The sequence below is a fragment of the Zalophus californianus genome, chromosome X (assembly GCF_009762305.2).
Source record: "Zalophus californianus isolate mZalCal1 chromosome X, mZalCal1.pri.v2, whole genome shotgun sequence".
Lineage (NCBI taxonomy): Eukaryota > Metazoa > Chordata > Mammalia > Carnivora > Otariidae > Zalophus > Zalophus californianus.
The window spans coordinates 30433349-30575085 of NC_045612.1; the positions used below are offsets into that span (position 1 = coordinate 30433349).

A 141737-nucleotide genomic window follows, 5' to 3' on the forward strand; every position below is an offset into this window, starting at 1 on the left:
GGAATCAGCATCAGGCCTCTCTGGCCATGTCCAGGCCCTGAAAGTGACATTTTCCTGCTCAGTTCACTGTCACAAAGGAAGGTTCATGTGCTGTTTTCCCCCAGAGCCTGGACTGCCCTCCTACCCACCGCCACCCCTGAGCTCAGCTTGTCACTTCCCTCCTTCACCCGGCACCTCAAACTGCCATCCCGATCCAGCCTCAGCTCAACAGCCACGGCCCCTGGGCACTCTTCCCTCTTCCCCCCGCCGTGCCCACCCCCTCTCGACAGCCACATGGAGGATTCTAGTGCTTCTCAAGGCAGCCCTTGCCTGTGCCTTCCGTCTCCCCCAGCAGCCCTGTCTCCCATGGGGCAGAAGCACACAGCCTGGGCCCGTTGGACTCCACGTCCCTGCGCTGCCCTTCCCAGGGCTCTTCACTCCACTCGGGGCCTCTCTGTGAGCCCGGCTGGCTGCCAGCCGGCCGACTCTGAAGCCAACTCCGAAGCCAACTCCAGGGAGTGAGTCCTGCCAAGGGCTGGCCCGGATCACCGTTGTGAGAGCAGGAGCCACCACTCCCCATAGAGACATGGTTTCCAAACGGGCGAGTGGACTTGCCCCAGGAGTTTGCTCCCCACACTCCTCCTACTCTGAAAACTGGCTAAAAATGGGCAGTCAAGGAGAGAGGGTAAGACCTTATTAGGATCGGAGCCCTAGGTCTGTCTGCCTGTCACCAGCTGTGTGACCTTGGGTGATGACTTAACCTCCCTGAGCCTCTATTTTCTCATCTGAAAAATGGACATGAAAGGAACTACTTTTTTTTTTACCCCACAGGTTTTTTGTGAGGATCAAATGAGATCCTGGACAGGAACACTCTTGGTAAGCATACTGTGTGGTATGGGCACAGCGTTTCAAATAAGACACAAAAACACTGATTGGAAAGTGTGTGTGTGTGTGTGTGTGTGTGTGTGTGTACACAGATAAAATCTGCCATTGATTCTCCTCCAAAGTATGTCGACCTTAAAAGTAAAACAGCCAGATATTATACCAGGGAAATGAATTTATTCGAAATAGGGAAACGGCAATTCAGGGCATGCAAGGGAGGGCAAAACTAGAGGCAAGCGGGGAGATCAACGGAGAGGAGGGGCGCCTGGCCGGCTCAGTGGCTCGTGTGCCTCCTGATCTGGTGGTTGTGAGCTCAAGCCCGACCTTGGGTGTAGAAATTACTTACAAATAAAATCTTTAAAAAGACAAAGGGGAGAGGAACGTTACTTTATAGAGAAAAAGAGGAAGTTGGAAGGGGCGGCTATGAACTAAAGTTTATTGGAGGAAACCGAGAGTTCAGGGAGGTGGCGGTGTCTCATTGGCCAGGTTGTGCTACTTTCTTATTGGCTGAGCTTGTTGCTGGGCGAGGCCGGCCAGGTACCTCTCACCCTGCTGGGTCGGCCACTGATGAGGGGTGGTAGGGCATTAGAGCTCCCCCTTCTGGCCTCCCGACTCCATTTTTATTTTATTTTATTTTTAAAAAAGATTTTATTTATTTATTTGACAGAGAAAGAGACAGCGAGAGAGGGAACACAAGCAGGGGGAGTGGGAGAGGGAGAAGCAGGCTTCCCGCTGAGTAGGGAGCCCGATGGGGGCTCGATCCCAGGACCCTGGGATCATGACCTGAGCCGAAGGCAGACGCTTAACGACTGAGCCACCCAGACACCCCATCCCGACTCCATTTTATTTTTTGAAAAAGATTTTATTTATTTACTTATTTGTCAGAGAGAGACACAGCGAGAGGGGGAACACAGGCAGGGGGAGTGGGAGAGGGAGAAGCAGGCTTCCCGCTGAGTAGGGAGCCCGATGCGGGACTCGATCCCGGGACTCCGGGATCATGACCTGAGCAGAAGGCAGACGCTCAACGACTGAGCCACTCAGGCGTCCCCCCACTCCATTTTAAATAAGGTTTCTTTTAGTCAGTTTCACAAGTACTCAAGGACTTGGCTTGAGCAAGTGCAGGAGGGGTCCTGTTCCTGCATCATTAACACCTTGCCCCCCCAATGGAACATTGCCACCCACATTCAAGTATACTGTAATGTTTCCTCTCTTTAAAAAAAACCCACAACCTTCTTGACCCAATATCCCCATCTACCCACCACCTCATTCCCTGGCCCTCCTTTGCAGCAAGAGTCTCCGGAATTCGAGTTGTCTTTTCTGGCAGTTTCTACTTCCTCACCTGTCATTGTCTCTCGAACACATTCCAATAAAGTTCACCAAACCTCGGAATCCACACTTGCCAAGCAGGACCGCCTACATAATTTGCAGGGTCCAGTGCAAAGTAAAAATGTGAGGCCAGGCCCCTTGTTCAAAGGTGCCTTTGTTTCTTAAGAGTTATTATCACAAACGACCACAAACTGGGTGGCTTGAAACAGTAGGAATTTATCCTTTCACGGTTCTGGAGGCCGAAGTTGGAAACCAAGGTGTCAGCAGGGTGGATTCCTTCTGGAGACTCTGAAAGAGAACCTGTTCCATGCCTCTCTCCTGATTTCTGACGGTGTCCATTCCTTGGCTTGTGTAGATACATCACCCCAATCTCAGCCTCTGTCCTCCCATCACCTTCTGTGTGTCTTTCCCCCACTTTTCTCTTGTGAGGACACCTGCCGTTAAATTAGGGCCCACCCTAATTTGATCTGATCTCAAGATCTTTACCTTAATTACATCTGCAAAGACCCTTTTTCCAAATAAGGTCACACTTGGGGTGAACATATCTTTTAGGAGAGGAGCCATCATTCAACCCACTATAAAAAGTTATTTAAGGGCGCCTGGGTGGCTCAGTTGGTTGGGCGGCTGCCTTCGGCTCGGGTCATGATCCTGGAGTCCCGGGATCGAGTCCCGCATCGGGCTCCCCGCTCGGCGGGGAGTCTGCTTCTCCCTCTGACCCTCTGACCCTCTTCCTTCTCGTGCTCTCTATCTCTTATTCTCTCTCTCAAATAAATAAATAGAATCTTTAAAAAAAAAGTTATTTAAGAATGTCAAGATGGTTGAAGAAGAGCATTAAATTAAGCACAGGACCCTGCTGAGAACGGGACCCTGTCCCAGTGCATAGGTTGCATGCCTATGAAGCAGGAGTGTGCCAAGGTCATCCATGGCCTCTCTTCCTGCTGTCAAAGCCAATGGCGAGTTCAAAGTCCCCGTCTTACTGGACTTCTCAGTGGCATCTGACACAACTGATCACCCTGTTTTTGCCACCCTTGGCTCTCTTGGTTTCTGGGACACCAAGCTCTCCTGATTTATCTCTGATCTCACCAGTCAGTCAGTTCTCTGTGCCTTCTGCCGGCTCCTCTTCCCCCAACCTCTAGAGTCTGGAGGTTGGAGAGCCCTGGGGCTCCGGCCTTTGACTACCTCTCTGTACATTCACCCCCTCAAGGACCTCATCTAGTTTCAGGTCTTTAAACGCTCTATCTGCAAGGACACCTGCTGCCCAGAACTTTCCTCTGGGTACCAGACAGACAGATCCAGCTGCCTCCTGGACAGTTCCCTCTGGAGGTCTAATAGGCCTTTCAAACTTAGCATGTCCAAATTGAAGTCCTCCTGAGCTGCCCCCCAGTCTCCTCCGCATCCCTTAATGGCATCTCTATCCTTCCAATTGCTTGGGTGAAAACCTTCATGTCATCCTAATGCTTCACTTTCCTCTCGTGCCCCAACATGCAGTCTCAGCACAACTCCCATCCCACCTAGAGTGAGATCTCCACTCCTCGCCGTGTGTGGCCCACAAGGCCCTACATGATCGAGTCCTCCTCTACCTCCCCCGTTCCATCTCCTGCCGGCTCCACCCCATCCCCTCACGCTGCTCCAGTCTTCCCCCACCCAGCTTGCTTGTTCCTTAATCATGCCAAGCACACTCCCACCTCAGGGCCTTTGCACCTGCAGTCCTTGCTGCCTAGTGTATCTGTCCCCATTTATTCAGGAGGCTTGCTCCCTCACTTCATTCAGTGCTGCTCAAATGTCACTTGGTCAGGGAGGCCTTCCCTGACCACCTGTCTAAAATAGCATCTTCTGGGGAGCCTGGGTGGCTCAGTGGGTTAAGTGTCTGCCTTCGGCTTGGGTCATGATGTTGGGGTCCTGAGATCGAGCCCCGCATTGGGCTCCCTGCTCAGCAGGGACTCTGCTTGTTTCTCTCTGTCTGCCCCTCCCCCTGCTCGTGCTCTCTCTCTCTCTCTCTCTCAAATGAATAAATAAGATCTTTAAAAAAATAAAAGAGCATCTTCTGGTGCCCCCGTATCCTCATTTTTATCCCTTTGCTCCTTGTCAATCTCTCCAACTAGAACGTAAGCTCCCTGAGTTTAGGGGCTGGGTTTTTCACCACCATCACCCTCAGCACCTAGTGGGACGTGGCACATATATGGAGTCCATGAATGAATCAATCTGATCCTGCTGCTCTCCTAGCTTAAAATCCTACAGTGCTCCATTAACTCTCCTTGCCTTTGCCGATACCGCTCCCTCTGCTCGGAAGGCCCTTCCTCCTCCTCATCTGCCTGGAAAACTCTTACTCATCCTTCAAGACCCAACCCAACCGTCACCACCTTTGTGAAGCTCCCATGTCCCGAGGCAGAGTTAGCCAGATGGTCCTCAGGGACCCCACGGCCCACACCTCAGTTAATGCCTGCCTCTCGTGCAATTTGTCTTTCTTCTCCAGGAAACTGTGAGCTTCCCGAGGGCAGGCTCTGTGTCTTTTCAGCCCCGTATCCCCAGGGCCTCATCCAGTGCCTGCACAGCCTTATGTATTTTGGTAAAGGTTTGCTGCCTGAGTGAATAAATGAAGGAAAAGAGGGAAGAGGAAAGAAGTAGAAAGGGGGGAAAGAGGGAACCATTTCTTTCCCTGTAGGTGTCCTCAGGGTGCCTGGAATCCCCTCACTAGGGAAGTTCCCCTGTTTTCCAGACTGACCTCAATACCTTGCCCCTTACCCAAACTTTCTAGAAACAGATGCTAACCTCTCAGCCACAATGACTTTAATTTCCAAACTCCAGAATGAGGACCCACTATCTGACAAGTTTGAGCATGTGTTGTAGAGACAACAAGCTTGAATTTTAAAAATCCTCTCTGTTAAAAAAAAAGAAACAACAGGCCCAAAATGGAGTCATTTGTGCTCAGCCCCACATCAGCAAACTAAGACTTAATACCTAACCTACCTGCAGTCTCAGCCTCTCCCAGCAATGTCAGCCTGAACCAGTCAGTCTGGAATCGCCTGGTCAGTGCTAGTGAGGTAAGCCCCTCCTGTCCCCTATAGGAAGGTGACCTTGCCTAAAACAATCCACTCTTCAGGGCACCTGGGTGGCTCAGTTGGTTGAGCATCGTCCAACTCTTTTTTTTTTTTTAAGATTTTTATTTATTTATCTGACAGAGAGAGAGAGGTGGGGGGAGCACAAGCAGGGGGAGTGGCAGGCAGAGGGAGAGGGAGAAGCAGGCTCCCTGGGAGTCTGCTCCCCGAGCAGGGAGCCCGATGCGGGGCTCGATCCCAGGCCCCGGGGGTCATGACCTGAGCTGAAGGCAGACGCTTAACGACTGAGCCACCCAGGCGCCCCAAAAGCGTCGTCCAACTCTTGATTTCAGCTCAGGTCATGATCTCAGGGCTGTGAGATCGAGCCCCACATCAAGCTCTGTGCTTACTGGGGAGTCGGCTTCTCTCCCTCTCCCCACGCATGCCCATGCTCTCTCTTTCTCTCTCTCTCAAATAATAAATCTTTAAAAAAATCCACTCCTTACTAGAAATGTCTTTTACCTGCCCCCTTCTGTCTATAAAAGCCCTTCATTCTATGTAGCTCTTCAGAGCTCCTTTCTACTTGCTGGGTGGGATGCTGCTCAATCCATGAATTGTTGAATAAAGCCAATTAGATCTTCAAATTTACTCAACTGAATTTTTTGGCTTTTATTTATTTTTATTTAAATTCAATTAATTAACGTATAGTGTATTATTAGTTTCAGAGGTACATCAGTCTTATGTCACACCCAGTGCTCATTACATCACGTGCCCTCCCGAATATCCATTCCCCAGTGACCCCATCCCCGCACCCCCCCAGCAACCCTCAGTTTGTTTCCTCTGATTAAGAGTCTCTTATGGGGGGCGCCTTGGTGGCTCAGTCGGTTAAGCGTCTGCCTCCGGCTCAGGTCATGGTCTCAGGGTCCTGGGACTGAGCCCCACGTCGGGCTCCCTGCTCAGCGGGGAGTCTGCTTCTCCCTCTCCCTCTGCCTGCCACTCCCCCTGCTTGTGCTCTCTCTCCCTCTCTGTCAAATAAATAAATAAAACCTTTTTTTTTTTTTTAATGAAGCCGAACCTGGAAGTAAGACCTTGATGAGTCACGAGGGGGCAGCAAAGCGTTCCTGCTCAGAGGGAGGCTAGGAAGCCTTCCCTCACCAGCCTGTAAGGAAAATCAGTCTGAAGCCATATAGCAATAAAGGACCAGCCACTGAATTCACAAACCACCGGCCATCTCCCGCTCCAGCATCAATATTCAAAAGGTAAATCGTTTAAATCGCAGCGCCACCACTTTGTGTATAAGCCCTTGGGCCAGTCGCAATGTATACGCCCCTCCGCTTCCTCATCTGGAAACAAGGGATACCGGCTTCCCAATCTCACACCTTCCTCATATGGTCGGATGATTAAGGCAGTAGGTAAAATGCTCAGCACATAGTAAGGATTCATATGTGAAATATTATTACTACTGTATAAAGAACGAAGGGAACTGTTATTGAATACCTATTATGTCCCAGGTGCTTTGAGGCCTTAGAGCAAAAGTGAGGAATGATGAGAAGTTAAATGAGAGGTTGAAAGACAGATGGGGAGTTAAATGACACGGCCAAGGTCAATTAGCCCGCAACGATAATAGCAGTTAATGCGCAGCAAGCTTTAACTCCGCACCGGGCACTCGCTGTTGTAAGCACTTTGCAGGAATTACCTCACTTCTTACAGCAATCCTATGCAGTGGGTATACTGTTACTATACCCATTTGACAGAAAGGGCAACCGAGGCACAGCACGTAACTGGCCTACAGTCACACCAGGGAGTCTGAGTGCGGAGCTGGGGTTACAGGTGAGGCAGCCTAGCTGCCGTCTGGCACGGATGAGATGCAACCCGAGGTCAAGGCCAAGCTCCTTCGACCATCCTCTGCTGTTTCTAGGCTAGTTTGCCTCAAAGTCAACTCAAGATCCTGATGTAAAACACAACACACCATCCCTGCCCCGAGCGCACGACACCCCCTCCCAGCCGCTGCCATTTCTCCCGCCCCTTCGGAACCGCACTACCTGGGGTGTCTGTCTATACGGGCTACCTCCACTTCTTCCCCACTCGCCTCTGCCTCCACCCCCGCCAGCCTGGCTCCTGACACGGCCACTCGGCTGAAACAGCCATCGGCGAGGTCACGAAGGGTCTCCGTTGTCACCCAGTCCAAAGGTCACTTTTCAGCCCCTTTCTGGAGATTGCGAATTTTCCGACTTTGACATGGCTGATATCCTGGGCTTCTGCGGCCCACCCTCCCTTGGCTTTCCTCCCCCTTCTCTGGCTGTTCCTTCGTCTCCTTCGCAGGCTCAACCTGCTTTCCCTGGCCATTAAGGAGGTGCGCCTCAAGCCTCATTCCTGAGCGCCTTTTCTTCTGGTCCTTCTGGTCTCTGTACTCTTCCCTCTTGGCTCCTCTCCCCGCGGTGCCCAGCGTCCACACCATCTGCACACCACTGCCTCCCAAATGTCTATGTCTGACCCAGACATGCCTCTGAACTCCAGACCACGTATCTAGCTGCTTCTCGAACATCTCGGCCTGAATGTTTCAAAGGCCTCGCCAACTCAACATGATCCGCTCACCTCCAGACCTCTGGCCCTCTTGTCTTCCAGTGGGTTCCATAGTTGTTCTCTCTTCTTCCACCCCCTCTATTTAACCCACCACCAAGTCCTGTGGCTATGGATCTTCTTCGGCTCTCCATCTCCACTCTCACCAGCGCACCCATCTTTCTGACTGTTATCCTGGATGGTCGTCTAACTGGTTTCCCTGCTTCTACTCACCCCTGTCGAAAATGCTTCGATGGCTTCCCTTCCTTTAAAATAAAGGTCACAATCCTTGGCCAGGCCTCTGAGGTCCTGTGGGGTCTGGCTCTGCTTCCTCTCCAGCCTCCTCATCCCCAAGGTCCCCCTTGAGCTCATGACTCTAGTGTCACTGGCATGCTTTCAGTTCCTTGTGGATGCCCAGCTACCTTCTTCTACCACAGGGCCTTTGCACATACTGCCCCCCCCATTTTTGAAACAAGTCTTCCCTCCACTCTGCCTAGTTAACACCTATTCATCCTTTTGATCTTATGATCATTGCCTCAGAAAAGGCCTGAGAATTCCTCTGATTATGGGTTCTCACCTAATTCTCCTTCCCGGACCTGATTATGGTTGCAATTTTACATGTCTGTATGTGATTTTTAATTTTTAAAAAATTTTTTTAAAAGGTTTATTTATTTATTTGAGAAAGAGAGTGAGCAGGGGGAGGGGTAGAGGGAGAGAGAGAATCCTTGAGCAGTCTCAATTGAGCAGGGGGCCCAACACGGGGCTTGATCCCAGGACCCCGAGACTGAGTCAGACTCTTAACCAACTGAACCACCCAGGCACTTCTGTATGTGATTTTTTTTTTTTAAATTTTAAGTAGGCTCCTTGCCCAACATGGGGCTTGAACTCACAATCCTGAGATTAATTGTCACATGTTCTACCGACTGAGCCAGCCAGGTGCCCCTGTAATGTGATTCTTTTTTTTTTTTTTAAAGATTTGATTTATTCATTTGGGAGAGAGACAGAGCAAGAGCATGAGCAGGGGAGAGGGGCAGAGGGAGAGGGAGAAGCAGGCTCCCCGCTGAGCAGGGAGCCCCATGTGGGGCTCCATCCCAGGACCCTGGGATCATGACCTGAGCCGAAGGCAGACGCTTAACCGACTGAGCCACCCAGGTGCCCCTGTATGTGATTCTTAATTATTGACCTCTACTAGACTGTGAACTCCATGAGGGCTTGATGCTGGCGGTCCTTCCCTCAGCTGTGTCCCCAGTGCTGAGTACAGAGCTGCTTCTTGATGAATATTTAGGGAACGAAGGAATGAAAATGCATGTTTTCATTTTTTCTGAACCTCTACCATTGCACCTACCACCTAGGACCCAGCGAGAACCATTCTGGCTTCTTTGAGCTGTTTCTAACAGGAAGGAGTCTGCAGAAGGCAATTAAAATGGTTTCGAATCAAAATGTTTTATTTTGGAAATGAGTTCTAGCTTCCAGAAAAGCTGCAAGATTGACGCACAGAACCCCCGTATAGCTCCCGTTTCAAAAGGCTCTGTTTCTTGGGCGCCGCCAGTCCTTTCTGAGCGCGTCAGGTTGCCCTTCCTCTCAGCCACTGTGGCCCTCGAGCCACCAAGATAACACACTAGGTGGGTGGGACAGCAGACTGTCCCGCGTGATCTGAAAGGCAGCATGAGGCAGACTCAAGGGCAGCCCAAGGTCAGGGCCACAGATCCAAGGGCACAACTTAGCTCGCCACCAGCCTGGTTGCTGTCTCTCTTGATGCACAGACGCACCCCCTTGGGGTTGGACCGATACACACGGCCCGGCACGGAGTGAGAGAGAGTCACCCCACAGAGAGACCCAGGGCTCAGGGAGGTGTTCTGTGTCTGTGTGTCTTCTGAGGCCCTGGTAGCTAGCCAGCTGGAATGGGTCCCCCCCCCCCCCAGGCCTGGGACAGAGAAGGGGCCGCCCTTCTCCCCAGCCCCCTGTGGGAATTAATGCGTGTTTTGGAAACATTTTTTTTTTTAGTATGATTCCTACAGAGAAATGCATTTTCCATCACGACTCAGTATACACACACTCATACACACAGGCACACGCCATTATCATACAAGTTTCAAAATAATGCCCTTACTACGTCTGATGTACTCTGATGTTTTCCCTTAAAAAGAAAATGCTTGATTTCAAAAGCCACTAATGGGTCGAAACTTAGTATGAAACACACTGAATTAGAGGACTCTCAGGTTGTAGGTAAGAGAAGAGCACAAGAGCTGGTTAAAAAAAAACAAAACAAAAAAACCCCACGTCTTTGTCTGTGGTGCTAGAGAGATCAGAGAAGTGGTCACCTTTGGGGGGAATTGACTGGGAAGTGTCAGGAGGGAGGCTTCTGGGGTGCCGGAAATGTACTCCATCATGAATTAGGTACATGTACACGGGTGTATATAAAAGTATGTAAAAATTTATTTATTTCAAGATTGTATTTATTTGAGAGAGAATCAGCGAGAGCATGAGTGGGGGGAGGGGCAGAGGGAGAGGGAGAAGCAGGCTCCCCCACTGAGCAGGTAGCCCCATGTGGGGCTCCATCCCAGGACCCTGGGATCATGACCTGAGCCGAAGGCAGACGCTTAACGACTGAGCCACCCAGGTGCCCCCCAAATATGTCAAAATTTATTGATCTATGCTCTTAAGATGTATGTACTTTATTATAATGTGTCTTAGAATTCAAGAGCAGAAGTGTATGTGGGCCTCAGGATGGGGTTAGAGCCAGGACAGAGATCTAGTGTGAGCACTGAGAGTATAGAACTGTGGGTCCAGGCAGATTTGAAGCTTTGCTTTGTTATTTAATAGCTGGGTGGCTTTGGGCAAGCAACTTAACCTTTCTGAACCTCACTCTTCTCGTCTTCACAATGGAGATAATACATGTTAAGATGAGGCAATCAGCTAACGGATAGAAAGGAGTTGCCCGGACCTTACGCATTAGCCGTATTCAGTACATGGGTATTGCGTAGACTCTAAGTATTTTCATCTTCTATTTCTCTGTGTGTATCTGCTTCCATATTCCCTCTACAGACTGGCTTTTTCTGCTTTTCTGGTCCACAGAGTGCAAAATAGCACTTTTCAGCTCCCAGTTCACACCTGAAGATTATGTTTCTCGATTCTAGATCCAAAATCTTGAGAGAAAAAGCCCGACTAATTCACCTTGAGTCACCCTCGTTCAATCAGCCATGGGCAGGAGGGCAAGCACTGCAATCTTAACATGGTTTCCTGGGGGCTGTTATGGGCTGAACCGTGTCCCTCCAAAAAAAGATATGTTGAAATCCTAACCCCCGGTACATCAGAATGTGACCTCATTTGGAGAGAGGGTCTTTGGAGAGAGGGTCTTTACAGAGGTAATCAAGTTGAGATGAAGTCAAGAAGGTGGGCCCCAATCCAATATGGCTGGCGTCCTCATGGAAAGGGAGAATTTGAACACGGAGACATGGCCAGAGCAAAGACGGTGTGAGACACACAGGGAGGATGGCAAGGATGGCGTGGGAACCTGGAGGGGCGGGGCGATGCCTCTATAAGCCAAGGAACAGCAAAGATCCCCGGCAAACCACCAGAAGCTAGGAAGAGACAAGGAAGGATTCCTGTGCCGGTGGCAGAGTTGAGTGTGGCCCTGATGACTCCTGATTTTGAACTCGGAGTCCCCAGAACTGTAAGACAATACATTTCTGGAGTTTTCGTCACCTAGTTTGTGGTACTTTGCTATACAGCAGCCCTAGGGAACCGATGCAGGGCCCATCCTGCTGATGGGTCAGAGTGGTTCCCGGAGCAGGAAAGGGATAGCTCCAGTAAAGGCAGACACCACCGAGGGACTGTTGTGTATTGGCTTGATGTGATTTCAAACCCACTTGTTTATGACTTAAGTGAAGTTGTTTTAATCTACTTTTTATGGCAAAGCGCCCCCCCCCCCAAAAAAAGTTGTTTTTGGAGGTAAAGTTGTTCTAAGAATGAAGTAAGTTGTGTTAGGATGTTGTCCTCTCCTGTCTTCTCACCGATGAGAACTCAGTAGCTCAGGGGGCGCCTGGGCAGCTCAGTCGGTTGAGCGTCGGACTGTTGATGTCGGCTCAGGTCATGATCTCAGGGTTGTGAGATCAAGCCCTGCATCCGGCTCCACGCTGAGCACGAAGTCTGCTTAAGATACCCCCTCTCCCTCTGCTCCTCCCCACCTCACACATGTGTGCACACTCACTCTCTCTCTCTCTCAAATAAATAAATAAATCTTTAAAAAAAAAAAAAAGAACTCAGTAGCTCAGCTGCTGAGGGACCCCACTGGGGGCTCATCAATAAAAACATAGGAAGAAGCAACTACGGCAAAGGGACATTTAGACTATAAATTCTGAGAGCTTGTGAGGACTCTCCAGGAGTGTTCTGTCTGCACAAGGCCACACCTTGCTGATCCAAATAGCTCTCTGAAGACTTTGGGAGCAATTAGCTCCTGCCCCGGGAAAGGTGACTCTTTTTACTGGCAATGCCAGAAGCTGAGCAGCGGGCCGGCAAAGCAAATCCTCTTGCCCTGGTCACCACGGGTGCCCTGGGGCCCTAGCAATGTGCTTATGAAAGCCCCCCCAGCTCCCCTGGGCCAATGGTTTTATGTAGCTTTCTTGTCCCAAATTGCTATTCCGGAATAAACCCATTGTTGCTGGTAAAATAATGGACAGTTTTATTTTGAAAGTTAACAAGCTAAAATGAAAGTAAGAGAAAGTGCCTGATCTGTCCTTGATGCTAAACTAAGCTCAGATTTGGGTTGGTCCAAGCTTCAGTGACTAGCCTCAAAGCCACCTACAAAGAGAACAATTATGTAGGGGCCACAAGAACGTACCTCTAGGACCTCTGGTCCCCAAGGAGGTAATCAACATGGGGGAAGGGCAAAAACCAAGAAATCATTGAAACCAGGGGGGATAGTGTGAAGGAGTTGTTTCGTTTCGTGGTGAAGAGGAGTAGAGCCTGCTTCTCCCTCTCCCTCTGCCCCTGCTCCTACTGTCTCTCTCTCTCTCTCTCTCAAATAAATAAATAAAATCTTTTTAAAAATCTTTAAAAAACAAACAAAAACCCCAGTAGGTTAATTAACAAGGGAATGGGGAGAGGCTGAGGGGAGAGTCGTGGAACTCTTATCATCAAGGTGGAAATTTTTAATTACTTTTTTTTTTAACTGTGTGTGTGTGTTTAAGTAAGCTCTACACCCAGTGTGGGGCTTGAACTCATGACCTCGAGATCAAGACTTGGCATGCTCTAGGAACTGAGCCCGTCAGGTGGCCCTAAGGTGAACATTTTTTTTTTTTTGAGTTTAAATGCATTTTATTTTTAGACAACCTACATGACATGTTTTTTTCTTAAAAACAATGCCTCTGCTCCATATAAATCAGGGTCAAAACAAATGAAGAGCTCAAGATGCCATTAGTCCCATCTGTCTAAGTCCTGGTGTCGTGTGGATGAAGAGGAGCAGCCCGTTACGGCGACAGGTGACACATCCAAAGTCACGGCCGAATTCGTTAACATTTCTCCATTTCTAAACCATCCTTAAAGAAAATCATATATGGGGTCACACCATCCTCACGGTAGTCCAGCAGAGCAACCATGCCATCTGGATTCATGTTTTCACCAATAAAGAACTGGTTTAGCAAGGATGTGCTTAATTTGTTCTGCAGCCCCTGTCATAAAAGGCTTTACTCTTTCTGGCCTCTGTTCTTCAAGTTTGCCTTTGATTGATTTCATGTAATCTTTGATGTACTTCTTGTAGGCTTCTTTTGTGAAGCTGGTTTCCTGCAAGTGATGGTTCATGACAATATCAACACCAGTGATTACTGCGCTTTCCGTACCTTCGCCCTCTGGGCCTTCAGCGGAGGCATTTCCACCAGTGAGCGAGTCATCAATGTTACCCTCTGTCCTACTGACCATCTTCCCCTCCACCTCCGGGCACAGCCCGTCCGCGATCTCCCGGATCTTGTAGATGTCGGAGAACATCTCATCATGGCTGATGAGGTCCCGGTAGATGATCATGACGACGGCTGGAGAGAGACGACCGCGGCACTACCTTAGCAGAAGCCGGGAGCTCTGAGCGAGCGCGGTGCAGCCGGAGCGGCACTCGGGGGGAGGGGGGAGCGGGTGGAAAAGCTAAGGTGAACATTTTTAAATGGCTAATAAGAAATACGGTGAGTAAGGCAAATATTGATGGGGAGAAACCAAGAGGAAGCAGAAAGGAGAGAGTCACTGGCCTCTCCCCCGCAGGGTGGAAGTCTTTAGATGGTTATTAAGAAGTGGGATGAATAAAATGGACATGGATAGGGTTTGATCTGTTGAAAAGCAAAATTCAAGGGCGCCTGGGTGGCTCAGTCGTTAAGCGTCTGCCTTCGGCTCAGGTCATGATCCCAGGGTCCTGGGATCGAGCCCCGCATCAGGCTCCCTGCTCCGCGGGAAGCCTGCTTCTCCCTCTCCCACTCCCCCTTCTTGTGTTCCCTCTCTCGCTGTGTCTCTCTCTCTGTCAAATAAATTTAAAAAAAAAATCTTAAAAAAAAAAGAAAAGCAAAATTCAACTGAGTAAATTTGAAGATCTAGCTGGTTTTATTCAGCGATTCATGAATCGGGCAGCACCTCATCTAGCAAGTAGAGGGACACTCCCAGAAGAACAAAATGGAAGAAGGGTTTTTGTAGGTAAGGGCAAGAAAGTTATAAGCGAAAGAAAAGCCAGGATTATTTCAGGTGGGATCACCTTCCCTTGGAAGAGGCGCAAGGGTCTTATGCAGATCACCTCATCTTCCTTTGCCCAATGGAGAAGGCCCCCGTGATAGATTACCTCACTGATGTTTATCAGAAAATTCCTGATTGACAGGTTGACTTACATTTTAGGAGGAGGTTGAGACTGCAATTAGGTTAGGTATGAAGCCCTGGTTTGGTGACTTGGCTTGACCCAAGCAATGCCATTTTGGGCCTGTGGTTTTCTTCTTAACAAAACGAAGGTTTTAATTGGTATTACCAAAGGCTGTGTCGAACAAAGGGACTCCTTATTGGTTCCCCCAACATTAAAGTGACCCAAGTCAGTGTACTCTATTTACCCCTGTTTGGTGTTAAAATTAATTAATTAATTAATTAATTAATTAATTTATGGTGTAAAAAAAATTGGAGGGGGCAGGGGAAGGAGGAGAGAGAGAATCTTTCTTTTTAAAAGATTTTATTTATTTGAGAGAGAGAGTGAGCATGAGCGGGGTGGGGGGTGGTGGTGAGGGCAGAGAGAAAGGGAGAAGCAGACTCCCTGCAGAGCAGGGAGCCTGAGGCTGGGCTCGTGAGATCATGACCTGAGCTGAAGGCAGACACTTAACCGACTGAGCCCCCCAGGTGCCACTGGTGTTAAATTTTTAAAAAGCTGGAAGGTAGAGATTACTATGAGAAAGTTGACCAGCAATCACTGGGGGTGATGGTTAGGCAGGTTAATCAAGGTAAAGACTGACAAAAGGTCCAGGGTCCCTTGGCTTGGCCCCTCGATGGTGATGCAAACCCGTTGAACAAAAGTGAGTAAAATGGTCAGGGGATGGAGAAGAGAAGTTTCCAGGACTCATCAATACAGGAGCCTCACACACTGTGGTACCAAAACACTGGTGAAGCCCTGATTCGGGCTACAATTAGATCAAAAGAATTTTAAAATGGTTGATAGGATTGTGAAGGTTGGAACGTGTAAACAGGCATTGTGTAAAGAAGTTGGGCCCCCTGAATGTTTTATGGGTAAAGGGGAGCAGAAGCGGCCACCCCAAACAAGTCTCTTTGGCTTAAGGATTATCTTGAGCTGGTTATTTTTAAGAAACAGCAGACACAGGAGAAGCTCTGAAAAACAAGTAGAAGTTACCCTTTTGAGGCGCGCCTGGGTGGCTCAGTTGTTAAGCATCTGCCTTCGGCTCAGGTCATGACCCCAGGGTCCTGGGATCGAGCCCCGCATCGAGCCCCGCATCGAGCCCCGCATCGAGCCCCGCATCGAGCCCCGCATCGAGCCCCGCATCGGGCTCCCTGCTTGGTGGGGAGCCTGCTTCTCCCTCCACCTGCAGCTCCCCTTGCTTGTGCTCTCTCTCTCTCTCTCTCTCTCTCTGACAAATAAATAAATAAAACCTTAAAAACCCTTTTGTAAGGGACATTTATGTTTATAAGGGAAATCTCCATTTGTAAGGGTGTCTCCTTTGGTGTACCAGAAAGAGAAGGATGGCTGAGAAATCTCTAGAAATTTTTATCCATGGAGAAGGCAGACACTGAAATCTGAGACTTACCCTCCTTCACTGTGCTTTGCCTGGGAACCTCCCATAACTGCTTCCCCCACCCCCATCTTTTGTCTTTAGCTGGAGATATTTAAGGTGGTAGCTTGGGCCATTTTTAGAAGTTAGTTTTCCTGGTATATGTCCCATGTTTACAGGAGGTGTACGTGTTATTAAACTTCTATGTTTTTTTTCCCCCCAATAATCTGTCTTTTTATTACGGGGAGGTCTCAGCCGTCCCCTACATGGGAGTGGATATTATGTCTGGCCCCCAAACCCTTTCCCTATCCAGTTCTGTAAAACCCAAACCTGCTGATGAAGTCCTAATGGAGGCTACAGTTAGGAATGTAAGGGTTGATGGAATTCAGTAAAAGTTTGTAGGAGAATTGGTACGTGTGAATGGTCTTTCTGTGAAGTGTTTGGGTCATTACTTGATTGTATTTTGGAAATAAACATTGTATCTGACTGGGGAATGTTTCCCCCACCTAGTGTTCTGTTTTATAAACAGAAGGCGGGCAAGTTGGCCTTTCATGAGATATTACTTGGGCATGCTGAATGGGAATCAGGAAGACCACGTGAGCCCACACAGTGAGGAATAGAAGAAGCTAGAGTATTGGTAGGGACCATTTCTTGGGGCAATAGGCCTGTGTAGACAATGGACTGGGACTTCTGGGAAAGTCTTTGAGTGCCTCCCAGCAATGACTAGTAGGACTTTGGACTAGAGAATTCAATTTGAGGGGCACTCACTACCTTGGTTTCGGACAGTAATTAAAGCTACTCCGATGGGGGTGCCTGGGTGGCTCAGTCCTTAGGCGTCTGCCTTCGGCTCAGGTCATGATCCCAGGGTCCTGGGATCGAGCCCCGCATCGGGCTCCCTGCTCGGCGGGAAGCCTGCTTCTCCCTCTCCCACTCCCCCTGCTTGTGTTTCCTCTCTCGCTGTGTCTCTCTCTCTAATACAAAAATAAATAAATAAAATAAAATCTTTAAAAATCTACTCTGATGACTGAAGGACATAAAATGTTCTTGAAACCTGAAATACTCGCAATGTCTTGGGTGATGTTGGAGCAAAGCTCTAATGGAAATGGCCGCGCCCAGAGGTGTTCCATAAGAAAATGGAAGTGGTTTATATGGGATCATGAGGAGGAGATGCTCGTGAGCAAGGAGACTTTTTTTCCCCCTAGGACTGACTCTGGAACTGCATGAGGACTTGTTGGCATCAACTGTAACTTGGACAGTGCCCTACACACAGCTCTTGATGGCCCAACAAAGAGTCCCTTGATTTGTGAGTGGCAGCTCCACGGTAAATGGACAACATCTTGTTTGGATGGCCAACCACTCTGATCAAAGAAGGTCAAAACAAATCGGCTCAGTGGGCTGAAACGCACACTGTTTTCCTGCGGTGATGGAAGAATTGAATAGTGGAAAGAGCCCTTATGTTGGGGTTTTTACCGACTCATAGGAAGTGGCCAATGGCCTGGTCGTATGGTCAGATAGGAGGACAATGAAAATCTGGCCTGTTAAAAGGATGCCTGTATGGGGCTTGGTTCTATGGAAATTAGACGGGTGCATTGAAGAAGGACATGTCAATGCCCATCAGAAGAGCTCCCTTCCAGGTCTGGAAGAAGACAGGAATTTACAAACAGATATCCTCGGGTGCTCCCTGGAGATGGCCACCTGGATCCATGAAATAAGTGGACATTGGAGGTCTCCAGCAAGGCAGAGATGGGCTGAGTGTAGACATGTTCCTCCTGCACCTTCTGAGGCACAAAATGCCAATAAAAACGGTTCTGTCTGCCATCAAGAGAGACAGAGACTGCAGATGGCTGTGTGGCCGAGGGTGGGAAGGCCCTGAACATAGCTGGCAAGCGAGACTGACTGTGGCAGCACTGGGGGCCACTAATGGGTCCCGACACGAACAGACAGATGTTGACTCTAGCCTGGGTGTTGCTTACGGGGTGGTAGGTGCCAGTGCTCTGAGTGCTCTAAAAGACCCGGAACAGGACACCTGGGTGGCTCAGATGGTTAAGCGTCTGCCTTCGGCTCAGGTCATGATCCTAGGGTCCTGGGATCGAGCCCCACATCGGGCTCCCTGCTCAGTGGGGGGGCTGCTTCTCCCTCTATTCTTCCCCCCTGCTCATGATCTCTCTCTCTCTCAAATAAATAAATAAAGTCTTTAAAAAATCCAATTCTTTTTAAAAATTAGCTTCAGGCACCCACCATAGTGATTAGAGAATTATATACATTACAAAATGCTCACTGTGGTAAGTGTAGTCACCCTACGAAGTCATTATGATATTCCTGACCACAGTCCCTGTGCTGTACTTTACATCCCTGTGACTTATTGATTGTATAACTGGAAGGTGGTACCTTCGGATGCACTTCACCTACCTCATGCATCCCCCCACTCTCCCCTCTGGCATCCACCAGTTTGTTCTCTGTACTTAGGAGCCTGTTTCTGTTTTGTTTTGTTTGTTCCATTGTTTTGTATTTTAGATTTCACATAGAAGTGAAATCATACAGTATTTGTCTTTCTCTGTCTTATTTCACTTAGCATAATACACTGTTGACTATGCAGTTCTTGCCAAGGGAAGACACAGGTATCACAGCTATACTTTTCTTTTTTTTAAAGATTTTATTTATTTGACAGAGAGAGAGAGCACAAACAGGCGGAGGCAGAGGGAGAAGCAGGCTCCCCGCTGAGCAGGGAGCCCGACGCGGGGCTCGATCCCAGGACCCCGGGATCATGACCTGAGCCGAAGGCAGATGCTGAACTGACCGACTGAGCCACCCAGGCGCCCCTATACTTTTTTTTTTTTCTTCTTCCTCACATCACCTCAACTTTTTTTCCCCCTACTTGGAGCAGTGGTGATAGGACCGGGGCTGCAATTACAGGGGCTGGAAGTAGGGCTGATTTCAGAATGAGACACCGTTAACTATGATTGTGACCAGTATGTCAGACAGAATTTCTAAGGGCCTAATGGGGCAGGATGTGCGTTCGCCTCCTCTGACAAAATTGGAACGAACAGCAAATGCAGCTATATACTGCCTGGTGGGGAAGAGAGCCCACTAGCTCTGCACCCGTGACCTGTACCGTGTGTGAACAGCACTGGACCGAGCGTGGGTATTTGCTGGGCTGATAGAGCTGCCTGCAGTCTAGACCAACACAGTAGACAGCACCTGATGTCCCTCCCCGAGGTGAAAACGTTTGCATATAAATGGAGAGAAGGAAAAAGAGTCATGGAGGGTAAGGAAATAAACACATGGGTTACGTAATAAAGGGAACTCCAATATTACAGTAACACTTCGAAAGGAGCTCCGAGCAAAAGATGATATTCGCTCTTAGTTGATTATACCAGATGCCTGAAGTGGTGAAGCCATATGTTTGCTGAAACCACTCTTGCTTTTGGGACAAGACCGAGTGGAAGCCTGCACGCCTGAGTGGCCTCGCACTGGGAGACGTTTTCCTACAATAAGATGATGGACTGGGTGGGTATGAATGACTGCAAGAGGTTCTAGTAATGAGCCTTTATCTTTTGACTTGTGTATCATTTTGCTGTAAGGGCTCTGTGGCCAGGGACCAGGGGGTGGGCTGTGAGATAATAGAAATAAAAATATGTGTCTGTCTCTGCGCCCGGTTCCTGGCATAGGGCTCTTGAGCCATTGAGATTTCCCAAGCGATCAGAGCACCAGGAGCCTCTTTTGCTCTAATGTTGGGGTTTTTTGACAAGTTTTGGCACAGGACTCCCAAACCCTTATCATTTCAGGGTGACAGCAGTGTCCTTTTCTGACAAATGAGGCGACTCTGGGTGGGTTCTTGGGTAATGCTTGGATGAGGACTGCTCGCCAGAAAGATCAAGGCTTGGGGCGCCTGGGCGGCTCAGTCGTTAAGTGGCTGCCTTCGGCTCAGGTCATGATCCCAGGGTCCTGGGATCGAGCCCCGCATCGGGCTCTCTGCTCCACGGGAAGCCTGCTTCTCCCTCTCCCACTCCCCCTGCTTGTGTTCCCTCTCTGGCTGTGTCTCTCTGTCAAATAAATAAATAAAATCTTAAAAAAAAAAAAAAAAGAAAGAAAGAAAGACCAAGCCTTGATTAGAAGCTTGGAATTTTCCGCCCTGCCCCTTATTTCCTTGAGAAGGGAGAAGGGCTGAAAAATGGACTTAATGATCAGTCGTGATCACGTGAGTGAGCCTCCATAAAGTCCCCCCAGTACGGGGTTCAGAGAGCTTCCAGGTTGGCGAACATGTGGAGATTGGGCACAGTGGCTTTCCTGGAGAGGACGTTCAAGGCTCTGTGGCACCTTCCACATGCCTTGCCCTATGCACCTCTTCCATCTGACTGTTCATTTGCGTTCCCCCTCCCCTCCCTTTTTTAAGGTTTTATTTATTTATCTGTGTGTGTGAGAGAGAGAGAGCACAAGCAGGGGGAGCGGCAGGCAGATGGAGAAGCAGGCTTCCCGCGGAGCAAGGATCCCGATGCAGGGCTCGATCCCAGGACCCCGGGATCATGACCTGAGCTGAAGGCAGATGCTTACCGACTGAGCCACCCAGGCGCCCCGTCCATCTGCATCCTTATCATACCGTTCAACAAACTGGTAAACGTGTTCCCTGGGTTCTATGAGCCACTCTAGCAAATTAATTGAACCTGAGGAGGGGGCTGTGGGAATCTCTGATTTATAACCCTAACAACCTGTACTTGCCATTGGTCTCTGAAGTGGCGGTCGGCGGGGGTGGGAAGAGTCTTGTAAGATTGAACCCTTGACCTGTGAGACCTGACGCTATCACATAGTGTCAGTATTGTGTTGACTCCTCGGTCCCCCTGCTGGTATCCAATAATTGCTTGTTGGTGTGAGGGGAACCCCTGCCCCCCGCCCTGCCACTACACATTGGAATTGTTTCCAGAACCAACGTCACAGTTAATGAGAGTTTTAAAAAATATACGTGGCACCAGATTGTAACTATTGTATTCCAATGTTTTTTCATTTTACAATGTATCTTTGAGTTCACTCCATGTCAGTGGACATAGAGATATACATATAAAGTGCTTCAGAAGGGGCGCCTGGGTGGCTCAGTTGTTAAGTGTCTGCCTTCAGCTCAGGTCATGATCCCGGGGTCCTGGGACCGAGCCCCGCATCGGGCTCCCTGCTCGGCGGGGAGCCTGCTTCTCCCTCTCCCACTCCCCCTGCTTGTGTTCCTTCTCTCGCTGCGTCTCTCTCTCTGTCAAATAAATAAATAAATAAAATCTTAAAAAAAAAAATAAGTGCTTCAGAAGATGCATGTCAAACAGTGGTTACCTGTAGGGAAGAGATTAGGTTTGGGGATAGTTGATGAAAGGGAACTTGACTTTTTTTTAAAAAAGTATTTATTTATTTAAGTCATCTCTACACCCAGTGTGGGGCTCGAACTCACAACCCTGAGATCAAGAGTCACATGCTCCTCCGACCCAGCCAGCCAGCCACCCTGGGGAACTTTGACTTTATTCTTTTGTCTTTTGTTTTCTTTTTTATAACATTGGATTCATGCATTATCTGTGCAATTAATAATGCACTTATGTTTTAAGACTCAAACTCTAAAAAGCTGATTTGTCCCACATCCCCACTCTGTTGTCCGTATATTTCGCATTCCCTTTCATTGAATTCATTCTTTCACTCATTTATTACTGAGCACCTGCTGTATGCCTGGCATTGTGTTAGATGCTAGGGGTATATAAGAAATTTAAAATATGCTTTGGTTTCTGTTGATTAGCAGGGCAATCCCTCCCTCAAAGTAATACAATCAGCATATGATGGAGAAGATCAGACATTAAAAATAATATTTTAAGGGCAAAATGTTTCCCAGGCCCAAAGCAGGGAGAGTAAGAAATTGACTGTAACTTAACAGAGAGTTATAAGCTGAAGAGAGGATGTGTTGCTCAGAAGGGAAGCAGTCAACACCAGACACAGAGAAGTGGGAACTAGAGAAAGAATTGGCAGGGCCCACCCAGTGCCCTCACGTCTGAGGGTCTCACTCAACTTCTTGAAATGTCTGGGTCACTTGTCAGGTGTGTGTCTGAATCCCCGCGCCCTGCCCCCACCCCAGGAGTGGGGCAGGTAGAGGCAGGGCCCCTATTGGGGTTGTGAAGCTAGAGAAGCTTAGCGGGAAGTCAAGGAGCAAGTCCAAAGTGAAATCCACTGGGGAGAGGCTGCAGATGAAGCCTCGAGAAGTCCAAGGGCAAAACAGAGGGTCAGACGCCAGACCTCAAATGGATGCAAAGCTGAGTGGTACAGCTGTGAGTTTACTGTCGGCCTCTAAGACACGGTTGGGGGAGGCGAAGTCATGTATATATATATATATATACACACAAGCAAGGAGGTCCAGTGCAATGCGATCCAACAATCTTGGGGTGGATTCTTGGGGCACTAGGCATGGCAGGCAGTTTCTCACTGCAGGGGCGGTGAACGTAGCACCCTACTGTTGCTTGCTGTTTTTGGACATTAAAGCCATCCAGCTAAGCCCCTTGCTCTGGTTCTATGGTCACTAAGCAACCTTCTCATTAAAATGTGGCCCCTCTCGCAGATCTGCCCAGAGGGCACAATGGGCTGGCTAGCCTGCATAAATAGTCCTTCTCTCTTGGCCTCTATTTCTCATTGTAATGTTTTTTCAACATGAAATATATTTCATGAGGTTTTCTTTTTTCTTTTTTTTTTTTTTAAAGATTTTATTTATTTATTTGACAGAGAGACACAGCGAGAGCAGGAACACAAGCAGGGGGAGTGGGAGAGGGAGAAGCAGACTTCCCGCCGAGCAGGGAGTCCGATGTGGGACTCGATCCCAGCACCCTGGGATCATGACCTGAGCCGAAGGCAGAAGCTCAACGACTGAGCAACCCAGGCGCCCTTCATGAGGTTTTCTTATTACAGAAGTAATAGGTGCTAATTATAGAAGATACAGACAAGCAAGACGAGAGCATAAAGGTCACCCATAAACCCCATAACCCACAACAACCACTGTTAGTACCTTTGTGATTGTGTGTTAGTACTTCTGTGATGAGTTCGGATCCTTTTGATATGTACGTTTATCTAAAATAGATATCCATATGGTCATATGTGGATATTTACCTTTGGTATTCTATCTTTCTTTTTCTTTTTTTTTAATTTGAAACTTCTTCAATTATGCAAGTGGTACATGAGTGCATTTTCATAAAGCAGTTCTTTCAACAAAATATAGAACAATATAGGGTAAAATGTGAAAGACCCCAGAAGCAATTCTAGTAAAATAGCTTTGCATTTATCCTCTCAGCTGTTTTTCTCTAAATTTAGAGATCTGCTTTACATACTATTGAAAAAGGAAAACTTTCATCCTCCTATCACACTATTAACTGCTTATTTTTACTATAGATTCTATCACGAACGTCTTATCATGTCAATAAATACAATTCACATGAGTATTTTTTTGGCTGCACAGTATTCCATTGTATGAATGTACCATGATTTATTGAACTAATATCCTATTGTTGAACATTAAGTTGTTTCCAACCCTCTTCTATTACACACAGTGCTTCGGTAAACATCCTCTTGTGTATACCATTATGCACATGAGTGATCATTTTCTTGGAATAAATTTCCATGGGTAGAGTTGTGGGATCCAACAGTGTGAACATTTGAAGGTCCAATTGCCCTCCACAAAGGACATAGCAATCTACCCACCCAGCACCCAGGGTGTGAGGGTGCCCATTTTCCTCAATCCTTGCCTACAGTGAGTATTTTTAATCTTTTTCAACTTTGCCAATCTATGGGCACAATAGGGTAGATCACTGTTGGCTTTAATTGCATCTAAAATTGCTCCTGGGTCTCCTGGGTGGCTCAGTCGGTTAGGCGGCTGCCTTCGGCTCAGGTCATGATCCTGGGGTCCTGGGATCGAGCCCCGCGTCTGGCTCCCCGCTCAGCGGAGAGCCTACTTCTCCCTCTCTCTCTGCCTGCCACTCTGCCTACTTATGCACTCTATCTGTCGAATAAATAAATAAAATCTTTAAAAAAAATAAAAAAAATAAAATTGCTCCTGAGGCTTATTTATTCAACAGATAAAATTCAGGACCAACTATGTGCTGAACACTGTATTAGGTACCAGAGACACAATGGTGAACAAAAATGGTCATAGATACCGATCTTAATGAAGCTTACAATTGAATGAAAGACACAGACGTTAATCAAAGGATGCCACAAATAAACACCCTGTGATAAGAATCATGAAGGAGAAGCACCAAGAGCTTTGAGAACATAAAATAGGACATCAGGGAAGGCTTCCCGGAGGAAATGATGGTGAGGTTGGTAACTGAAGGGAGAGTTGGAGTCATCAAGCAAAGCAAGGAAGTATTCCACAGAGAAAACAACATGTGCAAAGACCCGTGGTAGGAGAGAGCACGGGGAGGCACTGCAAAGTCAGCGGACTTGGAGCACAAAGAGTGAAGGACAGGTTCAGAGAGATAGGCAGGGGCTAGGGCATTCAGGAGGGTCAAGTGGGTTAAGGATTTTGGTCTTTATCTGAAGTGCAAAGGGAAATCATTGGCGAGTTGAAAGCAGGAGGCTGACGTATCAGATTTGCAGCGTGAGAAGATTGCCGTGGCTCCGGTGTAGAGAAGAGATTGGCAGGGAGCACGAGTGGATGCAGGCAGGCTATCCAGGAGGGCAGTAGTTGAGATGAATGATGATGGTGCTGGCTTGGAGCATGTGGCAACTTTGTACACAAAGAGCAATGCACGGATACAAACTCTGGTAGTGTCAGGACAGATACTATGCAACCAAGAATCAAGCCAAAACCCAATCAGCAACGAGTCCTGGCCTATGTCCATCTGGAATCTCTCTCTTGAATCTATTCCATCAACCCTGTTCCAGCTCAGGCCTTATCCTCTCCTGCCCTGACCCATGCACCAGTCACTTCTGTGGCCTCTGGTCTCACTGTCTCCAGTTTCTTTTCTGCACCTGTCACCACAAAGATTTCTTTCTTTCTTCCTTCCTTCCTTCCTTCCTTCCTTCCTTCCTTCCTTCCTTCCTTCCTTCCTTCCTTCCTTCCTTTCTTTCTTTCTTTCTTTTTCTTTCTTTTCTTCTTTCTTTCTTTTCTTTCTTTCTTTCTTTTTTCTTTTCTTTCTTTCTTTTCTTTCTTTCTCTTCTTTCTTTCTTTCTTCTTCTTCTTTCTTTTCTTTTCTTTCTTTCTTTTTTCTTTCTTTTTCTTTCTTTTCTTTCTTTCTTTCTTTCTTTCTTTCTTTCTTTCTTCTCTTTCTTTCTATTCTTTCTTTCTTTTTAAGGATTTTATTTATTTATTTGAGAGACAGCGAGGGTGAGAGAGCACAAATGGGGGGAACAGCAGAGGCAGAGGGAGAGGGAGAAGCAGACTCCCTGCTGAGCAGGGAGCCCGATGTGGGACTTGATCCCAGGACCCTGGGATCAGGATCTGAGCTGAAGGCAGCCGCTTAACCGATTGAGCCACCCAGGCTCCCCAAAGATTTTTCTTAATAATGGCTTTATTGAGATATAATTCACATAATCATACAACTCTCCTTTTTAAAAGGTACAATTCAGTGGCTTTTAGCATTTCACGGATATGCCAACCATTGTCACAATCTAATTTTAGAACATTTTCCTCACTTCCAAAAGAAACCCCAGAGCCATTGGCAGTCACGCCCCCACCCCCTCCCAACCTTTCCAGCTCTAGGCAAATACGAATCTACAGAGTGTAGACTTCCCTATTCTGGACACTTAGTAAAATTAGAATTATACAGTACATGGTCTTTGGTGACTGGCTTCTTTCACTTAGCATCATGTTTTCAAGGTTCATCCATGTTGCAGCACGTATCGGAACTTCATTCCTTTTTAAGGCAGAGTAATATTCCATTGTATGGACGTACCACTGTTATTTCTCCACCCATCCATTGATGGACATTTGGGTTGTTTCCACTTTTTGGTCATTATGATGAATGCTGCTATGTGCTTTCACATACAAGTTTTTGGGGAGACCTATGTTTTCATTTCTCCTGGGTCATATAATGACTACGCTTAACATTTTAGGAGCTGCCGGCCTGCTTTCCAAAGCAGCTGCACCTTTATACATTACAGCCAGCTGTGAAGGATGGTTCCAATTTCTCCACTTTCTTGCCAACACTTGCTATTGTATGTCATTTTTATTGTAGCTACCCTAGTATGTGTGAAGTGGGTGTTTCTCGTGGTTTCCATTTACAGTTCTCTGAAGGCTAATGATGTCGAGCCTCTTTTCACAAATGTATTGACCACCTATCTATCTGCTTTGGAGACATGTCTATTCAGATCCTTTGCCTATTTTTTTTTACCTTTTATTTTTTTATTGAGATATAATTGACATATGACATTATTGTATGCCCGTACTGTCCTAAGCATTTTGCAAATTTAGATATATTTAGGGGTGTCTGGGTAGCTCAGTTGGTTAAGTGCCCGACTCTTGGCTTTGGCTCAGATTATGATCTTAGGATCGTGAGATCAAGCCCTGCGTCGGGCTCCATGCTCAATGGGGAGTCTGCTTGGGATTCTCTCCCTTTCCCTCTGCCCCTTCCTCCACTTGCATGCTCTCTAAATCAATCAATCAATTAATTAAATCTTCATAATAGCCCTGTAAAATAGGTACTGTTATTATCATTATCTGAATTTTACAGGGAGAGAAGAAACCAAGGCACAAAGAGGTTCATTTTGCCTCAGATCACATAGCTAGTAAGAGGCATACTGAAATTTAAACCCACGTTAAAACAATTTATTCAAGCCAAGAGAAATTTGGTGGGTCCAGCTGTCATTGCCTCATGCCTCATGTCATGAATTTTGCAAGTCCGGTTCACCACGTGATGTGCTGTAGAAAGCAATAAAGATTATGAATTTTATCTGTGCTCATGCCTTTAATCATGAGCTATTTAGAAGAGATTGATCTCAAGTATGGAGATTTACCGAGCTGCCATCTCCAATCAAGAGCTTTTGGAATAAGAGTTCCCAAATCCAATTTGTTAGACCTCCAGTGATTCACAAGATTATATTTTCATATGGATGTGACAAGACATCTAAACACATTGAACTTGAAACTGCAGGGGACAAACAAAAGCTCCGTTGATTTGTTCAAGGAAATGGAGACTCCAACTGGACATGTGGATTGGGCAGATGGTGACAGGAAGCCGCTCATTTTCCATTACCAAGCTATCTCGAGTTCAATGCATTCATAGATTTGGAAGAATGCTGCACTCCATTTGGTGGAAAATAAGTCAATGTGTGTGAGGATTTTCTTCCCTGGATGCAGGGGGAGGGGTGCAGAGGAGCATTTAGACCACAGGATCCTGAGAGCCCAGGACTGGAGGAGGGAGGGAGTCTCCTACCTTGGGCTAGACACACAGAGCCAGCTATCTGCAAGTCAAGAAGGCCAGAGCAATAACAGCAGGATCAGAGCCAACTTCCAGGCCTGGGCCATGCTTGGCAGGCACCGAGCATGCTTGATTGCCCTGCATTTTGTGTAGCAGCCTTGATAGGATGCAGAGGGCCCAGCTGAATTTAAGGCACTGGGGCAGGGTGGTCAGAAGAGGGTGCTAGGTTTTGTTTTCTCCAGTATTACAGTTTTAGTGAGCTATAATAATTCACATACCACACAATTCATCTGGCTTATATGTTTTGATGAGTACAGACAGTCCTTAATTTTCATAAACACACAAAATATAATTTAAAAGACATTTTTATGATTGTGTTGAGAGTACAGATATTAGGCTGTCATTTATTTATGTATACCCTGCCTATTGCTAAATTATCAGACCCACTACTACTAGTGTGTGCCAGCATTCAGCTCAGTGAACTGGATCCACCAAGAATTTTGCAGGTAAACATTATCCCAACCTCTCCAGTTGGACAGCCAATCTTTAGACAAGGTTAAGGTCTTCCTGATGCAGCTGAAAGTGTGCTCTCTTTCTGAAAACTGACAAAACTGAAGTCCCAGACGGTCTGTCTCTGGAGTCAGCATGAGACAGGCCCAGACTGAATAGCTCCTGCATTTCCAGTTCATTTTGGTAAATATCAATGTTCTATTCTCATTGAACCAATGGAAATTGACCAATGACCAACAATAGGCCTATAAATGTGCACTTTTGAGTGAATACAGTTGATTTAACTTTTTTGGATCCTTCAGATTTCTGCCCCTACAGTCCCTATCACTGAAGAGCCACCAAGCCATATTTCACTATTACTATCCATTTATGTGGCTTGTATATATCTGCATCTTTTATTATGTGACCTCTGATGGAAAAAATGTGGTGCCCCGCCTTAAACAAACTTTACCGAAATTTCAGTTCTCTTGCCTAGATTTGTGATCAGAACTACATGGGAAGTCATTTAAACCTGTAATATGTGATAAGGGGCTTAGAGAGCTAGTATTTTTTCTCTATTGTTTACTGAGGGCTAATCCATTTATTTTGGAAACCAGTAGTGGAGGTGGTTGGGAGATATTCTGTTATGGAAGCTGAGAAGCTGAACCTCTGGTTTCACCTAAATGGAAGGTCATAGGACCTCTGGAGGTGGGCCATGAAGCTACTTACAACGAAGCCCAGATCTTCCTCAGGAAGCAAACTTGGCTATTTGCCAGCATGTCAAAAAGTGCTTTATGGAGTCCCTGAGTTTCACAATATGAAGCATGGGATTAACCAGTAACTTCAATAATGTTCCAGCTCTGGAAAGACCGCATAGAGCCCCTTTGGGGAGTGGGGGTGGGGCATACCATATGAAAGTGCGCTTCAGTAAAGGGTGCTTGTCCTTCCTGACCAGATCCCACCTGCCCTTGAGGCATGATGATTTCAGCCTTACTTACTTTAGAGGTCTCTTCAAAGTTCCCATATCCCATGTCTCGGCAGGGAGAACCAAGGGTTCTTAATTCTAGAACCTTCGCCCCCCACCCCCCAGATACACATCCATGCTCACCTTCAGTTTTTGATTCCAGCTCGGGGTAATGGACTCATACCGTTTGAGTCCACTCCTGAGCCTTTGTTGACTGCCTGGCATTTCTCAACTCATCTCTGGTTGCTAGTGTTTACCCACTCCTTTAAACCCTGCCTGTGTCCTTGACTTGAACTTTTAGCTGGAGATTGACACTATGAAATGTCTGATTTTAAGTAACACAACTTCCCCATGAGTTGACTTGGTTGAATTAGCTGCAAGTCAGTATGCCCCCAGGTGACTGAACCTACTTTATTAAAGTTATTTAATATTGGGCACCTGGGTGGCTCAGTTGGTTAAGCGACCGCCTTCGGCTCAGGTCATGATCCTGGAGTCCCGGGATCGAGTCCCGCATCGGGCTCCCTGCTCGGCGGGGAGTCTCCTTCTCCCTCTGACCCTCTTCCCTCTCGTGCTCTCTGTCTCTCATTCTCTCTCTCAAATAAATAAATAAAATCTTAAAAAAAAAGTTATTTAATATTGACCAATTGTGTATAGAAAACATGTGCTGAAGTCATTGCTTACAATTTCATCTTAATTAATTCTAATAGGAGCAAAATACTATGACTGATTATCTTTTAAGATACCTCTTGACAGGTTGATAGAATCATGTCACCAGCCTATTAAAGGTCCCCGTGTCTATTCGCCGTGGTAGGGGAAAATATGTGTCCAGGTGATTGGAATGCAGATTCAAATTATTGGAGGAGAAATTTAAAAAGAAGTAGGCAGGCTCTTGGCAAGTGCTTTCTGACCTACTGCAATATTGGAGCTAATTAGTAGAAAAGATGAGATCAGAGGAGTTACCTGGCCACCAGGAGAACTCACAGGATGGTAGTACCTTGGTGAATTTACTAAAATCCACGGTCTGTCCTTCACCTTTGCAACTTAAAACACTTCAGCTTCTATGGGGCGCCTGGGTGGCTCAGTCATTAAGCATCTGCTTTAGGCTCAGGTCATGATCCCAGAGTCCTGGGATCGAGCCCCGCATCGGGCTCCCTGCTCAGCGGAAAGCCTGCTTCTCCCTCTCCCACTGCCCCTGCTTGTGTTCCCTCTCTCGCTGTGTCTCTCTCTGTCAAATAAATAAATAAAATCTTAAAAAAAAACAACACTTCAGCCTCTAGATAAACAAAATGCGCTATATACACGCAATGGAATATTATTCAGTCTGAGCAAGGAAGGGAATTCTGACACATGCTACAACATGGACCAATCTTAAAGACATTATGCTGAGTGAAATAAGTCAGTTACCAGAGGACAAATACTGTATGATTCCACTTATGTGAGGTCCTAGAGTCGTCACATTCATAGAGACAGAAAGTAGAATGGTGGTTGCCAAAGGCTGGGGGCAAAAGGGATGGAGAGTTATTATTTAATAGGTATAGAGTTTCAGTTTTGGAAAATGAGAAAAGTTCTGGAGATGGATGGTGGTGATGGTTGCATAACAATGTGAATGCACCTAATGCTAGTGAACTGTGCACTTAAGAATTGGTTAAAATGGTAAATTTTATGTATATTTTTCTATGACTAAATAATAATAATAAAAAATTTTAAAACACAAAAAATAAAACACTCCAAACCAGGAAAATGAACTCATGGTAGCTAATTTCACATTAATTAAAGCAGAGTGCCAATTTACCAATTTACAAAGAAATCTAGAACACCAAGGGAAAAATCATAAAGGGAAATATTGATTGATTTTGACTGTATAAATATTCTTAATTTCTTTACACCAAAATCCATCATAAAATTAATGACAAAGGATTAATACCCATACTATATAAAGAGCTCATACAAATTAACAGAAAAATAAGTGTTTCAATATAAAAGTGGCTAAGGACATGATCAGGAAATTCATAAAAGAAAAAATACAGTTGGGTGGTAACATTTCAATTCTTCTTTCTCTTGTTGGTGGAATGCTGGAGGCTAATTGAGGGCTTGAGACCTTATACTGATGGCTTGAAATCAGTCATGATGAGAGTATTTCGACCATGGAAACCAGCAAGTGCTGCGTATCAGAGTTTGGTTTTCTTCCTTGGAGAACAGGTTGTTACCTGCAAACTACTGTGCATATTCAGTCATTCTCTCTCACCTGGTTCCTTTCCAATTACTTTTAATCACTCTCAAGTCTTCTCTGCCAACTTTAAAGAAGCCCCTACCCATACTTTATTCTTCTCCAGCTGCCATACCATTTCTGTCTTCCTTCACATCAAACTTCTTCAAAGAATTGACTAGACTTGCTGAATCCATGTACTCATTTCTTAATTATTCTTCAGTACACTTAAGCCATTTTTTGCCACCACCACTCCCCTGAAACAGCTCTTGCCCAGCTCAACGAGCTCCATGAACCCTAAATTCTATGGAGAGTTTTCCCTTACCTTTCTGGCCTCTTGGCAGTCAGTATTCAACTCTGTTGACCATTACTTTCTTGCAATCTTCTTGTCCTTGGGCTTCAGTGTAATACATGATCCTGGTTTGCCTCCCACCTTTTTAGCTCCTCCTTTTCAGTTCCCTTCTCAGATTCTTCTTTACATTTCCCGCATTTAAATATTGGTGATTTCCAGAGATTAGTCTTGAGTTGTCTTCTCTTCTCTATTCTCTCCTTAGGTGATGTCATCCATTCCTGTGACTTTATTTTTTTTAAGATTTATTTATCTATTTTAGAGAGAGAGAGAGAGAGAGAGAGAGAGAGAGAGAGCATGAGCAGGGGGAGGGGCAGAGGGAGAGAGAGAAGGGAAACAGACTCCCCGCTGAGTGGGGAGCCCAGCTTGGGGCTTGATCTCTGGATCTTGAGATCATGACCTGAGCCAAAACCAAGAGTTGGATGCTTAACCGACTGAGTCACTCAGGTGCCCCCATTACCGACTTATATGCAAATGATTACTAAATCTGTATCTCCAGCCCTGGCCTCTCCTCTGAGTTCCAATTGCCTACTTGACAATGTATCCCTCTCAGTGTCTCAAAAGCATCTCAGACTCGACTTATCCCAAACTGGAGCCAAAGGCTTTCTCTCTTTTCCTCAAACCAGAGGTTCTCTAGTGTTCCCCATCTCAATAAAATGCACCACGATATAAGCCGGAAACTTAGGGGCCAACTTTGGCATCTCTGTCTTCATCTCCCACATCACAAGTCTGGGTTGTCTTTGCCTTCTAAATATTTCCCAGGTAAGTTCTCTCTCTCTTTTTCAAAGATTTTATTTATTTATTTGACAGAGAGAGACACAGCAAGAGAGGGAACACAAGCAGGGGGAGTGGGAGAGGGAGAAGCAGGCTTCCCGCTGAGCAGGGAGCCCGATGTGGGGCTCGATCCCAGGATCCTGGGACCATGACCTGAGCCGAAGGCAGACGCTTAACCAATTGAGCCACCCAGGCGCCCCCACCAAGGGAACTTTTCAAAACAGGAGTCTGATCGTGTCACACTCCTGCCTTAAACCTCTCAATGGTTTCCCATTGCTTAGAATTAAAAAAAAAAAAAAAAAAAAAAAAAACTTGCAATGGCCTAGGGCCCTGAAATATCTGGCTCTGTGCCCATGTCTCCAGCTTCATTTCATACCACTCCAGTCCCCCTGTACTCCAGGCACGCCAACTTTCTTTTGGTTTCTTTTTTTTTTTTTCTGTTAAAGAATTGCTTTATTAATACAAAACATACACACAAACTACTGAGTGCTAAGAAATTTAAATATCTAAGTCATAGCAAACAGGTGGCAATTCAACATCCAGGGTTGACAGAATGCTTGGAGACTGCAACAGATTCGACTCCCATGGTGGAGAGGGCATCTTCAGAGGTGAAGGGGGGCCCAGGTGCAACAGCTTCTCGAGTTCCTCTTCCTCATCAAGGATCATGAGAGGCACTCCACTCAAGGGGAGGCGTGCAATCTGGTGCTCTTCAGGCAGGTCAAAACTCTCAAAATCCAAAGGATTGAAGGGAAAGAATTTTTCTATTTCTGGATAGGTGTCATCCGAGGCAGGAACAGAGTTTTTTGCTTTGATGGTCTTCTCAGTCACCTTTTTGGCAGAGAAGGTCGGCTGCTTTTGTTTGAGAGATCCATTAGTCTTTACTGAGTTTTCTGTGGCTCTGGTGACAGTTCCCAAAGCCTTTCTGGTAACTTTAGGTAAGGCTGCTTGAGCATCAAACATTTTGCCTACATGTGGTGTTGAAACCTGAGATCTCCCATCTAAAGCTTTGACTGGAGGCCTAGACCCCGGCTTCAGCCCGTCCTTGGGAGCCACACGGGTGCCTGGTTCTCCATTTTCCTTATCAACAAAGATCAGGGTAGCCATTCTGGACTAGCGTCCACCCACGTCGGAATCAACAGCCAAATTCAACCAAGATTCGGTCTTTTCTTTTGGTTTCTTGAACAGAGCCTTCACACATGTTCTTCCCTTTGCCTGGAATGCTCTCTCCCCTCCTGTCCTCCCTGCATCTTGCTAATCTGTCATCTCAATTCAAATGTCAGTTCCCTCCATGAAGCCTCCTATACTGACATGCTAGACTAAATCCAATCTGCATCCCCCCAACCCCACCCCGCCATTATAAGTTCTCATGGTACATTAAATATCTCCTTAATTGCTCTTATTACTGTTTTATTTTTGCATTTATGTGTGTGATTATTTGATTATTTCTGTTTCCCCACTAGACCATAAATTCTACGAAGGCAAGGACTAAGTCTGTTTTTGCTCATCATTGATCTCTAGCACCTAGACTTAAGACATGGTACACAGTAGGTACATAATTAATATTTGCAGGATTAATGAATCACTTAGTGATTCTTTTTTTATTTTAAAGATTTTATTTATTTATTTGACAGAGAGAGACACAGAGAGAGAGGGGACACAAGCAGGGGGAGTGGGAGAGGGAGAAGCAGGCTTCCCGCCGAGCAGGGAGCCTGATGCGGGGCTCGATCCCAGGACCCTGGGATCATGACCTGAGCCGAAGGCAGACGCTTAATGACTGAGCCACCCAGGCGCCCCTCACTTAGTGATTCTTGTGTATAGGAAATTCATAAAACTAGGCCAGCTAATATTTCTCCTTTTATTAAGGCTTCCAGGAAGCTAAGAATCATATTTAAAGCTTAATCACAGTAATCATATCAACCCTCTATAAATAAGATATGTGAATCATCTCTTTTAATCTTGGTGTTCTATTCCTAGTTTATTGACCCATAAAATCTGTTTTGGATTAAGATGCTGTGTGTACGTGTGCATGTGTGTGCCCACACATGCACACACATGTATGTGAGCATATATATGCATACAAAAATAAATCAGTACCTAAATGCAAAGTGTTGAGAGATTGATACAAGTGAAGACCTCATCTTTTTTTTTTTAAGATTTATCTTTTTATTTTAGAGAGAGAGAAAGAGTGCATGTGTGCGCAGGGGCAGAGGGAGAGAGAGAGAAATCCTCAAGCAGACTCCCCACTGAGCACAGAGCCCCATGTGGGGTTCGATTCCAGGACCACAAGATCATGACCTGAGCTAAAATCAAGAGTCAGACACTTAACTGGCTGAGCCACCCAGGTGCCCCGCCCCCTTTTTTTAAGACCTCATCTTAAGCAATGATAGTGGTGATGGTGAAACTAGTGGTTTTTTTTTTCTAAGATTTTATTTATTTGACAGAGAGAGGGACAGCGAGAGAAAGAGAGAGAGAGAGAGTAGGGGGAGTGGGAGAGGGAGAAGCAGGCCTCCTGCCAAGCATGGAGCCCGATGTGGGGCTCGATTCCAGGATCCTGGGATCATGACCTGAGCCGAAGGCAGCCGCTTAACCGACTGAGCCACCCAGGCACCCGTGAAGCTAGTGTTTTATCCAACGTGTCATTACCACCTTTTTCCCAGCTCTTTTTTTTTCAAACTCTACCCCCAACATGGGGCTCCAAGATCAAGAGTCACATGCTCTACCAACTGAGCCAGCCAGGCACCCCTCTGTCTCATATTTCAAACCTTTCACAGTGCTTGTGGTTCATCTGTGGACTGTAAGGACACTGGATAGAGACCTTGTTTCTCTAGATTCTGTACCATGTCTAGGGGCTGTTGATTATTATCATTCAAATCACAGAACTTATTGTCTTTAAAAAAATTTTTTTAAAGATTTTATTTATTTATTTATCAGAGAGAGATAGAGAGAGCTCAAGCAGGGGGAGCGGCAGGCAGAGGAAGAAGCAGGCTCCCCGCTGAGCAAGGAGCCCAATGCGGGACTCGATCCCAAGATCCTGGGATCATGACCTGAGCCGAAGGCAGATGCTTAACCGCCTGAGCCCACCCAGGCATCCCTAAAAAAGTTTTTTTTTTTAAAGACTTTATATTTTTTAAGTAATCTCTACACCCAACATGGGACTCGAAATCACAATGCCGAGACCAAGAGTCGTGCGCTCCAGCAGCCAGGAGCCAGACAGGCACCCCTTGTCTTTTTAAACCATTTTTTTTTTTTTATCTTGTGAAATGTAACACACTTCAGAGGAGTTCCTAAAGCATACACAGCAAATATCAGCATTTATAAAGCAAACGCTCATGTGACCACCACCAGTTTAAGAAATAAAGCATTGGTATTTATTGTCTATGGTGCGTGTTGGATACTGCCTTCTGGCACATTTGGAACTGACTACTTGACTTTCAGTGCACACATAGTGAATCTCCTCAGTTAGACAGTTCCATGAGAACAAAAATCGTACCTTATATTTCTTTATACCTCTCCTGGTGCCTAGTGCAGTGAGTGCCCTAGATATAGAAGGGGGGCGATGCAGTTTACATGATTCTGCATCTTAGATGAACTCTGTGACTCTGGGAAGACCACTGAAGGCTAATTTTGCCAAACAAGAATTGTTTGAGGGAAGACAAAATTGTATCATTTGTCTAAATCTGTATATACAGATCAGGGTATGAGAATTAACTAGTACATCATGATGTGGGCGGGCAGCCCAGCCTTCTCTTGAGTTCTGGCTCTTGCCCAATGTAGAAAGCCAGCCTGGACCTATTGGGATAGCCTCCTAACTGGCCTTTGGGTCCTTCGTCTTGCCCTCGTTCAATCAGTTCTTTGGTTGGTGACTCGAGTGACCTGTGTGGACAGAGATGTCACTGTGTCATGCCACTGCTCAATAACCATTCATGCACTGGGTCTCCTCCAGCGGTGATGCACCTGGGAGGCTTGTTACAAACCCGCACTTTACCCCGTGCAAAGTCCGAGTCAGCAGGTCCAAGGTGGGGTCTAGGTAGCTGCATCCATAAGAAGCACTGTGGGTGAGGGGCGCCTGGGGGGCTCAGTCCCTGGGGCGTCTAACTCTTGGTTTCGGCTCACATCATGATCTTCGGGTCGTGGGATTGAGCCCTGTGTCGGGCTCCGTGCTCGGCATGGAGTCTGCTGGAGATTCTCTCTCTCCCTCTGCCTCACCCTCCGCTCCTCACTTCTCTCTCTCTCTCTCTCTCTCTCTTTAAAATAAATAAATAAATAAATAAAATCTTAAAAAAAAAAAAAAGCACCGTGGGGGATTGTGAGGCCGTTGGTTCAGGTCCCATCCATGAGGAAACACAGTCTCAAAGGCTCTTTTAGTCCCTGCGGGTTGGAACTTGAGCACCCTCAGCATGGCCCACAAAGCCCTTAACGGGTGGCCCCTTTTAATGCTGACTCTGTTCCCTCCCTGCCACTCCACTCTCATGTTACTGTCACAACATTTCTTGCTGTGACAGTGTTCTGATTCCCAAGTCCTAACTGCATTAATCGCTCCCTGCTCCAATGTTTTCCCCAAGCTGGAGCCAGAGCGACCTTCCAAAACTGCAGACACGTTCATATGACTCCCTTGCTCAAAACCATTTGGTGGCTCCTCACCATCGAAGGGACAGTTTCTCTAACTGGCTCAGGTGGCACAACATTTGGATGTCATGGTGTTCTTTCCAGAATGCCATGGAATAATTGATATATTAAATCGCACCATATGAAAGAAAACACTTTTTGGGGCACCTGGGTGGCTCAGCTGGTTGAGCATCTGCCTTCGGCTCAGGTCGTGATCCCAGGGTCCTAGGATCGAGTCCCGCATCGGGCTCCCTGCTCAGCGGGAGGCCTGCTTCTCCCTCTCCCTCTGCCACTCTCTCGCTCAGTCTCTCTCTCTCAAAGAAATAAATAAAATCTTTAAAAAAAAAGAAATAAAACACTTTTCAAAAGACTACTTCTGCTAGCAGAAAATACGTCCACATTATGTGTGTGCAATATGAAATCATAGCCACAAGCACAGATGTCCATGAAAAAAATAAACCGTTGAATTAAGCATGATCAATACTGGGATTGTCTGTTTAATATTCATTTGCTTCTTGTTCATTCATTTTGTTGCTTGCTAGCAGATAAGCAGGAGCATCTGTTAAAGATTTAGGGAAAATTTATGATTAAAAAAAGTTAAAATAGAGAAATTTCTACCCATTATCTGATTTTTTTTTTTTTTCACTGTGAGCATCCATCCATTTGCGGCGGGCGTGTTTCCAGACTGAGCAGGCATTGTCCCTGGAGAGCACAACTTGAGAACCCCTACTCTGGAGCATGAAGTGTAAACTCTTTGGCATGACCAATGCGATGCTTCCAGATCTGACCCCATCTTACCGTCTAGCCTCATTTATAGCCACTGCAAACCCCGCCCCCAGGGCCAAGACTTGGAATTCGCTAAATGTTTGCTGTCTTGTGATTGTACAAATACCATTCTTCTACTCCGCCCCCCCCAACCGCCGCCCCCTTGATGACCAGATAACCTACTACTCATTCCTCAAGACACCAGCCAAGGACTCTTCTTTCAGGTGCCTTTCTTCACCTCTCTGGGTCTCTATCTCCCCAAGGTCTTGCTCCGGACTGATGACGTCACTGCTCATTTGTGAGGCTATCTGCCAACTGGCCTGGGAGCTCCCTCAGGTCGCAGTAGGGGTTCTTGTTGCCCACCTTTTCTCGAGTTCCCCGGCATTTAGCATGGTGGCTGGTGTGAGGTGGGGACTTGGTGCATATTTGTGGAATGAATGAGTACGATTGCAAAGGAAGTGAAGTCTATTTTTAGAATCTTCCAGCTCCCTACAGGGGTGCCATCTGTACCTTTTCTGGCACCCCTTCTCCAACCCCATGCACTCTGTAACCTTATGCTGGCCATGTAGAAATCCACCAGGATCTACCATCCTTGCTGGAGCCCCGGCTTCAAGCTTTTCCCTCGCTATCCTACCGTGCCTTACCCGTCCTGTGTGCCATCCCTCCATGGGCTAGATTTCAGATGAACCGGTGGTTCTCACACTTTAGCATCAAGTTCAAACACCGGTTGCTGGGGCCCAGGCCTCTAGGGTCTGATTCAGTAGGTCTTGGCCGGGGGCTGGGAGCTTGCATTTCTACTAACATCCCTGGTGATGCTGCTAGACAAAGACCACATTTTGAGAACCAGTGGGATAAATTAGTGTAAAACCAGGAGCAGCAGGTAATTGAGGCACAAAGGAACCCTTACTTCATCTTGACTCCGCCCCTTAACTGAGGTTCTGATTCTGGCAGGCACTATCTGGATTTCCTCTATCCCACATCATTTTCCCTCTGCTTTGCTTGGTCTGCCTCCTCCAACTTTCTGATCTTTTCAGATTGTTCTATAGCTTCCTTCACTTTAGCCCAACATTACCATCCCTCCCTTCCTCCTTTCATAAAGCCACCATTTCAGGACAAAGGCTCTCCTGAGCTGTTAGCTCCATTTCATCGCCCTCTTTCCCCTCCCCGCTCCCCCATTCAGTCTTAGCAACCCCCCTACCCCAGGAGTGAGTGACCTTTCTAAAGCTTGGCTCCCATTAGGGTCCACTCCCACCTAGCAGGGGTAGCCATTTCCCCTCCCCGGGAGGCTGGTTCTACAAACAACATTAGCATGCTAATGACAGTCACCTGCTGGCCCTGGGAAATCGCGGCGTGCTCCGGCTTCCTCAAGGACAGTGGAAACACTGAAAACAGCACGTTTAAATGCTTCCGTTCATTCATTCACTCAACAAACATTGATTGAGCACCTGCCAGACACTGCGCTGGGCCCGAAGGATCCCCCCAGGACACATGGAACATGGGTCTGTGTTCGTGGGCAGCGCCTGAGGGTCCACAATGCCTCTTCATGAAGCGGATCTTTTGCTCCACTCGTCAAGGGGGACAGACATTCAAGGAAGAAACTGACCCCTCATGAGTCCTGTTGCCTCAGCCTTCCTGCCCGCCCTGTGCCTGGGCAGGTGATCCGGGACCAAGGATTGGGAAACACCAACCCAGTGAGTTTCCAGATCTCTTTGTTGAAATAAACATTATAGGGGCACCTGGGTGGCTCAGTCGTTAAGGGTCTGCCTTCGGCTCAGGTCATGATCCCAGGGTCCTTGGATCGAGCCCCGCATCGGGCTCCCTGCTCAGCTGGAAGCCTGCTTCTCCCTCTCCCATTCCCTTTCCCACTCCCCCTGCTTGTGTTCCCTCTCCAGCTGTCTCTCTCTGTCAAATACATAAAATCTTAAAAAAAAAATGAAAGAAACATTATAATCCACACCTCTCAGCTATTGGCCCACTGTATTGAGTGAGGCCAAGGTATGTAAAGCCCAGCACACAGTGAGCTAAAACCTCTCTGCACATACACACACCCATGCGGACATACACACACCGACACACACACACACACATAATGACACAAATACCAACACACACACATTTGACACACACACCAACACACAATACTGGCATGCACACCTTTATACACATTCCAACACACACTGAAAATACACTCTGACACACACGCATCAACACAGACACAGACACACACTGAAACAGACACACTGGACAGACACACATCAACAAACACAAACACAGGAGTAAACACATGCCAACACACACACACACACACACACACACATTGACACATGCTGAAACACACGGACACGTAGCTGACACACCCACTGACACATACAAATGCACACCTATTCACACGTCAGTACCAATCCACAGCCCACGGAAACCGGGATGCCCAGAACCCAGCAAGGGCTTGCAGCAGGCAGCAGGTCTTAGAGGGGCCAAGGGGTTGCAGGAGACTTGAATTACATACTTGGTTCCAGTCTGGAGGTCCAGATTTTTGGAGGAGGGGGCCTCCCAGGTTCTGAGGGTCCCTAGGGACAGGTGGGTGGAGTGGGTCACCTGGGCGGGGCACCAAGGATTTTGAGCTAAGGTACCCCCTGGGGGGGCTGAAATGTACGGAGCCTTGGTCGGCAGGGAGCGCTAAGGTGGGGGGCGGAGGGGCGGTTGGTAGGGGGGTGGGGGCGGGCAGTACGCCAGAGAGCAGGCAGGATTCCCGGGAAGCCCAGCTGCACCAGGCCCTCCTCCAGGCTCCACTCCCCCATGCTCTGGATATCAGCTCTCGCCTCTGGCTTCCAGATGCACCCCTCTCCTCACGCCACCACCCAAGTCCCATGTCCAGATCATTTAGTAACCTCGGGCCCTTCTCCGTCCACCACACCCCAGCCTTTGCCAGGGAAGACCTGTCTCCCTCCCAGACACCCAGCCGGGAAGCGGCCAGTCACCTCTGACTCCCCGCCCCCATCCGGTCTGGGCCCAGCCTTACAGCGGTTCCTCATATACAGCGCTGGTCCCGCGTGTCGCTGCCACCCAATCCAGGGCCCGGCACCTCCCCCAGGCCCTGCTCCAGCACCCTGGTGGGCCTCGGAGACAACAGCCGCCCCTCTTCCCTGCCGTCACCATCTGCCCCCGAGGGCCCGCGCTGTCTCCTGAACTCCCCTGTACTGGTCCCTGATTGTGCCAGGCTCTTCTCTTTTGGCCTCTCCTGGGTCTCTAGCGCAGCGATGGGCACACGGTCGGCGCCCTCAATACTTGGCTTGTCACGACTGTCCCGACTGCTACCCCCTCCTTGTGTCTCTTTCTTCTGGACCCGCCCCCCCTTCCCCCATCCCAATCCCCTGCCCTCTTGCTCAGGAAACGCTTAATTGGGCGCTTCCTGGACGCCAGACCCCGAACTAAGCACCGGGGATGCATTTTGCGGAGTCCCTGTTCTCAAGGTGCACACCGCACGTAGAGAGCTCCCTGAGACAGTGTGAGAAGCACTGTCCCGGCAGGTAGAACGCAGTGCCAGGAAAGCACGACATGTGGCCACACCCTCCTCTGCCTTCCCTCCTCCTCCCCAGGCCTGGGCTTCGGCATCGGGTCCCTTCTGTCTCCCTGGTTCCTGTTTTTCTCCTTTCCTCTCTCCTGCCTCCCCCTCTGCCGCTCCCGCCTTTGGGCCGCTGCGGGGCCACCTCCCCTGCCCTAGCCGGGCCACCACGCTGTCCCGGCTTTTGCCCGTGGACCTGCCTCCCCCCGTGGTCCCGGGTTCCACTCGAGGGTCTGGGCGCCTCTCCGAGACCAGGGCACCAGCCCTCCCGAGGAGTGGAGCGCAGTGTCCGCCCGCTAGGGCCTCGGGCACGCCAAGTCAGCCGGGGTTCGCTAGTCCCAGGGAGCTCGCAAGGGGCCCCTCCCCGGGAGGGGTGGGGGGCGTCAGGGCTGGAGAGGCGGAGACGTGCGGAGGGCGAGGGAGAGGACCCGCGGCGGTGGCTGGCCGGGAGGAAAAGGAAAGCAGGCTGGCACAGCCTCTGCCTTCGGAGGCTCTCACTGCGCACCGCCGGCCGCCTTCTCCCCGGCTGAGCGAAGGTGAAGGGGAAATCCGGGCGGGACGGAGCCACCGGAGACCGCTCCCCGTCACTCCCACATCCCGCTCGACAGAGCTGGGGGTCTTCATCCCCAAGCTCCTCCTCTGAGACTCCCCGGCGACCCAGGCACTAGAAGGGGGTCGTGGTCTGAGCCCCCGCTCACACGCTGAGCTTCTAGGGCTCGGTGGGGAGAGGAGGCGTGGGCTCCGTCTGTATTAAGTACCCAGCGGTGGTGAGCTCTGCTCCACGAAATTACAGCCCACAGCATCCGAGGTTTGGAAACCCCAGGGCGGAAGGGGACCTCGAGTCCACGGGCCTCGGACTCCGCACGTCACAGCTCAGTTGCGGGGTCGCAGTGCGGCTCCCCCCCAACTGTCCCCTCTCTAAGCTCCCCTGTGGAGCGGCAGGTGCCGCAGCTCCACCCCCCCCCCCACCTACGGCCCCAGCAGCACTCCCGGGCCATTGGGGGGTGGGAGGAGGTGTAGTGGAGTCTCGAGTCTCCAGCTGCGGGCCCTCCCATCGGAGCACCCTGAGATCTCGGTGGAGAGGAAGAGGGGATTCAGGGGGCTGGGAGGAGGGGGAGGAGGACTGCGGAGCTCAGTCTCCGAGCTGTGCGCGGGAGGGGGAGGGGCAGGGGCTCCCTTCCAGCCTCCGGGGTCTGGGGACTCTGGGATGTAAGGCGAGAGCAGGGGGGTGTGACAATTCAGCAAAGGTCGGGACGTACCACGGAGCCCAGTGGCGGGGGGGGGCAGAGGACTTGGTCACCGAGGGGAGCCCCCGCCCCCCTTCGCCAAGGCCTGCAGCTGAGGTTGCAGGGCGAACTGGAACTGGGCTCGCCGCAGGGGGAAGCGGCGCGTGAAATCCGCCCCCTCCCCGTACCCCACTTCCGAGGGGGTGGGCGATAGAGGGGAGGTTGGGGTTGGAGCAGCGGCGCGGGGGCCCCTCCCTCGCACCTCCCCCCACCGGACTTGGTCGCGCCCGAAGTGTAACACTTTCTCTTTGTCGGAGGAGCTCCGCTGTTTCTTGTGCTGTAGCTCGGGTTGCGGCGGCACCCGTGGCAGCCCTGGCGGACGCAGGAGCGATGGCAGCGACCGATATAGCTCGCCAGGTGGTGAGTGCGGAGCTGGGGTGCCGGCGCCGGGGGCCTGGGAAGGGCGGAGGAGACCCGGCCACCGCCGCCGCCGCCGCGGCGAGGGCAGCGGGCAGCATCCAGGAGCCAAGGCGCGGCGGGACGACTTCTGCTCCCGGGGTCAGCGGCTCACTCCCCCAGCCTGTCCCCGAGAACGCCGGTGGCGGGCGAGTGGCGGGGGGGCGGGGGGGGCCTGCTGGAGGAGGCTGCGGGCGGGCAGCTGAACTTGCATTGCCCAAGAGCTGCAGTGAAGCGCCGCCGCCTCCCTCGCTGCAGCTGCCGCCGCGCCGCTGGGGCGTTGCCGAATGAATGGCCGAACGAGCCGCCGAGCCCTCGGGGTCCCAGGCCCCCTGGTCTCGCTTCCTCCGGCCGTCGGGCCGCGCCCCTGCGCCCAGCGTCCCCCTTCCCCACCCCCCGCGGGACCCGGGCCTCCTGCGGAAGAGGGGCGCGGGGATGGGGTGAGCCCCGGGCAGGAGGCGGTGAGTGGTGTGGGGGGGCGGGGAGGTGACTGGCTGGGGTAGGGTTTCTCCATATGCATTACATATGTGACTGCGTCTGTGTGTGTGTGTGTGTGTGTGTGTGTGTGTGTGTGTGTGTGTGTATATCACCGTGTGCGTCTGAGTGCACGCGCGCGCACTCGTGCCTCCCGGGCGGGCGGCGGCGCCGGGGCTGTGACCCTAGAGGAGTCCGCCTGGTTCTCTGTGGGCGCTCACCTCCGTGGCGTGTGTCCGTGTGTCCGTGTGTCCGTGTGTCCCGGCCCCTCTCTGCTTGTGCTGGGTGTCTCCGGGTCCCGCGTGTGCGTGTGCGTGTGCGCGGCTCGCTGGCCTGTAGGCGGCTGGCATGTTTCTGGGTCTGCGGGCCCCTGGGGGTCTGCCCCGGGTGCGTGTTCGGTGTAACTGGGCTTGTATGCCAAAACCTGTGGAGCTGGCTTCCTTCTACGGGGACTCGGGAAAATCAGTGTGAGGCTTGCAAAAGCCGTGCCGTCTCTCTTTTTGTTGGCAGCTGACTCTGGGGAGGGGTGGGGGGGCGGGGAAGAAAAAAAAAACAAAACACCTTCTTTTAAAGAACTGAAGTTTTCCAGCCTGGGATATTCAGAGAAATCACACCGAAGTGACCTGAGGCTCCATATTTGTTTGGGGTTTTTTTTAGACCAGAAGTTTGGTTGTAAAGGGAGGGGATGATTCCATTTGGGGGTAACAATCTAGCCTTTCTCTTCATCCGTGGGTACCTGGGGTCTTCAGAAGCCCACGATTACCCACACTCTGTGGTGAGGGAGAGTGAGGTAGAGGTAGGTGAACCCCATAACACCGAATAGTACTGGATGAAAACCTCTGAACCACGCGCGGGCGCGCGCGCGCGCGCGCGCGCACACACACACACACACACACACACACACACACACACGTTTTTAAACCTTGTGGCTTACTAATTTAGGGAAATAGTCCATGCAATTCCGGTGCAAAAAAAAAAAGCCTCTAGGTACTTGGTGTAATTGAAATTGATTTGTTTTTGTTTTCAAAATCTGAATCTAGACTCTGGTAGTATTTTCTCTACAGGATATATATGAATTTATTCCACCCTCTTGTCCCTGTCTAGAAGGGTAGGATGATTGCTTTTGAACCTCCCCAACCCCTGCAGACCCCAGCACCAGCTCTTTAGGCAGTCATGATGTGGAAGGGCTAGGAGTAGATAGACAAAGCTCTGTGATAGTGGAATTTGAGAGAATTCTCTTCTCTCTAAGATTGGCACTGTCATATTTATTGCTGTGGCATTTTGAAGGTTCCCAGAGTGTTTTTCTGCTCCCTGTTACCTGCATTTTAGAAATGGCATGGCTTAAGTAGAGGGATTCGTCTCCTGGATTATACTTTCTCCATCTTTAGTGACCAAAAAGGATGCTAATGATTTTTTCTTGTCAGCTAATTAATTTGCATCGACCTGTCCTTGCTCTGTCACCAGTCCCCCTTGCCTGGATTAGGATTGCTGTTGTAATGGGGAACATTCCAGAAGGTTGTGTTTCACCTCAGGCGGACTGAGGCAACCCAGAGGTCCCCTTTGTTTGGCAGATGGGGGGTGGGGGTGATTTAGGGCCATTTGGTTTGCTTTGCATGGCTCCAGTTTGCTCTGGCTGGCCTTGCCCATACTGTATGATGAAGAACATAATTGTATGCCAGATTCTGAAGCTCAAAGAGCAGCCCAAGCACTTGAGACCTTGTTATCAGGATAAATGGGTTTCTGGGAAAACTGACGTCACTCTCCCTGCCCCCCTCCCCCAGTCTGTAAAGCTCTTGTTTATGTGTCATTTGTCTCTCTGCTCTCCTTTGTGTCTGCAAGAAGTTGTAATTCACCAGGGGAAGATGGAATTAACTCAGGAGACCTTGGATGTCTGGTTGCTGCTTGTTTCTTCCAAAGAACATGTATCCAGGGTTTGGGAAGAGAAGCCTGGAGAATCAGCCTAAGTGTGCCTAGCGTAGGAGTTCTTTTGGAGGAGCTCTGAGACATGGTGCCATCCAAGCAGTGCTCTGGTGTATGCGTGGGGTGGGTATTCTTTCCAGAATCAGTTGAAGGTCACCGTGGCTAGTAAGGTAACATCATTAGTGACTTAAAACAGGCCATGGAGTTGTTGGATAGGACCCTTATTTGGACATGCATGTCGCTTAGAAGTTCAGCTCTTGCGTACTCAATACAATCCCATCCCATCTGAATGAACACTGTGAAGATTCTGTATGGCAAAACTATTTCTCCATCGTCCACTCACTGACTTTTGACTGATAAGTATCCAGCAGCATGGCTAAACCTGGTCAACTCGACCAAAAAAAAAAAAAAAGTTAGTAGACATAGTTCCTGGCTTTTCAGCTTATGGTCTAGTTGGGGAGACAGATTGTGGACACTGTGAAATAATTAGAGAACTATAGAAGATTCTTGGGATGTCCCCACTCCCAGCCCCCGCCTGTGAGGTGTCTTGGGCTGCTATTAATATATACTCTTTGAGGTTACATGACTTGTCCAAGGTCACCTAGCAAGGCACAGCCCAGACCTCAGGGGCTGCTTCTTCTGGCTTTTTCATTGAGCTGTTTCTTTCAGTGTTGCATTTTGGGGTCCAGACTTAAGTGCTGGCCCATAGAAGGAATGGCTCGTTGATTTGGGCTTGAACCAGCACCCCAACGTGGACAGTGATGCTCTCCTCCGGTGGCAGCCAGGTAACGGCCTTTCTCCTTGATGAAAGATCTTGCGGGGGTGGGGGGGCACCTGGGTGGCTCAGTCAGTTAAGCAACTGCTTTCGGCTCAGGTCATGATTCCAGAGTCCCAGAATCGAGTCCCGCATTGGGCTCCCTGCTGAGCAGGGAGTCTGCTTCTCCCTCTGATCCTCCCTGCTCTCATGCTCTCTCACTTTCTCTCTCTCTCTCAAATAAATAAATAAAATCTTACAAAAATTTATATTAAAGAAAAAAAAAAGAAAGATCTTGAGGGGACCAACTCTGTTCTACCTGGTGTTGGTCTGGGGCAGGTATCTCAGGGCAACTGCCTACAGGCTGGGAGAAGCCTGCCTCTGCATTCTGGTCTTGCTACCAAATGGCACCTACCCTCGATTCCCCTGGAAGCTCCCTGCCTCAGCCATCGGTACCACCTCACACTAAAAGTTATATTCTAGCCCAAACAGGGAGAGCACAACCCCAGTGTGTACCCATACCTCCACTGAGGATACAACACAGAAGAAAATTTACATGGCTGGGGCGCCTGGGTGGCTCAGTCTGTTGAGCGGCTGACTCTTGCTTTCAGCTCAGGTCGTGATCTCAGGGTCTCAGGGTCGTGGCATCAAGCCCCGCAATGGGGTGGGCCCCCCCTCCCGTGCTCAGCGGGGCGTCTGCTTGAGATTCTCTCTCTGCCTCTGCCCTTTCCCCACCCCTGCTCGCATGCATGTGCACTCTCTCAAATAAATAAATAAACCTTTAAACATAAAAAGAAAATTCACATGGCCCCAAATATTAAAAAATTATTGAATCTAAACCCGGGGTCCACTGGTGATCATGGTACCATTTTCTAACTTTTCTGTGTGTTTGAGACTTTTCCAAAGAAAAAGTTGGGGGGTGGGGAACGACAATGTCCCCTCACCCCCACCACCAAATGCTTACGGGCCCCTTCCCTCGAGGAGTTTACAATCTAGTAGTGGAGGCAGACTTAAATAACTATATAATTATCATTGTGATCAGTGCTGCGCAGCAGAGCTGCTTCCTGCTGTAAGAATTCATTACAAGCGAACCCAATCCAGCCTCCAGTGGGGGCGGTGGGTGACAGGAAAGACCTCCTGAGGGCTTCTGCTAAGAAAGGGGGTGGGTGTGAAGATGGGGGAGCTCTCACTCTGCCCCTGGGCTGGGAACATTTCATTTGTTAATTCACACACTTCTATTCTCATTCATTCCTTCAACGCGTGTTGATTGGGCACCAATTCTGCCAGGCCCTGTGCCAGGTGCTGGGGATATGGTGGTGCCAAGGCACACAGGACCGTGCCCTCTGAGAGCTTCCAGATGACAGGCAGGAATCAGCCCCGTTTCCTTTCATTTCCTAAATCCTGGAAATGTTGAGAGTTAGCAGTGTTCTTATTACAAAACTGCATTACAGCTGAGCGATTTGTCTGTATAGGATAATGAGATTTTGATCTGCAGTCATGTGCATAGCATTTACCTTGCGGAGTCTCTGCTGTAAATTTTCTGTTAATTGCTGGCTTTGTTACCGAGCACGGCCCCTCCCTTTGTGTGCTGTAAGGGAACGAACCCGTTGCATGAGTCTGAACAAAACTAATTAGGAAGATAAGCCCCTGGAAAAAGGTATTCCAAAACTAAATAGGACTGATTTCTAGACTTGCCTGGGTTTCTGGATTATCAGAGCCATGGGTTCGTATTAGCCCGAACAATTGAGAAGGGCTTTTAAGTTGCGTGTACTCTTAAGACCACATTCAAGAAAGAGAAAGAGAAAAGAAAGGAAAGAGAATACCATGGATAAATGTAACATGTTTCTTTCAACGGCCTCAAAATGCTTTCATCTATATTTCCTGGACAAGTATTTGTGTCTCCTTCTTTTATGGGTACAGGGAGACCAAGGGACGTAGTCCAAAGTGTTAGTGCTGCTCAGTGGATGAAACAACGAGACACACACTGGATGACACAGATTCGTTCAAAACAACCAAACCTGCCCTTTTCGTGACGTTTCTGAGAAATAAAACTCCTGCCAGACCCTAACTTCCCCCTCTCTTCACTGCATTCCCCCAAACCCAGCGCACCGGTGGGGAGCCAGAGAAGAGTATACTTGGGTGCCTTGAAGACTCCGTGATGGTAAAAAGATTCTCAGCTTCAATCCCAGAGAGCGCCGTCATGGGTTATGTGTGGGTTTTCTTTCTTTTTCTTTCTTCCCATATTGCTTTAAATAAAAATCTTGGAGCCACCAGCCATGTAATGATGGATTATTTTAAGTAACAACTTGGGGGGGGGAGCAGAATAAATTAGAAACACAGACCCTTCCTCCTCGGTTTGGCAGGAGGAAGCTTCTGCTGCTGGGATTTGAAACTGTGGGTTTCTCTGCTGCCTGCCAGAGGAAGGAGGCCACATGCTCAGGAGGGTGAGAAATAATGTTACCCTCTTGCTCGGTGCCTCCGCATTAGAGGCAGCCATCTGCTGAATTATGCCGCGTGCTCTCTGTTGGCCCTGGACTTGGGTCATTCGTTCCACTCACTTAAAGGTGACTGGGGAAAAGATTTGCAGGCCTTCTCCGGCAGGGGGAGGGGGGGACGGGACTCAGGGCTCAGGTTTCTCCTGGCAGGGCCCCCCCCCCCCCCCCCGTGAGCCCCTCATGAAGGCCCTGGGGTAATGGGAGCAGATCTCTGCTTTCTGACCCTGATGAGGTGTGAGGCTGTGCTGAGTTTCCTTTCCCAGCAGAGGCCTGGGCTCTGAACACCGGCGCGGAGGCAGGAACTGGGTTTTTTCAGATCCACTTTAAATGGGACCAGATGGAGGCAGAGGCAAATTCAGGCTCCCTAGAGGACAGTTGGGCATTCATCCAGAGGCCTGTGAGTAAACCTTTTTTCTTTTCTTTTCTTTTTTCTTTTCTTTTCTTTTCCTTCTTTTCTTTTCCTTCTTTTCTTTTCTTTCTTTCTTTCTTTCTTTTTTTTTTTTTAAAGCAGATTGGAGATAACAGTGGCCAGAACACCTCGAAAACTCTGTTTAAATAGCCTGGCTGGAAGGGAATCTCTCTGGGTTTATGTGGGAAAGGTGACCCACTCCCAGCGGGAGTGGCCCCTGGCCTAAGGTGGAACTGGTTTTCACCTAGAATCTGGCTAGTTGGGTTAGGGTGCCCTGGGGCTCAGGCTTAGTTAGGCCCAAGTCAGAAGAGAGGCAAGTGACAGAGAGTACGCAGGAGAAGGGTCCCAGCCCCTCCATGGCATCCGCTGCCTCAGTTGCCTTCCGTGGGCCAGAGCCACCTTGTGAGCACACAGGGGTCCAGGTCGTGATGCACGACCGTTGTCCCTCTTGACTGTCCTTAAGCCACCAGCCCAATGCCCTCAAACTTTAGCAGCTTGAAGGAATATACCTGCCAACGTGGAGTCAAGCTTTTCCATTGGAAAGTGGCAGTCGGCGATGGGGCCCCGGAGCCCCACACCGCTCTTTGCCCCGAAATTCCTCTGTGACTCCGGACAAGGCACTTCCTCTTTCTGAGTCTCTGTTTCCCCTTCTGTAAACCAAGCGGGTTGGAGTAGGTGAGCCTTAAGGGCGTGACCCCTTTAACGCTGTACGGTCCTTCGGTTTCCTTGTTCTCCGGCTTAATTTCTCGTAGGCTCTTGCCGCTTCTGCTTCCAACTGAGGTGGCATACTTGAACTCCACCCCTTCCCTGCTTTGACTCTCCAGCCGGGTGGGGAGAGAGTTGTGGAAAAGGCAAGTCTGTGCTTTGAGCTCAGCGGGGTCTCTGTCAGCGGAACAGAAAGAGCCGTTCAGAGAGTCTGTCCCTGTAGGTCTATATAGCTATTGTCTTCCCGTAAAAGTACATGACAGCGGAATTTCTGTCTGTTTGAATCCCGTTTTAAATGCACTAGGCGAGCTGGCCATTTAATGGAATCCTGCTGCGGATCCTTTTATAGAATGAAAAGCCACTCGGGAATTGATCTGGTGTATTAAAGTCCAGAGTTTCATCTATTGGATTTGCCAAAAATGGACCTTCTCCCTGTATGGTAAGGAAGTTTTCCTTTGTGCTTCTGCAGGGTCGCCGAAGCTGCTCCCCACTGAAAGGTGTCCGCAAGGCTTATTTTCTCCTTGGAAAGGCCCCCAAATGTCTCTCTCCCAATTCAGAGCATTGCTACTCTTGTCAGTTTCCTCTTAGCCTGGCTTAATCGCCAGGAGGGAAATCCTGACATTTGGTGTGTGAGGCACACAGGAGGGTTTTTTTTAACCTCTGGGAACGTATCAGTGTTTTTGTGGCTCTTAAGGCCGATAATACAGCGGCATCCACTCCCCTAACTGGACGCAGCGGATATAGGGCTCTCATCCACCTGATTACTTCAGCAAGCAGTTTTGCTGCATGTTTCAGGATATGTGATTTGATTCTGGTTCCCACGAATCCTTATAATAATAAGTTATGCTGTATAATAATAAGTTATGTATGTATAATGTTATAATAAGGATAATAATAGGGCTTTGTTGTATTATTGGTAACATAAATGTTTACATACAATAAAACTGCCCCAAAGCAGACTACTTAACCGGATTTTCTGATGATCTGTGTGTAAAGCACCTTTCTGGTAGTTGTGGTTGAAGATTTTGCCAGAATATCTGAGGCTACTTTCCTGCCTGGGAAAATATCATTGTAGAATCTTTTTAAAAAAACAAAACAAAACAAAACATTTCTATTGTGATTATAAAAGTAAAAGTTGCCCCCCCAAAAGGTAAAAGATGCCTACTGTTGAAAATTTGGAAGACACAGAAAAGCAACAACACCTGCATTCCCTCCACCCAAAAGTAACTCTTGTCACCATTTTGGTGTGACGTTGACCTTTGAACAGCACCGAGGTTGGGGGCGCCGACCCCCGCACAGTGAAGAATCCACATATAACTTTCATCTCCCCCAAAACTTAACTACTAACAGCCTGCTGCTCACTGGATGCCTTACTGATAGCAGAAATAGTAGGACTAACACGTGTTTTGTATGTTATCTGCATGGCATACTGTAGTCCTACTATCAAGTAAGCTAGAGAAAATAAAATGTTATCGAGAAAACCATAAGGGGGACGCCTGGGTGGCTCAGTCAGTTAAGCGTCCAGTTCTTGATTTCGGCTCAGGTCATGATATCAAGTCCCACATCAGCTCCGAGCTCAGTGTGGAGTCCGCTTGAGATTCCCTCCCTCTCCCTCTGCCTCCCCTCCCCCCACCCCCGCTCTCTCTTGCTCTAATAAAAGAGGGGGGAAAATAAAGAAAACCATAAGGAAGGGAAAACACATTTACACTCCTGTCTTGTATTTATGGAAAAAAATCCACATATAAGTGGACCCAGGCAGTTCAAATCGTGCTGTTCAAGGGTCAACTGTATATTCTTCCAAGCTTTAAAAAATACATATACACTTCCCCCCATGATTGGAATGATCCTGTATATACAGGGTTTTGTTTTGTTTCATTATTTGCCTATTTGGTGATCATTTTCCCATGTCACTAGATATTCTTAGAAAATATTTTTATCAGCTGCTTAATATTCCATTGTGCATCCTTGAACTATTGATTTTGATCATCCTGAAGGTTTGCAGGGTCTATCAAAGCTCAGTATTTAGGGGCGCCTGGGTGGCTCAGTCAGTTAAGCGTCCAGCTCTTGATTTCAGCTCAGGTCATGATCTCAGGGTGGTGAGATCGAGCCCCACATCAGGTTCTGCACTGGGCGTGGAGCCTGCATAAGATTCTCTCTCTCTCTCTCTCTCCCTCCCTCTGCCTCTGCCCCCACCCCCCAAAGATCGGCATTCAGGGCTGAGATGGAGATAGAGAAAGGAAAGGTGGGAGAGATCAGGCCCACCAGTAAGTGACATGTGAGGCTGCTGGAGCGAATCCGATTTCAGTGTATCTACAACGTGCAGAGGCCAGAGGAGAAAGTTTAGGGACACGCCAGTCGTCAGCGATGCGTTCCAACCTTTTTGTTTTGGTCTCATACTTCTGTACTTATTTATTTATTTAAGTCATCTCTACCTCCAATGTGGGGCTTGAACCCATGACCCCGAGATCAAGAGTCCCATGCTCTACCCAGCGAGCCAGCCAGGGGCCTTGTTTTGGTTTCCTTCTTTAACATGTCAGCTACTAACTTAGCCACCCCAGCTCGAAACGGAGGCAGGAAACTCCATTGACACAGATGCGCCCTCAGTTCCCCGAGGCCTCGAGTGCTGCTCCCTTCTTCTAGCACTAAGGTTGGAAGAGGGGCCGGGGTCTGGGTAGAGGGGGACAGGGGTTGCCCATTGGGGTGCTTACGGGACTCTTTATTTTCAGAACAACAACGGTGGGAGCAAGATGCACGGCTGGAACCGCCGTAACTCGTTCTTTGTAACATGAACCTTTGAATATTCAATTAAAAAATGAAATTGGTGTGTCCCCAGGGGAGGAGGCGGAAGAGAAAGAGAGCCGTGTTTCTGCCCGTGATGTGAAATGTGGTATAACGTATTTCAAACCGCAGGTGACTGCAGATGGGGAGAAAACAGGAAATGTAATTGGGGAGGGGGGGAGGGGGGCTCTTTCAATTCTCAGGAGCTCTCTTTCGTTTTGCCTTCCTTTTAGCTCTTCTCAGACTCTGCATCCTAATTACCCCTGCTGCAAAGCTGAGTGAGAACTCTTTTTTCTTGTATTAAAAATGTTTTTAAATGACACGGGTAATGTGTGAATACATTCATGCTGTCAAAAGATCACACAATATGGAAGCATACTGACTAACCCCCCTGAGTACGCCCCTATTTCCACTCCGCTCCCCTGAGGTAGCCACCGACGTTCCTGGTTTGGTGGGATTTTTCTGGCTCCTCTCCACGCACTCACATACATTTATGTGCAAACACACATATATATCGGGCTTTTTTGTATACATGGACCCCCCCCACGTGCTTGTTCTTCTATGACTTCTTTTTTCTACATTATAATATGTCTTGGAGATATTTGCATTGGAACTTACCTGCTGCATTCTTCTTCTTCTTCTTTAAGGATTTATTTATTTAATTTTTTTTTTAAAAGATTTTATTTACTTACTTGACAGAGAGAGAGAGCACAAGTAGGGGGAGCAGCAGAAGGAGAGCGAGAGGGAGAGGGAGAAGCAGGCTCCTCCCTGAGCAGGGAGCCCAAGGTGGGGCTCGATCCCAGGACCTTGGGATCATGACCTGAGCCGAAGGTAGACGCTTAACCGACTGAGCCACCCAGGCACCACTATTTATTTATTTTAGATGGAGAGAGAGAGGGAGAGAGAGAGAGCACATGAGTGGGGGGAGAAGCAGAGGGAGAGGGAGAGAGAGAATTTTAAGCAGGCTCCCCGCTGAGTGTGGAGCCCAACGTGCGGCTTGATCCCACGACCCTGTGATCACAACCTGAGTGGAAACCAAGAGTTGGGTGCTCAACGGACTGAGCCACCCATGTGCCCCAAGACCTACCACATTCTTCTTAATGGCTGCATAATATTCCAGAATGTGCATGTATCATAATTTAGTTCAATATTTTTCTTTATCATTTATGGGTTTTTCCTCTGGTTTTTCAGTATTATCATCAATGCTGTAATGAATTTCCTTGTACGTGGATCGTTGTACAGACATTGAGTTTCTATAGGATAGATTCCTAGGGGAGGTTGCAGGGTGACAGGAGATGGGCCCTTTAAAAAAAAGATTTTAGGGGCGCCTGGGTGGCTCAGTTGTTTAGGCGACTGCCTTCGGCTCAGGTCATGATCCCGGAGTCCTGGGATCGAGCCCCGCATCAGGCTCCCGGCTCGGCGGGAAGCCTGCTTCTCCCTCTGACCCTCCGCCTCTCATGCTTTTTCTCACCTTCTCTCTCAAATAGCACACAAATGTGGGGGTGGGGGGCGGGGAGCAGAGGCAGAGGGAGACGCAGACTCCCCGCTGAGCAGGGAGCCGGACGTGGGACTCCATCCCAGTATCCTGGGATCCTGACCTGAGCCGAAGGCAGACGCCACCCAGGCGCGTCGGAGATGGGCCCTTTAACATTTTGGTGACCGTGACCTTTCTGGCATCTCAGTTCTAGCCTTAAACATGGCACCCACCACCTGCTACTCAAGATGATAACTTGAGGTATTAGTGTTGGGTCAAGTTGTCAGTTCCATCTTCTCTTGTGCACATTGTAATCCAGGGAACGTTCAAATTAACTGCAATCAGAGTAATTAAGACTTCCATTAATCAGACCACCTTAAGGAGAAAGAGGAAAGAGATAAGATAGCAGAGCTTTAATGAGGGAGGGGGCAGAAACTTCCAGGGGCTGTCCTGGGGTCACTATACATTCAGTCCAATGTCCTTTTTCCCTCTACATATTTAGCTCTGAACAATGAGGACTAATACTCATAATGATGACCTTGACATCTTATAAGATTTATCAAAACAAGAGTCAATGGTGCTCGCTAGACAGGATTTCCTAAAGCAGGAAATATATATACAAATATATTTTTGAAGCTTTCTCGACTATAAGCACTAAGACAAAAAGTTTGCTTCTTAAATCTGAGCACAAAAAACACAGTAACCAGCTCCCATGTCCCCTTGTCCTCAAACCCTTCCAGTTAATTTCTGTGTATTGGATGGACACTGGGTAAACAGATACAGAAGAAATAAAGATTTTAAAGTCATCAGTGACCCTCACCAAATTCCAGATTAATGGTTATTTCTCTGTAATTCTTCCTGACTTCAACCTCGGCCTCTGGTGCTAGAAAAGGATTGGGTCATCTCTTATTTTTCTGATCATTTCCCTTTCGTGGAAGAATCCTTTCCATCTTCCCATTCTTTTTTTTTTTTAAGATTTTATTTTATTTGACAGAGAGATAGAGAGCACAAGTAAGCAGAGAGGCAGGCAGAGAGGGAGAAGCAGGCTCTCTGCTGAGCAGGGAGCCCGATGCGGGATTCGATCCCGGGACTCCAGGATCATGACCTGAGCCGAAGGCAGCCGCTTAACCGACTGAGCCACCCAGGTGCCCCTCCATCTTCCCATTCTTTACTTGTGGGCATGTCCTATATTCAATCTCCAGCTCTTTTCTGTACTATCTCTTGGAGAACACATCCAGTTTCATACCTCCCACTCCTAAATTCATACCCCAGTCCTGAATTCTCCTTGAGCCTACAATCCCATATGCGTAATTGTTGGATTTCTTCTGCATATCCCACCAGAAAATCAAAACTGTCTTATTTTCCTTAACCTACAGAATGCTTTGGGGTGCCTGGGTGGCTCAGTCAGTTAAGTGTCCAACTCTTGATTTCAGCTCAGGCCGTGATCTCAGGGTCCTGGGATAGAGCCCTGCATTGGGCTCTGTGCTCAGCTTGGAATCTACTTGGCTTTCTCCCTCTGCTCCTCCCCCGGCTCATGCTCTCGCTCTTTCGCTCTCTTAAATAAATAAATAAATAAATAAATAAATAAATAAATAAATAAAATCTTTTAAAAACATGCCTTTACAAATCCAGAAGACAGAGACAAACACCAATTAAAAAAAATGGGCAAGGACATGAATAAGCAACTCACATATATGTGTACATATACACAACACAGGTGTAAAGCTGAACTAGAAGAAGAATGTTCACTTTCACTAATATAATGCAAATTAAACGTTGTGATGCCATTTTTCAATGATTCTTTTCACAGTGGTTAAAAAGCTTCAGAAACTTAGTGTTGGTCTAAGTATAGGCAAACAGACCCTCTCACATATTTGTGGCGGAAATAGACGTTTGTACTATTCTCTATTGAATGATTTCTCAGTATGTACCAAAGTCTTTCAAATGTGTGTGACCTTGGACCCGGCGGGCTTCAATCCTAGGAATTTAACTTAAGCCAATAATCAAAGATCTATGCAAACCTGTAAGAGCGAGAATTATTGTTTATATTATTTAAAACTTGGAAACATGCTGAATGTCTAGCAGTAGAAGACTGGTTCAGTGGAATGCTATGTGGCCAATACAAATAACGCTTTAGAAGTATGCTTAATTTCTCAAGGAAACATCCACACTCTATTAAGCGTCAGGCTAAGAAAGGGAATTTGCAGAATTATCCCTATTTTGTAAGAAACAAAAGGTATGCAGACTGGAGGGAAACACATATAAATGTTATGAATGGTTGTTGTTTTCTCATTTATCATTTTTCCCTGTGTTCTAAAAGTTTTACAGCGAATGTTGCTTCCTTTTTGAAAATAAAAACCCTGGGGCGCCTGGGTGGCTCAGTTGGTTAAGCAACTGCCTTCGGCTTAGGTCATGATCCTGGGGTCCCGGGATCGAGTCCCACATCGGGCTCCCTGCTCAGCAGGGAGTCTGCTTCTCCCTCTGACCCTACCCCCTCTTGGGCTCTCTCTCTCTCACTCTCTCTCTCTCTCTCTCAAATAAGTAAATGAAATCTTTAAAAAAAAAAGAAAATAAAAACCACTATAAATGTAATGTTTTCATAATAGCTTATTTAAAACCAGAATCCTCCCCCACTAAGTGAGCACCCTTTCCTGGCTTCTCTCTTTTCTGGGCATGGGGCCACCAATCCAAGCTCCCAGGCTCAGAACCTTTGCAGCCTTGGAGCCTTGATTGTCCCTTCACTCCCCCTAACCCAATCACCGACTGAGTGATCACCCTTCTTTAGGACATCTCGCAAGTTTGTTCCTCCCTCCTGAGTCCCAAGTCAGAGCAGCTCAGTTCAACCAGCATTTATTGGCACCGTGCCTGGATGTCACTCTGCCTGGATGTCACTCCATGTTAGTGGAGTCATCTGTCCTCTGCCTCTGCTCCCTCTCTCCTCCAATCAGTCAGGCGTCCCGCAGCTGGAATGATCTTTTGAAAAAGCTACTTGTATTGTGGCTCTCCCCACCCGAAACACTCAAAGGGCCCCCAAACTCCTTTGCCTAGGGAATAAAGCCCATGCTCTTTCTTCAGCTATTTAGGGCTCTATACAGCACTGGGCTAGGTGGGAGGTAACAGTCGGGGCAGGGGGACACAGGAGGTCCTTGGTGAGTTATTGACAATGAAAGAAATCTTTAAGAATAAGGTGTGGAGGGGCACCTGGGGGGCTCAGGTCAGTTAAGCATTGACTCTTGATTTCAGCTCAGGTCATGATCTCAGAGGTGTGAGATCAAGCCCTGCAATGAGATCTCTGTAGGGCTCCGCACTGGTTGTGGAGCTTGCTTAAGATTCTCTCTCTCCCGGGGTGCCTGGGTGGCTCAGTTGGTTAAGCGTCTGCCCTCGGCTCAGGTCATGATCCCAGGGTCCAGGGATCGAGCCCCGCATCGGGTTCCCTGCTCGGCGGGAAGCCGGCTTCTCCCTCTCCCGCTCCCCCTGCTTGTGTTCCCTCTCTCACTGTGTCTCTCTCTGTCAAATAAATAAATAAAATCTTAAAAAAAAAAAAGATTCTCTCTCTCCCTCGCCCTCTGCCCCTCTTCCCCACCTTTCCCTCTCCCTAAAAAAAAAAAAAAAGATTCTCTCCCTCTGCCCCTCTCCCTGACCTCTCTCTCTCTCTTTTTCAAAAGATTTATCCATTCATTTATTTTAGAGAGAGAGAGAGTGCTGGTTGGGAGGGGTGCAGAGGGAGAGGGGGAGAGAAACCCAAGCAGACCTCGCACCTAGAGTGGAGCTTGATGCGGGGCTCGATCCCACAACTCAGAGATCAGACCTGAGCTGAAACCAAGAGTCCAACGTTCAACCCACTGAGCCACTCAGGTGCCCCTCTCTCCCTCTCTTAATTAAAAAAAAAAAAAAAAGCAGGAGGGGGGGCGCCTGGGTGGCTCAGTCGGTTAAGTGTCTGTCTTTGGCTCAGGTCCCAGGGTGCTGGGATGGAGCCCCGTGATGGGCTCCCTGCTCGGCAGGGAGTCTGCTTCTCCCTCTCCCTCTGCTGCTCCACCCTGCTTGAGCTCTCTCTCTCTCTCTCTCTTTCTGTCAAATAAATAAATAAAATCTTAAAAAAAAAAAGAAAAGAAAAGAAGAAGGAGTGGAGTTCTCCCCATGTCTCCACTGTGTTCAGTTTGAAAATCCCCTTTCCTCGCCTTTTGGCACTTGGACCAGAGGCCAGAGTTTCACAGTGCTGAATTTGGAGACAGGAAGAGGCAGACAGGGGTGATAAAATATGGCTCAGGAAACCTCAACTCTGAGTCTGTCCCAATTTCCGATGCCTGCTACGTAGGAGGATCCATCGAAAAAAGCATATTGGCTCTTAAGTCTCTCTCTCCCCTGCAGTGTTGAGGACCAAGAACAACCAGCGGGAAACTTATATCTTCGTTTGTTTGCTTGAAGAAAAAGAGGGAGGAAGGGGTGAGGGGAAGCAGAAAGGGGTGTATGTAGAACCAGCCCCGAGTGCCGTGGGTCACGCATGAACCCCAGCTGTTTTCAGGTGCCCCTCTGGGGCCCGGAAGACGCCAACCCAGACTGAGCGATGGCATATGGTTGTGTGTCAGGAATACTCCGCTGGGAGTACATGGGGTGAGACGTGTGAGGGTAATGAACTTGCCAGATGGCAGTCCCGGCCCTAGCCCTGTCTCTCGCTCTTGGAACACCCCATGGCACCACTGGGTGCAGGGGCTATCTGGACACCCGTTCTGGCAACAGCAGCTGCTGAGGGGCTCAGGGACCTAGCCTGAAAGCAGGTCCAGGCAAGCAGAAAGTGTTCCTGCTAGCACAGCCCAGGATGCTGGGGCGGGCCTCCTGACACTGCCCAAGCCTTTCTTGGATTGCTCTGGGCACCCTTCTGGTTCCCGGAAATCTCGGTGTAGCCCCCGCCCAGCAGAAACTCCCGGCTTCTTACATAGCCCATACCTCCCGTTTAGCTGCGCCCCACCGTCCTCCTCTCTTCCCCTGGGGCCATTGGCGGTTAGCACTTTTCTTGAGTACATGCAGGCCTCTCCCCCACCCCCAACCCCGGCTCCTTGGAAGCCTGCCCCAGTTCGAGGCTCTCCCTGTTTTATAAAACCATTAACAGTAAAAAGCGCTGGGACTAGCAGGTGAAGCACGGGCCCTCTGCTTTCCAGGGCTGTGAATGGCCTGGCTGACCCCCGTGGAGAGCAGGGAACCCGGTGCGGGGGGAGTACGGAGGCAGCTCTCGCGAGCTGGGGGGAGCCCCAAGTGTCCCATGGTGTCCCGTGTTATTTGGGGAGTCCGAGGAGAGGGGTAACCTTGCAGAGCGATAGGAGGAGGAGCTTCTGTTGATGGGATGCTCCCCACGTGCCAAGGCACCGTGCTCAGCGCTGTGTGATCCTCACCCCAGTCCTATGAGCTAGTCGCTGCTTGTCCCTGAGTTCACAGATGGGGAGACTCTGAGGACTTAAGTAACTTGTCCGAGGTCAGAAGGGGCAGGGGGGTGGGGCTCTCACTGAGACCTGCCTCATTTCAAAGCCTATGCTCTTGACCCCTACACTGTGCCGCCTTTGTAGTTGCCCCAAAATGGCCTGGAGAGAGGAGGAGTTGCTTTTTGATGTCCTTTTGTGATATTTACCGGACGCTTAGACACGGCCCAGGCCTTGTGCTAAGCTCGTTTGAGTCCCCCCCCCCCAACCACCTGTCAGATAGACACTATTATCTCATCGGACAGACGTGCAAGGAAACAGAATCACGGAGAGGTGACCCGGCTTATAAGCGGTTGCGTGGAGAGCTACCCCAAGTCCGTGAACCTCATCCCCCTGACCCCGCCCTCCCCCACCGGCCCGGAAGCCACCTGGGCACTTGGCTCTGTGTGGACCTAGGGCGACCTTCACCTCGGAGCCTGCAAGAGGCCTGCACCTAAGAACCCATGACTTCCAAGCTGGCGGACCGCTCCGCTTTGGAGCAGGGAGGGAGGAGCTAAGGGAAGACACGACACACTGGGCCTGGGCGGGGGCTACTTCCTCGCTCGCAAGTCATTTGGATGAGAAGTGAGAACCCAGATTGCTTTTAAGCACATTTTCGTTTTCTCCCCTCCCTCCCTTCCCTTCCGCATTAGGGTGAAGGTTGCCGCACCGTCCCCCTGGCTGGACATGTGGGGTTTGACAGCTTGCCCGACCAGCTGGTGAATAAGTCAGTCAGCCAGGGCTTCTGCTTCAACATCCTGTGCGTGGGTGAGTATTTCCATAGCAGGAAATTCTATTACAGAATATGGATCCTTAATGGCTGGATGTGGCTTGGCAGGTAATTAGGTTAAATACTGTGTCATTCTGGTCTATTTGCAAAACTGGCTTCCCCCTCTTCCTCTTTCATCCCTCTGTTTGCCTTTGCGAGCAGCCGGCTGTGATGCTATTTTTCCCTGGTCAGACCAGACAGAATACGGGGCCGGACTTTGGGGAGCCGCGTGACGCCCGGTGGAAACTTTTGTAAGGGAGCCGGCTGGCTCAGCTACCGCGGTCAAGTTCACTTGGACTGCAGAAAACGGGAGCCAGGGCAGAATTGGGAGGGAGGTTGGTGGCTGTGGTAGGATGCCTGCCCACGGGCTGTGGGCAGTGGGCTGGGGCTGTGTCCTCTGCAGCCCTGCGATGCTCGGTACAGTCTGAGCTCAAGGGTGTGAATTCTCTTATTGCCTTTAAGCCTATCTCCACCCAGGGACGCCTGGGTGGCTCAGTTGATTTAAGCGTCTGCCTTCGGCTCAGGTCGTGATCCCGGGGTCCTGGGATCGAGCCCCGCATCGGGCTCCCTGCTCAGCGGGAAGCCTGCTTCTCTCTCTGCCTGCTGCTCCCCCCTGCTTCTGCACTCTCTCTCTCTGACAAATAAATAAATAAAATCTTAAAAAAAAAAAAAAAGCATATCTCCACCTGGACCTTTAGTCTCGAATGTGGGAACCACGTCTTAGTCACCTCTAGTGTGCTAATCACAGCGCCAAGAGAGTTCAGTGATGCTTGTGAAATGAATGAATGCGTTAACCCCACGGGCACCACTTGCTCTATTTCTCAGACACTTTCCCATAGTAGCAATTTGAGTCCTTCCTAGGAGTCCGTGAAATGAGCAGAGTGAGTAGCATTTGTATCTTCACAGAGCAGGTGGAGACCCAGACGTTTCGGGAGGATAAGAGACTTGACCAGGGCGACACAGAGTAAGTGGTGGAGCGGACAAGGCCCCAGGTCTCGCTGACCCCTTGGCCCTCCCACCGCTTCTCCAACTACTGCTACCGACACCTCCTGAGAACACAAAGGCACTTTGGAATTGGTCAGGCACCAGCCAAACAAATGTGAGGAACAACAGTTCCTTGACATTCTTTAAGAATCTCTCCTTAGACCTTCCAAAGTCCCGAATTTGCAAACACGATCATAGCATATGATTTTCACTCTTATTGTGCAGCAAAGTATACTTGCCCATTTTCAGTGCCCTACTTCCAAACCTTAATGATTGTATAAATACTATAATAGAGTCTGTTTTCCCGCTGGTTGGAACGCTCAGACACTTTTGCTGATTGCCCTTTTTTATTTTTCTAGAGAGCGTATGGGGGAACTCATTCATGTTGAGGCTCCGACCCACTGCTGAATTGGATATTTTACTCTTTAATGTCGCCTGAAGCTCTGTTTTCTAACTAGGGTCGTTCATTTTCTTGGACTCTTTCTTTTTCTTTTCCTCCATCCTTAGCGCTCTCTTTTTTTTCTTTTAAAGATTTTATTTATTTATTTGACAGAGAGAGAGAGAGAGCACACATGAGCAGGGGCAGAGGGAGAGGGAGAAGCAGGCTCCTCGCTGAGCAGGGAGCCCGACGCGGGGCTCGATCCCAGGACCCTGGGATCATGACTTGAGCCGAAGGCAGACGCTTAACCAACTGAGCCACCCAGGCGCCCCCTTAGCGCTCTTTCTCGATCGTTTCCTATAGGAGAATAACTGCGCACTCGGGGACGAGTAGAGAACAAGGAGGCCACCTCTCAATATGGATGACAGTCAGTTAGGCTCACTCACTGGCCGAATGACTCACTCCCACACATCAGCTTGGGAAGCCAGGAGACGACAATATGTGCTTCACAGAATTACATATCATGGGCCTTGGCATCCAGAGCTAGGCCAACAATTCTTCAAATGCCAGAAGTCTACTCGTGGTTATGATGAGATGCTATTAGGAGAAGGATACAAAATAAATAGAAGCCGCGGTGATCAACATTGAGATGCTACCACGTCCAATATTAGCACTGCCAAATCGCTCCAATCTTTGGCCATTGGCCAACTTATTTCGCATATTTGATTACTGAAAAATTTCCGCACCAACATATTAGATTCCCTTGGCATTCCTCCCAGAGCTCGGTATGACCTGCACTGAAGTTGAGGGGTTGAGAAGTGACATGAGAGGCCCACCCTCATCAACCTTTCAACTAAGTGCAGTTTGGGCGGATGAGTGAGGCTTTAGGAGGGAGGCCGCTGAAATCGGAATGGCTCTCCGAGGGCCGGAAGTGTAGTGCAACTAGACCTGGGGACTCTGGGCTCCCGTAGGGCCCTGAAGAGGAGGCAGCTACACTCAAGGCAAAGTGAGTGGGAGAAATAGTAAACCCCTGTCCTCAAGTTCCTACCCAGGCACGGTGAGGCTAGGGCCGCTCGGAGTGCACCTGCCGGGGTGGGACTGCTCAGCTGCCCCAGACCCTTCAAGAGGGGAGGGGTAGGAAGGAGATCCTCACCCCCAAAGAGTCATCCCCTCTCTTTCTTTCCGCACTTGCCAAGTCCCAGGAAATCACCCCAGTAGCCCCACTCTTGGCGCTGCGGGTGCGTGCAGTGGATGCCCCCACCTGGACTGGGTTCATTTCATTCCCCATCCCTGATCCAAACAGGCCAGCAGTCCGTGCATCCTGCTCTCTCTCTGTTCGCACAACCCTGTCATTGCTCAGAGAACCCACAATTTGGGCCGAGGTCACGAGCAGTTGAGATGGGCTCTCAGGCTGCAATCTCAGCCCAGCCATGGGGCTGGGTACTGTCACCAGCTTGGCCAAGGGTCCGTAGCTTGCCCACGGAAGGTGATCTTTTTTCTCGCAGGATTTTCAGTGATCGTTCCTTCATGCTTACGGCCGGTGCATAACTAGCAGGTTTACTCCCTTAATGACTGCTCTCAAACGAGTCTGGTTAGGCATAGACTATGTTCCCCCAAAGGATTTTCTTTTCTTTTCTCATAGGGCATGTTACGTGTAAACTGCTGGTAGTGCTAGCTTCGATTATTAACAGAGACCTAAGACATTTGGATCACAGCATTTTTTATCTGGGTGCTGGGCTGCTGACCGTAGGCCCCCCAGCAGAGTGAGTACCCTTCACCGTGATGTAGGTGTGTGCCCGTGTGCACAGGCGCATGGCTGGATTGAGAGAGAGGAGTTTTATGAATCCAGATCCTAATTCATATGTAAGGGTACCAATAAGTGGCACCCACAGTTATTATTTTGGAGGGCTAAGCACACGGGTGTGGGCATATTATGACTCCTCTCGAACAGATTTTCTATGGTTGACAATAATTACTGAGTGGGGTGAGGTTGCCCTCTCCCTCCCCAGCCCCCCACCCCACCCCAGACAAAAAACATATACTAATTGCTTAGCTCTGGAAATTGCAAAGACCCCACGATCTAGATCTAGTGCAGGAGGCCTCAGCCCCTGGAACCGGCGGGACAAACGTTCTGAGGCCCGTTGCTCTGCACTGCTGGGAAAGAGCCCAGGAGACATGCTGCCCTCCGAATGTGCCAGCAACAGTAATGCCTGTGAGGAGTGCAGAGAGTCATCATGATAATATTTACTTTGAAGCTGCTTAGGATTCCAGGCTCAACTGGGCCGCGTTGAACTTGGAATAAAACACACACGAGAAGCAGATCTGCAAGAGGCTGGGGGAGCCGGCTCCAGGACGCCCCTGTGGGCCAGGCCTTGGCAAGGTCAGGAAGGAGAGGGCAAGGTTACAGAGCCAGCCATGACCTTGTCCCTGTTGGTAGTCTCCCTGGAGTTCCAGGAGAGTTTCCTTTTGAACACCTCCTTGTTGAACCCGGGAGATGTCTCTCTTGGTGGTCACCCCCCCCCCCCATTTGGAGCCGGTAGAGACCTTCGCTTTGGGGACCGCGAGCTCCCTGCGGACAGGGATGGTGGCTGTCCTGTTCACTGTTGTATCTTTCGTCCCTAAAATTGCGCATGGCTCTGGCTAGAGGCCCCGTGAACATTTGTCGAATGACCAAATGGGCCGACGTAGCACGCCTGCGCCACCCACTTGGGCATATTGGTTATACGTCTGGGCTCCAGTGTCGGACTGGATTCGGGGCCCTCCCTGCTACTGAGTCCTTTGTGACCCTAGACCAGCTCCCTCCTCCACATTTTACAGATGAGGAAGGTAAGGTGCAGAGAGACTGGGGAGTGCGGTAAATTGTAAATTCGCATAGCTGGGAAGTGACTTGGCTGACCCTTCCGCAACTGAAAGACAAGTATCTACCTCCTACGTTTATTGTGGGGAACAAATAAGAAAAGATAGTATCACAGCTGTGCCTGGCACATAGTAACTGCTCCAGAAGCCATCGCTATTATTATTAATCCAACCTGTTCATTTTCTGGGGAAAGAGACTGGGGCCCAGAGAGGGCAACGCCTCTGGCTGGGCATCACGGGGCCAGGCCTCTGCGTTTCCTCTGCGTTTCCCCGCCTGCAAGGACTTAAGGCCACAAGGTGCCAGGGGGTGCGGTATTAGCAGCAGATGAGGAAAAAAGGCTGAGTAGAGAGGTCAACAGTGGATTATCCCAGGGAGTGTAGTTTGAAAAAGCGTGTTTCACATTACACGTTTTAAATGGAAATTCTTTTTAAAGACCCTGGATGTTTCCAGCATCCTATCTCCATTAAGCAAAGCGAGATGGAATCTTCTGGGCCGGGTGGTGGAGACCTTAAAAGGGTTAAGAAATCCTGCTGTCTGTCCGAGGAGGGAGGGAGGAGGAGAAAGAAATTGACCCCTGGGGACTCCCCAGGTTTCCTGCATCTGCCAAGTCCCCACCTTCCTGCAGGGGTGTGGAGTCTGCTGACCTGACCCTCCTCGATGCTGGGCCCCCGGGCAGCGTGGGAGGAGACGGCATGCTAGGCTCAGGCTGGGTCCGTGCCAACCATGGAGAGGGACCCCTGCACCCCGCAGGCTCCACACGGATGGCACAGCGGACCGGGAGCCCTCCCATAGCCATGGGACCGGCTCGCTTGATTCTCTGTCCTCTCCTCAGGTTGCATTTATCACAATTCCCTGGACACCCGCGGGTTCTTTTCTTCCTCTCATCATCGGGCGTCTAATTTCCACAGCCCTTTTGTGTTGGCAGGCTTTCGCGTGGTCATTTGCCCCGCTGCCCTGCCCTGCCCTGCCCTGCTTGGCCGGCCTCCATCCCCCTGGCTGAGCAAACCCTGTAGCCTGCGCCCGAGGCCTCCGTGCCCGCCTGGGCTAGGCCCTCTAGGGAGTACGGGAAGATGCCCCATGCCCTGCTCTCTGATGATACTTAGGCTCAGGGGCCAGGGAGCCAGCTCTGGGTGCTGGGGAGACAGGGCCCAGCCCTCTAGGAGCTGTGGGGCATTCAGCCGAGAGCTCACAGAGCAGAAGGGGGTGGGGGGATGTACGTGGAAAGTTCCTCAGGCACACACAAACATGAGCTCAAATGGAGCTGAAACCTCTGCGCCCAGAGGGAAGGTGAGTTAGGGGTGAAGGAGCCACCCCTGTGTTCCCACCTCAGAGGTGCTGGTCCCCTGCGCAATTGAGCTGCACCCCCACCTTGGGCAGGGAGGGTGGGGTGATACATTCCGTTGCTTGGCCAAGTCTGTGACCTCCCATTGCAAAGACCCCACCTCACCAAATTTTTCTTAAGACCCAAATACTCCCTGTTCCTTTAGGGAGGGGGAACAAAGGGGGCCTCTTCTGGGAGAATCTTTGCTGCTAATAGGTATAGCAGACCTTGGCTGGAAACATGATCTGTGTGAGGGACCATTTCCCTGCACCCTGGCAATCCACTATGTTAGTCAGACCTGGCTACGACGCTGGGCTGGGGGGCTGGGGAGCCAGGCTGAGTTGAATGTTCTTCTTGTTCTCTCTCTCACCAATCTCTACACACACAGACAGCTCTCATCGGAGACAGAGATTTGAAAAAGCACTTCCAGAATTCATCGCTCGTTTTTCAGGATAAAAGGCATGCAAGATGCAAAGCTAGACACACCCAGAAGGTGGAAGGGGGAGCGGGGCCATTTGCATTTACACGTTATGTGGCTCTCACCCTAGCCCTGGAGAGCAGAATAGCAGGGTGGTCTAGGTATTCAAAAGGCAATCGGGGTGATTATCTACTGAATCCTTTATTCCTGGCATTCCTGAATTGCTGGGGGGGGGGGTGGAAGCCCCAATATGGTCTGGATCCCTGGAGATGACAAGCCTCTGTAGTGCCCAGCCCAGCTTGGGGCCTCCTGGCACATTCCTGCCCAACTCCCAGGCCACCAGCTCTCCTCCAATGTCTTTCCCTGAAGACCCCTTGGTTCCTGGCAGTGGCTTGACCTCCCTCGGATCTCCCAGGAATGACCTCCAAAAAACCTTCACCGCTCTCCACAGGCTTTCCCCCCTCCTCTCCTTGGTGTGAAAGTCAAGACTTGAAATTCCAATGGTTTAATTTATTAGTATCCTGCAGCCTGTTAGTTAAACAAACAAATGACTGGTTTGTTTGAAATTTAAGAAGAAGAATTTGTGGCCTGCTAACTTCCCTCCCCGTTAGCTAAAAATGGCCTTCCCACTGGGATACACATCCGGGCATGTGCAGAGCGCAGTCTGGGCCTGGCAGGGAGGTGAGGTGGGATGAAAAGGGGAAAAAAAAATTTATTTGACAAGGGACCACTGTCCCTTTCTTTTAAAATCGAAAACAGCCCTTTGATTTTTATTACAAAAGCTATGCGTGGGGCGCCTGGGTGGCTCAGTCGTTAGGCGTCTGCCTGCGGCTCAGGTCCTGATCCCAGGGTCCTGGGATCGAGCCCCGCATCGGGCTCCCTGCTCTCGGCGGGGAGCCTGCTTCTCCCTCCCCCACTCCCCCTGCTTGTGTTCCTGCTCTCGCTGTGTCTCTCTCTGTCAGAAAATAAATAAAATCTTGAAAAAAAAAAAAGCTATGCATGTTCCGTATGGAAAACTTGGAAAATACACAGAAGCATGAAGAAAGAAACGAAAACCACACATCACCCCCACCACGTGGTGATAGCTTTCTTGGTGAGAGTATATTGTATGTCCTTCTGGACTTTCTCCAGGCATAACTGCTGTCTCTCCATCACCGCCTGCAACAGTTTCTTTTTCTGATGAAAAAAGCCATGCGTCCTCAACCTTCAAACGACCCAAAAATAGGAAGACTAAAAGGAAAATTACCCCAGTTCCGCTATCCTGAGATGCTGCTGCTGATACGCTGAAGCAGTTCCTGTCAGTCTCTTTCACTTAACTGAGAGCCAACAGTCTATCTAGTTTTATACACTCTTCATTTAGTGTCTTATTGCGTATGTGCTCCCACGTCGATGAATATACGTCCAAAACATGATGTGGGGTCTGCACGGCCGTTGTGTGAACGTTCCGTAATTTGTCCTTTTGCTTTTCAGGAGAGACCGGTTTGGGCAAGTCTACCCTCATGGACACCCTGTTCAACACCAAGTTTGAGGGGGAGCCGGCCACCCACACACAGCCGGGTGTCCAGCTCCGGTCCAATACCTATGACCTCCAAGAGAGCAACGTGGGGCTGAAGCTCACCATTGTTAGCACGGTGGGCTTTGGGGACCAGATCAACAAGGAGGACAGGTAAGGAAGGGGATGGGGCGTGGAGGCTGGTGGGAGGCCACGCGGAGGAGCTCACCACGGGGTCCTGCCTGGACCTCCTCCCAAAATGGCGTGTGCAGGGCACAGACCCCGCACAAGTGGCGCCTCCACCCAGGGTCCCTGTTTCCACCAACCCGTCTGCTCCACGCGCTCTGCCAAAGGAAAGGTGTCTTTCCAATATACATGGGTGAGGTCTCCAGTCCATGTGGCAGGCATGTCTTGAGCTCCTTCCTACCTTGTGCCAGGCGCTGCCGTGCCCTGACAATCTAGAAAGGAATGACTTTGTCTCTGCCCTTGAGGCACTCACAGGGGAGACCGGTTTTGAACAAATAAGTTCCATCGAGTGTGATATGCTTTGGGAAGGACAGGGTACGAAGTGGTAAAGGACAAGTGACAATGAGCACGTGAGGGAGAGAACAGTCCGTTTCATGTGGGGAGATTCGGGAGGCCTTCACAGAGGAAGTGCCTCCTGAGCTGGCCCTTGACGGATGAACTCTTTTGCCAGACAGACAAGGGGAAAGAGGGAAGGGCAGTCCAGGCTGGGGGAACGCTTGTACAACGGCAAAGGAGTGTGGAAGACTATGGCATATTCTAGGGATCTGTCGCTGGCTCTGTTTAGCTGACTTAGAGGCAGATGGACTGTGGAGCTAATGAAGCTTAAGCTTCAGGGCCCTCACTTGCACAGGCCCTGCCAAGGTCCTGTAACTAATTTTTAGTCGTAATGTTGTTTTGTCTTTCTGGAGGGCCCTTCTAATTGCATAAGCTTAAGCTCCCACAGTACCTGTGTCTGCCCCTGGGCTGGTGCTTGGCGTGAGCGAGGGGAAAGTAGGGAGAGATGAGCCTGAAGAGGGAAGCAGGAGACAGATCATGGGGGAATTTCTAGAATGTGCAGACATGGAGCCATTGAGAGGTTTTATGAAGTAGGTTTTATGAGATAGTCTCAGGGCGCCTGGGTGGCTCAGTCGGTGAAGCATCTGCCTTCGGCTCAGGTCATGATCTCAGGGTCCTGGGATCGAGCCCCATGTCAGGCTTCCTGCTCAGCCAGGAGTCTGCTTCTCCCTCTCCCTCTGCCCCTCCCCCTGCTTGTGCTCTCTTTCTCTCAAATAAATAAATAAAATCTTAAAAAAAAAAAAAGGAAGATAGTCTGATTGGCCTGGAAGTAGATTGTTTGGAAGGGAAGGGAGAGCAGGAAGACCAATTAGGAGACTCTTGGACCGATTAGATCAAGGCCAGCCGTAACACAGGTGCTGAGATAGGAAAAAAGAGGCAGGTTGGGTAAGTATCGAGTAGGTAGAATCAACAGGACTTGGCAGAGGCTTGGTGTGCGGTTGTGAAGGCAAAAGAAGAATCTAGAATGAGGTCCAGATTTCTGGCTTTGGAGAGTGGACAAATGGTGGCGGCGTTCATAATATAAGAGAACCACGTTTTCAAAGAATCAGCTGTGTTTTAGACCTGTTGAGGTTGCGCTGTCCGTGGGCTACTGAGACCCCTGATGACCTTCTGTGGTAGGCAGCTGAATATACAGGGGTTAGAGGTCGGCAGAGGGTCAGCACTGGAAATACCGATTTGGATCATCAAGCTATAGGTGCTATGTTCCGACCGCAGACACACGTAAGGTCACCCAGGGTTCAGAGTGGAGCGTGGTGAACGCTTGGCTACAGACAAAAACCTTAGGATGTTAAGTCAGCAGATGGAGCAAATGACACATTCTGGAAAGAGCTGAGCAGGAACATGCAGAGAGGTAGGAGAGACTGCAGGGTGCCGGGGTGGGGTGGGGGGCGGAGTTGAGAATGGAGTGTGAGTCAGGGGTGGGGCAGCTCAGACACGGGGGGGGGGGGGGGGGGCGGGGGATGTGTTGAGGGCTGGGGTCAGGGAGGGGGTCAGGCGCCATCTGCACTTAACTAGACGTCACATGGTTATCACAATGCCCATCTCAGAAAAGGCCGTTCATCACTTTGAGGAGTGTCTGCTCATCCTTTTAGGATTCTCCTGCTTCTTAGCTGAACTGGTTCCCCAATTCTCCTATTTCTCCCTTGATCTTCCAACAGCCACACCCATTTCCTGATAATGAATACATATATTCAGCTTCTTAATAATTGAACCGAATTTTGTTTTTCATTTGACATCCTGGACGGACGCCTCTGCTTTTATGTAGCTTTGCTTATTATGCTAATTTTGTTTGCTAGAGAATAAATTGGACCCTGGGGAAAGGGGATGGATATTTGGGGTCATCTCAGCCACAGACGGCTCAGGATCTTTTCAATTAAATTTCTCACAATTCTCAGCAACATACATTTAACATATCTGACATTGGAAACTGCTTTGGTAATGCCGGTTTGGGAGGACTGAGCTGATACGGCCCCATAGAGGCTAATCTACTTCCATTACATTAGTAATATCCGTTTTGTTTTTCCTGATTATAAACATGATGCGTACTAATGCAAAATCAAATAATACAAACTCAAATAAGTAGAAATGAAAAGCCTCTCAGAAACTGGGCTGGAGAGCAGGGGTGCAGCAAGCTCCAGGGATTCGTAATAAAAAGCAGTGTTTTCTCCATACTGATGGGCTCATTCAGGCATGGATATGTCAGGGCAGCCGCATTGGAGCAGAGCACGAGAATGTGATCCTTTACCCACGGTGCGTGGTCTTCCAAGAAGAACAGCGATTAAGGCCATACCCTGGGGAAAGCCACTATTTAAAAGATGCAGGAGCACGGGGCGCCTGGGTGGCTCAGTGGGTTAAACGTCTGCCTTCGGCTCGGGTCGTGATCCCGGGGTCCTGGGATCGAGCCCCGCATCGGGCTCCCTGCTCCGTGGGGAGCCTGCTTCTCCCTCTGCCTCTGCCCCTCCCCCTGCTTGTGACCTCTGTCTGTCAAATACATGGATACAATCTTAAAAAAAAAAAAAGATGCAGGAGCAAAAGGAACTCAGGAGGGAGACTGAGCACAGGCTAGAAAGAGCTGTGCTTAGGAACTCAGGCTTTGGTTTCAGAACGACCTGGGTTCAAATCCCATCTTGTCACTGATTAGCCCGGCGATGTTGGACAAGTGTTTTGTGCCGCTGTCAGCCTATTGGTAACTAATGTTCTGGCTGGTCCGGCCCCTGTGGTTCTTAAGATTGCAAGACGCTGTCAGCAATAACCATCAGGGAACTTGGAGACCAGAAAGGTTTATTATTCACAGGTCCTGGGAAACACATGGCACAGCTGGGACCACACAGTGAGGTCTCGGGCTAGAGAAAGAGAACGCGGGTGTGGGTCTGGCGTTCTGCTTTTATTGAGATGGAGGGTTTAGGTCTAGGATTTGATGGGCTTGCTCTAGATGGGTGAATTTATTGTTTGGATTTTATTTATTCACTTGAGAGAGTGAGAGAGCGAGCGAGCACAAGCCGGGGGAGGGGTGAGGGTAGAGGCAGAGGGAGAAGCAGACTCCCCGCCGAGCAGGGAGCTGGACGTGGGGCTCGATCTCAAGACCCTGGGATCATGATCTGAGCCAAAGGCAGATGCCCAACCTACTGAGCCACCCAGGCGCCCCTAGATGGGTGAATTTAAAACATAAGAGCGAGAATTTAAAGCAGTGGAAGAGAAAAAACAAGTGGCCCAAATGGTCACTTACGGAAATCAAGATTTCTGAAACAAAGGAGCCCCATGGCTGGGGGGGGGTTGGGGGGCGGTGGGAGCGGAGGGAGGGCTGACTCTTCACCTTCAGGTGGTTGGCAGTGTGTTTATTCCAGATAGTCAGTTGTCTTTGAAGTGGATGCCCCAGCAATAAAACTTAGATCAGGCACTTGCATGGCAAAAAAGAAAAACCAGCTCTCAGAGCTTACACTATAAGACACTTAAATTCTCTATGGCTCAGTTTTCTCACCTGTAAAGTGGGGATGACGATGATACTAATATCTACTGTAGAGGGTTGTGGTGAAGCAGACTTGATGTGCCTGGCATATGAAATGCTTCAACAGTGCCTGGCACAGGGGCGCCTGGGTGGCTCAGTCGGTTAAGCGTCTGCCTTCGGCTCAGGTCATGATCTCAGGGTCCCGGGACCGAGCCTCACCTTGGTCTCCTTGCTCAGCGGGGAGCCTGCTTCTCCCTCTGCCTCTGATCCTCCTCCCACTCATGCCGTCTCGCTCTCTCAAATACATAAATAAATAAATTCTTAAGAAAAAACAGTGCCTGGCACAGAGTAACTAACAAACAGAAGATATTGTTATGATCATGACTTTTATTGGTAGAAGAATCGAGGGAGAGTTGTACCATGTAGCATAATGGGAGGGAATAATAAATGAAACTGAAAAATATCCATTGGGTTTGGCACCATGAAGGTCATTAATACACTAAGGAATAATAATTCCAGGGAAGTTGTGGGTGGAAGCTAAATTGCCATGAGTGAATGGAAGATAAGTAAGTAAAGGCATCCGAATAACAAAAAGAGCGATAGGACAGAAAAGTGAGACCAAGATCAAATTCATGTTTACACAGGAATTTGGCATAATGTAAGTCAGCGGGGAAAGAATGGACTATTCAAGAAAATGGGCTGGGAAAATAGGCCATCCATCAGGAAAAAATAAAATAAGACCGTCCCACACAAACACTAGCCACAAAAATAGATTCCAGATGGATTAAAAACAAATTCTAAAAATATGAGGAGAAAATATAGGAGAATGTTTTTTTTTAAAGATTTTATTTATTTGAGAGAGTGAGAATGAGAGAGAGAGAGAGAGCACATGAGACGGGGGAGGGTCAGAGGGAGAAGCAGACTCCCCGCCGAGCAGGGAGCCCGATGTGGGGCTGGATCCCGGGACCCCAGGATCATGACGTGAGCCGAAGGCAGTCGCTTAACCAACTGAGCCACCCAGGCGCCCTAGGAGAATGTTTTTATAGCTCTAGGAGTAGAGAAGGTTTTTCTAATTGTGATACAAAATCCCAAAGCCATATAAGAAAAGACCAACAGATTTAAACTTATTAAAATTAAAAAAAAAAACCTATGCATACTGAAAGATGCTATAAACAAAAGTAAAGACAAACTACAGATAGGGAGAAGAAATTTGCAACCTATATCACAAAGGCTTTTTCTAAAATATAAAAAGAGCTTCTACAGTTCAGTGAGAAATAAACAGGTGATTGACAGAAAGGGAAATAGAAATTGCCAACTAACATACAAACTGATACTCAACCCATGTCACCAGTGATTAGGGAAGTGCAAAATGAAACAATGAAATATTTTTTATCCATCAGATTTGCAAAAATACAATGGCCTCTAACACCAGCTAATTTCATTCATGTTGCTGGGAATGTAGATGGATACAGATGTTTTAGAGGGTAGATTTGGTGGGACCTATTAAAATCTTAAATGTGAATTCCTTATGATCCAGCAGTTCCACTTTTAGGAATACATACAGAAAAGATGTTCACTGCAGCATTGGATATGGAATAAAAAAAATTTTTAAACAGCTGAAATTTCCACCAATAAAGCAACTAAATGAGCTACGGTACAACTCGACCATGGAATACATTTGGCAGTTTAAAAGAATGCAGTAGATCTGTGTACACTCACGTGGGTGTGTTATTAAGTGAAAAGAGAGGTTGCAGAATGATACATAGATCATGACGCCATTTGTATAAATCCACCCTTCCCAATGAAGCACCAAACACCCCCCGCATATAAATGCATAGAAAAAGATCTGCGAGGTGAACCAACAAACTGAAAATAGTAGTTACCGCTGAGGAGGGGAGCATAAGTATACGTATTGGTCACGCAATTAAGAGTAAGTTTTAAAAAAGAATGGAGTCTTTAAAAAGGAAGCAGATAAAGTGGGTGTAGACCGCTCATTTAAAAAGCTTTCCTGAACTGGGAATGAGAGATAAGGCAGTGTGTAGTGGGAGGCAAAGAGGTCAGGAGCGACTTTTTTTTTTTTTAAGTTTATTTATTTTTTGTAGTAATCTCGGCACCCAATGTGGGGCTTGAACTCACGACCCCGAGATCAAGAGTCGCATGCTCTTCCGACTGTGCCAGCCAGGCCCCCCCCGCCAGGGGTGATGTTTTTGAGGCTGAGAGAGCGGATGAGGGCTTGAACAGGAACAGAAGCTTCGAGGACAGAGAGGGGGAGGCAGGTGTAAGAGAAAGAATCCACAACACCTAGTAACCAAATTGATATGGGGGATCTAGTTCAGTTGATAACATTATACTAAAAGTCAACTGTGTGCCAGACACAGTGTGAGGTGCCAGGGATACTAAGAAATAAGGAAGTTGTAGTTTCGTGGAAAGGACTAATACGTAGTATACAAATTCTACATAGTGTAGTGAGTACGACAACAAAGGCACATGGAGGGAGCTGTGGGGAAAAGCGTAGCAATCAGCAGAGCCCAGTGGGAGTATAAGGTGGAAAGGAGGTGGTCGGGAATGGCTGAGCTAAGTCTTGGAATCTTGTAGGATGCACACAAGTTAGCCAACCGGCATACTGTGGGTATTCAGTACCTATTTGTCAAGTGAATGAAATATGCATTGAAGGGAAAAAGAAAATTAAAAAAAAAAATACCTCTAGGGGCGCCTGGGTGGCTCAGTTGGTTAAGCGACTGCCTTCGGCTTAGGTCATGATCCTGGAGTCCTGGAATCAAGCCCCACATCGGGCTCCTGGCTCAGCGGGGAGCCTGCTTCTCCCTCTCCCTCTGCCTCTCTCCCTGCTCATGCGCGCTCTCTCTCTCTCTGTATCTCTTTGTCTCAAATGAATAAATAAAATCTTAAAAAAAATACATTTAAAAAAATATCTCTAAGGTTTTATCTTTCAAGACCAAACGTATCCATTGAATGTGTTAACGAGGATGCCGATGAGGGTAGAAAACAGTCTACGATGTGTTGAGGAGTGAATGAGAAGGAATGAATGAATGAGTAGATTCTTCTTTCCAAAAAAAATCTCCATTTACCTATTAAATATTTCTTGAACTTCTATTATATGCCAGGCCCTGTAGTAGGTGCAGAAGACATACTCTATTCCTAAGGGAAGAAAAGACATATAGGGCAGTAGTTGGGGAGAATGTGTGGTTGAGGGGGATTGAGTTGAGGAAAGAGCTTTCTTTTGAGATGAGGGAAGACTTCAGCATATTTATAGTTTGAGGAGGAGTCAGTAGGGGGTGAGGAGCTGATAGATGAAGCAAGATTCTCGAAGAGCCTGAAAGGGATGAGAGCGAGTGCATGGAGGGTGATGGGCCTTGCACACGATGAGACTAGAGGGCGGGGGGGAAGGGCTGATTCAGTTCTAGAGGGCAGGGACTGAGGCAGGAAGTTGAGCTGGTGTGAGGCTGGTGGCCCCAGTTTTTTGATAATGTTGGAGGTAAGACCATCTCTCGAGAGTGAAGTTTTGGAGCTTGAGGAAAGTAGTGCCAGTTTGGAATGGTCCACGAAGGCAATGGGAAGGCAGCCAGTCAAGGTCAAGTAAAGGGATTGTCCTGTTGCTCTATCTGAGGTTAGAGGCCATGGCTTTGAGTGCCAAGACTTTTGTGATGGCCTCTGGCTAACTTCAACAGCAGCGGTGTGGCAGCCGAGGGCAGACCCTGAAATGTATTCTGCGCAGCACTTTGCTGGGCCAGAGGGTGGAAGGCAGGGGTGTAGTGGAGATGAAGGTGTTGATAAAAGAGTGGTTTGGGTAATCAGTTATGGGATTCAGCCGGGGCCGAGAAGGAGATGAGGCCAGGAAGGGGCTGATGGCCTATGAGACAGTAGAGAGGTCAAGGTACCTGAGGATTCCGTGGGGTGAAAGATCAGGTTTGGGAGGATCCGAGGTGTAAGAGGGTTGGAAAGATGAGAGGTTGTGGCCAGAGCATGGGGAGTTAGAGGGAGGATGTCTTGGGGGAAGCTGATCGGGCCAATGGTAAAGTGTGTCGGTGGCTGAAGTAGAGGGAGCCCGAAGGTTGTGGAGTTTAGACAGTCGGGGAATAAAGAGGCTGCAGGTTGATGGGTTGTCTACGAGCACACTGCTGACTGCTGTCACCCAGAACGGGGAGAGAGACTGCATGAGTCAGGCGCCACCAGAAGACGATGTCTAGAAGTGGCACTGGGCAGGGGCTACGCGAATGCCCACCCCGCTGACCCCAAGGTACACAGGTTGTGGGAGAATGAGCAGCCTACTCCAGAGCGGGCTGCCAGGTAATGCGGTCCTCAGGGTTGTGGTATCCTTCGGGGTTGGGGGGGAGCAGGAAGGGATTAGGTTTCCATTAGGGCGAAGAGGTAGGCAAGTTCTGTGGACAGGAAGATGATAGAGGCCAGCCTGCTTAAACTTTCATGTTGCATACAAGCCACTGAGGCTCGTGAGAAGACGCAGACTCCGATCCTGTAGGTCTGGGCTGGGGACTGGGGTTTCTGCATTTCCAACAAGCCCGCATGTTTGGCTTTGTTCCTGTAGACCTGACGTTGTGCCCCCTTGGTTTTGCTGGCCGAGATGGTTGTGCTCAAGCACAGTGTCTGTGACCGGGACTTGTGAGTTTCCAGCGGGGGGTGGGTGGGTGGGGGGGCTCTGAAGGCTGTGGCTACACAGAGGCCAGCACGTGGGAGAGGGAGGAGACTGGGATGACCCGCGGGCGTCTAGCAAGCGTGATTGGGAGGTGGTGACCACTGCAGCCGTGGGAATGAGCGAGACCACCCAGGGATAATGCGTGTGCAATGTTAGTAGAATGACGGCAAAAGATGGTCCGGGATGGGACCTTTGAGACAGGCCAAGATTTAAGGCGATTGAGAAAGAAGAGTTCTCAAGGCAGTGAAGCCAGAGGGCAGTGTTTCAAGAAGGGACTGGTCGTCAGTGTCCAGAGAGATGGCAATTGAAAAGTGCTCGCTGAGAGGTAAAATCATTAGTTTTCTGTAATATGACTGTTTAAGAAACCCAAGGTAATCAGTCATCTGGAAAACACTTCTAATGAATACCAGTTCAGTTAGGTAGCCAGTTTCTTTCTTTTTTTTTTTTAAGATTTATTTATTTATTTGAGAGAGAGAGAGAGAGAGAGAGAGAGACCTCGCACAGAGAGAGAGAGAGAGAGAGAGGGAGAAGCAGACTCCCCGCCGAGCAGGGAGCCCGATGCGGGACTCCATCCCAGGACCCTGGGATCATGACCTGAGCTGAAGGCAGACGCATAACCGACTGAGCCACCCAGGTGTCCCCAGGTAGCCAGTTTCAAGAGAGACATGAAGAAAACCATGGACTTCTCATCAACTGACAATAACTACCTAGAAAACGCTATGGAACAGAAGACCTCAGTCACAGTAAAAACCCCTTACTCTATCCTGCCCACAGACCCGACGTGATCCCCACAGCAGGGACACCCTGCTACCTCGCTTGCTTCATCTCTTACTGTTCTTGGTCCACCCCCTTTTTTAAGTAGACTCCACGCCCAGCATGGAGCCCAATGTGGGGCTTGAACTCACGACCCTGAGATCAAGACCTGAGCTGAGATCAAGAGTCAGATGCTTAACCGACTGAGCCACCCAGGCGCCCCTGTTCTTATTTTTAATAAGGTGAAATTCACACAACATAAAATGAACTATTTTAAAGTGAATAATTCAGTGGCATTTAATACATTCACAATGTGGTGCAACCATCACCTCTGCCTCGTTCCAAACATTCTCATTTCCCCCAAAGGAAACAGTGAACACTAACTCCCCACCCCCTTCTCCCCTCTTTTCCCGGTAACCACTATTCTATTTTCTTTCTCCATGACTCTGACTATTCTAGGCACCTCCTGTAAGTGGAATCATACAGTATTTATCCTTTTGTGCCTGGTTTCTTTCACTTCAACGGTGTTTTCAAGATTCGTCCCCGGGGCAGCATGCACCAGAATTGTCTTCCTTTTAGAGCCTGAGTAATATTCCATTGTCTGGATCACCCACATTTTGTTTGGCCAGTCATCAGTTGATGGCCATTGGGTTGTTTTCACCTTTTGGCAGTTGTGAATAATTCTCCCTTCCTGCACTAACTCCCAGCTCCCTTGCCTTCTTCCTACTGCAAATCTCCTCAAGCTCGCTTCTGCCTCTGGACCATTACCTTTGTTATTCCACTCTGGAATGCTCTTCTCCTAGATTCTCCCATGGCTGTCTTATGCAGCTTAAAGGTCACATTGTCGGGAAGCCTTCACAGTCACTTTTTATTCCCATTATCGAGGGGAGTAAGAAGTAGTGTCCAGACCAGGAATGGTTTTTTAAATAATTTTCTAAAAAAATATTTTTATTTATTTGAGAGAGAGCATGAACAGGGGGAGGGGCAGAGGGAGAGGGAGAAGCAGGCTTCCCGCGGAGCAGGGAGCCCGATGTGGGGCTCGATCCCAGGACCCTGAGATCATGACCTGAGCCGAAGGCAGATGCTTCACTGACTGAGCCACCCAGGCGCCCCAGACCAGGCACTATTTTGTGCCTTTGGCCTCCTTAGCAATCCAGTGAGGCCTATGGAGTCATACTTCAAATAACGGTTTTAAATGCCTAAAATATGCCCATTATACTAAAAATACAGTTCCCAAAATATTTTCAAATTGTGATTTAGTAATCTATGTCCTTCTTTATTAGTTCCTGAAGTAATATCTATATGCAGCTCTATCTAACATAATTTAGAAGGTGTGTAAGGTATGAATGCTATTTTGAGATATTTGCAACAACTGTAATAGGAAGCAAAAATATCAGTGATTTCTACTGACTGTGAAATCACAGGTACTGCTAAAATTACTGTAGATTGTTACCTACATTTGTACCTGAAGAAACCGCTGAGCTTCAGTGAGAGCTCAGTGAAAACGAAGTGGTGTTTTCCAAGTTCGTGGATCCTATGAATCCTTGGAAGTCTGTGGACCCCAGGTTAAGAGCACCTGCCCCAGGGGCGCCTGGGTGGCTCAGTCAGTTAAGCGTCTGCCTTCGGCTCAGGTCATGATCCCAGGAATCGTACGTTTGGCTCCCTGCTCGGCGGGAAGCCTGCTTCTCCCTCTGCCTGCCGCTTCTCCTGCTTGTGCTCTCTCTCTCTCTCTCTCTCTCTGACAAATAAATAAATAAATCTTAAAAAAAAAGAGCACGTGCCCTAAAATGTGAAAGACAAACAGTAGTGACGAAGAGGGGTGGATTATGTTGGGACTGGGTTTTTTTTTTAAAGACTATTTATTTTAGAGAGAGAGGGGAGGGAAGCTCGCGCGGGGGCGCGCATGCGCATGAGCAGGGGGAGCAGAGGGAGAGAATCTCAAGCCGACTCCCTGCTGAGTGCGGAGCCTGTCTCAATCTCACGACCCCGAGGTCACGACCTGAGCCCAAACCAAGGGTCAGACGCTCAACCGACTGAGCCACCCAGGTGCGCCTTAGAGCTGGGTTTTTGTAGCAGATGGAAGAGATTGTAGGAGGCCAGGGAATAATGAGCGAGACGAAAGCTGCCTTCTCCACCCCTCCGTGGAACTTGGGTGTGAGAGATGTAGAAATTTCCAGCTGAGAAGGTATCTGAGGGAAGCCCCATCTTTGAAGGGGAATCAGGTATGACCTGGGTGAAAGAAACATTTGTGCAGAGACTGCCTGTGTGACTAAGGGATTCGGTTTATCATGGACTGGGGGCCAGAGAGCACAACAGAGTGGGGTGGAATCCTTACTAGATTCCAGATAACCACGCTGGACACTGAGGATACACAGATGAGTAAGACAAAGATGAATCACCCATTATGATTAGTCTAGAACAAATGCTGCCGGTTGATTGGCTGGTTTGGCTGGTCTGATCCAGGGACCCCCCTAAGGGCCTGAGGCAGCTGCAGAAAGATAGGCCCAGGGTATCACCAGAGATGAGGGGGAGGGAGGATGAGAAAAAACTCAAAAAGCACTCTTTTCTCCTTTGGTTCCTTTTGCAGAACAAAAAAATGAAGTAACAAAAAAAGTTATGTAATGGAGAAAGAAAAAAAAAAAAGAAGCAGTGCCATGATCCGATAATTCAAATGAGCCAATCAATCATCCAAAAATTAATTAGAGGAGTCAAAGGGATGCATCCCCCACCCTTGCTCCTAATTCTTCAGGAACCTTCTAAGGATCTCTGCAACCAAAAAAAAGGATTCTATTTTTAGAATTTTCTCTCGGGCTCCAGAGATAACTTGCACCTGGATCTCTCATCTGTATGTAGCGCTCAGAATCTAGGATTTGTCGATTCTTTTTTTTTTTTTTTTTAAGCTATTTTGCCTTCTCTCCCGGGGGGATCTTTTGGAAAGGCTCAGGTTGGGGGCTGCTGCAGGTGAGAAGCCCTGGCCCTGTCCCCGCCCCCTTCGATCATGTTTCTATCTGGCGGTGCTATAGCTGCAAAGCTCACTGCTTGGGTTACAAACCTCTTCTGGCTTGAAGGGAGGAGGCCTTGCATGGCACACAGATGGGGGTGAGAGCAGAGGCAGAGCTGAAGCCACGCTGACCTAGTTAGAGCAGAAGGAGGCTGCAGGGGTGGCAGGAAAGGCCCAGGAGAGAAGAGAGAAGCTTCCCGGGACAGGGAGGAGCAGAGGGTTTAAGATACCCTGGCAAGACTTGGGGTCGTGAAGGGGACTTTGTGTGGAGACTCAGTGAGCTGGGTGCGTGTGTGTACATGTGTGTGGGGGGGCAGTCTTTACCAAATGTTGTCCACATGCTTAGATTTTAAAGTCACACTCTTGGAGGAAATGAGAACCAGAAAAATATGGACCTTAGGAGAGCCATGTGGGCAGTGCCGTAGACCCAGCAAGACTGAGCAGAACTCAGAGCTTCGTGACGAGATTCCCCCGCAGTGGGTCAAGGACAGGTCCCCGGCCACCACCACCGGGTACCCAGCTCCCACACTAGGCACGGGGGGCCGGGGGTGGAGACGCAGGGAGGACAGACGTGGAGCCCGCCTGGAGCACAATCAGCCCACCCACAGCCACTGCCAGTGGTCTCCACACTGCATCGGGGCCCCATGCGGGAGAGAGAAGCGCCCTTCGTGGCCCCTGCCCCTCAGAGGGACGCAGTCTGTTTGAGGGAACGGTAATCCTTGTGAAGGGAGAGTAAGTGATCCGATAGCATAATTATTTTTGTTTATGCTCCTGGGTCACAGAAGGGATTTCTGGCAGAAGTGGGGAAGGCTGTGTGGAAGACGAGGTGGACAGTCCGTGGCCCTGAGGTGTGTGTGGGCGGGGGGCAGGAGTGGGCTGAGAAGAGAGACGGGGGCACTCCCGAGCAAAGGTACGGCCAGAGGCAGAAGTTCGGCTCCTGCGCCGACCGAGTTGGTGGCCGGCCAGTCGAAGGGAGATGGAGGGAATGCAGCTGGACGGGGAGAGTCATCTGACCCAGGGCATTTTAAACTTCGAGAAGGGACTGTACCGAAAGCCCGGGTTTGGAAGCGGTCGGGCCATGTCCCTGCTCCCCGCCCCCCACCCCTCCGCAGCTACAAGCCCATCGTGGAGTTCATTGATGCCCAGTTCGAGGCTTACCTGCAGGAAGAGCTGAAGATCCGCAGGGTACTGCACACCTACCACGACTCCCGAATCCATGCCTGCTTGTACTTCATCGCCCCCACGGGCCATTCCCTGAAGTCTCTGGACCTCGTGACGATGAAGAAGCTGGACAGTAAGGTACAGAGGCAGGGGATGAGGGCGGGCGGGAGGCAGGGCACGCCGGAGTCACCCTTTCTGGTCTCTCAGGCCAGGCAGGTGCCAGATTCCAGGAGACGCTCTGTGGCCTTCATTCCCCGTCCCTCCAGAGAGATGGTGTTATTGATCCAGCGCCTGCATTGTATGCTTTGTGATCTGTTTTCCCAGCGCTGGGCGTGGGTCTACCCTGAGCCGTCTTTCTGCCCTGACCCCTCCGGGGGTTAAGGGCGGCTGTAAGCAAGATGGCCGTCTGGGCCTAGGGGCTCAGCCGTTGGCAACGGAAAGGTGTTTCTTCTTTGCCCCAGGATTAACTGGCCTGTTCGAGAATCGAACATGCAAACCTCACTTGGAAAGTTATTATTTTTATTATCAATAATAATTTTAGTAACAGCAGCTAACATTTGTTAAATCCTCATTATATGCCACTATTATGCAAGCACCCTCTGGAGTACCTCCTTGAATTCTCACAACCCGATAAGGCAAACAGCGTCATTATCCCCCACTTATGGAAGTGGACACTGAGGCTCTAAGAGGGTAAGGGACTCGCCTGTTGTCATGTAGCTAGCTCCTGGCAGAGTCTAGATTCGAACTCAGATCCCTGGCGCCACGTTCTGTGGCCTCCATTCCTGAGAAAGATGGCTGTGGGAATCAGTCGTGTCCTGCTCTAAAAGGAACTGAAAAATGTAAGTCCCACACCAGATAGAAATCAGACAAGGATTCTTCCTGTGAAAGGAGTATTTTCTGTACAAAAAAATTGATGCAGGATTCCTTAAAAAGCCTAACACGTTTTCCCCTAACATTTCCTATGTGCCTAGCACTGGGATGAGTACCTTATAGGCATTATTTCATTTCGTCCTTCCAAGAATCCAGTGTGGTGGATGCTATTATTCCCACTCCCTCATGAGAAAACTGAGGTACAGTCAAATAGCTTCCTCCAGGTCAGACAACTTGTAAGGGGTCTGGGATTTGGACCTGGCTCTCTCCGACTCCAGGGTATTTTGTTTTATGAAATTCTAATTTATATGCATTATTTAGTAGCCTATCTGTGATAAAAAAAAAAAAACCGACATTCAGCTCAAATCAAAATAGGAGCAATCTTTTCATTTTTTTGCAGCAATGAGCTCACCACCCGTGAGTACCCGGCTGCTCTGGAAATGTCGCTCTGCCCTGCATGTCCTGTATGGGGCAGCAGAGAGCCATGCGCCGGTGGCCCGCGGGGTGGGTTGGGTTAAGTTAAGCAGCCTTTGGCATATGCTTGTCGTGTGTCCGTGGGAACACAGGGAAAAGTGACAAGGAGAATTGGCTTTGTCTACTCTTCCATCTTGGCAAAGGCTTTGACCCTGCCCCCTCCCGCGAAGACTTCAAGGAAGGTACCTGCAGGGTCCAATGTTTCTTTGACCTGGCGCGTGAAACCGGAGGCCACCTTTACAGGTACTCCTCAGGCAAAGCGTAGAGCAGGCAGACTTCGGCCTCCAAGTGCAGAGCTCCTTCCGGGGCCCAAGCACTATGGATGATGCCCCACAGGAGTCTGCTGGCAGCAACGCCTCTGCCCGCCATGTGAACCTGAGCTTAGGTGTGCTCTGCCTCACGAAGGCATGTGCGTGTCACAATTCTTTACCTGCCCGCCGCAAAAGCCCTGTCTCTCCTTGAAGTCATTTCAAGGAGTAGGGTTCACGGGGATTGAACTTCGGGGTAGCGTTAGGCCTTTGTCCTGCTGTCGGAAATTGGGCATATATACCTGCTTGCTTTGTGCAGAAATTAATCGCGAAACTCAGGTAGTGTAACTCCTTTTTGCATGAAGTCTCGGATCACGCTGGTAACTGCAAGGGTCTTCTTTATCCAGCCGGGTTGGTTCATAAGTGTGCTGCCAGAAAGGGGGCCAGGTGAGCACCTTCACTGAGCTCTGCCCTGCCTCCCTTCCCTGCCATGGCCCATGGGGGTGGGTCCCTAACACACCGGGGCGAGCCTGCACCGGATAGGTTGGGACAATTTACTGTTAACAAGGAGTGGCCGCCTCCCCTCCTTGTCAACCACAGATTCCTAACTGTCCTTTTTCTGCCTGGAATCACCCAAGCAGTGATCTCAATGTTAAGATATCACACAGCTCATCCGTTTGGAGCTGAGCTGGTTAAGACTCTGGATTTAGGAAGAAGGCTAAACTTAGATCTGGATCCCAGTTCTGCTACTTACCTGCTCTGTGGCCCTGGACAAGTTACTTAGCCTCTCTGTGCACTAATTTCTCATTGGTAAACTGAGAGAGGTGTTGTCAGGATTAATTGTGTTAATCCATGTAAAGCACTTAGTCCAGTACCCAGAGCTCAGTAAGCGGCACCCACTGTCATTTATTATATTGTGATTTAGCTACAGAGGTGGCCAGTCCCGGGCCGTCGGGTTGAGCTGGTGGAAGTCCTCTGCCATGCTGCTAGCAGTTGCAGATTACCAACAATGATCCCGCTTTTCTCCTCCCTTCCCCAGGTGAACATCATCCCCATCATCGCCAAATCAGATGCCATTTCGAAGAGTGAACTAACAAAGTTCAAAATCAAAATCACCAGTGAACTTGTCAGCAATGGGGTCCAGATCTACCAATTCCCTACAGATGACGAGTCAGTGGCAGAGATCAATGGAACTATGAACGTGAGTTGGGGCACAGGGTTTCAACTTTCTGACTATTTGCTGTTCCTTTTTATTATTTTTCTTTTTTTTAAGATTTTATTTATTTTTTGCGAGCGAGCGAGAGAGCATGAGCAGGAAGGAACGGCAGGCAGAGGGAGAGGGAGAAGCAGGCTCCCCACTGAGCAGGGAGCCCGATGCGGGGCTCGATCCCAGGACCCTGGGATCATGACCTGAGCTGAAGGCAGACGCTTAACGACTGAGCCGCCCAGACGCCCCTGTTTTTATTATTATTACTTTACAAACTAGTCGTCGAACATCACCATCCGTTTTAGTGCGGTCAACTCTCCATCATCAGGATTTTGGGTGTTTGTGAGAAAGAATCCAGAACCCAAACAGCTCCTTTCCCTTAGTGTTGGCTGCCTCAAAGCCTCAGAGACGCAGAGATTAATAGCCAGAGACTGAGGGAGGGGAAGGCCAACCTCAGGAAGAGGCTGGAGCTGGGGATTCAGACCTCTCCTTCCACCCTCCTCTTTGATGCTGCTTCGGTCTAATCCAGTCCCCCTGGGCCTGCCAGAAAGGCAAACAGTCTTCCTCTCTGACCAAAACAATGCCATGACAACCACAGCAGAAAAAGTTGGCTGGCTTCTGAGACTCCAGGATAATATGTGCTCAGATCATTGAGCCCTCTACCCCCAGGGGAACAAATGACATATAGCCTCTGATTTTTCTGGTGACTAGAGAAATGTTATTTTTCAGTTTCAGGGTGATACTTTGCTTTATTAAGTGTGAATAAAAAAAAAAAACCACCCCAACTTGCCATCTCTCCTCTCCTCTCTCACTCCCCGCCGCAACTAGAGGAATGAGTGATGAGCGAGGCGGGGAGTCAAACATCTCATGCTTCTTTACAACATGTTGATGCTGTTGCTGCGAAATCTTCAATGTTGTGATTTCAAGGAGACAGCTAATAGCTTTTGGAAAGCTTCTGCTTTGAGAACAGATTTTTTTCTCTCTCTCTGTTGAGAGGCATCAGTTTTTCCTAATGACATAATGCCCGGGTATAGCCAAACTCAGGAAAGGCTGGTAATGAAAGCCATTTTTAGAAAACTTTCCAGCTGCCGCCGCCCCTGAGTTATCATTATGGTATCAGCTCCTACCTCCTAGAATCTGGCCAACAAATTAGCATGGCGGGGCTGCAAGTCATTGTCTCCGTCCGCCTTGCCGCCCATCGGTACACCCGAGATGTGTTCGTTATTAGAAGTCCCTCATCATCTTTGACCAGTCTGGCCTAAGAGTAAGGCTACATGGCTTGGGGTGGCTGGCGTCCTAGACTCTCTGACCCATCATGAGTGTGAAAAAAGGGGGAACAGAAAGATGAGCCCTTATCCTCTCAAGCAGTCAGGGCATTTTGATGGAAACCAGACTCTGCCATGATGAGAAAACCTGAAAGGGTGCCTAGCCTGCAGAAAAATGGGAACCTTGGGGCGCCTGGGTGGCTCAGTTGGTTAGGCGTCTGCCTTCAGCTCGGGTCATGATCCCGGAGTCCCGGGATTGAGTCCCACATCGGGGCTCCCCGCTCAGTGGGGAGTCTGCTTCTCCCTCTGACTCTACCCCCTTTCGTGCTTTCTCTCCTGTCTCTCACTCATTCTCTCTCAAATAAATAAAGTCCTTTAAAAAAAGAAAAAAGGGAACCTAGAGAGAAGTGTCATGTGGTGTCCCTGGCACGATGTCTGGAAGCGCTTAGTCACCTCAGAGCACTGGGCCCCATAGATACCTTCAAACTTGGGTTCCCTACATGACCAGGTAGCTTTGGGGCTTGTGGTTTGCTTTGCTAAGAATAAAAAGGAGAAAGAGTTCTCAGCCATCTCGAGGTGTCATCCAAAAACGATAGCTCATTACACTGTGAATCGGGAGTGACAGTCATTTTGGGCTCTGCTCTCAGCTCAGCTGTGCCCTCCTGCTTGAACCTAAGGTACGCTCAGCCTCTGGGCTGGAAACTTCTCGTGCTGTAAAGCAGAGGTTCTCAGTCACGCTGTTTTGGCTGGGAGGAGGTTCTGGGTCATTTCTTCCAACCGTCCAAAGTGTGCTGGCGAGAAGGGAGTGAGCGGTCTTGTCGCATGCTTCTTCAACCCATGCTCTGATGATAACTCTCAAGGTTGTAGACTCTAATTCTAAAGATTGCTATGTTGGGAGGAAGCCACTCCCAATCGGGTTATTATCAGGCAAGGAATAAACGGTGCTGACCGTCTCTATTTCACCAGGCTGAGGAGAACGGTCATCCAGCCTCCCAACTATAATGGATGTTCTGGAACTGGAATAGACTAATTCGTGCCAACTGGATCATCCAACACTTTAAAATATACTGAGGGAATTTTTAAAAGATTTTATTTATTTAAAAAAAAAGATTTTAGAGCACAAGCGGGCAGAGTAGCAGGGCAGAGGGAGAGAGAGAAGCAGACTCCCTGCTGAGCAAGGAGCCCGACTCGGGGCTCGATCCCAGGACCCTGAGATCATGACCTGAGCCGAAGGCAGTCGCTTAACCAACTGAGCCACCCAGGCGCCCCTATACTGAGGCGAATTTAAGGTAGACACAAGACAGGAAAGGTAGTGAATCTGAGAACAGACTCCCAAAAGGAGGCTTGAGAGTGTCTTTTGGAGTTTTCGGAGACTGGACATCTGACGTCGGGGGGCACATCTGCCCGTGTTTCAGGGACAGCGCTGTCCTGCCGCCATCAGAGTCTCCTCCCTGGGCCCACACCTGCAAAGTGTCACCCCCAGGAGTGTGGTTGCTTGGAGGGTGTACCATCTCCCTGCTCTGCTCGACTCTCTCCTGGTCATCAAAGCCACCCGTCTCTCGAGAGCAGCGGAAACGAGGGCCGAAGCCCGGCCCCATGATATCCTGCCCAAAATGACTGTCACTCCCGCTTCACAGTGTAATGAGCTGCCGTTTTTGCGTGACACCTCGAGACGGCTTTTTGCCATTTAGCCACGAGGCCGAGCGCCGGTGGCTGCAGGTGGCTGGGAGGGCCCGGCAGCTAAAGCACGGTGGCCTTACTGTTCCCTGGCAAGATTTGGGCCCAGGAGTTAGGGACCTGGGCTAGTCGTTTCCCCCAGATGGCGAATGGGGTGAATGAGAACCGCCCCGTAGGGCTATCGTGAGAAGCCAACCAGAGCTGCTCGGCAGCACCCAGAAAAATTCCGCTCGCCGATGCTTACCTGAACACACTTTGATGCCAGGTGCCAAGCGTGTGCCAGGAGGTCTCGGGAGCCCGGGGTTGGGGGGGGGGCTGTGCCTTACTGCAGGCAGGGACAGAATGACAGCGCGGTGAGGAAGAGGGGAAGCGAGTGACCCTGTCATCCTAACTAGCTTGTGGGGATAAATCTAACAGGCCCAAGGAAAGACAAAACGGTTTTGTTTTGTTTTTTTAATGCCTTTATTCTCTTCTTGGGTTTTTTTCCTCCTTTCCTCTTGAGCCCAGAGAAGTCCCCGGTCACGTCACACACCCTCCTCCATCACTTTCAGCTGAGAGCCGGGGATGCCCCCGAAGGTTCTCTTTCTCACCTCGTCCCTCAGTCTAGCCCTCTGCCATCGCTGCCCTCTGGCTCTTTTGTGTCATGTGGCTGAAGTCTTGGGTCTCGGCAGGAGGGGCAGCATTTTCCCAGAAAGCGCTTGGGGCTGGATTTGAGGTTCCCCACGTGTCTTGGGGTCCTGAGTGGGAATGAACCGTGCCCGAGGGATGTCCCTCCGACAAAGCCGGCTGGCAGGGGTCAGGGAGGCTCTGGCCCTCGTGCCCATGTGTCGCACGCCCAAAGACCCTCACGTTCAGTCCCCTCCTAGGACCGATGCAACATTTCCGGTGGCCAGCCCGGCCCACCCTCCATATACCCATAACCTCCTCTTTCCTGTGTCCTCGCTTCAGGCACAGTGAGCCGAGTGGGAAGGGGTGGAGGGGGTTGCTGAGGTGATGCTCTGAGAGCGGCTAACAGAGGGTGATGCGAGAGCCACCTCAGGGGGATGACCAAGCGCCTCGGGGGACTTGCGGGTGTCCTGGAGCTGAGCTCCCGATTAAGTCCTGTGGTTTTCCACTCTGAAGAACATTCGGGGGGGGGCAGGTGCTAAAGAGAATGGAGAAGAAGGATTGGCTGTGACATCAGCGCGCAGATCAGGCAAACAAAAGACATTCGCTGTAGGTTTGCCAGAATCAAACGGCTTCTTATCATCTGGCCTTGTGCAAGCGGATCACCCCCGGGGTTTAGAGCGCTCACCCCATCGGCTGCTCGGACCCGCTGCGTGGGCGTGGCAGCCCGGTGGCGGGCTTTGAAGCCAGAGAGACCTGGGTTCCATCCCTAGCTCTGGCCCTCACTGCTGTGTGCCCGCTGGCAACTGGACCTCAGTTTCCTTGTCTATAAAATGGGGATAAGAATGCCTAACTCACTGTGCTGTTGGAAAGAGTCAGCGAGCCACGTAGGCTGCCGCTGCAGCTCATGTCCGTTCGATAGCTACACCAACTGTTGGTGCAGTTGCTGCCGCCTCCTCTGTGAAGCCTGCTCTGACTTTGTGGAGTGAGCTGCTCCCTCCTCTGTCCCTCTGGCTCTTGGACCTCTGTTTATAATCGATACTATTATTATTTTTTAAAAAGGTTTTACTTATTTATTTGACAGAGAGAGACACAGCGAGAGAGGGAACACAAGCAGGGGGAGTGGGAGAGGGAGAAGCAGGCCTCCTGCGGAGCAGGGAGCCCGATGCGGGGCTCGATCCCAGGACCCCGGGATCATGACCCGAGCTGAAGGCCGACGCTTAACGACTCAGCCATCCAGGCGCCCCTATAATCAATATTATTGTCGGCGTGTCTTTCTCTCCTGCTAGACCGTGCGCTCTCTAGGAGCAGGCTCCAAGCCTCTTCGACGTTGTACTGTTAATGCCTAGCACACGGTAGGGGCTCAGTAAATACGTGTAGCACAGATGAGTCAGCAAATGAGTCCAAGTATCTGTGACGGAGGCCTGTTTCTCCTGGCGGGCTAAGAAAGCTTGCTCCAGTGGACTTGCCCTTGTCTGGGGAAAGGCCTTTTGGGTAGAGCCCCCCTCCCCCAGGATCCCCTGGTTTGTAAACAGTAGTTATTCACGGGTTCCACTTGGCCAGGGGTCACAGGGTGCTGGAAGCCTTTCCCAAGCTCCCCGCTACCAGCTGCAGGCAGTTGCCTTTTCTCTGATTCCCAAAACCTTCATCAGCCAGGCCTAGCTCCCCATGACCCTGCAAGCACCCATTCTGGGTATGTAATTCTGGTGCTCCTAATAAGACTGTAAGCTCCTAGAGGGTGAGGGAGTGTGTGCCTTCTGCCTCTTTTGTCTCCCTTATGGCACTTAAAACAACCCAGCACAGCTATGGGCATGTGGGAAAATACCTGTGGACTTGACTTCTAGGCTCAAGAGTTGCACGTGGGCTCTTGCTTCAAGGGAAGGATGAAAACAAGGAGCGCAGAGCTCAGTCAGCAGTGTGGTTATAGTACGTACCAGCTTCCGGGGCTCTCGCACTCGGGGGAGGGGGCAGCGATCCTTTAGCCTCTCCGTCCACACGTAGCCCCCCTCATCCCACTCACCCACCTTCCAAAGGCTTCCGTCCTCAGCACCTGTGCATTCTGGGAACAGTGTGCTAATCTGGGTACCTGCTCGTGATTCGGCTTATTTTCCATCTTCGTCTGTTCCCTGTGTGTTCGGCCACATCATTGAGAATTTCTGAACAGCAGAAGCTTGGACTGGGCCTCTTAGCCCCACACAGCTCAGAGCTTCAGAAATGCTTCTTGATGATGGCGACAGGGAGGGCCACTACCGCAGTGTGATGGGCCCGAAGCCCTGGAGCCGGCGCCTTTCTCCCAGAGCTCTGCTCTGAGCCTCGGTTTGCCTTGTTCCAGGCGCACCTGCCGTTCGCTGTCATCGGCAGCACAGAGGAGCTGAAGATAGGCAACAAGATGATGAAGGCGCGGCAGTATCCTTGGGGCACGGTGCAGGGTGAGTGAGTCTCCAGGAGACGGGGGCCCCTTTCCCTGTCTCCAGCCGCTGTGTGACTAGTCCCTAACTTGTGCCCGGTCTGTATTCATTTGCCTTGGGCTTCCAGCAGCTTTGGCCCCACCCCTGGATTCTCTGCTGTGAGCAAGCTCTCTTTGCCTCTAATGGCGAAAGCATTCCTAAAACAAAAACGAATGTTTTTGGAGCCAGGTAAGAAGGAATGCTCAAGAAAGTCTGGGTATTGGCCCCAGGTGCCCCAGGGCACCAGGAGATGTACAAGAATATAGCAGATGAGTAGCAGACAACCCAGATAACCATCAAAAATAGATCGGATGATTTGCAAAATGTTCATCTAATGGGATACTAGACAGTGGCGAAAATGAATGGATTATAGTTACTTGTACAGGAATGAACCTCAGAAACATAACATTGGGCTCAATAAATCAAAGAAAACATGTCGTATGATTCCGTTGATGTGAATTCCCAAAGTAGACAACACTGAACAAGAGCTATCTTTTTAGGAATTCATACGTAAGTGGCGAAACCATAAAGTAAAAGGAAGAATGATAAAGCCCAAAGTCAGGATAGTGGTTAAGTCTTGTTTCAAGACCAGGTAGAGACACAAGGTGCTGGTACTATTTCACGGGGTTGTAGATACATTGGTATTCATTTTTTTCTTCTTTATTTCTGTGTATATATATATGTATATATATATATATAATTATTATACAATTTCAAAACAGATGTATATACACTCAGGAAACTTCCTTTTGTGGTCTGTCCGACCCGTGGTAAGTTACCCGTGGAACTAGTCAGTTCTGTGGATAAAGCAAGGCCTGGGCAGAAGAGGCGTCTGGTCCTCCAAGTCTTCAGCTCTAAGCTGGGTCTTAGAGGGGCACCGTGTGCGAGAGGGCGGCTGATTCACCGTATGCTCATCCCTGCCACTGAGCAAACAATGGGAAGTGGGTAGGAGGTTGTCCACCTCACATACAAGGCTGGCATGCTTTCGGGCACGCTGGAGCCTCTCCAGTGATCGCTGGATTTTTCCATAGGTAGGACAAGACTGGTTATCGGGGCTGGGCTAGGCTTTGGTCTTCTCTGCCATCTGGGGCCGAGATGCTCTGCTAGGGACGTTTTGTGAATGGTTCCTGGACCCATAGTCCTAACTGGGAATGAGTTTGTGGTTCCAGTGACTTCCTCCAATTTAGATCGTGCACACCTAACCAACAAAGGGGTTTTTGAAGGTTTTTTTTTGTATAAGTTGGAGTTCACTGTTCTGTTCGAGTGACCTTGGAGGCAGTCCTTCTGACCAGCCACCAGGGATCACTGTCCGGACTTGGAGGAAGAGCTGGTCCCGAGAAGTTGCCTGACTGATGTGATTTTTGATATTAGCTTATGTTCTATGGCAGCAAGGGGCTTTATTCCCAAGGCAATGGGTCTTTTTTCTTTTAATTTTTAAAAGTTTCACTTATTTAAGTAATCTCTACACCCACTGTACAGGGACTCAAACTCATGACCCCAAGATCAAGGGTTGCATACTCTTCCAATGAGCCAGCCCGGTGCCCCAAAGCAATGGGTCTTAAGCAGAGGGGTTATGTGAGCCCATCTGAGCTTTGGAAAGGTTACTCTGATGGCCACAAGGCAGTCTGCTGCAGCTGTGACCCACCCTGTCATCCCAGACCCCCTCCCTGCCCCCACTCCCCTCTCCCGGGCCCTGGAAGACAGAACCTAGGGTGACTAGGCCAGTTCATCATCTCGGACACCACACCGTCCCCACATGGTCAGGCCAGACACCCTCACCACAACCCAGGGGAGCCATGCCTGGAGGCACACAGCCTTGTATTCCAACCGGAAGTGCACTTTGCTATGATTTGGTCTCTATTTCTGTCCTTCTGGGCTACGGCCCCAAACGCAGACCTTTGCCGTACCCTTTTGACAGGGGTGGGGGGTGGGGTGGGGGGGCTTGTGCATTCAGGCCAGAAAGTGGGGTCCACTTTGTCCCGGTCGTCATTGCTGCTGTCAGGCCGTTATCCACCCTCTAAAAAACACCTCCGTTGAAACTACGACCTACCATCCAGGCGAGCCACACCTTGGTCCGCAGCCCTCTTGGTCCCTGCCGTCTATAGATGTCCTCGTTCTTCCCTTTTATTCTTTGGAGTCTTGGCACCTGCTCAGAGCCTTTGCCTCTTCTTTAACTCGCCTGCATTTCAATCCCAACCGCAACTTGCTAGCCACGTAACCTTGCCTAACCTTATTGAGACCTTGCGTGGGCTCTTCCCTGATCTGCCTGATAAATTCTGATTCTTCCCTCAAGAGTCATCTTAAGGGTTGCCTCTCCGGTGAAGCCTTCACTCTGCTGGGGCACCTTCGGCCCCCCTCTTCTGGGCTTGTACCGCATGGACCTCCATTTTGGTCATTTTTGCATTGTATTATATTTGCCTAGTTGCATCTCTTCTTCCACTCCGCTGTAAGATCCTTAGGGCGAAAGATGTCCATCGACAGATGAGTGGATAAAGAAGAGGTGGTATATATACACAATGGAACATTATGCAGCCATCAAAAGGAAGGAGATCTTGCCATTTGCAACAACGTGGATGGAACTGGAGGGTGTTATGCTGAGCGAAATAAGTCAATCAGAGAAAGACATGTGTCACGTGACCTCACTGATAGGAGGAATTCTTAATCTCAGGAAACAAACCGAGGGTTGCTGGAGTGGTGGGCGGTGGGAGGGAGGGGGTTGGCTGGGTGATAGACATGGGGGAGGGTATGTGCTATGGTGAGTGCTGTGAATTGTGCAAGACTGTTGAATCACAGATCTGTACCTCTGAAACAAATAATGCAATATATGTTAAGAAAAAAAAAAGAAGACGATAGCGGGAGGGGAAGAATGAAGGGGAGTAAGTCGGAGGGGGAGACGAACCATGAGAGACGATGGACTCTGAGAAGCAAACTGAGGGTTCTAGAGGGGAGGGGGTTGGGGAGATGGGTTAGCCTGGTGATGGGTATTGGGGAGGGCACGTTCTGCGTGGAGCACTGGGTGTTATGCACAAACAATGAATCATGCAACACTACCTCAGAAACTAATGATGTAATGTATGGTGATTAACATAACGATAAAAAATTAAAAAAAAAGATCCTTAGGGCAAGAGTCCATGGCTTCGTTTCTGAATTCCCGGTGCCTCATGCCATACTGGGAGCAGAGATACCACAACTGTCTATTGGACAGATGGCTGAATGTGCATTTGCCATGAGCCTAAGTGTCGTGCAGAGCAAATAAACATTCCCGGGGAGGGTCTGACTGGTGCATTTGGGTTGAGGTGCTCCCGAGTGTCTTCTTAGATGTTTTTTTATGGTCTTGCAGTTTTCCGTTACTGTCAGCCTTGTAAGTTTCCGCGTGCGTTTTCCATGGAAAAGTGAATCAGGAGGCAAATTCGCAGGCTCCAGATCCACAGGTGGAAAGGCCACGTGGCCGTGAGGCATCTGGCCTCTCGATTCGTCCTTTTCCGCCGCTTCTGGCCTTCCTTTCAGTGCGCTTTCAATCCCCCCTCCCCTGCCGTGCAGTCGAGAACGAGGCCCACTGCGACTTCGTGAAGCTGCGGGAGATGCTGATCCGGGTGAACATGGAGGACCTCCGGGAGCAGACCCACAGCCGGCACTACGAGCTCTACCGGCGCTGCAAGCTGGAGGAGATGGGCTTCAAGGACACCGACCCCGACAGCAAACCCTTCAGGTACCCCTCTGGCCAGGCCGGCCCGGCCCATGACTGTGGAAGGCTTGCGTGGGCCAGCTCCCACGGGGAGGCGAGACCCAGGGGCCGGGACCTAGAGCCGCAGAGCTGTCACCTGCCCCTTGCACTTGCCGCCCCCTCCGCGGCGGCAGGGCGGGCTCGGTGAGTGCTGGGCCGGGGAGGACCAGCGAGGGCCCCGGGCTCCCTGCCGCACACCCACAGCCACACACACACCTGCGCGTGCCGGCTGCCGTCCGCTGTGCCGGAGGGGACCCCTGAGCCGAGGCTTCGTCCCACAACCTGGCAGCCGTGCCTGTCCGCTGGCCCGCTTTCTTCTTCAGACCCTGGCTGCCCCTCCTTCCCCTCGTCAAGGCCAGATGACGGGACCGGGTAGCAGTCATTGCGCACGTGCCGGTGACCTTCACGCTCTTCAGGCGCTGCCTTGAGTGTCTGCGTTCAGGGGCAAGTTTTGTTTCGACCGCGGCATGTTAATAATCCTTGACATACTTCCCAAATCAGAATCGGAGATGCTTTCAGACAAGAGGAATGTTGTCGAAAGCAGTTTACTATGCCGACAGGAGCCAGAGGCCAAGTATCGTCGTCGCTCTGTCTGCATGACGCAGGACATAAGCCCCACTCTTGAAATCACCATGTGTGTCCTTTCTTATAGCTCAGTCTCCTCTCAGGAAGTGTTGGGCCTCATTGAGGAAGTGAGGGGGACGCTTGTGGGCCAAGAAGGCTTTCAGAGGGCCCCTGAGATCCCATAGTGTCTGTTCCCAGGACAAAGCTGGCCTCTGCGGGCAGAGTGTGGCCAGTTCTGCAGGGAGGCCTGGTTCCAGAAGGGGGGACTCGCTCCCCTTCAGGGACAGGGGCTGCCAGAGCTCCTGGGGATGGAGGAAGTTGTGCTCACCTCTCTGGTGGGCCCTCCCTCAGTTTTCTCTCTCCTTCCCCTCCCACAGCTTTATTTGTTTTTTTTTTTTTTTTTAAGACTTATTTATTTATTTGTCAGAGAGAGAGAGGGAGAGAGCCAGCACGAGCAGGGGGAGGGGAAGGGGCAGAGGCAGAGGGAGAAGCAGGCTCCCCACCGGGCAGGGAGTCCGATGCGGGGCTCCATCCCAGGACCCTGGGATCACCACCTGAGCCGAAGGCAGACGCTTAACCGACTGAGCCCGCCGGCGTCCCTCTCCCACAGCTTTAATCTGCATCTGTGGAGGAGGAGGTGTGGGTCTGCCTGTTCCTCTCTAGTCCACTCCCCTCCTCCCACTCCATCCTGAACACCTGTTACCCGAGTCTTCGCCCTCTGCCCGGGCTCCTTTCCACATTGCATGCAGACATGCTCATCCTGAAGAAACACCCCCTTAACTCCTCCCCCTCGCCACCCCCTGCCCTTTCAAGAAGTTTGGCTCTGGTGGGAAAGAGGAAGAGTGGTTTGTATTTACTGGCTTTTGCCCCTACTGCGCCTCCGAAATGCCTCCCTCCGAGGCCAACAATCACATGCTCATGGCCAGTTAAGATGGGGCGTCTGGTTCCCATCTTTTCTTATTTCAATGCGTCCTTCGATATTCCTCCCCACTGCCTCTTTCCTGAAATTCTCTCTGCCTTTGGCTTTTCTCGCACTGGCCTGGCTGGGTCGGGTCCTTCTCTCTCTCGCCGCTCCTTCTGGCCCATATGGGGAAGGCTCCTTGTCCTCAGCTTACTCCTTTAAATGTTGGTGTGCCCCAGGGGTCCTTCCTAGGGCCTCTGCTTGTGTCGCTCTGTGTTCTCCTGGTGGCAGGTTCTTTCTACGATCAGTCCTACTTACGCCTAGAAAGGGATGAGTCCCCCGCCAAAATCGTACTTCGGAGCTCCAAACCCATTGCTCCAACTGCTGACCAGATATTCTCACTCAGATGTCCGTCCCATGGAGGACGTGCCTCCAAATGCAGCTGTCTAAGCTTCAGTTCATCTTTTTCCCTCGTAAACACACCCCTTTCCCAGTGTTCCCTGCTGCACTTCATGGGTCCACCGTCCACCGGGTTGCCCGAGCCCAAACACCCCAATTATTTTAAGTCTTTCCAAGTCCTAGGCGTTCTGCTTCCCTCACTGTTCCTTAAGTTCCCCCCAAATCCTCCATCCCTACCAGCCCTTAACATTCAGATCCCATCGTTTCTTTTTTATTCTATTTCCTCCATCCCTCAGCCACCCCCGCTCCCAGCAACCACTCGCGGTTTATTCTCTGTATTTAAGAGTCTGGTTTGTTTGTTTGTTTGTCTCTCCTTTCTCTTGCTTCGTTTGTCTTGCTTCTTAAATTGCACATATGAAATCACGTGGCATTTGTCTTTCTCTGGCTGGCTTCTTTCGCTTGGCCTCACACCCGCCCCCAGCTCCACCCATATCGTGGCAAATGGTGAGATCTCTTTCTTTTTTCCGGCTTTCTTGTGGGACTGAGCGATCCCATCATTTCTTACTTGGATTGTTGGGAAGTCTGTCCTTCGCGCAACAGCCTTGGGTGGTCTTTCTCATTTCAAATTGCATGAAGTCAGTCCTCCTGCTTGAAACCCTGCAGTGGATAAATGACCAAGTGGGTAATACGACATCCAGAACCCACTCTCTTTTGCCAGACTCGGGAACCTCGCCTCCCTCTACTCCACAGCTTCCACCGCGTTCTCTGGCCAGGTTGGACTATGTGTAGCTCCCCAAGTACATCATCCTCTCTCCACATGTGCCCTTCCACCTGCCGCCCTCTTCGGAGCAATATTCCTCCTCTTCGTCACTAGGCTGACCCCTGTTGCTTTAAAACTGAGGCTGGGGGTGTGGAGACTTGGCCTGGGCATCTCCCAGTAGACCATGAGTTCCTTGATGGCGGGCCTAGTGGCTGTTGGCTCTAGATGTTGAATGACTAGCAGAGTGTCGCTTAGTCCTGTGTCCAGCACACAATGGAGTCTCACCGGGTGTTTTTTGAAATAATTCACTAACGTGGTCAGTTTCAGAGCCAGGACCTGGGAGCCCGGTGCAGAGGAAGGACCCAGATTAAGAGACAAGAGACCCAGCTTCTGGTCCCTGGCTCGCCTCTATCTAGCCATGTGGTCTTGAGCAAATCACCTCACCTGTCTGGCCCTCTCTCTTCATCTATATAACCAGGGCGGAGAAACAGATGCTCTGAGTCACTTCCAGTTCCAAGTATCTTGTCAGTTCCCCAGGGCTGCCCCAGCCCCCGCAAGCAGCCCGTGACCCTGCTGTCACATGCCAGGCCGGCTGCCTGCAGCTTTGTGGTTCTGTTTTGGCACCTCTCCCAGAATTGGGGAAAGGGGGGATCGGGGGACCCGGGGAGGATCACTGGGGCCAGTTTTCATTGACTAGGAGTCATTCCAAAGGCAAGGGAATTAACCTGACCATATTCGCAGCTTACAGGAGACCTATGAGGCCAAAAGGAATGAGTTCCTGGGGGAGCTCCAGAAAAAAGAAGAGGAGATGAGACAGATGTTTGTCCAGAGAGTCAAAGAGAAAGAAGCTGAACTTAAAGAGGCAGAGAAAGAGGTAAATGTGACCCTGACTGCCCAGCAGGCAGGAAGAGGGGGCTGCACTGGGACACAGCCAGCGGGAGCCTCGAGGCTTCCAGGCAGGAATGGGGCCCGGCATCAGCAGCCCTGCCTTGGCTGGCACCGAGGACGATAGGAGATCTGTGTCTTCTTGATCCCTCATCTCCCAAGGCCAGGATGTGTTCTCATTCCCTGTTACTTAATTCTCTAGAGCCGCGCCCTCCCGTACTGTAGCCACTAGCCACATGTGTCTATTTACACTTAAGCGGATTAAAATTAAATAAAATTTAAAACTCAGTTCCTCGGTCGCATTAGCCAGCCGCATTTCAAATGCTCAGTCCTCCTGCGATTAGTGGCTACCATATTGGACAGCACAGCTATAGAGCATTTCCGTCACCACAGAAAGTTCTATTGGGCGGTGCTGCTCAAGAGTCAAGACCTAAGTCCATGGCATGGACATTGATTTTTTTTTTTTCAGTTTCACTTTTCAAAAGAAAGATGTCACGCAGTACTTTTGGAGGAGACGTTGAGGGGATCTCAAAGATAAATGAGTGAAAGGCCAATGAACAAGAGCCGGGTTAGAGCAATGGATGGTCACAGCTTACTCCACACTACCCCAGGGGGCTAGTAAAAGCTGGGCTACACGGCAAGCCTGTGGTCCACCAGCCCTTATTAAGTGGCAGTCCCAAATACCTGTAAGAGCCGGAGACCTGCCCTCCTCCGTGATACGCTTTGAGTGCTATGGAATCCTCCATTCTGTCCAGAACCCTCAAAAGAAAGAGAGGTTATGCTTGGTCTGCTCTTAGTATTCAGGGTACTTTATCACGTTCTGGTGTGTCAGCACAGTGGCGTGCCAGAACGTTCTTACCATTCTCCTTTGGCTGTCTGGCTCTATTCAGGGCTAGCTGAGTCTCCCCTTGGTCAAAGCTGAGGTCTCTGCACTCAGTCCGTTTTATAAAATCCTTTCATCTCTTTCCATGTCTGAGGACAAGTATTTTCTTTGACCAGCTTTGGCACTGCTGAAGTTTTCTCTGTAACCCATGGTGATCCTCCTTGACCAGAGGGGGTAAGGAAAGATAGGGGCCCCCCTCTCATATTGGGTGATCTCACTGTATAATCCTCCGAAGCATGGATTAACCTTGGGCAAATTCCTTCACTTCTCTGCCCTTCTGTTTCCTCATAAAATACCAACAATAACAGAAATGGTTCTTGATACTAATGATTAATTCACCTTCATTAATAACAGTTCCCTGACCACGTTCAAGAGCAGAAACGTGGAGGTGAAGTGGCAGGAAAGGGCTCCGCTCCGAACACGGTGCCATCCCAGCATTCCTTGGCGGACGTGTCTCCTCAGGTGCCCGGGTCCTGCCGGTCCTCACCTGCCCTGGGCTTGGCTCCTCGGGGAGGAGCTCCCCGGGGGGGCCCCTCCTCAGACCCCCTGTGCTTCCCTGCCAGCTGCACGAGAAGTTTGACCGTCTGAAGAAACTGCACCAGGACGAGAAGAAGAAGCTGGAGGATAAGAAGAAATCCCTGGACGATGAAGTGAACGCTTTCAAACAGAGAAAGACGGCGGCTGAGCTGCTCCAGTCCCAGGGCTCCCAAGCTGGAGGCTCACAGACTCTGAAAAGGGACAAAGAAAAGAAAAAGTAAGTGGTGGGCGGCTCTGGGGTTGTGGCTCTTTTTTCCTCCTGCTCGTCCCCTCAGCACAGGGCCCGGAGACTAGGGGGACTGGGGGCCGGAGGTGAGCTCTGGGGGCCGACAGGTGCGTTTTGTGTTTGGGTCCCTACAACTGGTCTCTGTGTCCCCTGAGTTTGGGGAACTGAGAGTAGGGGTGGGTGCTGTTGCGGTCCCGGGAGCCCGGCCCCTCCGCTCGGCTGCTTGGGAAAGCCTTGCAAGCTTCGGGTAGGAGGAGAGGGAGAGACAGAAGAGAGGCGAACGGAATGTGGGAGGGGAGAAAGAAAGGAGGAAACCATGAGATCTGCGGAGGTGTAAGAAAGAGGTGAAGGAGAAGGAAAGGTAGAGGGGAGGGGGGAGAGTGCGCCCTCGCAGAAGCCTCTGGGCACCCTCTTGCTCGCCCAAGAAGTTGGCGCCGATCTGGCTTACGGGCCCGCTTGTTCATCCTTGTGTCTGAGATGTTCACCTCCCCATGCCTGTAGCCCCCCAACCCCATTCTCACTTAGCTGCAGCCAGCAGTTTAACTGCTTTTACTGAAGGCCGCGGCCCAGTCCGGGTCTCCCACTCTGTGCCATCCCTGCCTCTTGGCTGCTTCATTGTTCCTGGCCCGGGATGCCGAGAACTTGGCGGGGAGCCCCCAGATGCTAGTAGACTCCACGCGCCCCGTCCTCAAGCAGAGTCTGTCCATCTGCCCTGGTATTTGGTAAGGCAGGACAGCGCGGGCTCCTGCTTACGTGCGGACCCATAGCCCTGAGCCGACTCCAGGCTTTGCTGGCCCGAGCTCCCCGTTCCTCATCCCGGAGTCAGAGGAGAGGAGAGGCTGTCCAGTGGGACCTATCCAGGGGTCCCCTGTGCTCCTATTGCTTGTGCAGTGTGACACCGGGAACCCTCACAGGGAGTGCTGGGCCACGTCCTTACCAAAGGGGCCCGAGGATCCGAAAGGTGTCCACGGTCTTTGCCTTCTGTTCTTAGCGACTTGCTCCTGACTCAACTATGGGCTGTCTGCCAGAAGGAGGGAGCCTCTTTCTTTCCTCCGTGCCTGGCTGGTCACTTAGGGATAAGACCGTGACTTCGGGGGCACCTGGGTGGCTCGGTCGTTAAGCGTCTGCCTTCGGCTCGGGTCATGATCCCGGGGTCCTGGGATCAAGCCCCGCATCGGGCTCCCCGCTTGGCGGGAAGCCTGCTTCTCCCTCTCCCGCTCCCCCTGCTTGTGTTCCCTCTCTCTCGCTGTCTCTCTCTGTCAAATAAACAAATAAAATCCTAAAAAAAAAAAAAAAAAAAGGAAGAAGACCGTGACTTCGGTACAACAGTAAAATTAGTTACTATCTGAAAGCACTCGATTTCGCCATCCAATTATTCAGAAGTGTAATTTGAACATTTTCACCCATGAGCCCAGAGATTTTTGTTACTGAGTCACCACACTCTGTGTCAGATTCACTGACTAATGAACTTGTTTTGGTGTTACCTGATGGATAAAGTTTAACCAGCCAGGAAAAAAAGCCTCTTTGGACACACCGTATATTAACTGACCTGGCGTTGTGTGTGAGTCACACCAGCAGGAACGGGTTCTTGTTTTTAAGATCAGAAAGAACTAAATTTGTTTTCTAGCTCTAACCTGCTGCCTTCCTGGCCTGGGGTATTTGTTAACTCAATCCCTGGGGCAGCCTCGCAGCCTGCTTGCAGGAATTAGGAGATTCCTTTGTTGTTGTTTTTTTAACATTATTTTTAAAGATTTTATGTATTTATTTGACAGAGAGAGACACAGCGAGAGAGGGAACACAAGCAGGGGGAGCGGGAGAGGGAGAAGCAGGCTTCCCGCCGAGCAGGGAGCCTGATGCGGGACTCGATCCCAGGACCCCGGGATCATGACCCGAGCCGAAGGCAGATGCTTAACGACTGAGCCACCCAGGCGCCCCAGGAGATTCCTTTGTTTGGACCCCACTGACACTAAACTATAAATACCCCCCGTTCGGATGTTTAGTGGAAGTTCCTCCCAGACCAGGCTCTCTCTCCTAGTGGTCTCACATGGACTGATCCCCCCCCCGCCCCCAGCCCTGCTCCAGGCAGAAGACCCTACGTAGGGAGACATGTCTCTGCAGAGGTTAAGAAAGAGTACCGGTGTTTCAGGGGTCCCTAGCAGCCCGCCCTCCCCCTCCCCCGCCCCCACTCTTCCTCATTTCCTTTGATCGCTTACCCTTCATCGTTTGTGTCAACTCATAATATTGGATTTCTCCTCAAGCTCACTCCATCTTCATCAGCTCTTACTATTTTACAGTTAACTCTGCTGTTTGCTGCATGCTGCATGAGACCCAGGGCCTGGTAAGCTTTATTAACTCGAAATAGAACTGGCGGTGGCTTCTAGAACACATCTCCCCAAATCCTGCTCCCCACCCAACACACATACCTAGTCACGAAAGAAGCTGCTTCACTGTCCTAGCTCTTGCAAATGACAGTGTTAAGAAGCAGTTTGTTGCAGTCTCAAGTGTACATGTGGAATGTTTGCCTGTGTGGTGACAAGTGGAGTGTTTTCGGACTTGCCATTGGAACAGTTGAGTAGCATAGGTGGATCCTGTGATCAGTCGCTGAGGTGTCACTTTGGCCGTTCTTTTTTTCTCAAAAGTGCCCTGATTATTGCTTTCAAAATTAACTAACGGGTAATGATGAGGGAAATCACTGGGCTCGCTAGTGTGTCCTGTAATGTCACAGTTGGCGTTGACCCCCAGGTTCGGGAACGTTCCAAGTCAACGGAAACTTGCTTCTCTGTTTCCCTCTGGTGGCTGTTTTTTATCTGAGGGGTTCAAGTTCTCAAATTTCCTTTGGCTGTGTGCCCCCCCCCCGAAAAAAAAAAACTACAATAAAAGTGGAAGAAAATGAAGAGATTTCAAATATTATAGAGATTTCCTTACATTTCATTCCATAAAGGTCAGCTTCATGAACACCTTTGATAAGAAAGTAAGCAGGTGACCTTTGGTAGCATGGATTCCTGAGGGCTGTTATGTCTATGGAGTGAATAATGCAGTCCTTGGCATCATGTAGTTTATAGGTTGTTTATAGCAATGATTAAGCCCCTTCTACCTATTCTTCTAGACTCAGTGAGTAGGGAGGGGACATAAGTATGTTTCACATAATTAAGCTTATTGCTGTTTTTTAAACTTTACCATAGAAACTTCCAAACAGGAACAAGAGAGAAGAAGAGTATAATGCAGCCCCATGTGCCCAAAACCCAGCCCCCAGACAACTCTCAACATATGGCCAATGCCATCTCATCTGTTATCCCAAACCTGCTGGATTATTGTAAAGCAAAAGCCGTATCATTTCATCTGTAAATACTGTGGCAGGTATCCCTAAGAGATAAATGACTCTTAAAAAACCCGTAACCACAACACCACCATTACCACACCTACAAAATGAACAATTCGTTAACATCACATCTCTCGTCAATGTTCCGAATACCCGGGGTGTCTCATAAATGCCTTTTACATTTGCTTTGTTTGGATCAGGGAATATACAATATAGAGAAGGCTTCTCCCCATTCACCACTGTAGTTTATGATTTAAATGGAGAGCCTGCTGATAGTCGCCAAACTGATTGCTGCAGCTGTTGTTCTGGGGACTTCGGGCAGCCGGCAAAACAGCCTACTTTCCAGCAAATCTCCAAGAGGAAGTCCACAGAGGCTTCTGAAACGTAAGGCCCCTGAAATTGGGCCAAAGGAAACAACCCTAAAAGAACAATGCAACAATTGATTGTTTCACTTAAAGGCAAGTCTTGGAGCCCCTGTTAGTTGACAGGAATTAAACTGCAGATCTCTACTTGGGAAGACCTTGAACTCCTAGAGCGTCTGTCCACCACCGTGGCTCTCGTGCCTTTAGCAGAGCGTCCGACGCCTTTAGGGGCTCCGTTCATTTGTTCCCCCGTTTTCAATGAGGACCGCAGGAAAGATGAATCCTGGTGGGTTCGATTTCAGTTGACTCCGGTTAGTGCACACGGCCTGACACAATCTGGTTCAGGTTTCCCTGACTAAATCATTGTTAGTAGCCATTACGAAAATGATTTCTGGCAAAACTATAATTAAAGCCATGCTGTACAAGTGAGAGGCAATTGGCAACCAGTGGGAACAGCCCACCCCAACCCCGAGTAGATTGGCTTTTCCTGGCAGGCTTCTCCCCAGCAGACCACAAGAGCGGTTCCAAACCAAATAAGGGAGGGAGGCCTTGGCTCCAGGGGATCTGAAAGCCACAAAGGCAGCCTGTCCCCTCCCCAAAGCCCTCATTCCAAGGGCAGATCACAAAGGCCACCCCTCACGAACTGGAGTGCGGGCAGAGGGAGGCTCGCTCTTCCTCACTGGTTTTGAAATTGCTGGAGGCGCTAGGGGCCACTCTCTGCAATTGTTTAAGAGAAATTCCTCTGGGACCCCTAGCAGTTGCCAGTACTGTATCTCAATGGTTACTGGCCCCTTGGCCCGTGGCAGGGGGTGTGTGTGTGTGCACAGTATGCGGACAGGGATACACGTATCAAAATGTGTCCGCCTTCCCACGCAGCCCAGAACATAGGCCGTCGCCATGTTGTTTAGGTCTCTCTTCCCCTGGGAAGTAGACAAAGACTAGAATAAGGGGTGAGCGTTCGTGTGGCATTTTAATACTTTCCAATATTTTTAACGCGTTTCTCCAGACGACATATTATTTTCACCTTACAACAATCCTGTGAGGTAGAGAAGAAAGGAATAATCTTCAGTTTGCCAGATGAGCGGATGGAGGAGTGGGGGATTTCAGAGACTTACCAAGGCTCACACAGTGAGTTAGTGGCAGAGCTGGAAAAGGAATGCAGAACTCCCAATTCCTGACATAAATGGCTATGAGAGAGAGAGAGAGTAGAGGTGCGTGTGTGGAGAGCTGTGTGGATGTATTCGCTCTGAGGACGGGACTGTACAAACACACTCCCATATGCATGTGCTTGTAACAGCCCTCCCAGACGTCTAATAACAGCCTTGATTTAGTGAGATAAATGTATACCCGTAATAGATAGCTGTAGTTCAGGTTTTCAGGTAACCGTGGTCTGGATCCTACTGCAGACCCCTCAACCATCTCCAGATACTTCTGAAACAATCTTGCCCCAGGGTACCAGTTAGCTGACTGGGGCTGCTCAAGTCGACCTGAGGAGAAACCTCCACCTCCTCTGCTTTCCCTATGGGACAAGGCAGTCCATGGCGGAGAGCCTGGCGCTCTACCCAGCGGCCTGAGGCCCCCTGGAGATTTGCTGACCGGACTCCCGTACGGTGTCTGGGTGGCAGGGGGGCGTTAGGGCCTAGTCATTAGAAAGAGAGAAAGTATTCTTGTGGCTGTTGATAATTATTTTTGCTTAGCTAATGCCACGCTCCTGCCACTCAGAGGGGTGTGGGGGTGCGTGAGAGAGAAAGCATGTTCCCAGGAGCCAATGCAGTAAGACCTTATTCTAACATAGCTATATTCTAATTTATCCACGAGTCATCACGACAATTTTCTTCTAACCTTTTTGTCGTTGTTGTTGTTATACATTAATCCATCCATTCATTAACCCAACTTCTCTTTTCATTTTCAGTTTGGGCTTCCTGTAGACACCCTTTTCCTGCGCAACAGAGCTGGGCCTCCCCTTCTCTAATTCCCCCTTAACACGCCTGAGGGGACACACAACCCATGCCCTCCCCTCTCTTCCTGCCAAAGTTTATAGAAGCCTGGGAGTCTGAGGATGGTGTCTGGCCTCTGGTCAAGAAGCCAGCAGTCACGTGGCTCGGAAATGGCGATGCCTCCTGCATCCCAGTCATTCCCCCGACCCACCCCCGCCCGCCACTCTCGTCTGCTATTCTCCACCACCAGCTTCCCTGTTCCAATTCTGACTGCTGCTTGTTTCCCTGAAGTATTCGCCTCCACCATGCCTGGGTAAATGCCAGTTAGTCCCGGTTAGTCCCCATGCACTGGGCTTCCCTGGCCCCCCCCCAACCCCCAACAGCAGCCATGGCCCCTTCTGGGAGGGCTCCAAAAGGAGATCCTCTGGTGCCTTTTTCTTCTGGCCTCTCAGCCCAGCCCTTTCCTGTTTTGAGTGGCTCCAAGTAAGTGCACTCAGGTTGTGTTAAAAATCCAGAACGAGTTTATTGACATCAAGCCCTTTCCAGAAAACATGACTGCTGAAGAAAATAGCATAAATTTCTGCTCTCTATAATTCTGGGTACCCCACAAATGCAGAAGGGAGAATAAACCTGAATGTTATTACCAGCCTAGTGTCTTCAATGATAGACTTCTGGAATTCTTCTGAGGTGTCTCAGTATCTCTGTAATCTCCCTTAGGGCTCCACACCATCCCACTCAGGCAGGCTCAGCTCAGTCGCAGGTTCATGCTGGAAACTGCCAAACTGCGTGGCCAAAGAAGCAATGTTTTCAGCTTTGCTCTGATGAGTCTTCCAGTCCGTTTATTTGGTGCAGGGCATGAGTTTTAATCTGTACTTTGCATGTGTCCCCCCATAAGAAGAGGTGAGACCATCAGCTGGGGAGGAGAGAAGAGGTGTTGTGTCTTGGAAGACCCCTGACTTTATCTCCAGTCTAACAGTGTGATATTTAAAACATATTCCAGCCCCAGTTTTTATAACGGGCCCATCTGATAGTGGCTTTGGGAACCCCTTTGAAGTACAGAGCCCTCCACTGTCAGGGTCACCAGGTACAGCGGCCTTTGGTGTTCGGCCAGGGAGAGAGAGAGAGAGAGAGAGAGAGAGCTGAAGGTCACGTGGCAATGATCTGTGGCTAACGCGCCGTTTCTCTGCCCTTCCTTTGCAGTAATCCATGGCTGTGTACTGAATAGTATTCCCCGCTACAGCTGGACTGGACTCCATTTAGCCTTTTAAGCCAAGGTTCCTATTTTAACTGACAGCTTTCCTTTGTTGGGGGGGCGCCAGGCAGCAGCCCCCACCCCCGCCCCTGCCATGTACTTCCACTTTGAGTCCCACCTCTTCTTCTGAGTTCTGCCTCCAGAGTCCCCTGGCACTGATCATGAGATTCTTCTTCTTTACTTTTTTTTTTTTTTGAGGTTTTTTTTTTTTGATCAGTTATATTTTTCCCCCAAACACACAGTTAAACCAGGCTATGCCAAATTTTCAGGGCTTTTTGAGGTGTTGAGAATGGGGAGGAGCTTTCCTCTCTTCCCTACAAGATCATAAATAATAGGAAGCGAAAAGAGAAGAAACAAGAAGCGAACCTACACACACACTTTCTATGTTCTTGTCGGCAGAGCGAGAGCACAGTTTTGATGTGTGCTGTTGGCTGAGTCACTGGTTATTGACCAGAGGCAAGTATGAAGTATACACTAGTTTCTTGAGAAAAATCCAAGTCTCATAGGGCAGCGTTTTAGGAGACCCCATGCTTGGAGGTTCAAAGCAAAACAAACAAAAACTGGATACTCCGCCAGGAGCTCAGAGAGATCCTAAATTAGGGCTGTCGAGTCTCCTTGGGAAAGGCATCTCATTTGCAGCTTTGATGTCTCGGTGTCCAGTTTTACGACTCTTTCCCAAGAATCTCAGACTGAAACAACCAGCTGGTCACCATTTCCCCCGGGGTTATCATTTGCCTCACAAATGGGGGGGGGCTCTCATTTGCATTTGTTTATACATTAACTACTTGAGGCCTGAGGAGCTCTGAAAACTTCAAAAAGTAGTAGACCGCCAGCCAGCCCTGGGGAGAACTTCCAGGACTAGGCGGGAATGTCGGGGCCAGGGAGGAATTTTGGTCCGTCTACCAGATGCGACCCAAAGGAAGTGGAGACCCGGAGAAGTCGAGGGACTGGCACTGCTGTCCCAGGGCTGTTTTGCAGCAGAAGCCAGGCGAGATTCAATGTCTCCTGACCCCGGCTCCCTGTCACAAATGGATTCAACCTGCTCCTCTATGTTGCTGGAGACCAAGGTCTTTTGATGTCCAGAGAAAACGAACAGTTAGCATTATTACAGGGCCTTTGAGGGTTCCCCCTGCCCCCACAGAAAACTACCTGAGGGTGGAGTGGGTAGGGGCAGGCAAAGCAGAGGACTCCAGGCCAGCTCCCGAGCTGAGTGTTTCTGCTGACAGTGCCTGTTGGCCGGTCAGCTTTCCTGGAAGTCTGGACTGGGGCCCAGGCACACGAGTGTTGAACAGGTGCCTTACAAGATCCTTGTCATCAAGGAAGTTTGGTAAACAAACAAACAAAAAATCTAACCTGCGAGGGAACAGAAGGCCTTTGGAAAGTTAGCAAAAAGGATTAAAATAGTTATTTTACTGGATAGCTTTTCTCACTGCAGACAGATTTTTTTTCCCTTCAGTGAAGAGGCTTTGTAATTAATACAATTGTTACTATTGTTTTTTTTAAAGAACCCTAAGTACTCTGTTACCTTCTGGTGAAACAAATCCAGTCATTAGAAATGGTCTGCGCTTTTATTTTCCCAGACTGGGATGGAATGGCTTTCTTGAAAAATCCCCACATGTGATCACACACACACACACACACACACACACACACACACACACACCCCATTTCTTTTAAGCCAAGAAGTTTGCTTTTCCTCGCTGCGGTGCAGATCACTTTTGGTTTGGGTTTGGGTTTTGATCATTTGGCATTTACATGTGGCTGGTTTTTCCTGTTTTTGTTTTTGTTTTTTTATTAAAACAAGAAGCTTCAAACCGGTGTGTGGTGTTCTTAAAATCTTCTCAGCAGATTTCCCGGTGGTTGCGGTCTATCGGTGACCCCTTCCTAACCTGTCTTCTCCAAGTGTAATTTGTGCTGCCTCCCGCTGCCCACTCCCCTTGCCTTGTCTTACTTTGAATGTCCTTTTTCTTTGGCTAATTCCATGTTTTCTTTCTCTTTCTCTCTCCCTCTCCAGCTTTTTTTAATCTTGTCTTCAGCAGCTGCACTAAGTCTAAAGGAGAAGACTGCCATTATATTGTCTCAAACCAGAAACCAACCAATCCCCTTCTCCCCTCAAACTGTGCACATAACACACACCACACGCTCCACACGTGTTCACGTGTCCCTGTGTCCAGGCAAGAAGCTCTCTCCTGGCTTACATGGTATTTTAAATGGAAATGTCTTGTCCTAATCTAACCAAGGCAGGAAAAGAACCTGGAGAATGGACCAAATGTAACCTCAGAGAGACAACTGCAGGACGACTCACCCAAGTGTAAGTGACTGGGGCAGGAGACCTCAGCTGTGGGTGTGGAAGTGCTGTTTGCAAGTTTCCCGGCTTTCCTTTTTAAACACCAATTCTCCGGTCCATTGGGTTGACTGTCGACGGCCACTATTAAACATTTCTGAATATGGAAGAGTAAGTCAAGGGACAGTCCTCTCTGCAGCATTCACAGGCCTTCTGCAGAACCCTCCTCCCCGCCCCACCCCCAGCAAGGGGGGAAAATGGATCCACTCACACTCAGGTGGAGAAATGAGAGACAGGAGGGGGTTTAAGCTTAGGAAGAGCAAAATTACTCCATTCAACCCTCCAGGGCCAGTTGGGGTTTTGAGAGAGGTTTCTGCTCAACCTGGGATCTGCAAGGAGAGCTTTCGTGTTGATAAATCTGCCTTGAATTCATTGGCTTAACTCGCATCAAAATACCATGTGAGCGTGCTCATTCCTGTATATCCCTACAATTGCCATTCCGCTGTCTGGCGTCTCCAGAGAGAGCCTCTTTGCATGTTTTCCAGAATCTCTGTGTGTTTGTCCTTTCTTCTCCTTTGTTCTTTCTGCTCAAAAGTGTGACCAGTCACCACCCCTCTGGGGCTTTCATTTGCCAGGAGAAACATCCCAAAACCAGCACTGTTTAGCTCGATACCTTTCTAATGTCCATGTCAATTTTCAATAAAATTCAAAGAAATGCTCAATGGCTGTGTGATCTGATCTTAAATCGTTAGGTGATGCGTTCCACCATGGTTTGCCCTAGGAGGGGGGTAGCTGCCTTCCAAGTGGGTGACTGCTAGCAGCTCGGGGGAGGCAAGCCCATATACAATCTTCATAGGTGGGCTGCTGTGCCCCCTTCTCCCCATTTGGGCCTCCAATTCCTAAGGGTCGGGGTGGGGGTGGGCAGGAAGTCCTCTACTTTTCCTTCATTAGCATGGATTTAACTGATGCATCGAGCTGATTACCATCTAGGATAAAAGGTGGAGGAAGCGGAGTGCCAGATTCTCCAGAACAAGATTCTGGTGAGTTTTAATTCCTGAAGGAAGAGAACTCTGCACTGCATGCCTTCTGGAAATTCATGAATATGACCATGCTTTATGACTCCAAAAGCATTCTATAGATAGCAAGTAGGACTTTATGTCCTGGGTCTACCGGGGAGGGAAGCCTCCTCCTGTTGCCCCCAGCATTAAAGTGGGCAAGAGGGGAGAAGGGTCACCTTTCTACAATTCCGGTTGCGGTCGAGGTAGGGTTTTCTTTCCCCGGTTTCATTTCCCGGTGGGCCAGAGGCTGGAGACCCGGAGACCGGAGAAGCGAACCTATCCTCTCCGTACCGGAGGAAACGACACCGTCCTGCGTTTGTGCAGCTCACACACTAGAGGGCAGCAGAGAGAGAGAGAGAGAGAAAAACGCTCGCTTGTGACGTCACTGAGCAGCGGCGGTGGAAAAATACAGGCGCTGGAACCCGACGCACTTGCTATCCGTGTGTGCTCTGGGGCAAGTTGGGTTAAAAACGTGTCTGTAGGGACGCCTGGGTGGCTCAGTCGGTTAAGCCTCTGCCTTCGGCTTAGGTCATGATCCCAGGCTCCTGGGATCGAGTCCCGCATCGGGCTCCCTGCTCCGCGGGAAGCCTGCTTCTCCCTCTGCCTCTGCCTCTCTCTCTCTCTCTGTCTCTCATGAATAAATAAATAAAATCTTAAAAAAAAAAAAAAACTTGTCTGTAAAAGGAGAATAGAAGTAATTGCCTTGCAGGGTTATTGTGAAAGCTACGTGAGCTAATGTAAATTAACCACCTGGTTGTTCAATAAACCACATCCCTTATTAAGGATGGAGTTTTCCCTTTACTCGAAGTACCTTAGGCTTCTCTAATCCAGGGTTTCTCAACCTCAGCACTCCTGGCATTTGAGGCCAGAGAATTCTTTGTCGTAGGGGCTGTCCTAGGGGCTGTCCTAGCCTACAAAAAGGCTTTGTAGTGTGTTTAGCACCCTCCCTTCCCCCAAGTTGTGCTAACCAAAAACGTCTCCAGACATTGCCAAATGCCTCCTGGAGGGCAAAATCGTCCCATACTGACAACCATTGTTGTAGGCCAGGGGTCAGCAAACGTTTTCTCCAAAGGACCAGATGGTAAGTTATTTTAGGCTTCGCAGGCAATGGGGCCTCTGCAACTGTTCACTCTAGCACAGAAGCAACCATAGATCCTATATGAAAGGATGAGCATGGCTGTGTGCCAATAAAACTTTATTTATAGATACTGAAATTTGAAATTCACACGTGAATTTCATTTTCCGATGTCCTAAATTATTATTCTTTTGAATTTTTTTCAACCATCAGGAAATGTAAAAAAAAAAGTGTTCTTAGCATGAGGGCCTTACAAATGCAGGTGGGGGGGTGGTGCCTGGGTGGCTCAGTTGTTAAGCGTCTGCCTTCAGCTCAGGTCATGATCTCTGTTTCTCTCTCTGTCAAATAAATAAATAAAATCTTAATCTCAGGAAACAAACTGAGGGTTGCTGGAGTGGTGGGGGGATGGGAGGGATGGGGTGGCTGGGTGATGGACACTGGGGAGGGTATGTGCTATGGTGAGCGCTGTGAATTGTGTAAGACTGATGAATCACAGACCTGTACCTCTGAAACAAATAATACGTTATATGTTAAAAAAAAAAAAAAAGAGAGTAGGAAGGGAAAAATGAAGGGGTGAAACCAGAGGGGGAGACAAACCATGAGAGACTATGGACTCTGAGAAACAAACTGAGGGTTCTAGAGGGGAGGGGGGTGGGGGGATGGGTTAGCCTGGTGATGGGTATTAAAGAGGGCACGTACTGCATGGAGCACTAGGTGTTATACGCAAACAATGAATCATGGAACACTACATCAAAAAATTAATTAATTAATTAATTTAAAAAAAGAAAAATAAATAAATAAAATCTTAAAAAAAAAGCAAATGCAGGGCGCCTGGGTGGCTCAGTTGGTTAAGCGACTGCCTTCGGCTCAGGTCATGATGCTGGAGTCCTAGGATCGAGTCCCACATCGGGCTCCCTGCTCAGCCGGGAGTCTGCTTCTCCCTCAGACCCTCCCCCCTCTCATGCTCTCTCTCTCTATCTCATTCTCTCTCTCAAATAAATAAATAAAATCTTTAAAAAAAAACAAAAAACAAAAAAAAAAAACAAATGCAGACAGGGAGAGCAGATTTGGCCTGTGAGCCATAGTTTGCTGACCCCACTTCTAACGCATTTTAGTGCTGGTTGGTGTATCACTGAACCTAAAGGTGTTAGAAGAAACTGTCCAGTTAAAAGAAATTAGAAATAGGGGCGCCTGAGTGGCTCAGTCGGTTAAGCGTCTGCCTTCGGCTCAGGTCATGATCCCAGGGCCCTGGGATGGAGTCCCTGCATCGGGCTCCCTGCTCAGTGGGGAGCCTGCTTCTCCCTCTCCTACTCTCCCTGCTTGTGTTCTCTCTCTCTCTCAAATAAATAAAATCTTTAAAAAAAAGAAATCAGAAATGAAGACAAATGGCTGAAGACTTCATGCAAGTTAGTGGGGGGAAATTTGCATACAGTTCTGCTAGAGCATGGGCGCGGGGGCAGGGGCCTGTTGCGGCAATGAGGGCCTGCTCCTGGGGCATTGTTGAGCAGGTGACAATGCCAACTGCTTCTAGGGAGAGAACCAGGCCTCTAAAACCCTCAAAAGAGCCTAGCAGCCAGGACCCCAGCTGGAAGCACTGAGGTTAAGCAGTATCCTCTCCTATCTGAAATGCCCCGACTTGGGGAGATTCATCCCTTTGCTAAAAGCACAGCTTTCTTGCAAAGCCCTTCTTTTAAAATGCGGGTCCCCCTGGAAAGAGTTGTGCATCAGACAGTAGTACCTCACAGTGGTTTTGCCACCAGGTGCTACCTTAACCTGGGTGTCTATCCAGACCCTGCACTACCTCTTAGCTCGTTTGGCTTGGGCTTTAGAAGGTACCTGCCCTTGGCTCAATACCTATAAAAAAATTATACATCTATCTGTTATGTATAGACTTGGGGCCAAACTCCTTATCTTGGTTTGGGGCTTAAATTACTTGTCCTCAATCCAATAATAAGGTTATATTGAACTCCTCCCGTGGGTTTGGCCCTGTGCCTTATGCTATGGGGGATATTGTTGCACGAGATCTAGGTAGACACTGCTCTTGAGGAACTTATAGACTGGCTGCATCTTATCTACTCAACCCAATGTTCCAATCCTTCCTACTACCCAGTCTTCATCCCAGCTCACCCAGTCTGCACAAGCCTCTCCTGGAGTTACACAAACTATTTGTTGACTTTGTCTGAAATATCCTCTACTGACTTAAATCCTGCTATTGAGGCTCAGCCCCCACCTTCTCCTTGAAGTCTTGCTTGATCCCATCCACGTATCCTGATCTCTTCTCCATTTTCAAACTTCTTAGCTGAACTTTTGTAATCTTTTCTGCCTCTTGTTTGAGAGACTTCCCTCCTCAAGAGATGTCAAGCTTCCAAAGGGTAAGAACATCATTTATAGCCCTTCAGAGAGCCCTGTAAAGAGCTGGCCACACAACAAAAAGTAATTAAGAGGTATCGAGATTGAGATTCTTCCTCAATGTAGGGAGCTATTGCGCTTTTCAAAACATTTAATTTTGGAATTAATTTACGAGAATACTATAAAGTATATCCACATACTCTTGACTCAGATTCACCAGTTGAAAACATTTTGCCCCACTTACTTTATCATTGTGTGCTCTCTCTATACATATATAGAGCTATAGATAAACTATACATATTTTTTTCTGAACCATTTGAAGGTAATTTACATGTATCATGGCTCTTTACCCCTAAATATTCCAGTGGGCATTTCCTAATAATAAGGGTATTCTCTTAGATAACCACAGTTATCAACTTCAGTAAATTTAACATTTTTACAACACCTTTATTGAAAAACATGCTTTATGACATTTTTTTTCTTGCCATATAGGATTTGGTCTAGAATCACCCATTGTGTCGTCTTTATTCTCCTTTTATATAGAATCTTTCTTTGTCTTTTTTGACATATATATTTTTCAGGGGGGGGGGAAGGGCAGGTGGAGAGAGAGAGAGAGAATCTTAAGCAGGCTCCCCGCCCAACGTGGAGCCCAACATGGGGCTTGATCTTACAACCCTGAGATCATGACCTGAGGGGAAATCCAGAGTTGGACGCTTAAGCGACTGAGCCACCCAGGCACCCCATGACATTGATAATTTTTAAAATCCTATTTAAAAAATAGATTGTTCTCGGGGCGCCTGGGTGGCTCAGTCGTTAAGTGTCTGCCTTCGGCTCAGGTCCTGGTCCCGGGGTCCTGGGATCGAGCCCCGCATCGGGCTCCCTGCTCGGCGGGAAGCCTGCTTCTCCCTCTGCCACTCCCCCTGCTTGTGTTCCCTCTCTCGCTGTGCCTCTCTCTGTCAAATAAAGAAATAAAAATAAAAATCTTTTAAAAAACTAGATTGTTCTCATTTGGGGTCAAGGTGTCGCCCAATTTCTCAACTATATAATTACTGCGTTTTTTTTCCTTCTTTGCTACTAATCTGGGGAGGGGGAGAAACTAGAAATCCATGCAGATATCCCACTCCTCATAAAAAGTTTTCCCCTAGATTTAGCATCTATTGATAATTCTTGCCTGAGCCAATCTATAAAATGATGAATTCCCAACTCCAGCACTCCCTTCACGTTTACCAGTCAGCACACAGTATCCTATTGTAAGCCAAGGCCCTCCCTCCTCCCACACTACTTCTTTAGCTACTTAGTAGCACTGTGGACTTAGGGCTTATGTCATTGCTGTCCTTTTTTTTTTTTTTTTTTAAGATTTTCTTATGTGTTTATTTGACAGAGACAGACACAGCGAGAGAGGGAACACAAGCAGGGCGAGTGGGAGAGGGAGAAGCAGGCTTCCCGCCGAGCAGGGAGCCAGATGCGGGTTTCCATCCCAGGACCCTGGGATCATGACCTGAGCCGAAGGCAGACGCTTAATGACTGAGCCACCCAGGCGCCCCTGTCATTGCTGTCCTTAATGATTTTGATGCTCAAATTACCAAGATTTGGCCAGTGGGAGCTCCTACCTATTGCTTCTAATCCACTAGGAAACATTCCTCAAGAGGATATTGTAAGCAGACTACTCTGATCAAGAACTTTCAGTGAGGGCGCCTGGGTGGCTCAGTTGGTTGGGCAACTGCCTTCGGCTCAGGTCATGATCCTGGAGTCCTGGGATCGAGTCCCGCATCGGGCTCCCTGCTCAGCAGGGAGTCTGCTTCTCCCTCTGACCGTCTTCCCTCTCGTGCTCTCTATCTCTCATTCTCTCTCTCTCAAATAAATAAATAAAATCTTAAAAAAAAAAAGAACTTTCAGTGAGCTAATTTTGGGGGTAGCTTATGGGGGTTGGGGCCAGGCTTTGGGTCTCCCTCCCTTAAACCCTCACTGACTCCTCCATAGGAAAGGACAGGGAGGGAAGCTCAGAGCTGTCCCTGTGTGCAGTGTAAAGATGGTGGTAAGAGCCTGTGTGAGAGCAGAGGAGGATGATGGAGGAGAGGAGGATGGATGATGACAGGAAGGTTCTGGATCATTTTAGGATTGTGATGGCTGCCTGTATCATCACTCCTTCCTACACTTCTCTTCAACCATTACGCAATTTATTTCTGCTTAGAGGTCTCAGCTCCTGCTCACTGAGAAAATAGCTGTGGCTTGTGAGAAGGGGATGGGCTGCAGATAGGTTGGCTGAAGGATTTTTTGATCAGAAGGATTACCAGGGAAAGAAGATCATGCAGAACCATGCAAATTTTGTTGTTTTCTAGAGGATGGAGCTGGGTTTTTTTCCACAGTGGGAATTACAAATGGAATCCACTTATGGCTGTCCCAGGGCAAATGGCCTCTAATTTCAGGTTTTTTTTTTTTTTAAGATTTTATTTTATTTATTTGACACACAGAGGGAATACAAGAGAGGGAACACAAGCAGGGGCAGTGGGAGAGGGAGAAGCAGGCTTCCCGCGGAGCAGGGAGCCCGATGCAGGGGGGCCCGATCCCAGGACCCTGGGATCATGACCTGAGCCAAAGGCAGATGCCCAATGACTGAGCCACCCAGGTGCCCCCTAATATCGGTTTCACTGCCTTTCATTTTGTAGTCCAAGTTCAAAACTCAGATTGCAATTATTTGTTGCTATATGATGGAGAAGTTTTAATCCACGCCGAGAGGAAGTAGTTTTTGTTTTTTCAAATCTTTTTCTAGGCATGATGTGTATTGAATACAATGCTGATTTTGATCAAAGTTGGCAGTTTAGGCTGAAATTAATCCAGCTGTGAAATAACAAATCAGCTGAAAATGTAGACTCCATGAAAATGAATTTCACAAGGTTGGGACATTGGGAAGAGCCTTCATTCATTCATTCATTCATTCATTCATTCAATGATTCATTTAATTCAACAAATATCTCTGGAGTGTCTACCGGAGCCAGGTCTAGGTGCTAAAAGCAAGATGAATGAGAGTTCCTTATTCTCATGGAACTGACATTCTTGGGGCAGTGGGAATAAACTTTAAAAAATAAATTTCAGAAGTTGGTACAGAAGTTGGCTGTGAAGAACAAGGAAAAAACAAAACAAAACAAAACCCAGGGCAATGCAATGGCAAATGACTGGGGGAACACTGGATAAGGAGTCAGGTGACAGAGATTCTGATCTCAGCTTTGCCAGAACAGTCTCTACAGCCTTCAGCAAGTCAATTCACCTCTCTGGCCTTATTTTTCTCACTCATACAAGGATGACTTGAATGTATGATCTCTAAGCTTCCTTCCTAGTATCGAGTTCTCTGATTTGATAGTTTGAAGACCATTACTTCAATAAACATGAATGCTTACCCTTGAGTCAAAGACAAAGCACACTCCATGTAATGGGACAGACATGGAAATAAATCATTATGCAACAGTGTGAAAACCACTGTTATCTTCTGCTCTTCTTAGTCCAATATACCCCTATACAGAAGATGTGTCATATAATGAGAAACATGTCATTTAAAAAACATGTCATTTAGGGGCACCTGGGTGGCTCAGTCGTTAAGCGGCTGCCTTCGGCTCAGGTCATGATCCCAGGGTCGGGGCTCGGCAGGTTGCCTGCTCAGCTGCGGGAAGCCTCCTTAGCAGCGGGAAGCCTGCTTCTCCCTCTCTCACTCGCCCTGCTTGTGATCCCTCTCTCGCTGTCTTTCTGTCAAATAAATAAATAAAATCTTTAAAAAAATAAATTAAAAAATATGTCATTTAAAGAGGTAAAGAGGGCAATGGGTCAAAGTCCCCTCATCCAAAGGTCCCGCTGCCAGTGGGGCGCTGAGTTTTATGGAGGACTGTTTTCCCCCACCAAGATCGTAATCAGTTCTAGGACAACAGAGAAAACCCTGTTTCTTTTTCCTTTGTATTTCTACTATATTGAGCTTACAGTAGGTGCTGTGTAAATTCCCGCTGAGAGACATTTGTTGATTACTTGAACATCGCACGTTGTTGCCGGCAGACCGGGACCGAGGAAACTGCCTGGAGCAGATCCGCAGGTGGAGTGATAACGTTTGACGACGGAGTGATTAACCACTTGCTGCTGTGCAGCTTTTAACCCTCTTCTTTGAGCTCTTTTTGTATTTTGTAATATTTTGCACGTTTTAAATTCATACATGACATACAGAATTATTTGCAATTGCGATCAGAACTGTGTAAACATGGTGTCTGTATCTGTGAGCAATTGGAATGGCATATGGATGATACAAGTGGCTGAGCTGAGAAGTGGCGCTGTGGATGATTTTCTTTGCAAAGTATTACATTTTTCCTATGTTTTCACAATAAAATACAAGGCTAATGACGCATGATGTAGAGGTTTTCAAGCTAGCCTCTGAAGAAAAGGCGCCTCGGAGAGCTGACATTTTTTAAAAAAAAGTGTAAAATCCAAACCGAAGTCCCCCGCCCCGCCCCCCCCAAAGGGCACGGTCCCAGTGTCGCACCGCTCAAAAACCCAGGCAAAAGCGTCAGGCAAGCCGTTGTGCCAACAATCATCTGAGGGCGCCTTCCAGGGATTTCAGGGAATCATGTTCCCGAACCTCAGAGAATCTTCCAAAATTCCCTTCCGAAAGTCCCCGCCCTCCGCTTGTCACCGTAGTGCGTCAAAGGCCCGTAGTCGTCACAGGAGGGAAAAATGTACCTCGCGCGAGATTCGGCGACGGGATTTCGAAGTTAGGGAACAGCCGCGGCGCACGCGCACTGGCCTCACAACCTCGGGGCGGCACGCGGGTAGGTAGGCTAGAGCCCAGAGGAGGGGGAACAGAGCGTGCTGGTGTCTCCCCCCCGTCACCGCGCAGTGCGTGGATCTGCGGGTCGCTGGAGGTGCGGAGCACCGGGCCGGACCCGGCCTCCCCGGCGCGCGTGTGACTGCGGCGGGCGCCCTCCTGCGCCTCCACGAGTTGGAGGAGTGCCGCCGGCGTGCGCCCCGGCGTCGGGACGTGAGCTCGTGCTCGCCTTTTCCTTTTTAACGGTCGCCCCCCACGCACACACTCCAGTCCCCTGAGAGTTGGTCTTCGCGCCTCGGCGCGCCCCTCCTCACCCGGCCCCTCCCACCGACCCCCGTTCCCGCTCGCTCCTGCTGGGTAGCCGCCTTCATCCCTGGGGTCCCTGCTTGGGGGCGGAGAAGATGGCTGGCGGACGTCTGCTGCTGGGGGGCGACTTCCTGTCGCCGCCGCCGCTGCCCCCCCTCCCGCCGCCGCCGCTGCCGCCCCTCCCGCCGCCCCCGCCCGAGCCAGTGCTGGAGCAGTGGCGCTATAGCCACGAAAGTGACTGGCAGTGGGCTCTGCGGCGCAGCTTCATCTGTCGGCACCTGCACAGCTATCCCGGGGCTGCTCTGGACCAGCTCCTCGCGCTCTCCGCCGCCTGGACCAACCACGTTTTCCTGGGCTGCAGGTGAGGAAGGTGTGAGGGTCGGGTTAGGGACCCGGTAGGGGTCTCGGGGATGGGGGTCGGGATAGAGACGGGGGCAGGATACGGACGAGGGCGTAGAGGCTGGAGCTTTGGAGGTGCTGGAGGACACCAGGGGGTTCAGTATTGGTCTGGGGGGATCGGCCGAGCGAGGTGGTAGAGGATGACATAACAGCCAGAAGAAGGGTGTGGGGATCACGGGAGCGGCTCCTCCAGGACCAGGGATGGAGATTAAGCAGCACCTGGAAGGGGATTGTTGAGGGGTGGTCATCGTGGCGGTGGTTTTGGAGGGCGTGGGAAATGACGAATAGCAGAATCTCGGACCTGCGTAGGACCTTGCAAGGATGCGGTATCCGCAGAGATGCTTGACAGTCGGGGCATCGAGGGTCTGCGGGCCGAGGGTGGGGGGGGGGGAGCAAGGGAACTCTCCTAGTCTCCTCCTGACCACTCCCTCTTTCCATCCCCGTTAAATAAAACAGCACCAACCCCCCGACGGGGTTTTACTGTCTTCTCCTGGGGAGGCGGTTTGTATGAGGTCTCTCAGCTGCAGGGTCCGCCTTGCTTGTAGATTTGCGCATAATATGTCTGGACGCAAACAAAGAGATGGATATATGTTACTCTAAAAATGGATTGCTCTCCTTTCACCTTAAATGTGATCAGGAGGATTAATATTTGGCCTCTGGGTGAGGTTTTAGGGGTGTGTGTGTGTACCCCCCCTTTCCTAGAACCTGGTGCGCGTTCTCAACAGGCCTCTTTGAGAGCTCTTTGCATTCAATGGAGACTGCAGTATGGTTCCAACGCATTTTTTTTTTTAAACAGACTACTTGGACCTCTGTCCTTCTGCACCCCAAATCGGTCCTAGACTAATCATTCCTTTGATAGACTGAGAAGCTTCTTTTTTTGGACACTCCTGCCTCACGGTGAATTTTTTACTAGGAAGGATGAGAAGTTCTGGAAAATGATCAGATCAAATTCAGCCAGTTCAGTTTTAGGAATGACCATAACAGATACAGAAAAATAGGATTATCCACTTCTACCTTTAATTGTTGAACATAGCATCTAGTGTATACTTTGTTTTGCTCTGATCACCAAAATTTATTTTTTCCTATTTTCTCTAGGTTAGTATAATTTCTGCCTCCAGAGACAATGATTATTTCACTGGAGGAACTGGTTACAACTGGGGAAGCCTCAGTTATTAATTCAGTTAAATCTAATTGACCTTCACTTAACAATATTGTTTTTGCAGTTGAAAAAGTACCTTTATCCCATAATCATACATCTCCTTGATATCACAGAAGGCCATGGGAAATCTGAATCCTGAAAAAAATTTTTTTTTACATGGGGGAGAGTAGCTATCCTTTGTGTTAATAATAAATTTTACCTTCCCACAAGAATGTAAGCTCCTTTGGGAAAGAGGTTTTTGCTTTCTTATTCACACTTTTATCCTCAGTGCCTAGAAGAGTGTCTTCTGCATGATCGCCATTCAATAAATATGTGTGGGGTAAACAGATGAATATAGCTTTATAATGTACAACATATTTTAATTATTTATGTATCTCTCTTAATACAACAACCTTGGGAATTAGGTGGTATCTCATTTTTACAGCTAAGTCAATGGAGACCAAGAAGTTAAGTGACTTTTCCAAGGTTCCACAGTCGGGACTACGACTCAGGTCTTCTAATGCTCTTTCCACTGAGACACAGCTGCTATATTTGGGAAGGATGGCCCAGGAGTGAAAGCAAGTAACTGACACAAGCCACATCATTTTTATATCTCAGGATTTCATTCCAAGAACAAGAGCCCTTTATATAACTAGGGCATTAACCAACACAGAGTAGGCCAGTGGTAGTTGGTGTTAAAAGCTAAAGCATCCAGGACATTTGTGTGTGTGTGCACTCACCCAAGCACATCTGTGTGTAGAGTGTGTGTGTGTGTAACAAGATGAATGAATATATACACACACACACACACACATTTCATATCATATTTTAGGTAAGTCAGTTCCGTCACTATAACATTATCAAATAGCTTAACTGAAGAATAATGTTTACATTATATCTGATAACATAGATATGAGAGAAAGGGAAGGGGTAACAAAGAATCTTGGAAGCTAGGGACCAAGTGCAGTGTTCCACGTTAGTCAGGCTTTATGTTAGCTGTCAGCTTCAGAGGGGTAAAATCTACATTCCAGTACTACTTTTTTTTTTTTTAAGATTTTATTTATTTGACAGAGAGAGACACAGTGAGAGAGGGAACCCAAGCAGGGGGAGTGGGAGAGGGAGAAGCAGGCTTCCTGAAGAGCAGGGAGCCTGATGCGGGGCTCGATCCCAGGACCCTGGGATCATGACCCGAGCCGAAGGCAGACGCTTAACGACTGAGCCACGCAGGCGCCCCTACATTCCAGTACTTCTTAAGGTTGATGTTGGCAGAGCTCATTTTCTGGTCTGTTCTGTGACAGAAGATTGTTCTCTCAAGGGAACTGCAGAATACATGGTGTAACAGCCTCTTCTGAATTTAAATTGTTAATTTGTTGTTCATCCCTTGACTTTGGGAACAGGTTGTAAATAGTAGCACTTTTTTTTTACCCCCCCCCCCCCCCCAATGAAGGGCTTTCTGTGTTCTCTTTTAGTTAGGGCTGAAATAACTCCTAGGTCAAGGGTATCTTTGAAAACTCCTTGATCATAAGACCAAGCCAGGAGGAGCTCACATGTTCAGGGAGGCAAACCATGTTTCATTCCTTTTGGTGATAGTGGCGATTTTCATGGAACAAGCTTGACTATCTTGATTCTGCAACAGTGGGTCTCAAGCTTAAGCAAGCATCACAATCAACTGTCAGGCTTGTTAAAAAATAGATTGCTGGGCTCCACCCCAGGCTTTCTGATTCAGTAGGTCTGCGGCAGGACCCCTGAATTTGCATTTCTAACAAGTTCCCAGGTGGTACTGATGATCAGGTGATGCTGGTCCAGTGATTACACCATGAGAACCACTGCTTTATAGGATAAAATAAAACTGTTTTTCCAATATGCTTTTTGATCATTTTTCCCTCATAGTCCAGGTAACCAGGAATCTCAAATAGCTGAACTTATTTCTCTTCACTGTTTTGTCTGTTTCATAAAAGTAAACAACCTGTCAAAGAATTTTTTTCTGCGAGCAATTTCTAAGATACGTCTTGTGGCTAATGGAAAGTTAGTGCAGGTGGGTGGGGAGATGGGGTAACTAGGTGATGGGCATTAAGGAGGGCACTTGATGGAATGAGCACTGGGTGTGATAGGCAACTGATGAATCACTGAACTCAGCTTCTGAAACAACAAAAAAAGAAAAGTTAGTGAAGTCTTCTAATCAACTGAATCTATAGCACTCACATAATTGTTCATATGAATGCCTGGGGAACTGTAAAATTTTTACTTAAAAACTGTAGATAATGTATCTGTATTTAATAAAGCAGAATGGTTAACTAGAGCATTCAGGTTTTCAATTATTCTTCATCAATAGGATTAGAACCAGAATCCTGGCCTATTGATTTTTGATGAGATATTTGTAGGAAAAATATATCTTAAAATGAAACCAGGCTTGCTGCCTTGATTATTGTCTCTTCCTTGTTGCTATGAGACTGATTTTTGGAAGGTAGATGCCAGTTGAGCTCATGTTGTGAAACTAACTTTGCACATAGGTAGCCTGCATCAGTCACCAGCTAAAGAAATGGGAGTGGGAACTTTCCAAAGATTTATCAATCTGGTTGTGGGTTATTCACTTATGATGTTAAGAGTCTTATTAATAGTTTTGAATAAATAATTTTATACTTGGAAATCCTGATCTTTGTTTAGTTTTCAAACCTCAGCTGTTTTTGGACCTAGTAGAGCAGTTTAATAAATCTTTTAAAAATTTGGAAGCATTACTAAATATTTGTTAAATTTCAGGTGCGTTGTAGATCATAAGTATGCGCTTATCTTTTTTCAAGAATGTAAGATTCATGAAATCACATGTCTTTGTCCATTATAAATCATCTTTATGTATGCCAGGCATGGTGGGACAGTTGAATAGCATCCTGATTTCCAAAAGCTTGGTACATAGTAAGCTATCTTTGAAAACTCTGAAGACCTCCTGAGGTTTTTTGCTTTTGTTTTTTTAAGCATTTATGATCAAATGGGTAAATTAACAGACTTAAATATATAATATGTGTGCATCTTATAATTACTGTATAAGATTTGCCGTAATGATACTTTGCATCATGGTCTCTCCATAAGGTAAAATACTGTATAGCCATTAAAACTCATGTGGTAATGACATAGGAAAAAACTTAGGATCTCATAAATTAAGAACAACCCCCCACCCTACTAGAGTGCAAATCAACATAGATGATCTGTAGGAGATTTGGGGGGAGGGCGGCGCCAGTGGTATGGAAAGCACAGAGAAAGGAATAAAAAGTAAACTTCAAATGTTAATGAAGTTATCAGTGGTTGGGTTTGTAGGTGCTTTCTTGGTGGGTTCTCTAAAATTTCTGGAGTGAAGGTGATACTTTATTTTTTTAAAGATTTATTTGTTTATTTGAGGGGGGGAAGAGGGAGAGAGAGAGAATCTCAAGCAGACTCAGTGCTGAGCACAAGAGCCTGAGGCAGGGCTCAATCTCACAACCCTAAGATTGGGACCTGAGCTGAAATCAAGAGTCAGATGCTTTTTTTTTTTTTTTATTTGACAGAGAGAGACACAGCGAGAGAGGGAACACAAGCAGGGGGAGTGGGAGAGGGAGAAGCAGGCCCCCCGCAGAGCGGGGAGCCTGATGCGGGGCTCGATCCCAGGACCCTGGGATCATGACCTGAGCCGAAGGTAGACGCTTAACGACTGAGCCACCCAGGCGCCCCAAGAGTCAGATGCTTAACTGCTTAACTGACTGCACCACCCAAGTGCCCTTCATAGTAGATTTTTTAAAGTAACACCTTTAGGGGCACCTGGGTGGCACAGTTGGTTAAGCGAACGACTCTTGATTTTGGTCTGGTCCTCATCTCAGGTCCTAATCCTAGGGTCGTGAGATTGAGCCCCACCTCAACCTCTGTGCTTAGAATGGAGTCAACCTGGGATTTTCTCTCCCTCTCCCCCTGCCCCTCCCGCTGGTGCGCTCTCTCTCTTTCTCTAAAATAAATGAACAAATCTTTTAAACATAAATAAATCTACTATGAAAAAATACATAATGGAAACCAGTAATGAAAGTTTTACTGGCTTGGCTTATTTAAAATTTGTGGAACCACTTCTTTGCTCTTGGATAGCTATTCTCTCAACAATTTTAGAAATGAGAATGAAATCCTAGTGGTCTTATTAAAGACTCTAGATTAATATTTGCATTGTTCTCTGAATAGTCAAGAGTCAGGTACTATACAGTCTTTTCCATTATTGTTTGAGCTGGTTGGGTTTCCTCAATATTATGACTTCCTGATAAAGGACTGAGAAGCTGACTGTGTTCACAACCTACGCAAAGGTTTATTTTTATAGCCCATGGGTGATGTTGAATTTTGTGGCAGATGTAATGAATAGGGAACAGTGGGTATAATCATTACTAATGCTGGAAGAAACCTGAGAGAAAAGTGAATGGAATGAGCCCCAAATGCATCACTTCTGCATGCTGTATGTATGGCCTACATGCCATTTACAGTTGTATGCCATATGTGGAATCAGGCTGGAATCGAAGCCTGGAGACGTTTGACTGGAACTCAAGGTGAGTGGCTTGAGTGTAGTGCCAATTCAGGTAGCAAAAGTGGCATCATCAGTTCAAGATTATTTATAGACTTTCACTTTCATGATCTTTTGTTTCCATCCTGTACCTTGGAAATTGGACTCCCAACTCTGAATAGAAGTGATGTATAGAAAGTACAGTGTTTTAGGCTGTACTTTTTTTTTTTTTCAGGCTATACTTTCTGATGTTTAGATAAGAATAAATGAAAATGAAGTTACTCTTGGCATTTAAATACTGATGTTAGCAGCAGCAGTCGGAGCTGTTATCAGTGGGAAGTGCAGGTTGCAACTGAGCTGGCTTGTGCTCATCTGTCCGTGAAGGCCACCAAGTCCCGACTTCCTGGCTTTGCAAGGAAAGACATCTGATGGGTGTGGAACCAGTGGTGCCCAAAATGGAAAACGTTACCCTCCTTCCGGTTCAGAACCTATTCACGTCAAGCTGTGATAGTTACTCATATTCAGAACTTTCTTCCCAAAGGCCACCAGGAGTCTCTTTTTTTGGTCATAGGCCAGGAAAGGCTCTCAAGGTAGGAAGGGTGAGTAGGTCCCCGTGATAACGAAAACTTCACTTGAGCCTGTCTATTTGTTTCTCTGCAGTTATATGATATTCAGTCAAGCAGCCAACCTACTTTATGAGGAACCCCTTTAAAAATTGTATGCTTCGAAGCTTTTTATTATGGAAAAAACCGAACACACAAAAGTAAAAGAGTTTAATGGACTTCCATGTACCCATTACTCGACTTCAGCAATATCAACAGTTTCTCATGCTGCCCTTCTCATTTCTTCTGTTGTGCCCCCAGTTTTTTTGTGGGAGATAGTCTGGAGTATATTAAAGAAAATCTTGACGTCATTTCACCTGCGAATACTTCAGTATGTATCTATACCAGACAAGAATTTTTATTTTTATTTTTTTTAGTGGGGAGAGGGGCAGAGGGAGAGAAAGAGAATATTAAGCAGACTCCACTGAGCGTTGAGCCCATCACGGGGCTCTATCTCACAACCCTGAGACCATGACCTGAGCCAGAATCAGGAGTCAGATGCTTAACTGACTGAGCCACCCAGGTGCCCCACAGATAAGAATTTTTACAAAGAGAGTCATAATAGGGGTGCCTGGGTGGCTCAGTCAGTTAAGCATCTGACTCTTGATCTCAGCTCAAAGCTCAGGTCTTGATCTCAGGGTTGTGGGTTCAAGCCCCATGTTGGGCTCCATGCTGGGTGTGGAGCCTACTTAAAAAATAGAGTCAATACCATTATCCACACTCAACAAAATTAACAGTAATTTCTTAAAATCCATGTTCAGTTCTCTCTACTTGTTTCAAAGTGTATTTTTTAATGTTATTTTTAAGTAATCTCTTACACCCAACATGTGGCTCAAACAACCCCGAGATCAAGAGTCGTATGCTCTACGGACTGAGCCAGCCAGGCGCCCCTCATTTGTATTTTGGTTTGTTTGATTCATGATCCAAACCAGGTCCATGCACTGTATTTGGTTGATCTGTCTCCTTTAATCTATAACCCCATTCCCCTATCCTTTTATTTTCATGCTGTTTATTTGATGAAGAAATTGGATTGTCACATAGTGTTTCCTTCATTCTGGATTTGGCTGGCTGTGTTCTTATGGTGATGTTTAACATATTTCTGGGAGTGAGGGGCTTGCTTAGGTTCAGGTTCAATTATTTGAAGGACAATACTTTATAGATAGTGCTTTGTATTTCCTCTCATATAAGGGGACACATGTCTGCTTGTCTCATTTTTTAGTGATAGTAAGATTATAAAGTTCCCATAAACTTTTTTAATCAAATTTTTTATTGAGATAATTAGAGATTCACATGCAGTTGTAGGAAGTAATACAAAGAGATGCCCTGCATTCTTTACCCAGTTCCTCCAGTGATAACATTTTGCAAAATTATTGTGTAATATCAAAACTAGGACAGTGACATTGTTAACAATCCACTGATTTTATTTAGTCTCCCAGTTTTACTAGTACTCGTGTGTGTGTGTGTGTGTGTGTATTTTTAGTTGAATACAGTTTATTACATGTGTAGGTTTGTGTATCCACTACCACAGTCAAGATATTGAACAGTTCCAATACTATAAGGATCCCTCATATCACCCTTTTATAACCACATCCAGGGATGCCTGGGTAGCTCAGTCGGTTAAGCGTCTGCCTTTGGCTCAGGTCATGATCCCAGGGTCCTGGGATCCAGCCCCACATCGGGCTCCCTGCTCCTCGGGAAGCCTGCTTCTCCCTCTGCCTGCCGCTCCCCCTGCACTCTCTCTCTCTCTGACAAACAAATAAATAAAATCTTAAAAAAAAAAAAAAAACATCCGTTTCCTTTCCACTCATACACGATACTGGGTGTATCAATAGTTATTTCCTTTGTATTGCTGAGTAGTGTTCTGAGGTGTGTACATACCACAGTTTAACCATCCACCTGTTGAAGGCCTTCTGAGCTGATTGCAGTTTTTGGCTGTTACAAATAAAACTGCTGTGAACATTCATGTACAGGTTTTTGTGTGAATGTAAGTTTTGATTTCTTTGAGATAAATGGCCAAAAAAAAAAGGGCCATTGCTAGGTCGAGTGGTAATTGCATGTTTAATTTTTAAGACACTTCCAAGTTGTTTTCCAGAGTGGCCATACCATTTTACATTCCCTCCAGCAGTCTATGAATGATCTAGTTTCTCTGTGTCCTTGCCAGCATTTGATGTTGTCATTCTTTTTTACTTTAGCCATTCTGAGGGTGCAGAGTGATACCTTGTTGTGGTTTTAAAGTACCTTTCTCTGGTAGTTAATGATGTTGACCATCTTTTCATGTGCTTATTTGCAGTATGTCTATCCTGTTTGGTTAAATGTTCTGTTCATGTCTTTTTGTTCACTTTTTAATATATATATTTTTTTACTGTTGCATTTTGAGAGATGTTTATACTGAATACTATGTTTTGTTTTGTTGTCAGGTGTTTGGTTTGTAAATCTCTCTCCCAGTCTGTAGCTTGTCTTTTTGTCCTCTTCATAGGGGCTTTTGAGAGCAAAAGTTTTTAATTTTGATGAAGTCCCTTTTATCAGTTTTTCCTTTTATGGATCTTGCTTTTGGTATCAAGTATGAGAACTGTTGGCCTAGCCCTAGATCTGAAGATTTTCTCCTGTGTTTCTAAAGAAATTTATAGTTTTACATTTTGGTCCATGATACATTTTGAATAAATTTTTGGATGAGAAGTGAGGTTGAGGTTTTGTTTGTTGCCGACGGATGCCCACTTACTCCAGCACCATTTGTTGAAAAGGGTGTCCTTCTCTATTGAGTTGCTTTTGCAGCTTGAACATGTTTGGGGGGGGTCTCTTTCTGGGTTCTTCCTCATCAACTTTTCACCTCATAGGCCTAGCAGTCATCGATGATAATTTATTATTTTATGATGGGTGGCAAAATGGCAGTAGTCTATCATTCCTTCATTTATTAGCTGGAATGCTTCTGTAAAAGAGATTTTTCTCATCAACTCTTAGTTACTCTGATGTACAATTTGTATAGGAAAATGCCGGATAAATGCTTGCTTTCTTTAATATTACCTGTTTTCGGAATAATGACTTGTTTCCTCACCATCTTCCAAAGGTGACCAATAATGAGTTTGTAAGTATCATTACAGACTAATGGATCGTTGGCATATTTGTTATGTCTGAATCCACTGCAGGTTATTATTCTTATTGATAATCCAGTTGACTCACTTTGCCAGTAGGAGTGTGGTCAGATTGGCTTCTGAGTCCATTTGACACAACCCCTGAGGCCTTTTACAGCTTCCTTGTTTCCAGGCACAGGAATATCTCCCAGGTTCATCTTGTACATTTCTTCCCCCAGACTTGTAATCAGCCATTTCTCTAAGGACCCTGATTCCTTTTTGTGGGAGATGGTAAAGACCATAGTCTGGATGTTAACAACCCAGACACTCTTAACACTCTTAGGACTTCTGTAAATACACAAATGTAATTATTTACATATAATACACATATATGACAGAGAAAGATCATGAGTTTATATGGATGCTTTTAATTCATATTAAAAGATCTTCACTTAAATGATTTTATGTTCATATGTCTTCTAATGACAGTAACATAATTACTCATTTGATAGGTAAGTATTATAGGGCACATTGTTCAGTTTTATAGCCAGGATACTCTGCTGATGAAGTCCTGTGGGGACAATTACAAGATTAGCTCATTTAGAAGCTTTTTAAAAAACTGCATTCTTATCTGTTTTAACTGTAGATTATATTAATTTAAATAGGTACAGCCCACGCCTGATGGAAAAAATTCTCCAAATGGCTGAAGGTATTGATATTGGGGAGATGCCTTCATATGATCTGATGCTGTCCAAACCTTCCAAGGGTCAAAAACGTCACCTCTCAACATGTGATGGTGAGTATACTTGTTTTTGGAAGGTGGGATTTGAAGAAACAACATGGCTTTTTTAAAAATGGTATGAGTGTGGTATATGGTCTTAAATAACATTGGTTAACATTGGACCTTACACAAATGTAAAAGAGTTTTAACTTTTAGTTATGTACAGTTTTGTGGTTTTTTTTTTTTTGAGGATGGTAAATGGAACTGAAAAATAAGAATACTGATGTCACACGATAATGCTGTCCTTGAAGTCCATGCCATGGAACCTCCCTCTAAATAGAACAACCTTATACTCTGATCATTTGAACATCTAAGTAACTAAATCCTCTTGGATGGGTCCAAGATGGACCAGCTTTCTCTGAACAGTGCTACAGGGAGGAGGCTGTAGCGTCTGGCCTAGCCTCAACAGAGAGTTCTTCTAGAGCTTTCAATTCGCTATCCCCCATAAATCATTAGTTTCCAGCTGCTATTTGTTCTAGAAATAAAATATAGCAAACCACCCTTTTGTGCGGGATAGGTCGGAACTAAGATTTTGAAGTTGAAAACCTTTGGGGTCTTTTGATAATTATTTTTATTTGATTTTTAGTCACAACCACATAAAGAACTATGACAGCGTTACCTCTGCTGCCAAAGCAAGAGGCTGTGTAAACGCCCCTGGCCGTCACCTCTTTTGCGTTAGAACCATCTATTCCATTTGCGGTGTTTTAAGAAGGGCGCTCTCCAGCACAGGTGGCATGAGATTATACTGGAACAACCTATTCCTCAGCAGACTTCACCTGTGCTTTGCCTCATTAGATACAGAAGCACCTACCAGTCACGTGTGGTGGTGACCTGCATACCTGATTCAGGGCATATTTTCCGTCAAGTTTCTTCCCTTACCCATGGGACAGGGACCATCCCTTGTTATATCGGAATCCTACGTTGATAGTCCCTTCACCTAAATGACCTGAAGTTCTTGTGATGGGAAGTAGTATCTTGTACCAACAGTGCAACTTGCAAATAAAATGGTTGGTACTATTTTCCTGTTTGCTTCTTTTGAAATATTCCCTTTTTAATGAATTGTAAATTTCACTCATTCTGTAGGTCAAAATCCTCCTAAAAAGCAAGCCGGTTCCAAATTCCATGCGAGACCTCGTTTTGAGCCTGTACATTTTGTAGCTAGTAGTTCAAAAGATGAAAGACAGGAAGATCCTTATGGCCCTCAAACAAAAGAGGTAAACGAACAAACACATTTTGCCGGCATGCCAAGAGACATCTACCAAGATTATACTCAAGACTCTTTCAGTGTGCAAGACGGGAATTCTCAGTATTGTGATTCATCAGGATTTATTTTCACAAAAGACCAGCCCGTAACAGCCAACATGTATTTCGACAGTGGGAACCCCGCTCCAAGCAGCACATCACAGCAGGCAAACTCTCAGTCAGCTCCTGAGCCTTCACCATCACAGACATTTCCTGAGTCTGTGGTAGCTGAGAAGCAGTATTTTATTGAAAAATTAACAGCGACTATCTGGAAGAACCTTTCTAATCCAGAGATGACTTCTGGCTCTGATAAAATTAATTATACATACATGTTAACTCGGTGTATTCAGGCATGTAAGACAAATCCTGAGTACATCTATGCTCCTTTAAAAGAGATCCCTCCTGCCGACATCCCCAAAAATAAAAAACTTCTAACAGACGGTTATGCGTGTGAAGTTAGATGCCAGAATATCTACTTAACCACTGGTTATGCTGGCAGCAAGAATGGGTCCAGGGATCGAGCTACTGAGCTAGCTGTAAAACTCTTGCAGAAACGTATCGAAGTTAGAGTTGTCCGGCGGAAATTCAAGCACACGATCGGAGAGGACCTTGTGGTGTGTCAGATCGGCATGCCCGCGTACGAGTTTCCTCCGGCTCTGAAGCCGCCGGAAGAGCTGGTGGTGCTGGCTAAAGATGCTTCTGGGCAGCCGATTTTTAATGCTTCCGCCAAACACTGGACCAATTTTGTCCTTACAGAAAATGCAAACGATGCGATTGGCATCCTCAACAATTCTGCCTCATACAACAAAATGTCAGTTGAATACAAATACGAGATGATGCCGAATCGCACGTGGCGTTGCCGCGTGTTTCTGCAAGATCACTGCTTGGCTGAAGGTTATGGAACCAAAAAAACAAGCAAACACGCAGCTGCCGATGAGGCTTTGAAAATCCTTCAAAAAACACAGCCCACTTACCCCTCGGTCAAAAGTTCACAGTGCCAGACAGGCTCTTCACCCAGGGGATCTGGAAAGAAGAAAGATATAAAGGATCTCGTAGTTTATGAGAATTCTTCAAATCCGGTGTGCACCCTGAACGACACAGCTCAGTTCAACCGCATGACTGTCGAATACGTCTACGAAAGAATGACAGGCCTCCGATGGAAATGCAAGGTGATCCTAGAGAGCGAAGTGATCGCGGAAGCAGTTGGGGTGAAGAAAACGGTCAAATACGAAGCTGCTGGGGAAGCTGTGAAAACCCTCAAAAAGACCCAGCCGACCGTCATTAACAATTTGAAGAAAGGAGCTGTCGAAGATGTGATTTCCAGAAATGAAATTCAGGGCCGCTCGGCAGAGGAGGCTTATAAACAACAAATCAAAGAAGATAACATAGGAAACCAGCTGCTGAGAAAGATGGGCTGGACGGGTGGCGGTTTAGGTAAATCCGGCGAGGGCATCCGGGAGCCGATCTCTGTCAAAGAGCAGCATAAGCGAGAGGGGCTTGGCCTTGATGTGGAGAGGGTGAACAAAATCGCCAAGAGAGACATCGAACAGATCATCAGAAACTACGCCCGCTCGGAGAGCCACACGGATTTGACTTTCTCCACGGAGCTGACTAACGACGAGCGGAAGCAAATACACCAGATCGCCCAGAAGTACGGTCTTAAGAGTAAGTCGCACGGGGTAGGCCACGACAGGTACCTGGTGGTAGGCAGGAAGCGGCGGAAGGAAGACCTCCTGGACCAGCTCAAACAGGAAGGCCAAGTGGGGCATTACGAGCTCGTGATGCCGCAAGCAAATTGAGCTCGTAACTAATTTACTTTGTAAATGCCCCATGAGGCAGATTCACGAATGAAAGAAATGCCACATGTCCTGGCTGCAGAGTATATCCATTCTTAAGATGTCTCACCTTGTTCATTTCATATAGTGCTTTATTAGATAGTGGAACCTGAAGAATTGTGTCCACTTGTATTAGCTTAAATCCAGCAGGTGATATTGTGCAGTTACTGTTTGTGTCTTTGGTATTGCTGTGTCCCTCCGATTTTAGTAGTTTGTACAAAGCAAGAACACGTATCCAAATGGAATTTCACCCCGAGAAAGAAATTCCCATTTTAAAGGGCATAGCACAGCAATCTGCAACAATATGTAAAGTTGATATTGATTACGATAAAACTACAGTCTTAATTTCAGACTTCCTGAAAATGTCAGATCATTTTGTATTACTATTTTCATCTCTGTGTGAAGCCAGTTAAAGAATGTTTAACAGTAAATTGTGCCGTACGTGTAAATGTCCCTACCGACTAAATGATGTAAAACTTTCTTAAAGTAATTTTAGTGTTCGTTTATTTATAACTTCTACCATGTGGTTTCCAGAATATTGGAAGTGAATTACTGTTATCTTGTGATATGAGTTTTAATAAATTCTAGTCTTCATGCTGAGAGAGCACTATTTGAGAGAGCAGTTGAAAAGTTTCAAAAACTTTGCTTCAATCTGAAGAAAGGAAGCTGGAGCTGTCTGTTCTTGGTGCCTTGCAGAGAGCCTCACAGCAACTCTCCGTTACAGCTTTTCCCGTGGTTTGGGCGCACAGCACATCCAAGGCGGCCACAGCGGGGGCAGAGCTGGGTAAGAGACCGGAGACACCTTGGTGCTTTGATGAAAAGGTCAGTTGGCTGGTCCCTCTCTCAAAAAGCTTATTAAGCCCCAAAAGCCAACTTTGTAACATATTTAAAACTGCTATTTTCGCTTATTTCTGGAATGTAAAAAAAAAAATGTATAAAAAAGAATTAGTGTATGCTTCCTGAATAAAAAGGAGCTGATGTTGATCAGAATGGCAGTGTGCTTATTTCTGGGCAGCAGCCTAGTAGCGACACTCTGGGTCTTTGGAGAGGGGAAGTGGTGTTTGCACAAAATATTTCAACACCAGAGCACATGTGGATGAATGTAATGACTTAGCAGATGCGAACGGCTAATCGGTCACCCATCACGTTTTTGCTGTGGGCCAACATGCTGGCTGCGACCAAATCTCCGGCTGTGTACTTCTACATGATTTTGGTTTTGTATCTCCGATAAATCAAGTATCGATATTTAGAGATGAATGTTAATATCAATAGTTAAACATGCCAATGAAATGATAGAACAATTAGGGTGTTTACAGTGTCTGAAGGCATTTAGCCCCATACTTGACGTGTAATTGGCCCACAATAAACAGTAATTGCCTTTCCCCTCTCTTTTCTATTTTGCGTCAAGAAGCTGCCCATTGTAGTTAAACCAGTAGTTTAAAAACATAAAGGGATTGGCTTTTGTACCTGGATCTCTAAGTTTTAGTCACCCACAGTGATTAACTGTCTGATATTTGCTTTTCACTAACTCTCTTTCTTACAGTGCGTGGCCTTTCCTAATGTTGGTAGGAAAAGAAATGAGGTGTGCATTTTATTTTGGCACTTAATGTTTTAACAGTGGCAAAGGGAACATAAGCTGGGATGTTTATAGATTTTATAGGATTTTTTTTTTTTTAAACCTACAGGGTTCATGCCAACCTTGAGAAGCTGTGGTTCAATTAGCAAGTTAGAAAAGCCAGCCTTCAGTTCTCTTGAGTAAGAGTGGCTTTGCGGATCAAGGGGGAGGGGGTGAAAACTCATTTCTCTCTTCACATTTCTTTTCTTTTCCCAAAATGATTGGGCGGGAGGAGGGAGGTGGGGAGTAGGGACATGTTACACATAAATCTGGTTTTCTTAGATAAGTTTAACAGAATATTAACGTCACAGTTAAGGCTCCCAAATAATTGGGCCAGCTATATATTTGGTTCTGGATTTGAGGGTCCAGATTTCCTAACTTCTTAGATCGGCTTTGGTATTGATGCAGAATTAGGGTGAAGTCACTTAGCTCTGCTTGACGATAAAATATGTTGAGAATGAGCTGCTGACAACCTTGCTGTTCTATTTTGTCCCCATTCTGTTGGCTCCTGTGTGTTTTCCTTTTCTTCTAAAGAGCAGCCATTTGTAACTCAGTAACTTTGCTATAAAACCTGCACAGATAAATGGGCTGCTTCAAGTTTTATTTGAATTACTTAAATAAGTTATACTGAGTAACTTTCAGTTACATATATAGCCTCAAGTCTCACAGACCTACTTTTTAGATTTTTTTCCCTCTCCTCTGATTGCAAAATGAATGGGAGTTTCATGCATTCTGTTGGGATACTTTTTTTTTAGTAGGATGCAGTGCATTCACTTTACTGTCAGTAACCCCTGAAGCTGGAGATGGGTCCTATAGAAAGGACTCTTGATTATAACCTGGTTATAATCCTCATGGTTCCCTCATGCCCCTTTCCCCATATCAGCAGGTGCAGAGTTGAAGACTCAAGTTCAAATCAGACTGCCGTTTGTAAGGGGACCTCACAAATCTGTTTTAGCCTTACTCTATTTACATGCAGGCAGCCTGTGGCATTTGTAAAAAACATTGTAAAGAAAAAAAGGCAAATTAGCTTTAAAGGTTTGAATGGTTTTTGTAGTGCCTTTGACCGTGGATATGATGCTTTTAGAGATCAGCTTGTTGACTCTGTTGTACCGTTTTAAAAGGATTATCCCATGAAAAAGATGGAATGATGTTTCTCAGGAGGTGTATAAAAAGGAAAAAATCTGCATGTTACCGATCTCACCTTTTTAAAGTGTGACTAAGAGTGTCACTATTTAAGGTACCCAGCCACAGGAGGATGAAAAAGTTAACGTAAAACTAATCAACCAAATGAAGACCAATTTAATGTGGTTCTACTCTGAAGCAGAAATGGACTTGAGGGAAAATGTTAAGCACATTTAAGGATGATGCTCCTAGGTGGAACCAACCAGTGCATTGAATGAACTCTGCCACACTGACATTCCTTTAAGTGCCATGTCTTAAAGATGAGTGTAGCACATACACCATAAAGACTTAACTTTTAAAGATTTATATGAGAGAGAGCACGCACAGAGGGAGAGGGAGAAGCAGACACCCCGCTGAGCAGAGAGCCCGATGTGGGGCTTGATCCCAGGACCCCGAGATCATGACCTGAGCTCCCCCAGGCACCCCATATAAAGACTTAGCTTAATTTCATTTAGCCCCTACCCCAGACGAGAGGCGAGCGTTTCTACAAAGTCACTGTTCTTGGCTCTTTAAAATGAGACCGGTTGCTCCCCAAAAGAAAGCAGTTTTGTTCAAGATTGAGGCTACCTGGACTCCCAAACTTCACTTGGGAATTAAAGTACCATTTAATAATGGTTTGGTACTATTTGTTTTGAAGCTAGAGCTTCTTGGTCTCTGGAGGCACTGGTAAATACCCAGCTTTGTTTATCACCCCCCTCCCCAACACAATTTCATTCGCTTGATTGACCATACTGTGTGCTGAAGGAACTTTGTTTTATTTAACAGTTTTACATTCTTGTTAAAACGTTAAAAAAAGAACAAAGCATTAACACTTGTGACAAGAAAGAAGGTCCTCTCCAACAGTATCTACTCCTCTTTTTCCTCTCCCAGTGTGTGTATTTTTCTTTTACCATGTTTATTTCAAGGGGGAAAGTGAGTAGATATGAGATTCCAATAAGTTAATACTAAAAGTTCATAGTGAGCTAAAATATAATTATACCTTGACTACAAAATTTTAAGGTTATTTTTATTTACAAGTTTTGAAAAATGTACATTTTTTACATGGGTTACTTGTGCAAAGTTAGATTTAGAAGAGTGACAAATACACAAAAGGTGACGATGGAACATTAGACAAAACATGTACAAGCCTTGTCCCACACTGCTACTTAAAGGTACTATCTAAAGTATAAATAGCCAACGAAAGATCACAAATGTGACTTCGAAGTTCTTATAATACTGAAAGGGAAGACGAAACTAAAGCATGCAGCATTAACTCAGGATTTGAGTGGAAAATAGTTTGCCACAGATATGCTCCCTTCCTTGGGTTAACTAAAACTCTAACAAAATGATGGGGGATTATAAATTTGTCTAGGGTGGCACTGCTCCCTTAAAAAGATTAAAGGATCTCCCACCTTCCCTAGCTTAAAAACGAATGATTGTTTCCATTCCTCTGCTCCCACACCTCTTTAAAAAGCAAAAACCCAGAAGACTTCAGTATTCCGAAACTTAGCATGGGTGAGCCCAGTGAATATCTTGCAAGGAGAGGATGTGTCAGTTACAGTTATTGCTGCGTTCCTTTGGCCGAGTCCTTTAACTTTTTCCTTCGTACCAGTAAAAGCCATCTTGTAATTAATTTTGGTTGGATCTTAGTATAATAGCATTTTTAGCCTCCACTGCTCTTTCAGAATGGATGCTTATGTGGATTTGTTCCCCTGTTTTCCATAGGCCATATTCCAGACATTCACTTCTAAATCCAACACAAGTGAAGGACCAGGCAGGATGAAACACTTCAGCAATCCTTTTGTTAAAAATCACATCCTGGTCATCAAGCTATGCATAAGCACCACTTGTGTAACAATTCACTTTAAAAGCTTAGTGTAAAGTACGGTAACACAATACTGCCCTACAACCGGAGCTGAGACACAACAGAGAGGGGGTGAAGCGTTAGTAATGTTCGCACGTAACCCAGGTACAGTACATTTGATCTCAGAGAGGGTGTTTGCTGAGGTTCAAGGAGAGGGTAGAAGGGCTAGGGAAAGCTCGGCAAGGGAAGATGGAAACAGCACGACAGCTATTTTGCTTTTAATAAAGTAATGTAATGACATTGAGGAACAGGAAGGTGACAAACACATCAATATATATTTTCCTTATGACCAGCCTCTTCTTCTGCTGCACCCGGGTCAACAGTCACGCCAGCTCTGTTCTACTATCGCAGAAACACGTTTTTCATACTCCCGCTTGTTCTCCTGGTACAGCTGAGCAGCCTGGCTGTTTGCTGGACTATTGGGATTGGGTTCATCCAATAGGGACTACAGAGACAATTTGTAAAAGGTCAGTTCCTCAATGCAAAAAAAAAAAAAAAAAAAAAGCGTGTATCTATCTATCTATCTATCTATATATGTATTTATGTATTTATTTATTTATTTTTATTCCAAACACTCAACTGAATTGCCCTCAGTAACAGCTGAAGTGGATCTCTTAGCATACTAACCTAGAGTAATATTAATCTGCTAGCAGCTAGGCAAATACATGTTTTCTGGGGGCTTGGGTCTTAATGACCTGCCCTTTACCTTAAGTTAGGACTTCCAGAAACAATCCAAATGCTAACAGAAACATATCAAAGGCCATAGTTGGTCACATTAAGGAAAATTCACCTGTATGGATGTTAAAATGGAAGACACATCATAGGTTGGACTCCAGCGGTTCTGAAGTATGTCCAGACATATACTACCATCTGCATAGACTAAGCACAGAAGTAGGTATGTTAAACGTAATAAAACTATTAGGATTTTTAACATCACAGTCAAGACAAACATAGTCAAGAATACTTTGCTTGTGAGGTTTAAAAAGATTCCTAAACTGCTTCTCAGTTACCTTCCTAAAAAGAAGAGTTCTAATCATTGCTAGTGAAACAGTCAAAGAATGTCAAATATAATTGATATAAAACTAGAAGATACTTAGTGTACTTCTGAAAAGACTGCCCTATTAACCAGGAAATCATATGCGTTTTCCAACTGGGTCCCTAGTCATCCAGACATGTGGGAAGTTTATTCCACTAAATTTGCAAACTCTATCTCCTATCCAAAATAACAAAAGATAGCTTGGAGTTCACAAGGTCTCATTTCAGCATGAGGATAAAAATATCTGATATCCCGGAAAATACTTTATTAACCTAAATAAAAAAGCAAGCTGTTCTAGGCTTACTACTAGCCAAAAAAGCAGAATGTAAGTTAGAATCACTGTGCTGCTTTTCCAATACACCGTAGCCCTCAGCCACAGAATCTCATATTCGGCAGGTCTGGAGTGGTGCCAAGGCATCTCTATTTTTAAAGTGTTCCATGGTAATTCTGCATCTAAAGTTGAAAACTATTGTTCTAAGTAAATAGTTCTAAGTGTTGTGAAAATAGTCACAAGACTACCCCAATCCGACATTAAAAGGAAACGTCAAGAGCGTCCTTATTTTTGTATAGTAAGTAAACGATAAAGATCATCCAAACCAGGAGGCTTGCAGACTCTAAGCCAAAGCAGAGTACCTTCACTGCTTCAGTTCTAGGACTAGAGATCAAGACAGCAACAGACCATCATGAACAAGTTGTTTTCGGTATTACGGACAAATACATAGGAAACGTGGAACACCTCCCATTATTAACATGTAGTTTAAAATATTGCATTAAAGTGATACTTGCCATTTGGATGAAACATCTTAGAGACAAATCTAACCGTAGGTGGTTTATTTGGATATTCTTCAGTGAATTCTATTGTAAGCTTAAATGTTCCTGTAGTTAGAAAAGAAAGGTTTAAGAAACAGATTTATCACTTTGTTCAGTAGTACTTTCTTTTTAATGCTACATGACACTTTTTCTAGTACCAAATGAAATAATGCAAAGATAGAGGGTAGAGAGGAAAGAAAGGCCGGCTAAGAGACAAGATAAGCCATGATCTCTAGGAACTGCTCTAAAAATAGATATTGTAAGAACCACCACCCGACGCGGATTTTTTTGTTTTGCCATCATTCTCCCCCAAACTTAAATACAGTCGTCTTAAACTCAAAAGTACTGCCTGCAGGATAACTTTAGCCACTGTCCATTTTGAAGATATCCTTAAAATGACAAGAAACTAGAGCCAAAGTTTGGCGCTCTTGCCTCAGAAGACCGAGAGACCTCAAAGGCCTATTTTAACCAGCCGCCATCTTATAAACTCTCCAGTGATTTTGACATGGGCTAAAGAGAACGAGAGTACAAAGGCTCCAAAATCAGTGCTAGAAATACAAATCTGTAACCAAACTGTCTCTAAAAATGGAAGGGAATAAGTATAAAAGTGTTCACCAGCTCCTTTTCATGTAGTAGCGACTCTATAATGAAAACATAATTGAATGTAAGCCAGAAAAAACTTTCATAGTCTCTCTCAAAAATCCTTAAGTACGACTCACAAGGTACTACACTATAAAATCAACTCAATTATTCACACTAATGGAGGGAATTAATGGCAGAAATAATTTAAAAATCACATTAGATTGCATTCATGTCTCCAGCAAATTTCTTTCTAATGATGTTTGTTTCAATTCTAATGAAATGAATTTATTTTCCTTGAATATGTGTCAACTCAGGTAGCAGGAGGCCCTGACATATACTAGGTTATAGACTTATTTATAAGGAATGAACACACTGGATCTCATTCAAGAATTGTAGGATGTTCTGATTTGGGGAGATTGTTTCCTTCAAAATATTTTTAAAATTACGTTTAATAAATCCAAGAAAACAATTAGGCAACTGTTTATTCCTGACTGAAATCTCTTCAAGTAAGCTTAAGCAATCACTGTCTGGCATAAGGTGGTGGATGTTCCACTATTACTCTGGCCCATTTAAAAAATTTATTCTAATACTATAGACCACACTTCAGGTCGAGTATAACTTGTTACTGGTTTCTTCAGAGTTGGCAATTTCCTCCATCAATAGGTTTATCACCACCTAAGAAAAAAAAGACTACATTCTACTGCTAGATCCATTACATAACAATACCAAAGTCTGTTTCCTACCAGCAAACTCACAGGGAACAATTTGCTAACAGTTGCCCTTAGTATGATGAAGTATGTTCCAAAGTTTCGGAATAATTTAAAGTGCAACACAGATAGACATATTCCCCAAACTACTGTACTCCCTAAACTGTGTGAAAGCCAGATCTGAAGATACTGTATATTATAACTAAGGGCGAAAAGTGAAATATTTTGGAATGGACAAACACGCTATAGTCTATCAGAACATACTTCACCTTATTACCACCTTGTCATGAATCTTCCTATTTTTGAGGAAGAAATATTGGTTCTTCCTTTTCAGTGCCATTGATATTGTAATACACAGGAAAAAGTGGGAATGAGTGTTAGAGAGCTCAAAACTTTGAGCTTCCTTATGCATCTCAAGTGTAAAGACATTTGGCTCAATGTTGAAATCTGGTTAAATTATAGGTAAGAGATTTGTCATCACGGAGTTGCTCTAAAAGTGGGCGGATTTAATAGCACACAGGTACTAGGGCCCAGGTACTTTAAATTAAGACCATCATTAAATATGATATCCAAAAGTGGTAAAGCAACACATAAGACAGGCGTTAAGTGGAAACAGAGCCCAGTAGGGAAAGGCACGGCCTTGCAGTCAGACCTGGGCTCAGTTCCTTGCTTTGCTACTTACTAGGAGCCACTCGACTTGCCTAAACCCCAAGTCCCTCATCTGTAAAATGGGGTTAGTAATAGTACCCACCACATTACATTGTTGTGAGGTTTAAATGAGGGAAATGTGCACAGTGACACAAAGTAAGTGCTCCATAAATATGGTAGCTATAATTTTAAAGTTTCACACTCCTAGACCCAGATGAAGGAGGCAAAAACCAAATCTCCCAACTTGACTATCAGTAAGAAATATACAATGAATGAATTTTAATATTAACTACGACTTTCTTTCTGACCGACACCAAACGCTCACAGCTGAATTCAAGTTGAGTATGTAGGTTGGTGGCTCTCGAAACCCTTGACTTGAACTTTCTGCCTAATACTTGCCCAGAAGTTCAACACTAGATACCAAATAAGTTAATCAAGTCTTTTTAAACAGCTCATTTACTATCTTGGGAAGTGAAACAACCTGCTTATGTCTACTTGAATATAAATTAGGACTTACCCCAAATCTTATTTCAAATACGTTTTTAAAAGGGGATAGAGTTCATACTTTTAGCCACATTATACTACTGGAACCTTTTTAATACAACCCTCAATGCAATTTCTGAGATCCAAAACAAACGTTAAGGAAATTTAAAATCCTAGAATATTATGCAATTGAGACTAGAGCTTATCCTCTGGATATTCAGAAGGTTAGGCTTTAAAATAATGGAAGACTTAAGCCTCACTATTGTACACAATCTGTACTGCTTTTGTTCATCTTCCTGAGGAGGCCAAAACATTGTAAGGAAAGTATCAATCCATCTATACAGGGGACTAGGAAAACTTTGTGTTCGATGGCAGGGGCATGGCAATAAGGAGTGATATGGTTAGACTAGAGAGTGTATGTTCTGCTAAAGACATTCACAAAAAACACCTCCGTGTTTTCTGCCATTTGGCCACCAGCTTGTGACCCCGGAGGAGAACACAAAGTACATGCGCCTAAAAAAATTTTTTTTGATGACCGGAGATTCTGATTTTTAAGATAATACCCAAATACTCCTCATCATAGGATGTATTTACCTTAAGAACACCCTCAGTGGATTCTGAGTGATTAATTTTTAAAAGACTCACAACCAAATTCTTACAAAAAGCAAATACTAGTATCTTACTGTGTGTATTAACAATTTTTAGATGATGTGATGGAGAATATTTTATTCCATAGTCTTTGTATTCAGCATCCATGCCAAGATATTTTGATGAGGAAGCATTGCCCCCCAGTGTTTTATTTGGTAGTGTAAGTTCTTGAGAACATTTTCCTCTTACTTTAAGTGTGTGAAGTTAAGTCAAAATACCTTCAAGAGCTCCTTTTCTTAAGTCTTCATTTAACTGGGGTCTGGCTGTTCCAGAAATGTCCACCACAAATGATTTACAAGGAAACAGCAGAAGTAGTTTTGGGGTTGTTGATTTATATAATACATTGGAAACAGCAAAATCAATTGTGCCACTTGTCCCTAATGAGGCTTTTCTAGTAAATTCCCTAATTGTAAATAAAGGGTATTAAAAAATGGTCAAAATAATTTTTGTAGCCACAGCTCACGTTCTAGACACCTGAGGAAGCAACCGTGGATAGCAGACTGCTCAAGAGAATGGATCAGAAAAGGGTATTGTTATTTAGCTGGAGTAGTTCCTTTCAGTAATGCCAGTATGGAGATATACATCATCAAAAATAGAACCGGTGATGTCAACGGGGAAGATCCAGGTAGATAATGGATTCCTTAAGTACCTTCTCAATTCATACCACTTAAAACGAGTGAAGCACCCTTGAAATATTTAAGTAGCCAATCCTCCAGCAAAGTGATGTACTATTAATAAAGCTGTGCCCAGCATAAAGCCGTCTGAGTAGTCAGGAGGGAAAAAAGAAGCCAATGAAAATAAAGCCTGCCAGAGCTAAAGCAAACACAGTTAATCTGCACACAATGCTTAGGTATAAAGAACTAGCACCAATCTAGCAGAGGAAAATTAAGTCAAGCTAGCTCTTGCTATGGATCAGTTTAAATGATTTACTGCACCAAAGTAGTATGCCTTTAGAATCACTCTCTTGCTGTCATTTCTTTTTATTGCAGCACTGAAGAGCAGTGACATTTACCCAGGGGGTGGAGGCAGGGAGGAAGCTAAAAGTATTCAGGTGACTGTCCAGTCTCCTAGGGAAATCTGAGTATTTGAGACAAATCAGAGAGTTGGTTGATACTGCCCTTCCTCATCACATCTTGCAGACTGGTA

General features: G+C 47.8%; 3 protein-coding genes and 2 pseudogenes across 14 annotated transcripts in view; 2 read left to right on the forward strand and 3 right to left on the reverse strand.

Annotated features, from left to right (window-relative positions):
• Positions 1-13093: 13093 nt before the first annotated feature.
• Positions 13094-13908, reverse strand: LOC113930669 (annotated as a pseudogene). Its single transcript, XR_003522574.2, has one exon. The product of XR_003522574.2 is annotated as a translationally-controlled tumor protein-like (transcript).
• An 18778-nt stretch (positions 13909-32686) lies between these two features.
• On the reverse strand, positions 32687-33308 carry LOC113930683 (annotated as a pseudogene).
• Positions 33309-41603: 8295 nt separating this feature from the next.
• SEPTIN6 (septin 6) lies at positions 41604-108601 on the forward strand. Of its 9 annotated transcripts, none has more exons than XM_027608049.1 (11): positions 43041-43229; positions 59881-59995; positions 67426-67621; positions 81010-81196; positions 83690-83851; positions 89738-89834; positions 93393-93561; positions 96942-97074; positions 98532-98722; positions 101009-101069; positions 104325-104995. In XM_027608049.1, exons 1-11 carry the CDS (start codon positions 43056-43058, stop codon positions 104382-104384), a joined length of 1545 nt encoding a protein of 514 aa, XP_027463850.1. In that variant the 5' UTR covers positions 43041-43055; the 3' UTR covers positions 104385-104995. The 9 variants fall into 9 exon arrangements, with proteins under 9 accessions (XP_027463848.1, XP_027463846.1, XP_027463850.1 ...); XM_027608044.1 differs by having other exon boundaries at positions 101026-101069; XM_035725540.1 differs by lacking the exons at positions 43041-43229; positions 101009-101069; positions 104325-104995 and adding exons at positions 48704-48808; positions 49830-49964; positions 105550-107608.
• Positions 108602-117129: 8528 nt separating this feature from the next.
• Positions 117130-132114, forward strand: NKRF (NFKB repressing factor). Of its 3 annotated transcripts, none has more exons than XM_027609482.2 (4): positions 117130-117832; positions 127845-127975; positions 129044-130867; positions 131762-132114. In XM_027609482.2, the coding sequence occupies exons 1-4, from the start codon at positions 117567-117569 to the stop codon at positions 131998-132000; spliced, it is 2460 nt and encodes an 819-aa protein (XP_027465283.2). In that variant the 5' UTR covers positions 117130-117566; the 3' UTR covers positions 132001-132114. The 3 variants fall into 3 exon arrangements, with proteins under 3 accessions (XP_027465283.2, XP_027465285.1, XP_027465284.1); XM_027609484.2 differs by having other exon boundaries at positions 131734-131963; XM_027609483.2 differs by having other exon boundaries at positions 117132-117832; positions 129044-132021.
• Positions 132115-135879: 3765 nt separating this feature from the next.
• Positions 135880-141737, reverse strand: part of UBE2A (ubiquitin conjugating enzyme E2 A) — an 8068-nt gene continuing 2210 nt past the window's right edge. The window contains exons 4-6 of the mRNA XM_027608820.1: positions 137500-137589; positions 136468-136556; positions 135880-136122 (exon numbers count right to left, since the gene is read on the reverse strand). Coding sequence (XP_027464621.1) covers positions 135994-136122; positions 136468-136556; positions 137500-137589 — 308 coding nt within the window. The 3' untranslated portion in view covers positions 135880-135993. The remainder of the gene's footprint in view (positions 136123-136467; positions 136557-137499; positions 137590-141737) is intronic.

Coding starts and splice junctions, on each gene's coding strand:
- SEPTIN6 (XM_027608049.1), top strand. CDS start 43,056: ATGAATGGCCGAACGAGCCGCCGAGCCCTCGGGGTCCCAGGCCCCCTG. Junction 89,835..93,392: donor TCCTTGGGGCACGGTGCAGG/GTGAGTGAGTCT, acceptor CCTGCCGTGCAG/TCGAGAACGAGGCCCACTGC. Junction 93,562..96,941: donor CCCGACAGCAAACCCTTCAG/GTACCCCTCTGG, acceptor CCATATTCGCAG/CTTACAGGAGACCTATGAGG.
- NKRF (XM_027609482.2), top strand. CDS start 117,567: ATGGCTGGCGGACGTCTGCTGCTGGGGGGCGACTTCCTGTCGCCGCCG. Junction 127,976..129,043: donor TCACCTCTCAACATGTGATG/GTGAGTATACTT, acceptor CTCATTCTGTAG/GTCAAAATCCTCCTAAAAAG. Junction 130,868..131,761: donor CCAGAAGTACGGTCTTAAGA/GTAAGTCGCACG, acceptor TCTCCGTTACAG/CTTTTCCCGTGGTTTGGGCG.